Raw genomic sequence first — 129,897 nt, 5'->3', positions numbered from 1 at the left:
AGATTTTAAACAGTTCAGCTGGGATACCGTCATCTCCTGCTGCCTTGTTATTAGCAATGCTTCTTAAGGCCCATTCAACCCCACTCTTCAGGATGTCTGGCTCTAGCTCACTGACCATGCCATCATATCTCTCCCTGATATTATTATCCTTCCTATACAGATCTTCCGTATATTCTTGCCACCTTTTCTTGATCTCTTCTGCTTCTGTTAGGTCCTTGCCATCTTTGTTTTTAATCATACCCATTTTTGCCTGGAATTTACCTCCGATGTTTCTAATTTTCTGGAAGAGGTCTCTTGTCCTTCCTATTCTATTATCTTCTTCCGCTTCCGCGCATTGCTTGTTTAAAAATAATCCCTTATCTCTTCTGGCTAACCTCTGGAATTTTGCATTTAATTGGGCATATCTCCCCCTATCACTGTTGCCTTTTGCTTTCCTTCTTTCTTGGGCTGCTTCCAGTGTCTCAGCAGACAGCCATCTTGCCTTCTTGGTTTTCTTTTTCTTTGGGATGTTTTTTGTTGCCGCCTCCTGAACAATGTTGCGAACTTCTGTCCATAGTTCACTGTCCGGGACCCTATCTACTAAATCTAGTCCCTTAAATCCATTCTTCACCTCCACTGCATATTCATGAGGAATATTCGTGAGCTCATATCTAACTGATCTGTGGGTCTTCCCTATTCTCTTTAGTCTGATTCTAAATTGTGCAATAAGAAGTTCGTGATCTGAACTACAATCAGCTCCAGGTCTTGTTTTTACCGACTGCATAGATGTCCGCCACCTTTGGCTACAAAGGATGTAGTCAATCTGATTTCGGTGTTGACCATCTGGTGAAGTCCATGTATAAAGTCGTCTCTTAGGTTGTTGGAAGAGAGTGTTTGTTATGCACAGTGAGTTGTCTTGGCAAAATTCTATCAGTCTATGTCCCGCTTCATTTTGTTCACCCAGCCCATGCTTGCCTATAATTCCAGGTGTCGTTTGACTACCCACCTTAGCATTCCAGTCTCCTGTAATGAAAATAACATCTCTTTTTGGCATATTATCCAGTAGGTGCTGCAGATCCTCATAGAACTGATCAACTTCTGCTTCTTCAGCATCTGTGGTTGGGGCGTATATTTGGATCACTGTGATGTTAAATGGCTTACCCTGAATTCGAATTGAGATCATTCTATCATTTTTGGATTGTATCCAAGCACTGCTTTAGCCACTTTATTAATTATGAAGGCTACTCCATTTCTTCTGTAGTCCTCTTGTCCACAGTAGTAGATCTGGTGGTCATTTGATGTGAAGTGGTCCATTCCAGTCCATTTCAGTTCACTGTCAGCCAAAATGTCTATATTTAATCTTGACATCTCCCCAATAACCACATCCAATTTGCCCTGGCTCATAGATCTTACATTCCAGGTTCCTATGGTGTGTTGATCTTTAGAACATCGGATTCGTCGCTCACCACCAGCACCATCGGCCGCTAGCTGTCCTTTTGGCTTTAAGCTAGCTGTGTCATCACATCTGGGGCTAGTTGAACTTATCCTCTGTTCCTCCCCAGTAGCATTTTGACCATCTTCCGACCTGGGAGTCCCATCTTCTGATGGTATACTGACATATCTCTGGTTGTACTGATCCATTTAGTTTTCATGGCAAGAATACTAGGGTGGGTTGCTGTTTCCTTCCCCAGGGATCGTATTTAGTCTGACCTCTCTGCCATGACCTTCCCATCTTGGGTGTCTCTTCACGGTTTAGCTCATGGCATCATTGAGATGCTCAAGCTCCAGCCCCACGACAAGGTAACGATCTCCTTTGCTGGAGCCATCTCCCTTGCTGGAGAATAATTATAGGAATAATTACTATAATTTAAATGGAAATACAATACTTCTCTCCATAGTGGGGAAGATAGTGTGCAGATAATGCGTGCCTGTTTGGTTTGCTATCTAAGTGCTGTTGATGGGCAACTTCAAGGTCCCCCCCCGCTCTCCCTTCAGATGGTTCTTCCTCTTTAAAATAGACTTGGACTGGACATCCCTTCAAATAGAGGACCGTCCTCTGTAAGGTAAGGGACGGGGCTGTGCATTTCATGGGTGAGAGAGGGGATTTGCCCCCAAAGAAGCACATCCTGAGGCCAATCCCACTGTCAGGGTGGACACTGAGCCCATAGAATCCCAGAGTAGTTCTGATTCTGAGGAAGAGCAGTCGCTCCTGGGAGAGGAGCGCGCTCCTCTTTCCCAGGGCCAACAGCTGACGGAGATTCCTCCCACCAGCATTCCTAGCTTAGATAGCAATCCAGGGAGTGACAGAGCGCGGATAGCAGACTTGGTGGACGCGCGACGCCGACACAGAGAGCGACGCTAAATGGAGGGCACAGAAAGGAGGCGTAGTGCCCGGTTGGCGTGCAAACAACGGCTGCGCCCAGAGGATCCAAGGGAAAAGGGGAGGGACTCTCCCTAGTCCTTAACTTCAGGGGTCTGCCAGTAATTCCCTTTCAAACAGGGACCAACTGTTCCAACTTAGGGCATAGGTACTGTGCTGCTCAGATCTAGTTGCAAACGGTAGAGTTGTTAAGTTGTAAAAGAAGAATAAAGCTTTGAAAGGAATGCCTTTGTCTTTGTCTGGACTTGGCTACTGGATTAGACTGAGAGGCCTCCAAGGAGCCCCTGACACCCACCTTGCTCCTCTTTACAGCTTCAGTTTAAAGGATCCTGAGGTGGAAGTGGGGGACACTGAACTCCAAGAATGCATGCTGCATTATTGGGGCCCACTTTTCCCTTCATCAAGGCCTCCAACTGAAGAGCTTCCTGGGCCCTGCACATTCATGCTACTCTCAGGGTACCCTAGCAGCATGAGGACAGTATGCAGAGGACTCTACCAGGGTTGATGCAGGGGAGTATATTTACCCCTTGATGGTGTTTTGGTTTTTTTTGCAAGGGGAGGGATTTCTACCTTTTTGGTACATGTTCTATCCTCCCCTGTTCTCCCTTTTCCCCAAAGCCATCTGTATGCAGCAAATTTACTCGTATGGGAGTGATTTGAAGATGAACCTGCAGTACCCCCCCATAAATTTTATTTATTTAATATCTATACCGCCCAACAACCGAAGCCCCAGGGGTTGTGTTGGTCACTTGATGTTACTCTGCAGATCGACTTTACTAGGCCTGAGGAAGCCTACTGTAAAATGCTGCTTCAGTTTCTGCCACATTCAGGCAGGATGGGAGGCCTGAGGTAATCAACAAGTCAACCTCCTTTGTTGGTTTCCTACATACAGACTCGCCAGAGCCTCATGAGGCAGCTTGGGGTGTATATATAGCAATTATATGCTGCAAGAATGCAGATGAGAGTGGAAGCAGGTAATAGGCTTGCTGTGGCTTGAAGGTAATACGCGCTGTTGTCTCATTTGCCCATTGGAGGGGGAAATAGGCCCTAAATCTCATGAAATGAAAAACTGCACACAACAGAGAGAAATAGGCCAGAATGTTTTTAAACCCAAGCCACACACTGCTCTCAAAAACATTGCACTACAAACTACATAGAAAATAGATGTATTTAACTTATTTTTATGCTGCTCCTCGGCTGACAAGGCTCCCAGAGTGGCTTGCATGGAATCAGTAAAACTAGACAGTCCCTTCTTTCAGGCTTACAATCTAAAAAAGACACAACACAAGGAAAAAGGGAAGGGAAAGGAAAAGACAATTAGTATTTCAGCAGGGTTGGGAGAATGGCCCCACTTCCTCGATCATCCCCCGCCCCCCCAAGCATGCTAGAATGGCAGTGGGTGGTGACAGTTGTGGAAGGAGGAGACTTCATGCAGGAGGTCTTTCAACAGGGTTAGTGAAATAGACTCAGTTCTCATCCCCTTCTGTATAGCCTGCTGACTTGCTGGTTACACAACTATATGTCTTTTGCTGTTGACATAGTCATATCCTGTCATGTTCCTTGAATGAAATCCTCTCTGTAATTGAAAATCATGGGATTTCAATAATAACAACAATAATAAAATGATGATAATAGCCAAAATTAACAGGGATACATTTTACTCCTAATTTTGCCTTTTGATTTTTTTTTTAAATTGCTACTTTTCATCAAGCTATTTCATCTGAGATATAGACCATTAATGGAGCAAGTCTTGTTTAACAAGGTTTATAATTGGCATACCTTCTTAGTATTAAGTCCTCTGAAACTGTGTGAACAATGGAGGATTTAAAAGAAACCGCTTACAGTAAAGGATGTTCTTTTTAAAAAGACATTATGCTTCTTATTTTTTGTTAATGAATTGACCCTGCTTGTATAGGAGAACTTATTTTGTCCTTCACATTTGATGATTAATTTATAACAAAATGGCTTTAGAACAGAGTGTTAATGGTATTATGTCTGGCCCACATGGTCTGCTTAATCAAGTGCTCTGGTCTCTCCCCCTCCCCCCCCCCCCCCGGAAAAAGTACCATTTCCATTTGTAGCAATTATGTTCTTCACGCTGAGTATTGTGTTTTTATGGAAATTTTAAGGACATTATTGTAGATAAATGTAGTGATTTTAGTGGGTGTTTAAAAAAAATTTAAAAATCTCTGAAATGGCTGACTCATTCATCCAAAATGTTTAGCTATAAATTGGCATCTTTAACCTTTGCTTATTGATGAGGCTGCTTCTAGTCAAGACCTCACATGGATCATGTTTAACTCTTGGTAATTCAATCATCTTGCATCTCAGGCTGGCTATAAGTGATTCCCCTCCCCAAAGTGGTCATGGTATGTACATTTTCTCTTTTAACTTATAAACAGGTTTTGCAGGTGTTTGAAATATTCAAAAACCTCTATTGTCCCTTTCCAGCCTCATAATGATCTAGTAACATTATCCAATAATCTGTAGTTGCTATTTAGATGTCCACTTAGGGCTGGTGCCCCTGACTGGTCTCTTCATAATGGTCAAGCCCAGCACCCTCAGGCAGCACCTGACAGGGCCCACCACCACTGACAGGTTTGCTAGAACTCCTGTGCTGGAAGGCCTGGAGAGCTGCTGCCAGTCAGTGTTGGCAGTATTGGACCAGATGGACCATAAGTCTGACTCAGTATAAGGCAGCTTCCTATGTTCACCACTGCTGCCACCGGGAAAGCCCACAGGGACCACCAACATAGAAGGGTCTCCACCAGAGGGCATTTTTCTGAGAACCCCCTCAAACCTGGAGTTGGTTCTGATAATGGCCACTCTTGCTCAGTAGTATAGGTATAGGACATACTTTGCACGCAGAAGGTCCTAGGTTCAATGCCTGGTAACTCTAGGTAAGAGGATCAGGCAGCAGATGATGTCAAAGACCTCTGCTTCAATTCTTCCAAGACACTTCCAAGTCGGAGCAGGCAGTACTGAGATAGATGGACAAATAATGGGGTAGATTGTAAAAGGCAGTGTCCTGTGCTCCTAGTGGCTGTTCCCTTCTCTTGATGAATGCATCATTTGATAGATTCTATACAACTCTGGGGCCAAAGTAGTGTGTTGCAAACAGAGATCCACAGAGTTTGGCAGGTGGAAAAGAAGCCATTTGATTATTTCCCCATACACTCAGTTCACAACTCAACCAGTTCTAGCATGGTGGTTTGTGAGGTGGGCACAGTAAACATATGACCAAGTTCATCTCCCTCCACTAGATCTCAGTGGCTGAGGGATGCCTTCAATTTGACAGATCTTGTTAAAGTTCCTCTCTAAATTTTTGCCATTCATTTTTTCCTTGTGAACTACTAATGTTCCAAAGCCAAATCTGTATTGTGGTGATATTTTATGCAATTGTACACATTATTGGCATAGTATTGCATTTCATCTTTAAACTCAGTACCTTGACCGACATTCCTTCATCAGTTATGGAGCTTGAATCAGCTAATTCTTGATATTTAAGCCTTCTCCAGTTTTCTTCTTTGAGCTGGGCATTCTTTTAGTGAGTGTCAAATCTGTTTACTCTTTTAACTAATCTGTGTGTTTGGCTTCATGCCCAGAATACTGAGTTTCTTTGGAGAGGTGGGGAAGCAGTATGAACAGCAAAGTCATGCTGTGCCTCATCTGAATCTGATTTATGTGACTGTTGCTGCTGTTGCCAGTATAAGGGCAGCTTGCCATTTTTAGGGGTATCTTGAAGATTAAGCTTATCTGTGCAATTATATATATATATATATATATATATATACACACACACACACACACACACACACATAATGATTTTCACATTTTCCTTTCCTCTACTTTTCAAATGCAGCATGAAGCTTAAATAGTAAAACTACAAAAATTTTAATCTAAAAACCTAGGCTTGGATGTCTGTCAAGGTTTGAGTGGGTGCGGGAGGAGAGAAATGGATAGTAGACAGATTCAGTTGTGCTATATAACCTGGTATTTAGATCAAGGATGGGGATTTGTGGCCCTCTAACTCCCAGCACCCTCAGTCAATGTGGCCAATGGTAAGAGAAGATGGGATATATAGTCCAACAACTGGAGGGCCACAGATGTGGCACTTCTCTGAATAAATGCTAAGCTATATTCAAACATGTAAAGAAAGTCTGACTGTTTGGGATGAAAATGATTGGAATGTAACTTGGGGATGGCTTGTTTTCCATTCTCTTCCCACTTCCTTAAAAAAAAAAAAAAAAAGTCAAGAAATCATATAATTGTATGTGTATATAGTACAGTCCCAGCTGGGATGACCGGATGCTGATGAAGACAAGGATTCCGTACCATTAATAGTTGTGTAAGAGATTATTTTCCCCCTCCCACCATGGGCGATAAGTTGCATATTTATTTACCTGTCAAGGCTCAGCTCAAACAATGTGTGGGAATCCCACAATTGTGCAAAGTGTAGGAAATAGTGGTGGTATCAAGATCACACAAATCTCACATTTTGAATTGGGGTGAGTAAACAAGGATATAACAATTATTTACTGGAGTATTTATACCCGGCCTGCTTACTGAAGGTCTTGAGGAAGCTTACAATCCATTTTAAATATAACAAAAATAGATGAGTTACTGGGGAGGAAGGTGTATATAGAAGTTTTCTTCTTCTTCCTGGAGGATGTTCTAGCTGGTTCTGAACCTCTGGCCCATGGCAGATCTCAGAAGAAATGGTGGCTGCAGCAGTCAAGTGTTAGTCCCTCACAGGGCAATGCTTCTTATCCTAGGCTGCTGTTGCTGCTGTTGCTGCCAGTATTTTGATGGTTTAGCTCCTGGTGGCAAACACAAGTGGTATAGGGGGACCAAAGAAGTTTAAAGCCTCCCCAGGTGTTCCAACTGCCCACATATGGCAGTCACAGTACCCTAGGGCTTGATTGATAGCAGACAAGATAGGAGATCCTGTAATAAAATCTACAGGGCCCAGATAGTAATTAGTAACTCCCTCCAATTTAAGCCAATTAGTGCTCCCTGCCTGCAGCCTTCTAAAAATAGTAGCTAAGGGTACCAGTGCAAAATATAATGGGGGGGGTCCCTTTTCCTCTCCTCCCCTGTAATTCAAGCAGTGTAGTATCCTATTCATACATTTTCTATTCACATGGATCTCTGTGGAACTCCCTCCCTAGGGAACTCCGTCATGCCCCCTCTTTAATGAGCTTCCATCGTGCATTAAAAACGCTGTTGTTCAGGCAGGCGTTTGGGGTGGGTTAGGGTATTTTAGAAAATGTTTTTATTGTAGAATTTTATTGTTTTAAACTGTTTTTATTGTGTGTTGTACATCGCCCAGAGTGGCTGGGTGACCAGCCAGATGGGCGATTAATAAATTTAATAATAAATAAATTGTTGAAGTATGGCAAGTTATAACTGTACCAACCTCAGGAGGGATAAAGTTTGGCTGTGGTTGCCTACCAATGGGTCAGGCATGTGTGCTATGTCTCATCTATGCAATCCAGAGGCAGGTGAGTATGTAAAGGGGAATAACAGCATATGTGCACTGAAGATAGTTTCTCTTTTGATGGCAAACCACCAAACCTTTCTGTAAATTCAAGAGAGTTCAAAAAGCAATTTGGGGGTCAATGGGCAGACCCCATAACAAAGTTGCCCAAATAATTCTGATATATCTGGCCTTTGTGTAGGCCAGCCTTTTCTCAACCTGAGGCCCCCCAGATGAGTTGGGCTACAACTGCCATCATTTGCAGCTGGTGTGGGCCTGCTGACTGGAGTTGATGGAAGTTGTAGTCCAACATATCTGGGGGGCACCAGATTGAGAGAAGGCTGGTGTGGGCAAATCTATGTATCATTACTGCTGCTGTTTAGGTAGCTGTTTTGAGTAAGATGGCTCCTGTATTTAGGAGACGGAGTATTTACTACAGGCTAAATCTTCCAATATTTTCTCAAGGAGCTGGAGATCCTATAGAAATATTGTGACCATTTCTGTGCATATACTGGATATCATCATCACTTCCTCTAATCAAGACATGCTAATAGTCTAGAAGCCAAAACAGGGCCATTGGAAAACAAGAAAAGAGGGAAGATATTTGTAATGCTCAGAGGAACTCCAAGGGTTACAGAAGTACAAAAAAATCTTGAGGGAAAAAAGATTCTTTAAGGGGGGAAAACCTCAGGGGCCAAAACAGCACAATGAGGATTGAGCATGCCCAGAAGTCACAGAATGCTGAGTATCTGCTGGTGGTGGGGGGAATGGAGTGGAGGAGTATCCTGGAAGACAGTATGGTTAGCTGGCTGGCACACTGAACAGGAGCAGGCCACACTGCAATATTTTGTTGCAGGTCCACTTTTTCCCTCTAATAGCAGACTTGAGTAGTTGAATGCCTACCGGTTTGGAAGCAAAATAGGCCTACCCAAAAATAAGTGGTAGTTTCTACATACATTGAGGACTGAGATATAGAGATTTGTAAATTGAAATAATTAAAAAAATATTATAAAGCTGCCTGACAAACCTGTGACTTTACAGATTGCTGACTGGAGCCTAAAAGGGTCTAAGGAAGCCATTAATCAGATGGACTGTGTGAACATTAAGTCCACGGCTGAGAAATTTTAAGATGTCATTTCACCTCCCCCCACCTCCAAAAGAACATTTGGGACAGGGGGGAGAGATAGAATTTGCCTGCTCAAGCCCCTAACAGCAAGTATTCTGGAGCGGGTATTAAGGTTGAGGGGGGATGCCTTGCAGTTAAAAAAAAACCTCCCCTCTCCTACACTATACAGGGATGTTTGAAGAGGAAGAATTTTTTTTTTAAAAAAAAACCTGTTTCCACTTTTTAACACCCCCTCCTATATAGCTATAAAATGTGCAGGTTCCAGACTGAATGCCCTTTAGCACTATAGAACATAGCTGGGAAAGGCCTCTCCATATTAGTTGAAACTGTGTGCAAGATGGAGGTGTGGTCTGAGCCTTATATGCCAAATCACATATTTGACCACACAGAACACAACAAAATGCCCATTTTACAAAGGAGAAGCTACAGATGCCCTGAGAAAAACAGAACACACACAAAACCAGGCAAAACTCATACGCAGCACAGACAAAACACATCCTGCCCCTCATTTACTGCCACCCTTTGCAGCCCCACATGATGCCCCCTGCTGCCCCCAGCTTACCTTTTTCTGCGTCTCCTTTTTTTTCTGGGTGGCTAGGCATACCTCAGAATGAAGTGTTGGCCTGCACCTGCCTGCCATTTTTCTTTTCTACAAATGCCTTTGGGACCCACAAGCATTCCTGGAAATAAAGATGATACTGTGGATACTGGCAGCTGGCACTTCACATTGCAGTGTGGTGGCCTCCTTTGTTTAATTTTTTTAAACGTTTTTAATAATCAGGAGGGGCAGAGAGGCTGGCAGGTGTCAAGGGACGGTGTTATGCCCCCAATGCCATGCTAGGAAATGCAGGGCTACTCTGAACCCTTCCTTCAGTCTCTTTGTCTTGCGACTCTGTTTTTTTTTTAGCTTCCATATGTCCTGGGACCTTTATTGAGTTTTCATACTTCCCCTGTGTAAAGTTTTAATCCTGGCAAAACTTAACATTTTCCTCTCCCTCACAGAAGCTGGACTACAAAGTTCCGTGAGACAGGTGGCTCCATGTCAGAGGCTTCACCATCACAAGTGCAATACAATACAGATAGTCAGCTTCCTAATAATTTTTCTTGGAGTCTGGAACTTTTCTAGGTAACCAACTTACGAATTTTTAATGTATGATAGTTAAGTAAAAACAAGCACTTGTTAATCACTCACTCACGCTTTAAGTTAAATACTGAAAATTCCACTATGGGGTGGAATTACCGCGTAAGCATCATGGACTGCTGCAATTAAATCCAATATCTTAAGTTATTCTTAATACTCTTTCTGGGCAACTTTTCCACCTGCTTCAGCTTCACTGAACAAGCATTTATTAGACCTGGCTGTTGAAAAACACCAGGCTAAATTGGACAGCCAATTAAAAAAAATCTATATGATGCCCTAAACAGCATTAATGTGTCATTCTTGTTCAATAATCCCATATATTACTGATTTATTTGCCATCACGATTACATCTTTCAAATGAAATAAGATTAGCTTCTTAAACACCAGCATTAAGCAGAGAGCACCTTTAATGCTATTGTATCATCTATTCAGTGGCTGAATTATATAGTGGTGTATATTTCCTTCTTCTGTTGAAACTGAGGCTTGACCAGAACTCTTGACTTGCTCTGAATGTTAGATCTTGGATAAAATAAACAGAGATAACAGTAAATACTCACTACATAACAGTAGTGTTCCCATCCAAAGTCAACTAGTACTGGATACCAAATATATTTGAAACAGCACTTGTATTCACTGCAACAGTTTTCAAGAGTTACAAGCATTTTACAGGTACACAATTCAAAATCTAATGTGTGAAGCATCCCTGAGTAACAACTGTCATCCCACATGGATCTGCAACTGGGAGAAAGGGTGTTCACATTGTTGTTGTTCAGTCGTGTCTGACTCTTCGTGACCCCATGGACCATAGCACGCCAGGCCTTCCTGTCCTCTGCTCTCCCCCGGAGTGTGCTCAAATTCATATTAATTACATTGGTGATGCTATCTAGCCATCTCATCCTCTGCCGTCCCCTTCTCCTTTTGCCTTCAATCCTTCCCAGCATCAGGGTCTTTTCCAGGGAGTTTTCGCATTAGGTGGCCAAAATATTTGAGCTTCAGCTTCAGTATCTGACCTTCCAATGAGCAGTCAGGGTTGATTTCCTTTAGGATGGACTGATTTGACCTCCTTGCAGTCCAGGGCACTCGTAAGAGTCTTCTCCAGCACCACAGTTTGAAAGCATGGTGTTCACATACAGAGGTAAATTTCCCTTTTCTGTAAAGAAATGTTACAAGTATGGGAGAGGAAACTGCAAGCAAACTGCAGTCTACTCTTGCCAGTTTTAAAACAGCTGTATGTGTCTCTACAGACATGCACACTTATTTCCAGAATACAGTTTTTCTCCTAGTATGATACATCTACTGAAAGTTGAGCACGTGTGCTTCATTTCTGAGCTGCACTGGCCATTTTTGGGCCCGTTTTGTGGTTTTAGTACCACTACCACTACAACCACCCTGAACACCCTTTCCTTTTAATCTTAATGTAAATATGGAAGGAAATTTTGTTCCAGAAAGGGACATTCTTATGCAAATAGAGGGACATTTGATAAAGAAAATCTGCAAACTCGGAGGAGGCTTTTCAGATCAGAGGGTGGGGCTTGACTTGCAGGTAGGTCTGAGTCCCGGCCCCCTCCTCTTAGAAATTAAACTCTGGATGAGTCATTTAGCAACTGTGAGCAGGGGTGATATGAAATGAACACAGGGATAATGTTTCTGGACTGAGCTGAGCGTGAAAGAATATGGAGAAAAGCCGTGTCCTGCTTTAGCTTTTTGCAGGCAACACCACCGGTGTAGTGGTGGCAAGTCCCGCTGGGACGACCCTCCGGCACTTTTTTTGAAGCTGGGTCGCAGAGGGAGGAGAGAGGGAGCCTGAGGGAGCTCTACAGACTCCTCTCGCCCCCGCTTCTCCTCCTCAGCTCTTGGCTTCTCCGCCCGTCCTTGCTCTGTGCCTGCGCACCCGGCATTGCCCTTGTCTGCAACACCGGCCACTCGTTCAGCTCTGTTGCTGCTGCTGCTGCTGGCCACGGCAGCAGCGGGGTGTGTGTGTGTGTGTGTGTGTGTGCTGCCACCATTATTTACTTATGGGGCAGGGCAGGTGGCCGCTTTGTGTCAGTTCTGAGGATTTTTCGCACAATCCTATGCATGTTTACTCAGAAGCCAGTCCCACTATGTTCAGTTGCCAAGTGTGGGTAGGACTGCAGCCTTAGCTGCCTTCCCAAGATCTCTGTAAATTTAATTCGAAATAAACACCCATTGGATTGCAGTGTTAATTCTTGAACATTAATTTCTACAGTAAGCAGAATTGCCAAATGCAACCTGCTCTGTCAGCTACACGTTTTTGGCACAAGGTTGGCATGTATCTGGGCAAACAAACCCTGGTGGAGGGAAGGGAAACAGAAAAAATTCAGTTGGGGGGAGAGGAGAAAGAAGGTGTGTGTGTGTGTGTGTGTGTGTTTCAATCCAGCTGGGTGTGTGGACGTTTCTGTTGCAGGATGGGAGAGATATAATGAAGGAGCTTAGGGAAGGCTAATGGGTAATGTTGGGGCGCTAACGGAGTGTGCAAAGGGGCTGTTTAAATGAGAAGGGATCTGTCCATGAGGGCTGAGTTGAGAGGGTGAAGCTTCCATAGAGTATCATATTTTGAAAACCTGTTTGTGTTTGAGTGATTGGGTCGGTGGGTGGGTGAAAAAGATTAACACTCCTGCATTTTTTTCTCAGTCATCCAATTGAAATACCGCTGCCTTACTCTCTGCTGCACTGTTTTTGGATCCCGGATGAAGGCTGTATATCTAACAAGGTGGTACAATCTTAGAAGGGGCGTGGCTGTGAGGGGGCGTGGCTGTGACTGTCACGAAGGGACCCTGCACTTCGGAATTTGCCACTACGCTACTGGGCAGTACTTAAACAACAGGTAACGCAATCTGACCCTGAGCTCATTAGGATTCACAAAACTGTGTTTCTGCAAAGATTAGACATGTTTCTTTATTGAACAATTTTACCATGCTTGTTAATACCCGCAGCATACACATTCCCCACTGCCTGGGTTTCTATTCTAGCTTTACTTGAAAAACAGTGCACACATTGACCTATGCAAATAAGATTTCTTTGCCTGGCTTACTATCACTGTGTAATTGCTTTCATCTCTAAGCCTGCCGAAAACTTTGACACCTCCCCTCTTTCCGTTGCCCATTTAGTAGTGCAAGGTTTCTACGAATATTCATGATCTTGTTGAAGTGTTTATCCAAAATGTAGCAGGACAGAGCCCTGATAAACACAGAAATATAACAGGATAAGGCATTCCACTTGAAGGACCACTCCATTATCCTTATGTTTTCAATCTGATAACTTGCAGGAGGATGTTCAGAATGGATTTCTGAATTCCAAGGGACCATTTAGGTGGCAAAAGATAGTATACGGAGCCTAAGTGGAACCATCATAGAATAGGCATTGTCTCCTATATGAGAGGAATGGGGGGGACAACAGTGACGATGTCTCCCTTGAGATGGTGCTTGCCATTTGCAGTTTTTATATGTATTTGTGTAATAATCATGATTTAAGATCTGCACCTTTTAAGTCAATTAAGAGAACAATCCTATGAGGGAAAATCCATGACAGAGGAAACACCATTTCTTAAGCCCTCTGGGGCTTGTTCCAGTCAGGACTTAAAACAGGGGGTGGGGGGACAAGTGGCTGTGCACCATTTTTTTCTATAATCCCTGCTCCCTCCAAATTTGTATTTTTAAGATTTCCCCTCCCATTGCTTAGCTTCAGGGCTTGCATAGCAGCTGACATCCCACCTCCCAACCCCTGAACACCACCTTTTAAACCTTTCTGCTATTGGAGCAACTATGGCATCAGAAAGTCAAGGGACGACCATTGCAGTGGACCTCCCCCTCTGTGGCCAGACCTCCCTCATCAGGGAGAGGTCTGCAGAGGAGGGGGTCCACAGTGTCCTATGGTTTGGAAGTTTTAAAATGGAATAATCTATTAGGGCTCGGCCGCAATGATGTGCATTGTTCTGGGGGCACTAGGGGGAAAACAAGCGGCAGGTGCAATCCATAAGGAGCCCACATTTAGTGTTGCTCCCCCATCCCTCCAAATATGCTCCCCATCATCTGAAAGGCATTAAGAGGAGAAAGGGTTTTGTCACCCTCATTTGCCTCAAAGCTCTTGCCATATATGGGCTGAACTTCCAGATTTTTGAAAGTTTGACCTGGCACTACACTGAAACGTAATCTGGCTTGTGCAGGTACTAGAACTCCATTGAACCGACTGAGGCCTTGGGCAGCCTTCTACCTGCCTTCCTATGGTGGGATCCGATTCAGAAGATATTTCTTCATGGAAAGCTAAATGGATGAAGCAAAGCTCAGGAAAAGCACCAGGCTTCTTGCTGGGGGAGTAGCAAAGTATGTACACACAACAATTATTTATTTCTCAAACTGCTATGCTTGAACACCTGCAGGGTTATTTTTAAAAGTGTTTATTCCATACAATGGAAAACATGGAAGGGATTAACTGTAAAGGGAACCTTTTGATCTCATCCACTAAATAACCATATCAATGGCTCTTTTCAGTGCCTTTTCTCTGAAACACATAAAAGTCATGAACTGTGAAGAACAAGCATCACAGGACCAAATTGTGCCATTTATAATGAGCAGGTGCTACTACACTGATGTCAAGGAAGTGTAAGCTAGATCTGAATTTGCCTTCCAAATGACAGGAGAGGTTTATAGTAACACTGTAAACATAGTCACTAACATGAAAATGGATGAATTTGTTGGAAAGACTGGGAGGCAAACCACACTGCAGCCCTGGCCCGATGGCTCCTTCTCCCTCGCAAAGCACCTTCAGGGGGAGGGGGGTGTTGCATCAGCGAAGGGAAGGGGGTGTTTAATCTTTTCCTTGTCTGTTGTTTCCTCCTGAAACTTTCCTTATGGCGGCTTTCACTTCCGCAGTGATCCAGAACCATGTTTATGAAGTAAGCACAGATCCAGAACACTGGTGCAGGGACATTTTAGGGCTAAGTGACTAGCAGGGGAAGGGTTAAGCAGCAGTCCATTCCCTTTCATCCCTTATTCCATACAGACCAGGATTCCTTACATGCAGCTGCAGTGTGACATGTAGTTTGTTCCAGCACACTGAATAGACTTGCAGGTATCTCCAGCCTTTTTGGTCCAGCGGGCATATTTGGAGATTGAAGAAAGTGTCATGGGTGCAACAAAAAAGCTGCCATGGAGTGGTTGCCATGGAAGGCGTTCTGAATTAGAAAATACCCATTTCACAGATGGCAAAATGGTGAGGCCGAAAGATAAGACACTTGCTCAAAAACCTGAGTACAAGGCAGTGGTGGGATCTGACCCACACGACAACCCCACTTTTTAGAATCCACAGTTTTCTGCTCCAACAGAACATTCATTTCACAGAACATAAAGTTTCTCTGTCAGCAAACTCATCTACCCAATATCTTTCTCTCCCCTCACCCGTCTCTTGAAGGCTGCAGTTGCTTAGTGGGGCAGGAACGACACTGTGAAGGATTGTTGGTCCTACACCAACAACCCTGCAAGGTAGGCCAGGCCCAATTTGGCCACAAGTTCCCCCAAAGTTGATCCAGTAGCTCCCTTCCCAGGCCAATAGGCACTGTATTTAGCACTGAAGTTGCACAGGCCACACCACACAAACTGGAAGTTGGATAAAAGTTTATTAGGGGAAAGGAACAAAGCGGAAGGAATGGGGAGAGGTGGTAGGTTGTACAGGAAATTACAAGCAAGGTACAATACTCAAAGCAAAACCAGAAATGCCAAACACCAAGGCACACACTCCCAAGAGCAAAACAATAAAGCTAGCTAGTCTATTCTATACATACCAAATTATGGCCCTCTCAGGATAGCCCTTGACCAGCAGCACACTCAAGTACCGTCAGGAACAAGAAGAGATGCCCACCCCTTCTTTAGCCCTCTTTTTATTGCCCAGTCCTAGCTCAGGGCAGATTTGAAAATCCAAGCCCAGTCCCAGGACACCCCACTCCACCCCCCAAGGAAGCTGAATCTTCCCACCAGGCATGGCTGTTATCATTTTCCCAATTAGCCAGAGCAGAGCGTGGCCTTGAGCTGCAGGGCTGAGAAAAGGCCAAAAAACAATCAACCTCCAGGTGGCTACTTTGTACGTGACTACCCAAGCGGCCCTCATGGCTCCCACTTCTACTATCCCATTCTTGACAGACACTTTTGTTTTTGCCCTCCCCTTTGGTCTTTTTCCACTGCCCTCATCACCCCGGTTGGTTTTTTTCATGCTCCCCTAGCTTTCTTCTTCCATCCACTGACAGGTATGGCTCATCTCAGCCACAATTGGTGGTGGTGAGAAGGAGGACATGCCATTGCCTATTTGCTCATTGTCTGTCAAACAAGCAAGTGGTGGCGATGATGAGAATGAGAATGAGCAATAGCGGCTAGTGACTATGTGGCCAGGTAGCTGGCTAGTTGGGTGGCTAATAAATAAATAAACAGCAAAAAGACAGTCCCCTTCTTGGATCACTGCCTTGTTGTGGCGAAGGGGCTTGCGTAACTCAGTGAAGCCATAAGCTATGCCGTGCAGGGCCACCCAAGACGGACAGGTCATGGCAGAGAGTTCTGACAAAATGTGGTCCACTGGAGAAGGAAATGGCAACCCACTCCAGTATTCTTGCCAAGAAAACCCCATGGAACGTATCACAAGGCTAAAAGATATGACGCTGGAAGATGAGCCCCTCAGGTCGGAAGGTGTCCAATATGCTACTGGGGAAGAGCAGAGGGTATTTCCAAGTAGCGCCAGAAAGAGTGAAGCGGCTGGGCCAAACCCGAAAGGACACTCAGCTGTGGATGTGTCTGGTGGTGAAAAGAAAATCCGATGCTGTAAAGAACAATATTGTTTAGGAACCTGGAATGTCAGATCAATGAATCAAGGTAAGCTGGAGGTGGTCAAACATGAGATGGCAAGATTGAACATCGACATCTTGGGAATCAGCGAACTAAAATGGACAGGCATGGGCGAATTTAATTCAGGTGACTATCATATCTACTATTGTGGGCAAGTATCCCTTAGAAGAAATGGAGTAGCACTCATAGTCAACAGAAGGGTGGGAAAAGCAGTACTGGGGTACAATCTTAAAAATGATAGAATGATCTCAGTACGAATCCAAGGCAAACCATTCAACATCACAGTAATTCAAGTCTATGCCCCAACCACTGAGGCCGAAGAAGCTGAGGTCAAGTTCTATGAAGACCTACAACACCTTCTAGAACTAACACCAAAAAAAGATGTCCTCTTCATCATAGGGGATTGGAATGCTAAAGTAGGAAGTCAAGAAATCACCGGGATAACAGGCAGGCATGGCCTTGGTGTACAAAATGAAGCAGGACAAAACCTAATAGAGTTTTGCCAAGAGAACATGCTGATCATAGCAAACACTCTTTTCCAAGAGCACAAGAGGCGACTCTACACATGGACATCACCAGATGGTCAATATCGAAATCAGATTGATTATGTCCTTTGCAGCCAAAGATGGAGAAGCTCCATACAGTCAGTAAAAACAAGACCTGGAGCTGACTGTGGCTCAGATCGTCAGCTGCTTCTTGCAAAATTTCGGCTTAAATTGAAGAACGTCGGGAAAACCACTAAACCGTTCAGGTATGACTTAAATCATATCCCTGATGAATATACAGCGGAGGTGAGGAATAGATTTCAGGGATTAGACCTGATAGACAGAGTGCCTGAGGAACTATGGACGGAGGTCCATAACATTGTTCAGGAGGCAGCAACTAAATCCATCCCAAAGAAAAAGAAATGCAAGAAAGCAAAGTGGCTGTCTGATGAGGCTTTACAAGTAGCTGAGGAAAGAAGGGAAGCGAAAAGCAAGGGAGAAAGGGGAAGATATACCCAACTGAATGCAGAGTTCCAGAGAATAGCAAGGAGAGACAAGAAGGCCTTCTTAAATGAACAATGCAAAGAAATCGAGGAAAACAACAGAATGGGAAAGACTAGAGATCTCTTCAAGAAAATTGGAGATCTCAAGGGAACGTTTTGTGCAAAGACGGGCATGATAAAGGACAAAGAAGGCAGGGACCTTACAGAAGCAGATGAGATTAAGAAGAGGTGGCAAGAATACACAGAAGAACTATACAGGAAAGATCTTAATGTCCCTGATAGCCATGATAGTGCGCTCACTGAACTTGAGCCGGACATCCTCGAGAGTGAAGTCAAGTGGGCCTTAGGAAGCATTAGTAACAACAAAGCTAGCGGAGATGACAGTATTCCAGCCGAGCTATTTAAAATCCTAAAAGATGATGCTGTTAAAGTGCGGCATTCAATATGCCAACAAATCTGGAACACTCAACAGTGGCCACAAGACTGGAAAAGGTCAGTTTACATTCCAATTCCAAAGAAGGGCAACGCCAAAGAGTGTTCAAACTACCGCACAATTGCGCTCATTTCACATGCCAGCAAGGTGATGCTCAAAATCCTACAAGCTAGGCTTCAGCAGTATGCGAACCGAGAACTACTGGAAGTACAAGCTGGGTTTAGAAGAGGCAGAGGAACTAGAGATCAAATCGCCAACATTCGCTGGATCATGGAGAAAGCAAGAGAATTCCAGAAATACGTCTATTTCTGCTTCATTGACTACGCTAAAGCCTTTTGATTGTGTGGATCACAACAAACTGTGGCAAATTCTGAAAGTGATGGGAGTACCAGACCACCTTACCTGTCTCCTGAGAAACCTGTACGAGGGTCAAGAAGCAACAGTAAGAACCAGACATGGAACAACCGATTGGTTCAAAATTGGGAAAGGAGTACGACAAGGCTGCATATTGTCACCCTGCTTATTTAACTTATATGCAGAGTACATCATGAGAAATGCCGGGTTGGATGAATCAGAGGTCGGAATTAAGATTGCTGGGAGAATTATCAACAACCTCCGATATGCAGACGATACCACCCTAATGGCAGAAAGCGAAGAGGATCTCAAGAGCCTCTTGTTGAGGGTGAAAGAGGAGAGTGCAAAAGCTGGTTTGAAACTCAACATTAAAAAAACTAAGATCATGGCATCTGGCCCCATCACTTCCTGGCATATAGAAGGGGAAGAAATGGAAGCAGTGACAGATTTTACTTTCTTGGGCTCCAAGATCACCGCAGACGGTGACTGTAGCCATGAAATTAAAAGACGCTTGCTCCTTGGGAGGAAAGCTATGGCCAACCTAGACAGCATAGTAAGAAGCAGAGACATCACCTTGCCGACAAAGGTCCGTCTAATCAAAGCTATGGTTTTCCCAGTAGTAATGTATGGCTGTGAGAGCTGGACTATAAGGAAGGCTGAGCGCCGAAGAATTGATGCTTTCGAACTGTGGTGCTGGAGAAGACTCTTACGAGTGCCCTGGACTGCAAGGAGGTCAAATCAGTCCATCCTAAAGGAAATCAACCCTGAGTGCTCATTGGAAGGACAGATAATGAAGCTGAAGCTCCAATATTTTGGCCACCTAATGCGAAGAGAAAACTCCCTGGAAAAGACCCTGATGCTGGGAAAGACTGAAGGCAAAAGGAGAAGGGGACGGCAGAGGATGAGATGGCTAGATAGCATCACGGATGCAATGAATATGAACTTGAGCACGCTCCGGGAGAGAGCGCAGGACAGGAAGGCCTGGCGTGCTATGGTCCATGGGGTCACGAAGAGTCGGACACGACTGAACGACTGAACAACAACAACAAAAAAAGACAGACTTGCTGAGGGAAGGAGCCCACTGAGAGTGTCTCTTGCCCAAAGATCCTCAACTGTACTGTGTACAGTTCTGGTTACCATGCCTAAAAAAAGAAATTGTAGAGTTGGAAAAAGTGCAGAAAAGGACAACTAAAATGATCAAGGGGCTGGAGTAACTTCCCTACGAGGAAAGGTTATTACATCATGTGGGACAGATTAGCTTAGAGAACAGGCGAATGAGGGGAGACATGATAAAAGTGTACAAAAGTATGCACGGTGTGGAGGAAGTGGAAAGGGAGACATTTTTGTCCCTCGCCCATAATACTAGAACCCAATGGGGTCATCCCATGAAGCTGATTGGTGGGAGATTAAGGACAAATAAAAGGAAGTTCTTCTTGCAGCTCATAGTTAAATTATGGAATTCGCTACCACAAGATGTAGTGATGGCTTTAAAAGGGAATTAAATTCACAGAGAGTAAGGATATTGATGGCTCGTAAGCTCTATGATACCCCCAGTATCAGAGGCAGTATGACTATGTACACCAGTTGCTGGGGAAGTTGGGTGGGTGGGGGGTGCTATTGCACTCATGCCCTGCTTGTGGGTTTCCCACAAGCAGCTGATTGGCCACTGTGTGAACAGAAAGCTGGAATAGAGGGACCTTTGGTCTGATCCAGCATGGCTCTTCTTATGTTCCTAAACCTGGAGTGGGCACTGGCGTCAAGAGTTGGCATGGTCAGGCACCTGCCAAGGGCCCACACCTCATCAGGGGACCCGCTGACAAGAGCCCTGTGGACCTGCCCCACATATTCTCCATTGCAGTCCACTTGTTCACACACCTCTCCCTCTGGCCCAGAGGGAATGAACAAAGCAAGGAAACTGGTGGTGAGAACGAGTAGTAATAATTGCTACTGACTGCTTGCTCACTGACTCTCTACTTGGTAAACAAGTAGGTACTATAAATGATGAGGAAAAAGAGGAGCAGCAACTGGTAACAACTGCTATGAAGGGGTAGACTCAATAACTGAGGAAGGCCCATTGAGGATATCTTGCCCAAGGGGGCCCCCCACCTCAGAACCTGGAGCCAGCACTGGATGTTTGACCTAAGAAAACTGTATTTCTTTCAGAATGGTGTCCTCCACCGTAGTTGTACTGATGAACAATACGCACTAATTGTATCACTTCTGTACAATAGCATAAAATCTAGGCAACACCATTATGGCAGTATCTTTAGCTGTTTTGTTGTAGAAGTATGCAGGTTTTAAAAACTTTTATTGACTTATCATGAATAAAAAGGTAAAGGTGTCCCCAACCAGTCGTGTCCGACTCTAGGGTGCGGTGCTCATCCCCATTTCTAAGCCAAAGAGCCAGCACTGTCCGAAGACGCTTCTGTGGGCATGTGGCCGGCATGACTGAACACCGAGGTGCACGGAACGCTGTTACCTTTCCCGCCAAGGTGGTACCTATTTATCTACTTGCAATTTCTTGCTTTCGAACTGCTAGGTTGGCAGGAGCTGGGACTGAAGACAGGAGCTCACTCAGCACTCGGGTTTCAAACTGCTGACTTGCCGACCTTCCAGTCTGCAGTTCAGCGTCTTAACCACTAAGCCACCGCGGCCCTATCATGAATAGTACAATATTATTAACCACATCAATCATAATAAAGATGAACAGTACAAATAAAAAACGTTCCGACATTTGTCTTTGTTTCATATTCATGATAAGACAGGGTGGCCAGCTTAGTCCTTATTAGAGATATCTGTCCAACAACATGGAAGAAATAACTAATTGCAACCAAGAGAGTGAGCGCAAAGTTACTTGTTAATGCAGTTATTTTCAATCACATCCGTTATACAGCTGCTTAATTACAAAAGGTACTATCCTGCCAAAGTTAAGCACTTAGGTACCATTTTTTTCAATGAGAGGGATATAGGCTGTAATCTTATACAGACCTGCCTGGGAATAAGCCCCATTGAATTATGTCTAAGTAGACATGTATACATGTCCAAGTAGACATGCAAGTAAATAACTGATGTAATGCTCCCATTGAAACCAATGGAAATTAAGGGTGCTTAACACTGTAGATCATTCTCCAAACTGTATTGTTATAAGATTAGGGGTTTGGACAGGAGAGGGCTAATTGAGTCATAGGTATTTCTGGAAACTCCCTTAATAATCCTGCCAAAGATGCCAGGAACACCTTTTGTTAGGGAGCTTGCTGGCTGATTGCTATCAATAGCTAGATGTCACTCAAGTCGTCTAAATGGCTAGGAACTACCTGAACAGAGCATGCCTTTTCCCACTGCCCTGGTAAGGATGATGCACCCTAGGTCTGTGAAAGAGAACAGACTGCAGTCTTGAATGAGACACACAGAAAGAAGCAGAGAGCTGAGTTTGGGTTCTGCAAGCTCTGGAGACTTTGGAGGAGTGGCTGCTTCTCTCTGGAGATCTGATACGGGGCATTGGGTTTGGTAAGCAGTGTGTGTGTGTGTGTGTGTGTGTGTTGAAGCTGTTTGCCTCCACCTATGCAGCTCAACCTGTATATTTGTAAATAAACTCAAATATTATAAAACAGCATAAGCCTCCAGTGACCTTCCAAAGGAAACCAACCCAGGTAAATGCTGCATGGCCCTGAAATTTCTCACCCTTCAAGAGAAATGGGTGAGTGTAACCAATATTTCAAATTCATATAACGCAATGGATGGACTGGAAAGGAGATTGTTCTGAAGACTGATGAAACCAAGACAGGCTTATTGGAACGTTTAAATAATCTATAATCCTTACAGATCCATGTATTTTGTTACATGTGTTCCGTTACAAGGGTTAAGAAAAAAATATCTCCCCAATGCAAGATGAATAAGCCTAAGAGCAGAAAATATGTAAGAGTCAATGGCACCGTGTGTGCAATTTCTAAAAATACAACCTGACCAGAGTGTTGTATGATAAGGGGGACCCGCACAATTAGCTAGGTTGTATTTGCCAATTAATAAAACCTTGTGGAATAACTTCCACAAAAATATGTTAACTTGGGTCATATTTCACATTGGTCTTCTCAGGCAGTAGATCATATCCTAAAATTGGGTTGAACTCCAACCTAAGGTGGCAAGACCATCTGGATGAGGGAGGAGATCCCAACAGACTTCAGGGATGCCATAATTATTACTCTCTTCAAAAAGGGTGATAGAACAGATTGTGGAAACTATCGAGGCATCTCCCTTCCAGCTACGGCAGGCAAAATCCTGGCAAGGATCCTCGCAAACCACCTTTTACCTGTCTCAGAAGACATCCTCCCTGAATCCCAAAAAGGCTTCCGCCCCTCCAGGGGGACAGTGGATATGATCTTCACCGCACAACAGCTCCAAGAAAAATGCAGGGAGCAAAACCAACCTCTGTACATGGTGTTTATTGATCTGACTAAGGCCTTCGACACTGTAAACTGAACTGCTCTCTGGACCATCCTTTTGAAAACTGGATGCCCTAATAGATTTGTGAACATCTTGCGGCTCCTCCATGACGATAACGATCTTGGATAACAGTGGCTCTCAAAGTGATTTATTTAAAGTGGGATCAGGCGTTAAACAGGGATGCATTATTGCTCCAACTTTATTTGCTATCTTCATCGCTATGATTCTACACCTTGTTGAAGGGAAACTTCCCACTGGTGTAGAAATCATATATTCAACAGATGGAAAACTTTTTAATCTCAGTAGCCTGAAAGCAAAAAGTAAGGTAATTACAACCTCTGTCATAGAACTTCAATATGCTGATGATAACGTAATCTGCACACATTCAAAGGAAGATCTCCAAACTATCCTAGACATCTTCGCAGAAGCATATGAAAAGCTCAACCTCTCGCTTAACATAAAAAAAGCAAAGTGCTTTACCAGCAAGCACAAACCAACCCCTCTGTAGCGCCATCAATCCAGCTTAATGGTGTGATGCTGGAAAATGTCGATCACTTTTCTTATCTTGGCAGCCATCTCTCCACAAAAGCTGACATAGATGCTAAAATTCAGCATTGCCTGAGCTCTGCGAGTGTAGCATTCTCCTGAATGAAGCGTAGAGTGTTTGAGGATCAGGACATTTACAGGGAAACCAAAATGCTTGTTTACAAAGCCATTGTACTACTGACCTTACTGTACGCCTGTGAAACACGGACCACCTATAAACGCCACCTCCAACTTCTCGAAAGATTTCATCAACGCTGCCTCCGAAAAATTCTGCAAATTACTTGGGAAGACAGATGGATGAATGTCAGCGTATTGGAAGAAGCAAAGACCACCGGCGTTGAAACAATGATTCTCCAACATCAACTTCGCTGGACTGGCCATGTTGTTTGAATGCCTGATCATTGTCTTCCAAAGCAGCTACTTTATTCCCAACTTATAAATGGAAAACAGAATATTGGTGGACAGCAAAAGAGATTTAAAGATGCTCTCAAAGCTAATCTAAAAAAATGTAACATAAGCATTTAGAACTGGGAAGCTCTAACCCATGAGCATTCCAACTGGAGGTCAGCCTATATTAAAGGCACTATGGACTTTGAAGAAGCACAAGTACAGGGCAAAAGGGAGAAATGAGCTCAACGGAAGGCACGACAAGCAAATCCTCATCGTGATCGCCTTCCACCTGGACACCTATGTCCTCACTGTGGGAGGCTGTGTGGATCCAGAATTGGCCTTTACAGCCACCTACAGACCCACTGCTAAGACTCTACCCCTGGAAGACAATCTTACTCGGTCACGAGTGATCGTCATGATGAGGGGCACTATCATTTCCTTTACCATAAGTGATTTTTAAGAGGACACACACACATTAAAAGTAGCTCTCATGTTTCAGGTGGGTGCTGAATATGAAAAGATTGAACACTGACCTAGCACATGCCACTCATAATTTATTTCTAAAAACTCCCCCCCCTCTGTAAACCAATTAATCCACCAAAATTTATTGTGGCAGCTGCTGCTCAGTTGCTTTTTTTCCCTCACTCTTGAGCAATTTGTTTTAGGAGAGAGGTCAGATGGAGCATGAAAGCTCTGCTTTTCCCCTTTTCATCAGTACAAGTGATGGCTGCCCATAGGTTTGAAACTGGTTACGGCTTTGGAAAAAGTACTCTGAAACAAGGAGCCCTGGCTGATTGTTGGAGAGGATGGCTCTCAATATCAAAGCTATCAGCTGTGCACTGAGGGGTGCTGACATGTGATCTGACAGGAATGATGATGCCACCAACAGCTGACCTATCACAAGACCTGGGGGGTGGGGAGCCAAAGGGAGCCTTATTTGTTAGTTTCTAGTGTACAGCTTCCTGCTAGTTGATGCTTGGAAACAGATTGACTAACATAATAGAATGATTCTGTAATCTGCCATAATACCATAAGCTACAGGCCCATAGACTTTGACCCCTCACAGGTATAATAATAAGCTCTTTTATTCTGCTGCACATGCTCCCTTGATGGGGGACTCTTTTTCTAATTATATATCCAAAGCATATGTTTTGCCCAGAAACAAAGCATGATATTCATTAGGGAAATCCTATAAACTGGTTTCTTTTTAGGAGCCAGTTAACTAATTGTCAGTTAAGAAGTTGTATTAATATCATGCTGTAACCATTCAGTCACCTAATCTGCTTTATGAAAATCATAGCACTGCCCCCTCGATGCAGCTCAGGTTAAGGATTTTGTCAGCTTTTCCATTAGATACCCATTTTTGTACAGCTCTTTAGAGCTCAGCTGTAAAAACTCACCATTTAATATACACCTGTCATAACATACACCTGTCCCAGACTCTGCGTGAGTTACTTCATCTTTACAGGGTAAAAAAAGAGGAAAGCAACTTTTTCCCTCCTTAGCAAATCCTTCATATTCAGTGATTACTCTGGAATTTGACATGCTGTCACACACGGATACATCAAATCTGTCAAAAACCAAAGTAGTATAAATTTACTGGAATGATTTACAGTATTCAGTATAACCATAAGCACTCATTATTTTTATATATATACACATACATACATATTGTGTAGACTCAATACATATTTTTGCTTTGTATGTGGTTAAAAATAGCATGGTGAATGTCGCAATCCTTTAATAATGGCTTAAACAACAATATGAGCATTTTGTAAATTTGTGTGCCTCTTCTTTACCTGACAGCTGCTTCCAACACTTTATTGCGTTCGCCGTGCTTTTAAAATGTATGTAGAGAAGCAGCCAGAAAATGGCAAAGTCCTCTTTCATCTTCTTCCTCTTCTTCTTAGCAGTAGCATTTTGTTCTGTTTGTTTTTATGCTTTTAGTCTGTTCTGTATTCTGCTTAATTGTTATGTTGAATTATCTTATGGTTATTTGTTGTTTTATTATATTGTATATATATATGATGGATGATATTCTGGAGGTGACGGACTCGACCTTGGGGGAGCTGGGGGTGGCGACGGCTGACAGGAAGCTCTGGCGTGGGCTGGTCCATGAAGTCACGAAGAGTCGGAAGCGACTGACCGAATAAACAACAACAATATATATATGACTGTGTGGATAGCTTTATTCACACATGACATTAGAACTCTCACTTGGAATCCTCCTGGTGAAGCACAGTTAAAATAGATTTTAAATACATACATATTTACATACATACTGATTACTAATCAGGTTTGGTGAAGATAATACTTATACCATACTGCTCTTGGCTTTTTTTCTTGTTTTTTTGATATAGTTATGAAGAGGTATTCAAGAAACCTCCTAGTGAGATGACTTTTGGGGGGGCATGGAGACATTTTACATTATGTGCTTCAACAATTTAGGTGTCACTTCAGTATCAGATAGAGTGGGAACTATTTTTGCGCTGGAAAGTTCCTAATCTTTATTTCTATTGCAAGGCTTTGCTATGTTGCTGTTTTTCGGGGAGCACTGTCAGCTTTTTTTGTATTATATGTAAGAGTCACGGCTATATCTAAAAAACCAACCCACCAACCCAGGCCCTACCTCTGGTGGAGGCTCAGGATCTTTTCATTATTTTGGAAGAATCTGCCACTAGCATGAGCTCTGTATCTTACAAAGCTCTGCTTCACATATCTCCATCTCCTCCTTCTCAGTTTGGCTGATGAGGACAAAAACCTCCCAAAGAGCTGTATGGCACCTTAAACATTGGCTGATTAATTGCAAACTGCATATAGCACACTGGTAAGGGTGAGTGCAGGAATGTATTGTAGACCATAATAACCCATACCCTTGCGCTGAAAATTACACCATTAGTAGGGAGTAACCCCCATTAAATATAGTGGGATTTAGTTCTCAGTAAATCCTCCACCCCCACCCCCCACAGCCAACAAGCACAACTGCACCGGACAGAGTGCTCCTGGTCTCTAGGCCAGGCAAAGAGGCAGAGAGAGCCACCACCAAAAATGACCCCTCAATTTATTTCGAATTAGATTTCAGAAAAAAAAAACCCAGGAGGCAGCGGGAGGGAAAGCATATGTGGGCAAAAAGCCAGCTAGTCCAGGGGGATCAGATGCAACAGAGATCATCAGGGCTCCTGTACTTTTATTTCAGAAGTGCCATGTTTATCTGGTTACCTGAAAAGCAACATCTTTCAAAATAAGTGAAGATAGTGCTCTATTTTAAGGTCTGTCAGAGGACAATCCTCTATTTAAGGTTCCCTCAACTAGAGGGGCTGTTCAGTCTAGTTTGGGGTCAGCAGTTTTCTCCCTCACCCATCTCATTACTGTATTAACCGAGGTCCCATTATTTCCACCACCCCACAGGGTTGCAGGCAGAGAATGTGAGTTTGGAGAGAAAAACTAGTCATCAGAATTATTGTAGCTACAGTGGCCTTCCAGAAACTCTCAGCTGAAGGGCCAGACTAGCCGTAACATCATTCATGCAATGAGCAACTGGATATTGATTTATTAAAGGTATTTATACATGGCTTTATAGACTGACCTCACAAAGCAGTTCACATGAAATTATTAAAACAAAATCAGTCTGAATGCCAGTGGTGCAACCCTCTACTGGGTCTTGGGAACTAGGGCAGTTTTACAGTGCCCATAAACCCCCCACATATCATCACCCGCCCTGCTGACTTTCAGAGAGCGCTTGACCCATCCACGGCTGTTCTCTTCCAAGTAAAATTCTGTTGGGCACCTTTGATGCCTTGATCATGGCATCAGACTTGATCAAGGCATGTTGATGCCTTGATCACAGCATTGAATCAGGGGAATTGTAGAATCCTAGTCCTCAAAGAGATGGCTTAGACTGCTTGGGCATTCCAGTAGTTGCTCTCCCGTGGTGTTTTCTGGAGATGTACCCCCTTCTCTCCTGTGCCGCATTTATCTGCCCCATAAGGACACCACCTCTTTGGCTGGTTCAGCCCGCAGTGGGGCAGAGAGAGGTCTTATCAGTGGGTGATCCCCCACACATCCACTGGGGAAATAGGTGAAGGCTACATCGCATGAAACTGGAAGCCCTGGGCCTTATGTTCTAATGTGACAGGTGGTTAGCTCCACCCCTGCCAGAAGTCCGATCCCATCCCCGGATGTCCCACCTCTGGAGTTCTGCCCCAGAAGGAAGAATCACCTGACTATGCTATGGATTCATCATGCCACATGGACCAATAGGATGAAGGTGTAGACCCTTGTTGTACATGTGGGGGACTGGAAGTGACCACATGGGGACATTTCCAAACCCATGTCCAGAAGTCTTACCCTGGAAGGGAAGGTCACCTGATGAGGTCATGTGACCTGTCTACACACTCATCATGCCATGTCTTCCTACTCAGTCCCAATATCATGAGGAGTTCATAGAAGGGTCACATGATCCCATTAGATAAACCCTCCATCCAGGGCAGGACTTCCAGATCTGAGACATCCAGGGGTGGGGTTGGAAATGATCCAGTGTCTGCTGCCTTTCCTCCTGGAACTTACCTTGTGATTGATGCTGTGTTCTATTGACCCTTGGACTCCTTTGTGACCCTGCTTCTGGGCTATGTGACATATATGACTGTCTGACTTGAGTTTTCACCTCTGATTGCTATGTTGATCGCTACTGCCTTAGCCCGAAACCCTGTATCTAACTGCTTCCAGTCCCCCACATGTATGGCAGAGGCTAATCCAATGAATTCATAGAGGAGTCACATGACCCCTATCAGGTGATGCCTCCATCTGGGGCAGGACTTTGAGAGGTTGGACTCCCAGGGATGGGGTGGCAACAGGGACTGTTGGCAGTTGCGGGGCTAAACCACCCATCATATTTGAATAGGGGGCGGAGCTTAGAGTTCAGTGTGAAGTAGCCTTTTCCAGTACTCACTTGACCTCAGCACTCTGTCTCCCATCATAGGTTCACCAAATTCCAAGTACAAGAATCTTTCTTTGTGCCACATGGGGATAGAATTGAGGGAGGATGATGGAGTTGTTCCCATGAACTGGATGAAATGAGTGGCATTTGCTTTGAATGCTTCCCCTGAAGCTTTAGGAATGGGGTTGCCTGGCTTGGTGTCAGGCCCAAGGGAAGCAGTCCACCTACAGTGTTCACTGTCTGTTCTGGGTCACTCTGAGTAAGGCAGTATCTTCAGTATTCCTCTTCTAGGAATTGGTCAGCTGCTGGTATAGCATTACATGGGCAGCAGGGAGTAGGGAATTGCCAGCGGTGGAAACCATAATTTGGGAAGAATGAGCTGTATTGTGTAGATGCATGAACATCATTGTTGGACAAACTCAGCCAGGGGTAATAGTGAGGCTCAGTTATCTTGTTGATAGGTTGTATAACAAAGCAGATACTGTCCCAGAATTTGATTTTGAGCAGAGGAAAGGTGTACTCCTACATCCAATGCCTGAAATATTGCTTTCCAAAATTTGGTCAAATATGGGAGTCCTCAATTAGAGACAAGCCAATCCAGGAGACGTTGTAGTCAGAATATACATTGAAAGTAAAGTTGCACTTACTCTGCTGGTGTAGATGATCATGTGCATGGTTCAAAATGAGCTGTTTAGGTAAAGGCATCAACTATTGCTAGGATGGCTGTGTATTGTTGAGAGGTAGCTCTGGAATCAAGTCCAGGATTATAGTTTTCCAGGGTCCATCTGGAGTAGGCAAGGGATGAAATAGGCCCTCTGGTTGCCCAGAATGATCCTTCACATCAGCACATATTTCACAAGAGGTAACATAACATCACTGTTTCCCCTCATGTGTGGCCACCAGAAATCCCAGATTATTTGATGGAGTGTTTTAAAGAGTCCAAAGTGGCCTGCCAGGGGGCCATCATGACACCGGCAAAAACCTGAAATTGGGTGAGACCACCAGGGATACAGAAGCAAGAATGCATATACAGAAGTCCATCAGATACTTATTGCCTGTCATCTTCTTGAAGCTGTGCTTGAGTGTAAGCATCTTATTGTTGCTGTTGGCAGACAAGGGTTAGCAAGTCAGAGTGCTGGATTATGGATACAAAACTGCATGGATGCAAGTGGCACACCTGAGGTACGTTCTTGGTTTTCTGCAAATACTTGGGTTTCCAAGAAAGAGCATCAGCTTGGCGGTTCTGGGTGTGTGGAATGTGCAAAATCTGAAAGTCGATCTGACTAAAAACAAAGACCACCAGATTTGGTGCTGGTTGAGTTCTTTTGGTATTTGGAAGTGTTCAAGATCACAATGATCAGTCTGAACTGTCACGGGGTACTGGGCTCCCTTGAAATAATGGTGCCAGGTTTCAAAGACTACCTTGATAGCCAGTAGGTCCTTCTCCCAGATGGTAGAGTTGCATTCTGATGAGGTTAGGAAGGAAGATAACTTATTATCAGCAATCTGCCATCATACATTTCCAAAAAGAAACAATAGTCAATCTGTTAAATTCCACATTGCAAAATAAATTCAAATTAAGATAACGATTAAAATAAAGATATAAAAACAAAAACAATCTGATTATACCTAGACAGTAGAGTACACTGTGGTGTAGTGGCAAGAGTGTTGGACTGGGAGCTGGGAGATCCGGGTTCTAGTCCCCACTCGGCCATGGAAGCTCACTGGGTGACTTTGGGCCAGTCACACACTCTCAGCCCAACCTACTTCACAGGGTTGTTGTTGTGAGGATAAAATGGAGAGAAGGAGGATAATGTAAACCGCCTTGGGTACCTTGCAAGAGGAAAAGAGGTGGGATATAAATGCAATAATAAATAAATACAGAGGACAAGGTTCCCAGCTTGCAGACATTATAGATAATATAGATTGAGTCTTTGATCCAGTTACTTTTGAATGAGCTTTCAAGGCAAGTGTAATTAATTCTGCAGTTCTGAATGTGGTATGTCCTGGTCGCATAACAAATACAGTAATTTCTCATGGTTGCTTTTCTTTTTTCTTTTTCCTTGCCAATAGTGGCTGTATATACAGGTCTGTAAATATAGTAGAAAATGGGCAAGGTCCTCTGTGACATAACTGTCCCTCAGGTCTGCCTCTGCTTTGGGACAGCTGTCCTCACTGTCCCACAAGCTTCAGCCCCTAAATTCACCACCAAGTAAAAGAGACACCCAACCAAGAGAAGTACCTAGGAAATATGGACACTATTGGAAATGCAGAAAGATGAACAAGATGTGGGATTTACAATGTGAAAACAAAAAATTGAAGTTTACTTAATACAAGAGATGTTATAATTAATAATAGTGGGTGGTGGATGATTGTCTCTCGCTGTGCTCCTTTACTGAGAGCACAGTGAGGACTTGTAATTTCTACTTAATGAATATCTGCCAGATCCACAGGTTCCTGTCTTGGACATTTTGGTTTGGGCCTTAGTGGTTTCATGTCTAGGCGATTGCAATAGTCCCCATTTTGTTCATATCACCTGTTATCGTAGGGCCTTGCACTGGCTTCCATTGAAGGCCAGGGCCCTGGCCTTTACAAGATTTTGGTCCTGGCCTTTAAGGCCCTAAGGTTGCATTACCCAGCCTATCTATCTTCTCTTTTGACCTGGTATGTCCCAGGGGAGGCCACTAGATCAATGGGCCAGGCTCTTCTAACCCGGTCTACTTCACGGATTGCGATGTCTCATTATCATGCATTCCAGGACCTTGTCCCTCAGCTGTGGAACTCCCTCCCCCTACCATTACGGCTAACTGAGAGTTTGGACGTGTATGGGGCCACGGTGGCTTAGTGGTTAAGACGCTGAACTGCAGACCGGAAGGTCGGCAGGACAGCAGTTCAAGACCCGAGTGCTGCGTGATGGAGTGAGCTCCCGTCTTCAGTCCCAGCTTCTGCCAACCTAGCAGTTCGAAAGCAAGAAATTGCAAGTAGATAAATAGGTACCGCTTCGGCGGGAAAGGTAACACTGTTCCATGCACCTTGGTGTTCAGTCATGCCTGCCACATGACCACGGAAGCGTCTTCGGACAGCGCTGGCTCTTCGGCTTAGAAATGGAGACAAGCACCACATCCTAGAGTCAGACACGACTGGTTGGGGACACCTTTACCTTTTAAGAAAGGTTTGAAAACTTACCTTTTTGAGTAGGAGGGGAGTGGTTGGTTGTTTCTGAAGTAAAGTATGCTGATGGCTTTTAGGTGTATTTGGGTTATTAAGACTATTGTTATAATATTGTATTTTTGAGTTAAAGTGTACTAGAATCATTGTAATTATGTATTTTAAATTGTCAAGTTATTATTTTATGTACAGCACTTTGTTACAAATTATTTTGTAAATAATAATAATAATGATATTAATAAATCACTCAGTTCTTGGTCTTACCCTGCCTACTCTACCTCTTCTAACTCCTATTCCCACAACCTCACTATCTAGATGTAGCTTCATCAGACCATAAGGCCCTCTCTCCCCTATCTCCAAACCCTATCTCTATCTAACCAGCTGTCTACTCCTGCCTCTTAAAAACTCAGTCTACACACACACAACGCACACACACACACACACACACGCTGCTCCCACCTTTCACTCACTCTCTCCCAAACAATTAACCCTAACTTACTTGGGTTCTCTAACACAGCAGACATATATAAACATTAATACTGACTCCACATGGCAAGCATTGTGATTTTGTCATATCCTCCACCACTACTTTGTTACAGGGCAGATTTTAAGACTCTTTGGGATATTCTGTGATGCCCAGTATAATGTGCCAGCAGGAGGACATTTAGCTGGGTTTGTGTGATAGCAAACCTTTGTCCCCTCTTCACTAGATGTTCAAAATAAAGTGGCACCTGAGCAGCAATACACATAATACTTGCACAGAAGGGATTTGATTTACAAAGAAGAATGTCTGTGCAATTTCTTTGAAATGCGACATCTTTTGGGTGTTGCAACAAGGCTCCTTTAGCCTTCTCATAGCTCAAGCTTAATAAGGAACAGAGAAGCCCAAATTTCAAACCATCTCACAGAGCTTCTGCGATGAGGTCAGTTTTCAAGAGAAGTAAGCACATGGATGGGGAGATTCTGTGTCTTGCCCTGGCTGATACAAAATAGCTCAAATGGCTACATTAGATGCATCTTCCTCTACAATAAACTGTTTTCTGGGGTCAGGGTAAATGAGTACTGGAGCTGAGGTGAATTGTTTTTTGAGGCTTCAAGGAGGACAGGAGCGGCTTTGGGAACCACAAAATACATGTTTGCTGGAGATGAAAACTGACTGGTTAGCATGATGGGGCTCTTGTTTGTGGGTAGGTGCCTCTCACATGTTGGGCAAACTGCTGTGGGGCCCATCACAGTGGAGCCTATGGATTTTCCCAGCGTGCAAATCTCCCAAGATTTTCTCTGGATACAGTGCAGCATAGTGTCCCAGTTGGCCACAATACAAACACAAGTGGAGCTAGCGTGTGCCCCACCAAGCTGCATGAGTTTAGGCTCTGTAACCCAAGTTCTCAGGTGGCACACCCAGATGGGGCAAAGCCCTTTTCTGGGACTCCAAACATCCCGGAGACAACAATTAATCAGATCCAGCAACTGTGTAGATATGTTGAGCTGGGCTAATTCATCTCAAATAGGATCCACCAGACCTTCCTGATCAAGGAAGGCAGCCTCATTTGGATCTAGGTCTTAGACACATAATCAAAGCACTAGCATAATCTAAGACGGAACCCGTCCTTTGGTGAAGACAGCAGATACAACAATTGTCTGTTTTCTTCTTCTGAGGATCCCTCTAACACTAGTTTCATCTCAACAAGGAAGGCCATATAGCTATGACTGAGCTATGACTCAGGGGACAGGGTGTAGCCCATTTGGCTGCATCATTTTAAAGCAGGCTAATAAAGAAACACACTCCAAGTCTGTCCATTGTAAAGTCTTCAGGGTGCAAGTCTGTTTAAACCTGATATTGAGCTATAACTGGGAAACATTCCTGGACATCCACCAAACTTTTCTGCAGTACTAATTGGACATCTTCCCCAGGATGGGGCAGGGGCAGGAGCAACAGTTGCAGTTTGAGTAGCCTTCAATTGACGTTGAAGTTTCCATTCAGCTGAAAGTTAGGCCACTTGAGCTCACAAAGCCTGGCTTGGGGCCAATAAAACTTTATGCTCAGCTGTAAGAGCCTTCATCCCTTACATTTGGGCTGGAACAAACTGTTCTGGCTCAGCATGAGGCCCCGGGAAAGTGGTCTGCATAGATGGGTAGAGCAAGAAGCTGGAGGCAGCAGGGACAGGTGGGTAGGTGCTGGCTTCCTTGTCTGGTGTGCGTTTTGCTTCATGAGCTCCTTCGATGTGTTGCAGGAGTCTTGTTAATAGCCCTTGCTTCTGGGTCCCTGGCACAATAACATAAGAAGTCCCCCTACCACATTCATACCTGGCACTGCGTAAACTCTATAAAAACTAGTTAATCAAAGAAAATAAGTTAGAGTATGTCACGCTGCAATGGTCTGAGTTGGCATCAGCACTTGAAAGTAATAATAGATCATGGTTTTTGTACCTTATCTCAGCTTTAAGACGTCCTAGTGATCCATCTACTGATAACTTTATTACTACACATGAGTGGGAGCTACATTTTGTTCCCTTTTTTATGACAAGATGGTCTGTTTGGTATCACTGCAGGAGGATGATCTAGATTTACTCAGTTAGGCTCCAGTCTATTGCGAGGAAATAGAAATGCTAATACGAAAGTTAAAGAAGGGTAAGGCCCCTGGAAAGAATAGCATCCCACTGGATTTTCTGATCGATTATCCCCACTGGTGGATCCTGATGTTAGCTGCCTTATTTACATCTATTGATCATTGTTGTTCAGTTGTTAAGTCATGTCCGACTCTTCATGACCCCATGGACCATAGCACGCCAGGCCTTCCTGTCCTCTGCTCTCTCCCGGAGTGTGCTCAAGTTCATATTCATTGCATCAGTGATGCTATCTAGCCATCTCATCCTCTGCCGTCCCCTTCTCCTTTTGCCTTCAGTCTTTCCCAGCATCAGGGTCTTTTCCAGGGAGTTTTCTCTTCGCATTAGGTGGCCAAAATATTGGAGCTTCAGCTTCAGTATCTGTCCTTCCAATGAGCAGTCAGGGTTGATTTCCTTTAGGATTGACTGATTTGACCTCCTTGCAGTCCAGGGGACTTGTAAGAGTCTTTTCCAGCACCACAGTTCGAAAGCATCAGTTCTTCGGCGCTCAGCCTTCCTTATAGTCCAGCTCTCACAGCCATACATTACTACTGGGAAAACCACAGCTTTGATTATACGGACCTTTGTCAGCAAGGTGATGTCTCTGCTTCTTACTATGCTGCCTAGGTTTGCCATAGCTTTCTTCCCAAGGAGCGTCTTTTAATTTCATGGCTACAGTCACCGTCTGCGGAGATCTTGGAGCCCAAGAAAATAAAATCTGTCACTGCTTCCATTTCTTCCCCTTCTATATGCCAGGAAGTGATGGGGCCAGATGCCATGATCTTAGTTTTTTTAATGTGGAGTTTCAAACCAGCTTTTGCACTCTCCACTTTCACCCTCAACAAGAGGCTCTTGAGATCCTCTTCGCTTTCTGCCATTAGGGTGGTATTGCCTGCGTATCTGAGGTTGTTGACAATTCTCCCGGCAATCTTAATTCTGACCTGTGATTCATCCAACCCCACATTTCTCATGATGTACTCTGCATATAAGTTAAATAAGCAGGGCAACAATATGCAGCCTTGTCGTACTCCTTTCCCAATTTTGAACCAATTGGTTGTTCCATGTCTGGTTCTTACTGTTGCTTCTTGACCCTTGTACAGGTTTGTCAGGAGACAGGTAAGGTGGTCTGGTACTCCCATCTCTTTAAGAATTTGCCACAGTTTGTTGTGATCCACACAATCAAAGGCTTTAGCATAGTCAATGAAGCAGAAATAGACATTTTTCTGGAATTCTCTTGCTTTCACCATGATCCAGTGAATGTTGGCGATTTGATCTCTAGTTCCTCTGCCTCTTCAGAACCCAGCTTGTACTTCCGGTAATTCTTGGTTCACATACTGCTGAAGCCTAGCTTATAGGATTTTGAGCATAACCTTGCTGGCATGTGAAATGAGCGCAATTCTACAGTAGTTTGAACACTCTTTGGCATTGCCCTTCTTTGGAATTGGAATGTAAACTGACATTTCCAGTCTTGTGGCCACTGTTGAGTGTTCCAAATTTGTTGGCATATTGAGTGCAGCACTTTAACAGCATCATCTTTTAGGATTTGAAATAGCTCAGCTGGGATACTGTCATCTCTGCTAGCTTTGTTGTTAGTAATGCTTCCTAAGGCCACTTGACTTCACTGTCTAGGATGTCCGACTCAAGTCCAGTGACCGCACTATCATGGCTCTCAGGGACATTCAGATCTTTCCTGTATAGTTCTTCTGTGTATTCTTGCCACCTCTTCTTAATCTCCTCTGCCTCTGTTAGGTCCCTGCCTTCTTTGTCCTTTATCATGCCCGTCTTTGCACAAAACGTTCTCTTGAGATCTCCGATTTTCTTGAAAAGATCTCTAGTCTTTCCCATTCTATTGTTTTCCTCAATTTCTTTGCATTGTTCATTTAAGAAGGCCTTCTTGTCTCTCCTTGCTATTCTCTGGAACTCTGCATTCAGTTGGATATATCTTCCCCTTTCTCCCTTGCTTTTTGCTTCCCTTCTTTCCTCAGCTACTTATAAAGCCTCATCAGACAGCCACTTTGCTTTCTTGCATTTCTTTTTCTTTGGGATGGATTTAGTTGCTGCCTCTTGAACAATGTTACGGACCTCCGTCCATAGTTCCTCAGGCACTCTAACAGGATTTAATCCCTTAAATCTATTCCTCACCTCCACTGTATATTCATAAGGGATATGATTTAGGTCATACCTGAACGGTTTAGTGGTTTTCCCTACGTTCTTCAATTTCAGCCGAAATTTTGCAATAAGAAGCTCATGATCTGAGCCATAGTCAGCTCCAGGTTTTGTTTTTACTGACTGTATAGAGCTTCTCCATCTTTGGCTGCAAAGTACATAATCAATCTGATTTCGATATTGACCATCTGGTGATGTCCATGTGTAGAGTCGCCTCTTGTGCTGTTGGAAAAGAGTGTTTGCTATGATCAAGATGTTCTCTTGGCAAAACTCTATTAGCCTTTGTCCTGCTTCATTTTGTACACCAAGGCCATGCTTGCCTGTTATCCCGGTGATTTCTTGACTTCCTACTTTGGCATTCCAATCCCCTATGATGAAAAGGACATCTTTTTTTGGTGTTAGTTCTAGAAGGTGTTGTAGTTCTTCATAGAACCGATCAACCTCAGCTTCTTCGGCTTCAGTGGTTGTGGCATAGACTTGAATTACTGTGATGCTGAATGGTTTGCCTTGGATTCGTACTGAGATCATTCTATCATTTTTGAGATTGTACCCCAGTACTGCTTTTCCCACCCTTTTATTGACTATGAGTGCTACTCCATTTCTTCTAAGGGATTCTTGCCCACAGTAGTAGATATAATGGTCACCTGAATTAAATTCACCCATGCTTGTCCATTTTAGTTTGCTGATTCCCAAGATGTCGCTGTTCAATCTTGCCATCTCATGTTTGACCACCTCCAGCTTACCTTGATTCATTGATCTGACATTCCAGGTTCCTAAACAATATTGTTCTTTACAGCATTGGATTTTCTTTTCATCACCAGACACATCCACAGCTGAGTGTCCTTTCGGCTTTGGCCCAGCTGCTTCACTCTTTCTGGCGCTTCTTGGAAATACCCTCTGCTCTTCCCCAGTAGTATATTGGACACCTTCCGACCTGAGGGGCTCATCTTCCAGCGTCATATCTTTTAGCCTTGTGATACATTCCATGGGGTTTTTCTTGGCAAGAATACTGGAGTGGGTTGCCATTTCCTTCTCCAGTGGACTACATTTTGTCAGAACTCTCCGCCATGACCTGTCCGTCTTGGGTGGCCCTGCACGGCATAGCTTATGGCTTCACTGAATTATGCAAGCCCCTTCACCACAACAAGGCAGTGATCCATGAAGGGGACATCTATTGATAGAACTGGGAAATTCCCTCCAGAGTGGGCAGTGGCCATTGTAGTGCCCATCTATAAGAAGGGTAATCGGTCAGATACTAAGAACTACTGCCTTATAAGTGTCTTGGATGTTATCAGCAAATTATATGCAAGACATCTTTTAGATAAGCTAAAGCTAGAAAGCTGCGGTTTTGAGGAGAATATCCTAGCTGAGGAACAAGCAGGCTTTTGAAGTGGCAGATCCACAGCTGACCACTGTTTTCTATTACAACATTCGGTGGGGAAATATACATCTCCCCCTCATCGCTCTTTTTTTGCTGCATTTGTGGATCTTCGAGCTGCTTTTGATTCCATACCCAGACCCCGCCTTTAGTACATATTGGCACTGCTAAATATGGATCGCAAGTTGTTCAGGAGAATATAGGGGTTGTATGAGAATTGTAGTCTGCGTGTGAGAGTCACTTTGGGTGGAGACTGTTCAGATCCTATTACTGCAAATAAAGGAGTACATCAGGGATGCCTATTAGCACCTCTTTTATTTAATTTATACCTCAATGACATAGTCTCTTTTTTAGACAGCCCAGATTTTCCCCACCTTGTTTAAAGGACAGGAGCATCCCAGTGTTACTGTATGCGGAACACACCGTTCTTTTGTCACATATCCAGGTGGGGATGCGTAGGCTCCTAAGGGCTTTAAGCTCACTAGGGAAGCCCTACAAGTTAATTATGATAAAACCAAAATCTTAGTTTTTGGTTAAAGGAGGAAGAAATATCGATGGCAGTTTATAACCAGCTGCTTGATCAAGTTAATAAGAATAAATCCCTTGGAATTACATTCAAGAGCTCAGGTCCTGGTCCAAACTTTTGAAAGCAACGGTTTCGACAGCAAATGTAACTGGTAATACTATCCTCTGTTTTGCAGCTGGACCAGGTGGAAAGATGGTGGCTCCTTTAATAGAGTTATATAAGGGCAAATTACTCCCCCAGATTCTATATGGGGTACCTGTGTGGGCCCATGTGGACATTGATCTATTGGAATCAACACAGCATAAATTTCTATCTAGAGTACTTGGAGTACCCAGATCCACCTCTAAGGTTATTGCCCAGTTAGAGACAGCCTGCCACTCTAAAAGATTGTATGATAAAATGGGCACAAAATGTTGGTCATAATATATCAATGGAAGAGTGGGAAAGTATGTGGGGAAAAGATCTAAAATTTACTTTGTATACAAGTCTTAAAGAGAATTTTTATAAGATGATGTATCGATAGCATATGTCACCATTAAAACTGTCTAAAATGTATAAGGATGTTTCTGGAAAATGTTGGAAATGTTAAGATCAAGATGGAACGTTTTATCATTTATGGTGGACTTGTAAAAAAGCTAAAATATTTTGGAAACTAATACAGTCTTTAGCTCAAAGAATATTAAAGACTACTATAGAATTAAAGCCAGAAACTTTTTTATTGGGACTAACAGATAAACACATAAAAGAGAAGGGGGGGGGAACCCTCTTTCTGTACATGACAACGGCTACAAAGTTATTGTATGCACAAAAGTGGAAGAATGAAACAATACCAACTGTGAGCGAGTGGATCATGAAAATGATGGAGCTGGCAGAGATGGCAAAACTTACTATTATAATTAAAGAAGGATCAACAACTAAATTTATGTTAGATTGGAAACCTTTTATAGAATTTGTACAAGAAATAGAGAAACATGATATCTGCGTATGTGGATTTTGAACTTTGAGATGGTTGGTTCTCTTTTGTTGTTGTTGTTAAAAATTAGGAGAGAAATGAGATCTCTGTGAACTCAATGTATGATATACAACTAAGATAAGAAGCAGAGGATAATAATAAGCATTTGTTGTGTAAGGGGAGCTAAAGGCAGATATCTTATAATCTTAATAAATATTTTAGTGTATGTGTATTGTGTGTTTATGTTGTTGTGTTTTTTCTTTTTTAAAAATAAAAATTATTAAAAAGAGAGAGAGAGAGAGAGAGAGAGAGAGAGAGAGAGCCTGCCACTCTGTGGGAAAGCTTGTCCAAAAAGCAGCCATTTTCTTTTGGTTAAAGATAGTTTTTCAGTTGGTCCCACCCTTGGTATTGCTAGCTCACAAAGACATGGGGAGAGTCTCTTGGGCAGATAAGTGTACTTATCTCCAAGCTGGGCTTCTCACAAACTTATCTGCTTGCAAGGGGGTATGATGGTGCCCGGGAGGAGATTTCTAGAAGATTATATGCTATCGTTACTCAGACTGCAATGGCCACTGCTGATGAGAGCAGTTCTAACACATAATAATAAGCATTTGTTGTGTAAGGGGAGCCAAAGGTAGATATCTTACAATCTTAAGAGATATTTTAAGATTATATTATTTTTAAAAATATTATTCTGAATCCCCCACCAATCAGCTTCATGGGATGACCCCGGATTCTAGTATTATGAGAGAGGGAGAAAAATGTCTCCCTATCCACATTCTCCAACTGCACGTCTCTCCAGCTTAGCCCCAGAAAATCCAATTCTGACCACCACAACAGAGCTCACAATGGAATGGGCCATTTTCACAGCTCTCCCTCTACTTACATACAAATATGCATCCCAAAAAGGACCTGCCACCACTACGTTTCCACCAATGAGTTGACCTAAATTTCCTCCCGCCCTCAAAATGAGTGTGACAGACACTCCAATGCTAAATCCGTCACCCGTTTGGGGTGTGTGCTTCCTGCTTTTAAAAAAGTTCTATGTGTACATTTATGCTATTCGATGTGCATTCATCACTTTCTATTACCACCCAAAAAATTGACTGTTCCAGAGAAAGTGGGAAAGGTGAGTGCCCTTTCAAAACAGGTCTAGTGCTCAAGATATATCTTTGTAGGTGCCTTATTATTTTTTCATGTATTTGAAGTAGCTTTTGCTGCTCCTCAGCCAAAAAGGCTTCCGGAGTGCCTCACGTATAATCAAGTAGACACAACCGTCCTTGCCTGCAGGCTTACAATTTAAAAAGATATGACACAAGGAAAAAGGAATGGGGAGGGAAGAAGGGAAAAATGAAGTCCTTCAGCAGGGCTGGTGGAATGGCCCTTCTACTGCTCTCATCTACCTCAGCTCAATCTGCTGGAACGGCTGGAATGTCCTGACAATATCTCTAGCCTTGTCACAGAAATATGATTGGCTTTAGGGTTTGTTGTTGTTCAGTCGTCCCAACTGTATTTTTTTCCTCATCTTTGTGGGATGGTCCTGTAAGGCGCAAATGAGCCAGAGAGGTCCAAACTGGATGGGGCGTAAACTTCAAAGAGGGGTTGGGCTGTGTGTCCCACCAAGAATTTTCTGAGCAAATTCAAGCCCTTCAGTGAGAGGGCAGTTAGCCTGAAGGAAACAAAGAGTGTGTAGGATAGCCATCGATCTTATCTTGGAAGATGACCGTATACAGATTCTGGTGGCATAAGTGTCATTCATCTGAATAATTGTGCTTGATATAAGCATGGAAGGGCTTTATTTCCCCAACAAGGATGATATAAATATTGTCAGGATAGTCTTTCATCAGAAAGTTTATACCTTCACACAATTGTTCTTTGGCTTCTAAATCAATCAAAACCGTAATTCTTTTTGCAACATTATCATATATGATTACTCTTTTCTTCAAGTTGACTTCAAGGGCATCTATTATTGGAATAAAGAATTTTACGTGAAATTTGTCTCTTGGGGAAAGCCTTTCATCGGTATTAGGTGCACTAATACGCGTCATTGACTTGCTTGTTGTTCGCCCTTTTTCCTTTTATTCACACACTTGTAGTCTACATCAGGCAGGTTTCCTTTAGCTTTGAGATCAATTTTATCAAAACTCTCTCTGGTTTCTTTCACATACTGAAAGAACAATGTGTAAAAGCTTTGCACATGTGCTAAGGCCAATCTGTGGTTCCTGTAGAGCCTTGCTGGTTTTGCGGAACTGATCTAACAAACAATTCCAAAGTTCTAACATGAACACAAACTCTAATTCTTCCGTTTTCTCTAGAAAAATGCAAGCTTTTCTTCTTGTATAACCTATTTCACTGTCATTAGTATGAATATGAGTAAAGCATAACAAATTGTATTATAACTCATAGCTATAGCTGAAGTAGCCTTTGCATGTGCTTTCTACCTAAGTGTCAGAGAGATGTTTTGGTACTGTGGGTTCTGGACCCAAGAATGATTTGAGTATGGCCCAGCATTTAGCAGAAGCTGAGAAGAAAGTGAATATTTGTTGCACAACAGCATTTTTCCCCCCACTGCATCTAAGCAGCAATCATCTGCAGCATGACAAACAAGATTCACCAAATGTCCAGCACATGGAATATATACAGCACTTAGTTTTCTCTAGACGTTTTGAATAATCACTTCGATTTTTCAAATGAGCTATTCCAGTGCTGACACTCCTGCATTGAGCAGGGGGTTGGACTCGATGGCCTTATAGGCCCCATCCAACCCTTCTATTCTATTCTATTCTATTCTATTCTATTCTATTCTATTCTATTCGAGGGACCTTTCTGTGTCCAGAATGAAATTTCACCCTCAGTCAAGACACTTTCAAACGTTTCTTCACTGTTGAAGTTAAATTTGTTGCTTAGCTAATGATACTATAAAAGCAAAATTTAAAATGGTCTTCAGACTAGATAAATAGGCTTCTGGCCTCCTGTGGTGGTGTTTTGGGTGGGTTGTATCCTGGGAGTTGTAGTTAGAGGCATGGATGGAAGGGAGCTGGGAGGAAGTGGGACTGAGAGGGGAGAGCCAGAGTTTTTGGAATATGGCCTGATGGATTAGTTTTCAGTTTTGCTAAGCTCCTGAAATAAAGAAGCTTTGAGTCCTTAACTCTGGTAGTTTGTAATTCCTACAACACAACACCCCCTAATATTTTTGAGGTCCCCCAGAATACTGAGGCTGGTTACAGGTATATGAAGGGGTTGGGGTGGGAAAGTGGTGAGGAGGGGATTAGTGGAGAGGATGCCTGGTATGGGACAGGAGTTTAGAAAGTGTTGGTAGGCTGGCTCCCATGGTCTCCTCTTGAGGTCTGAGGTGAGGCTGGGCAACCTGTGGATGATGTGAGTAGTCCAGCAGCCCCGGAAGGGAAGTTGATGGGACTGGGTGCGGGTTGGGATGAGGAAGTCAAGTTTCAGAATTCTGGTGGTGGATTTTATATGAAAGGTTATTTAAGCCAAAGCGATTTCAATTGTAATGCATCTTCTCAGTTACTGCCAACATATTTAGAGGGCCCTTATAATAAGAGGCCCTAAGCCATGGCTTACTTGGCTTGTTCCTAAATCCGGCACTGAGATGGACCAATCGGTGCTTAGCTGTCTCCCCAGCACTAGCAAGGGCTCTGAGCTGTGGTTTCTCAACGTTAAGGTCCAGGTGCAATCGGAAACCATCATAACACCTGGTAGAACCTAATTTGAATGTCTACAGCCTCCATCCACATTTCATCTTAAGATTCTGATTTCAACATCAAGTCAGCCTTAAAAAAAAAAATCCTCCTCTACCCCCTGCCCCCATCATCTCCTTTTTGTAACATCTTGCCTGATGAAGTGATCTGGAGATCTCGAAAGCGTGCACATTTTTGTTGACCTTGAGTTGACCTAATAAATGTATTATTCTAATGTGGATTCTTGATTTTTTCTTATGGCTAACGTGACTAACTGTGCGTTTCATTTTTCATGTTTTTCTTTCTACAGATTCAGCACTTTTCACCTAAGTACAAACCAAAACAAAACCTAAGCAAGATTCAACAACAGCATACAAGAAAAAAAAATAATTTGTGTCATGGCTCTTACTTACTACAAAGGTAGTCCACTAAGGCTGCAATCCTTTATCCACTTACTTGGAAGTAAGCCCCACTGAACTCAGTGAGACTTACTTCTGAGTAGACATGCATACGATTTGCACTAAGCACCCAGATTATTTTTTTAAAGCCACATGTGTGGTGCTGCCATCTGTTGACTGGCTTATATTGACATTTATGGAACTGCTAACATGCCACAGGGCTGTTAGATACAAGTCCCAGAGACATGAACTTATCAGGCTCCAGTGGAGGCTGGTGACTCCTATGTTAGTGGGGCAATAGTTTTCAGCCAGAACCAGACAGAATTCTAAAGAAGCTATCCAAGGTGCTGAACCTATTTTGGGGATAGGGTTCAGCACTTTGGATAGCTCCTTTAGAGTTCTGACTGAAATCCAGAGAGGATTCACTGCCCCACTGACATAGGAGCCACCAGCTTCCTCTGTCAGGGTCTCTGCTGTAGCCTATGGTTTCTCTCAGTCCACAGAAATGTCATTTTCAGGGCTAGGAAGCTAATGCCATTCATAAAGCAAAGAAGCTGACAAAGCAATGGTCAGTGGTGAATAATACCTGCTTCAGCATCAGCCCCTCCCTATAATTGAGCAGTGGAGGTGTGAGGGGGGCACAGAACATTCCCAAGTACATTGGAGCAAAGCAGAGGAAAATGTGGATGCCCATACTTGCAGGGAAGGGGGTGGAATGGCTGTGACCAGTGGAAAAGGAAACTTGGATGACTGGGGCACCCAGACTGGTGGGAGGAGATGGCTGGGAGCTCTTTTAGCATGTGAAGAGCATTTTGGAGGGCAAGAGTTGCATGTGGGAACAGGGTTTAGATCAGGGGTACAGAACTTATTTCAGCCTGAGGGCCAAATTCCATTATGGAGGAGCTCACGGTGTGTGTGTGTCACATTCCAGTGGTGGCTGGGGCAAAAGGCAAAAAGGCAGGGCCAAAACCCCCAAACATCCAGCATATTTTACCTTAAAGTTCTTCTTGCCAGTAACTAAGCCTTAGGAAAGACATTTCAACCTTTTAAGATCTGGAAAAAACTGCACAAAAGCCAGGAAACCACAACATGATTGGTAGTTGGGGGGAAGGGGCCATTTGGGGACCCCCAGAGGGCTGGATTTGGCCCCAAGGCCTGAATTTCTGCACCCCTGGTTTACATAGTGAGCAGTTGGGAACTGCAGTGAAATGTTCATGCCCTTGAAGGAAGAAGCGAGGCTACTGAAGGGATTTGAGGAGACACAGGCTGTCTTCACACAAGGCATTTATCATGGAGGCATTTATCATGGGCTCATGATTGGTCATTCACAGAAGTTTGCTGGTCATTTGCATGACACTGTCAACCTCCAGGGCACATCCAGTTGTATTTGATCTTTACCTCACTAACACCCCCCGCCCCGAGATAATCCACTCTTTAAATGTAAATCCACTTTAATAAAAAGGTACAGGTTAAGGTGTCCCCAACCAGTCGTGTCCGACTCTAGGGTGCGGTGCTCATCCCCGTTTCTAAGCTGAAGAGCCAGCGCTGTCCAAAGACGCTTCCGTGGTCATGTGGCTGGCATGACTGAACACCGAGGTGCACGGAACGCTGTTACCTTTCCCGCCGAGGCGGTACCTATTTACCTACTTGCAATTTCTTGCTTTCAAACTGCTAGGTTGGCAGGAGCTGGGACTGAAGACGGGAGCTCACTCCGTCACGCGGCACTCGGGTCTCGAACTGCTGTCCTGCCGACCTTCCGGTCTGCAGTTCAACGTCTTAACCACTAAGCCACCATGGCCCCTCAAAAATCCACTTTAATAGCTGTGTGTAAATGTGCGGCTATAACCACAGCTTGGGAAGAAGAAGCCATTGAGAAAAGCAGGAAAATCACAGTTGTGCTCCCCCCCCCATGCCTGCCTGTTGTTGACCGAGGCTGGGAGGAGAGTTTTCTTGGCCAGGCTAGGAGAAGCTCAAAGTGAGCACAGAGCTGGTCTGGGAGGAAGAAGAATCTCCAGTATCAGAGGCAGTATGTCCTACTTGTGGATTTCCCATGGGTAGCTGGTTGGCCACTGTCACTGTGTGAACTGAATGCTGGACTAGATGGGTGCTTGGTCTGATCCAGTATGGCTGTTCATGTCCTTAATTTCATAGGTCCATCCATGACCAGGATCAGAATTGAGAAGGAACAAGAAACGAGCTGGTCCAATGCCTCCTGCTCAAAAGCAGGGCCATCTACCAGCCCATCATTCCCCCCAGATCACCCCCGTAGCAAGCCAGCAAACGGTGCACCATAAGCTGAGAGAAGGTGTAGCTTTGGATGGCTCAGCCAATGGAAGCAGTCAGTGAGGGATGCGGGGGAAATGGTTTCGTTGTAAGAAGACTGGATCTGTGAGAAGCAGCTGGCTTGTTCTTCCCCTTCATCATGAATTTTAATGTTTCCCTGCTTTGCAAAACCATTTGCTCTTTCCGACGCAAAGTTCACTCTTTCACAGCTAGTGTTATTTTTAGTCCCCCATCCTCCCTTCCTCCTGAAATTACTGGTAACAGTTATACACAAGAGAAGAGTGAAAATGGGTTGTGAGACAGGAGTCACAATCCCTTCCACAACTTTATAGCTGCTCTCCCCATGACCCCCCCCACCCCAAATTACTTCCTTAGTTTCTGGGAAAGCAATCTGGAATCAAACCTGGAAGAATGGGCAGCAAGAGGTGGGAAAAGAGACCAACCCTCAACCCATGCTGAAAATCTCACTGCAGTGCACATAAAGGAACTAACAAGTCCTATACGTTTATATTCCAGCCCTAGAGAAGATCTGTGTCTTTTGGTTATAGCTGTTCAAGACTGAACTACTGCCCATATTAGATTAGTAATCTCATAGAACAAAAATAAGTTTTGAAGGCAAAAGGAGAAGGGGACTGCAGAGGATGAGATGGCTAGATAGCATCACCGATGCAGTGAATATGGACTTGAGCACACTCTGGGAGAGAGTGCAGGACAGGAAGGCCTGGCATGCTATGGTCCATGGGGTCACGAACAGTCGGACATGACTCAACGACTGAACAACAACAACAATTTTTTTTTATCTAGAAACTCAATTCAAATGTTGATATGCTGGTAGTGACCACTGTGGTGTGCCATTAAAGTATTTAAATCACAAATGGTTATTCCAAATGATTGCAATAACAGAGATATAGCCATTAACACACACCCTGCTAAATAAAGATCAAATGATCTGTTAGCTTGTAATCCACCTGGGAAGCATCTGACCAACTGGGATATTCTAGTAAAAATTCTCTTATATCTTCCTCATAGTAAAGGTCAATTTTTAAAACAGTCTCTGTTAAAGGGGTCTGATGCCCATTGTTTTACCTGCAAGCATACAATCTATTGCTCCATTTTGAAAGATTCTCTCTCTTTCCCCCCGCCTCCCTAAAATGCTAGGCTATGTTTAAGATGCTGGGTTAAAATTTCTAATTTAAACAAACAAGGGAAACTGAGAAAAAAAGGCTTTTCAGATAATCCACTTATAGCATCTTTGTTGTGCCTCTTCTCATACTTCCTGGGGCCCCAGTTGCTAGAGTTAATCACAACCCTCGTTAATTTCCAAAGATGCAGCAGTGGTCTCTCCAGCTTTCATTGTACTTATTTACAATATTGCTATTCTGTTCTCATTCCTTTGAGACACAGCAGTAAATCCCGCACCTCTTAAAGTGCCCAACCTTATTGGAATATTAAACCCATTCTCTGTGGGGAGCTGCTCTCTTTGTGGATGGGATGGGAAGGAGGGGAAGCGAGAAACAGAGACCATTCCCTCTTTTCCAATACTCTTAGGAAGCTAGACACACACACACACACACACACACACACCCCTTGGAACAATATAAAAGACAATTGCATTGTACATTCCCAGAAGTATTCACAAAGCTCTAGACTAGCCAAGGGAATATCAAGGGAAGACAAGTTAATTAAAAGAACAATATATCGAACAACCCTATTCCACTAAAGAAGTTGCTGGAGTCAATGAAAGTGGTCAGGGCAATGACTTTTTACCATGAAAGTCACCGCAACGAGATGACGAAACCCCAAAAAGAGTATTTACAGTGCAATCCTATGCATGTCTACTCAGAAGTAAGTCCCATTGAGTTCAGGTAAATCTATATAGGATTGCAGCCAAAAATGTGAAAAAACTATCCAAAGTTATAGGCTAACATGGAATGTTAAGTATTGTTATTTATTGCTATTGCTGTATGTTAAATATTGTTTAATTTAAATATTTCATTATTTAATTAAATATAAGAGTAATTTAATAATCTTCTCTACTATAGACTTGGATCCGGTTTATACAATCAGCAGGTTCGAATGATAATGCTTTTCCAGGACTGTAGCAATCCAAGCTACAGATGAGGGCTGCATGTTTAAATACTATTCCAAAATAAAAGTTCCTGCACATAGACAGGGAGAAAGGTTCCTCCTACTCTTAATCAAGAAAAGGAACTTCTGGGAGCATTAAAAATGCCAATTTTTCTCCAGCAACCCAAAGCCCTGGAAAAACTTTCTCGCTTGAGTCTATTGACTGCATATAGAATCACCCTCAGATCAAGATGGAGAAGATGGCCCAGATCTCGAAATGTATTTGCCCTTCTTGAAGGAGACAGCTCAACAGGCAGAACCATCACCTAAATACATTGAAGAAGGTAGTCCGCTGTGGAGAGGGGTGGAATACACCTGGGTAACTTGTGACCTGAGACTTTTTCTAGGAAATGCACTGTCTTCCCTATCCCCACTCTTCAATTCCCAAATGACATTGTGAGAATAAACAGGTACAAAACATTGCAAGTCACATTAGAATTCTTGAAAAGCAGCCTTTCGGGTGAGCATTCAACTAAACTCACAATTTGCAATCCCGTTATAATTTGAGCAGAGGGGAGTTCACACATCACTGTGCAGCTTAAATTAGGCAGGTGACGCTTTCCATGCCTGGAGATAACTACAATCCCCTGCTAATCGCTGCAGATAAAATGTCTGTTAAAAAGCCCTGCTATGGTGGCAACCCTAGGTACACTTGGTACAGCAAAGCTCTTTGTTCATACAATTACTTTTCATTAATGTATGCTAAAACTATTTCCATAGGACTCTTGATTACTAGGATTTTCCTGTTGAATGTTCCCTGAGACAGAGAGAGTGATGCTTTTGGAGCCAGTACAAAGAACCTTACAGACCGTTCTTTGGATATAAATGGCAAAAAAGTCAAAAGAAGGTGCAAAATAAAGACAGCCTTCTACAATGGGGATGAAAATCATTGCCAAGGCAGATCTCTAGTATGCCTAAAGAGTCTGAACAGTGTTTCCATTTGCTACATTTCATCTAGTTACAGGTGCTTCTGAAGGGCTCACAAAGAACTAGATTATCTCTTCTTTCTGTATGAAGAGCATGTCATAGAAACCTGTTTGGGCAGAACCTCTTGCACTTCTAAATGTACTAGAAGTGATGATCTAGATCAGCCATCGCCAAGCTGGTGTCCTCTAGATATGTTGGGACTACAATGGCCATCATCCCCAACCAGTATGTAGTCCAACACACCTGGAGGGCACACTAGGTTGGAGAAGGCTGATCTAGAGGTACTAAGGTTGGACCGCATGCTAAAACAACTGCACTATTGTTTCATTTTGGTGAAATGGTTGAAAGGGTTTTGCTGCTGATTTGGCAGGGGGGGGGGGGACACTTCTTTGACCTAGCTAACAGTAGCAATGACATATAGGAAGCCTTATGTTTAGTGTAGTTAGAGTGCCATCTGCTGATCATATGCAGTTCCTGAAAACCTGTGCACAACTGCTGAAAACTTTGGAGCTGCCGTTAGTGTTGTGTCAGTATGGTGCAGCCCCCCCCAACCCCTGAAGCAAATTGACTTAGGCTGAAACCACACATGCATTTTCAAGTGCTTTAATGGCCACTCAAAAATCTTCTCCCACTTGCACAGTGTAACATTTCCATCACCCACTCCCCTGAAGGTGAAAATGAACATGAGCTCATTGCTAACACTTCTTTGCCTAGAACCTGAACATGTACTCTGCCTCAGGACTCTAGGCATGAACACCCAACAAACACTCCGACAACTGGGAATGCCAGGACAGAGACGCCCCCCACCCCCACAAGTAAGCCTGGGAAGGGGGAAACATATACTGTCCCATAAAACTTCTGCAAGTGAAACTGTCTACCTGGTCTCTCCCTCACCCCCTTAGCAAGATGTGTGTAATTTCTATGGTTGCAGCTGGTGTGGCTGTTCCCCACCCCTGCTATTGTTTACCCTTTTCTAGTGGCTGCCCCTACCCTGCAAGGTTGGAGGAAGTTTGAATAGAAAGGCTTTCCAGCAGTGTAACTGGACTGGATCTGGCCCCTGGCTGATTTCAGCACTTAGGATTGCTTTGTAATACACCTGCCATGAATTTAATAAAGGAAATGCTCCCCCCATTTAAATTGGTGGTAAACATGCAAGGAACTTGGATACTCTGTAGAGTCTATCCTCTTCTGACATTTCTTCCCTTTCACCTTACCGTATATTTCTTTAATAAGGTGGCAGTGAGACATTTTGAAGCCAGAAGTGTGCCAGGCTTTGAACTTGCTTCATGGCTGTTGGTCCACGTGAATTTTCATACCCTGGCTTCTCCCTAAGTTCACAAAAGTCCTATTTCTGCTGCCAAATTAAGATGTAATGCTAAACCATAGTTTCATGTTATGAAAGATAGCATAGTCTCCCCCAAGGGCTTCCACACTCCCTTCTCTCCTCTCTTCCTCTACTGCAGCCACAAGGAGAAGATTGGAAGCTTCTGCTTCCATTTTAGATTAACCAGAGTTTAGTGGGTTGTTTGAACCGTAAACTGTGGTTAATCTTAGCTATGGTTAGTGAAAACAAGCCAGCTTCATAAACTATGGTTTGAGGTTGGCTTGTTTCTACTAAGATTTGCCGCAGTTTGAACCAGAGGAGAACACGTGAGCCTGGGAGAAGGCTAGGCTCATTCTTTTAATGCTATGTGATGATTTAGTGTTATGTACAAACTAGTACTCCTGATTATGCAAGGCCCCTAAAAGTAGGCATAAAATATGCATTGCAGTTGTTACTCAGTCTGGCTTTGGGCCCTTCTTTTGTTTTAGCCCTTGCTTCCTATTTCTACTTGTTCTTCTAGCTCCAAATGTAGCTACACAGGTCTGACCTAGATTCTGTATCGTCCTAAGAATCTAGCCTCCCATTTCCCATCTTCTTCTTTGACTTCTTCACTATTGGAAGTTATCAAATACAGATGTTGTTTTTATGAGATCCTTTGTAAATATCTTTGTGTGGTCAGATAATCCTTTTGTGCCACATCTGATGCCCTATCTCATCTGGTTATCAACTTTCCATTGATTGCTTACTTTTCATTGTTGTGATGACAGCTTTGCTTTCTAAATCATCTCTGGCCATATTTGCTGCCTTGGGAGGGTTCTTACCCTTAAAGACGGCTTAAAAATAATTTTAAATAAATTAAATAAAAATTTACCGTATTCAGAAATACTAAAAAATGCTAGCTGCAGAAATATACTCAAATGGCTTGATACTTAGGTCTTGGGCTCATATACTGTATAGATGGAGAATAACATATAGTCCAGACATTGCCGGAATATAGCTCTCATCATTCCTGATGATTGGTCCTGCTGGTTCGGGCTGATAGGAGTTGGAACCCAACAACATCTCTGGAGGGCCACAAGTCCCCCCTGCCCCCAGTCATGTTATAGACAAAGGATTTCATAAGACTTACTGGAGCTGGGCCAAAAAAATCCCTGGTTCAAATCTCACCCCTGCCATGAACTCAATTATTAATTAAGATTAGGAGAAGAAGGAAAAAAACAAGAGGAGGAAGAATTTCAAATGGTGTACTACTTTATCATTACCTCAAATTACCTAACATATTTCAACAACTATCTTCCTCATGCTTGCAATACATTAAAATCTATACCCACTCACCTGGGAGTAACCCCTATTGAATTCAATGGAACCTACTTCTGAGTAGTGATGCAAAGATTGCACTATAACCTACAAGTATTTCATGATTTTTAGTCTGTGAATCATTTTTAGCTGCAATGCTAAGCATGCTTATTAGAGAGGAAGCCCATTCAACACAGTAAAAGGGAATAGAATTATCTTGCGTGATATATACAGACTCTTTACCCTTACAGAATGTTTTTATTGAATTGTATTGGTCACTGTACACCCAATATGTTAGTCCAATTTGGTACAGTACAGTAAGAAATTTGCCTCTGCTTTTTGTGGCCAGATGCAAAAGAGGATAGGGCTTCTGCCCCTTTACTAGCTCTGTAGAAGAGAGGATTTCAGCAGGTGCAGCTCACATAACAAAGTGCACCAGCTAAAATTCCTTCTTCTACACAATGGTTAAAGGTGCAGGAGCCCTGTACTTTTTTGCATCAGGCCACCCAAGTACTGCCCCTCTTTTTCTCCAGTTTAGAATTAGGCAACCTACTATCTATCTCTCTGTCTCAGCTCCCCTCCCCACAACTATACTATCAGGATAGTAACACTGATCTGACTTACAGGGCTTTTGCAAGGATTGCTTTAGATCAGGGTAGGGAACATCAGGTCCATGGGCCAAATCCAGCCCTCCTGGATTTTCCCTGACCCCCTATGATTTGGTGGTTTTCCAGCTTTTGTACCCCCCCCCCAATTCTGAAAGGTTGAAATGCCTCTCCTGTGGCTGAGTTACTAGTAGTAAAAGCATTATGCTAAAATATGCTGATATGTTTGGTGTTTTGGCCTCACCCACCACTGGAATGCAGCTCCCAAGAGTTTCTCTGAAACTGAATTCAGCTGTTGGGCTGAAAGAGGTTTCCCACCCCTGCTTTAGATTTATTTCTGACTAAACATGCATGATTGAGCTGTAAAGCACTATATGAATGCTATAATGTATGTTACAAAAGGATTTTGTTGAGATCCGTTATTCACATACAGAGTTTAAAACACGTAGTGTAAATTCTTAAAAATTGGGATCAGATAACTCTTCAGGATATGAATATTCTACAAGAATGGATGTATCTTTTCCTCCTGTAGTTTTAACTTTGTAAATGTTATTTTAGCTATAGTTCATATTAGCACATACAGGGAAAACAATATGCTTTTTCTTGCAAAATCCTATATTAACTTCCTCTGTTGTCACACAGAGTCACAAAACCACGTAGGATGGTTGCCACATTGTAGGTTGGAAGTACATATAAAGAGAACACAAAGAACAGTATTGCTTTAGTTCCTTTTAAGGATCAGTACTAAGGTGGCCAGTTGTGATAGAGGGCTGGGCTCCTGTACGTTTAATAGTTGTGTACAAAGGGGAAGTTCAGCTGATGGAGGAGCCATATCAGCACTTTTATTATTTTCCATCCATCCTTAATGGAGCAAGCTATACTTACAAATATCTACAAATATAAAATTGTCATTCTTGGACTTAAAGCAGTATAATAAAAGCCACTCCCACAGTGCTAAACTGGTTTAAACAATAATAGCCTGGCTTAGGTGTTTTCTGGATTGCGCAGTTGCCTACCAGAGACAAGGCATACCCTCCTCATGCTACATCTTTCATTTCCTAAATTAAAGAAAAACCCTTCACCAGACAGACACTGTTTCCAGTTCCTTTTGATCCCCTCTTTCAGTCAAAAGCACAAGCCCTCACCTTAGTTCCTTTGTTCTACTCTGTCATGTCAAAGTTGGGTGGAATCGTGCATACACAATTCCATTTCTCCCTTCAGAAATCGCTATCTTCCTCTTCTGTACAATCCAAACCCAACCTGACCTATATGGAAATACACTTGCTTCGTCCCCCACAGGTCAGCTTTCTTCCAGAGATTTTGAATTTTTCTCCCCGCCCCCACCCCTACAGAAAAAAGGGTACATTTCCTCTCTTATCTCTTTTCCCTGCTCTCGATACTCAGGCAGTTAGAGAAACATTATGGTCCCCAGACCGCAGCCTTCAACGGCACCTTCTAACGATTACGACATCGTTCCAAGTCCACGCTCTATGCGGGAATTGGGGCCTAGTAACCAACTTCAGCCCCGTGATCCAAAGGAAGGCAGATTGTTCAGGCATCGGGCCGGAGCTATTAGAAGTGTCCCGAGTTGGGCGTCACTGTATTCGCGTCTGAATTGCACAGGCGACGTGGATGTGCACCGAGTCGGGACAGCCCTTTTATCCTCTAGTTCGGATGGCGGGTGCAACCCCGTGCACACTTACCTGGGTTAAGTATCATTGAACCCAAGAGAGGAATGCTAGCTCAAACCGTTTCACTGTGTGCTTGGACGCAAGTAAGCCCCATTGAACCGAACGGGGCTTGCTCCCACCAAGTATAGGTGTGCAATGCATAGAATTAGAGGCTTGGGATCAGGGGAAGGGTTAGAAACCACCAGAGATGCGGCGGTTATAATCTTCCCACTGAAGCCTTTCAAATGACACCTTCGGGTTTTCGATCTCGTTTCCGAGATGATGAGGACTAGAAACGCCCACCCCTCTTTAAAATATGCTTGTACGTGTAACACGAGTTCATCTGAGTCAACGCGACAGGGGCGTGAAAGGCTGAATGAGGCGATTCAGAGAGCGAAAAAGCGTTCACATGCCCGCTTCTAGTCCCGGGGCTCCATTTCTAACGCCGCGGCTCCTCCTAGCGCCCGCCGACCGTTACGACGCCCTCGCCAAACCGTTCTACGCGCTCACGCTCTCTTTCCCCGCCCCTGCGTCCTCCGAACCAACCCATCCGAAGGAGAAAGGGCGCAGCCAATCGGAAATGGAAGCAAGCGCGCGCGAGAGAGGAGAGAGAGAGAGACGCCACAATAGTTATGACGGCGCCTGCGCAGTGACACGTCTCCCTCCTTGCTGGCGCTGGGGCTGTCTGAGGCCGGAGTTGGGAGAGAGCCAGCCACTGTGGGTAGGGAAGGCGGGCAGAGGGGCGGGTGCTGCTGCTGCTGCTCCTCCAGCTCTCGCGGGATCCCCGGAGAGGCCGCTGCTGGGCTGGCTGGCTCGAGAGCGAGCGAGCGCGCGCGCCGAGAGGGGGGCGGGGCGTGTGAGCGGCCATGGCGGGGCAGCAGTTCCAGTACGATGACAGCGGCAACACCTTCTTCTACTTCCTCACCAGCTTCGTGGCCCTCATCGTTATCCCCGCCACCTATTACCTGTGGCCGCGGGACCAGCACGCCGGTGAGTGCGGGCGCCGCCTGTCCCTCCCCCCTCTCCGGCGGCACGGCGGGCCTGGCGCAGCGTGTGTGGACCTTTTTCACCTCAGGCGTCGTCAGCCAGGCTTCGGGGGCCCCCCATGCCCCTTCCCCGCCTCTTATCCTGCCCTCTGCCCCTCGCCTCACAGTCATCTGGGGCGCCTTGCCCTCGGTGTGCCTCTCCTGCTGCTCCCCACCCTACCGGTTATCACCGCCGCGCTCCGTGTTATTGCGGGCAGACGGAGAATCTGGTCGTCCTAGCGGAGCGCCACAGCCTTGACTTGTGGTGGGACCGGCCCCCGTGTAAGGCCGCTTTCACGCCGAGTGTAACACTCAAAAACGCCTCCCAAGCCTCTCTGCTGTTTGTGCCGCGGAGGAGTGGCTGTTCTTGGACAATGGAACAGAGGTGTGGTGTAGAGGGTTCAGGTGCTGGACTGGCACTCGGGAGAATCGGGTTCTAATCTCCACTCGGCTATGAAGCTCGCTGGGTGGCTTTGGGCCAGTCGCTGATTCTCAGCCTGACCTACTTCACAGGGTTATTGTGAAGATAAAATGGAGAGGAGGAGGATCTTGCACCATGTCTTGGGCTCCTTGAAGGAAAGGCAGGATATAAATGTAACAAATAAGGAGTGTGGTAATAATTAAATAATAGTTTTACTAAAGCCAGTGTAGGGCTGGATTGGGCAACTTGTGGCCCTCCATATATTTTGGCCTACAATTCCCATAAGCCAGTATAGCAAATGGTGGGGGAGCATGGGAGTTGTAAACCCAAACATCTGGAAAGCTGCAAGTTGCCCAACCCTGGTGTAGGGATTTGTTTGTTTGTTGCTTTCATATTGCAGGATGTGGAAATACACAAAAGTTCTCAGTGTCATGTGTGAAGAGAACTTGTGTATTGAAGCCTTAAGTCAGGGATGGAGAGCATATGGCCAACCTGCTGATGTCGAACTGCAACTCCTATCAGTCCATTGACTATGCTGGCTAAGGCTGATGGGAGTTGCAGTCCAATAATATCTGGAGGGTCACATGTTCCCCATCTGTGCCTTAAGTGAACATAGAACAGCCAGTTCTCAAGACTTCACTTGATGCCCTGCACTCAAGATTATAATAATGTATGCAGCACTTAATTAGCCTGGAGGGGAAAAAATCACCGACTACATACTTGGCTTACACAGTGGGTTAGCAGAGTTCATGGTGCAAGGGAAGTTGTCCACCATTTTCCCCTTATGATTGTGAGCACGACAGAGTTAAGGGCCAGTAGTCTTCATTAAGTGACCTTGCCTGTGTACCCTGGCACTGTCTTGGGAGCATAGTAGGTTGTAGTCATAGAGATGTGAAGTAACGATTCTTGTAATTTCAGTAAGTGCTCCAGAAGAAGTGCCATGTTGATATCAAGTGTTCACTCAGTGTAGCCTTAAATAAATGTTCACCTGATAACTTGATAGTAAACTACTAGGTAGTGGTTCACTTCCAGACCCCTAGGAGACAATTGGGAAAATTCCAACAATGGTCTAGACTAAATCCGCTGTAGTAAATAGTCACTGACTCGTATCATGCTCCTGGGTTTTTCTCCTACTCTATGTCTATATGTATTGGAATCCTCAGAAACTGGGGCAAATCTGTATTTTTCTCATCTTTGCTGTGGTGCACTGGTATCAGCTAGCCACGCATCCTTTTCTCACTATGCCTATAATCTCTGAAGGATATTCTTCTCAATGGGTGTAGCCATTAGTTACTGTTCTTTTCCTGCTTCCCATCTTAATGGGAGTAAACACCAAGCCAGCTGGCTGCTTTTTATAATACCTTTTAATGTGTATCTACTTACACCCACTATTATCACCAGATATCTCTGGTCTGTAGTTTCTTGGTGATAGGTTGGCTTACTGCCAAGTTCTGTGAAGTCTGATGTACTCATCTCCATATGAGAGAAAATTCAAATGGCAAAAGATGATGTAAAATGGGCTCTTGGGAAGAAGACATTTAAAGAAAAGACAAGATTGTATGTGGGACAGCTTTCCTAGACAAGTTCAAATCTTGCTTCTCAGTATTTAGAAGCAAAATTGTTATAGACAGGAATGTTGCAAAGTTTAGGAGCCAGTGAGATTTTGCAAGAGTCAGATGGGAGGAGAAGCCTACTTCCAGACCTTTGTAGGAAACCACTGAGGTCAGTCAGCTCTCCTCTAGTTACTAAGCACCTAGAATTTTGCATCCCTAAAGTTACAGAGGCAGTCAACTCACGGAAAAAACAACCAGCCATCAAAAAGCCGTGTTTACTAGAACCGTGTTGGTTCTAGTATTGAATAGGCAAGAAACATGTGGACTTGGTTTGCACATAATGGTGACAAATTATGGGTTAATGAATTAACCCACGATTTCCCATTGTGAGTGCTGGGTGTATTCTGTTGGCATTTTGAAGGTTCAGTATTTTGAATATTGCTACGTGACATTCAAACCTAGACACTATAGGTTTATTGTGGGTTAATAACTTACAATTAGTAGTTAGGTCCATGATTAACCTACAGTGTCTGGATTCGGATATCGCATAGCAACCCGCAATTGGCCTGATCAAGGGTTGAATATTCAAAAAGGCTGCACAATGTGCCTAGCATGCACCATGGCAAATTGTGGGTTAATTAACTCATGATTTGCTGCTGTTACGTGTGAACAGCTCCATGGTATCTCTTCCCGAAAAGTTTTCAGAGTATGATTAGTATAATCTCTCGCACTTCAGCAGCGTATTGTTTGCTCAGTTGAATATTTTTGTTGAAACCATATCCTGCACTTAAAATAGCAGGATTGGACAGATAGTTTTCATTTTCTTTTATAAATTATTACAAAGTACCCAAATCAAGGAAATCAAATTAGTAGCCTTTTCACTTAATAGCTTATGTAATATTCCACCATGTAATACATTGTTGTATTATACTATGATGTTTATAAGAAAGACATTTTTCTTACTTTTGAAAATGTCTTCCTGGATTGTATAGCTGTTCTTTTTTTCTTAATCCATTAGCAATCGCTGAAGTCACTAGAGTATTGGGATAATAGTTTTGAAACTGGATGGAAGCAGTCCAGTCTTCTGATATGTGCCTCATAATTGTGTATCTAGAGCATCTTTGCCAGATTTTATCCAATCTTTTCCTAAAAAGACAGAGATACTGCCAAGAAAGACTGAAGAATGCTCTATTTCTGAATGCTCTTAAGAATTAGAACCAGCTGCTTCATGTTTAACTTTGATCCCTGCCTATCATGAGATTGGTAGGCCTACTGACCAGAAGTACTTGGCCTTATAAAGATTAAGTCTGTTCGTAATCCCATATCAGCCCATTATCAGTGTCCAAATCAGAACTTCATTAGATGTCAGGGTGGACACTGAGCCCATAGAATTCCAGAGTAGTTCTGATTCTGAGGAAGAGCAGTCGCTCCTGGGAGAGGAGCGCGCTCCTCTTTCCCAGGGCCAACAGCTGACGGAGATTCCTCCCACTGGCATTCCTAGCTTAGATAGCAGTCCTGGGAGTGACAGAGCGTGGGAAGCAGACTTGAAGGACGCGCGACGCCGACACAGAGAGCGACGCTAAATGGAGGGCACAGAAAGGAGGCGTAGTGCCCGGTTGGCGTGCAAACAACGGCTGCGCCCAGAGGATCCAAGGGAAAAGGGGAGGGACTCTCCCTAGCCCTTAAATTCAGGGGTCTGCCAGTGATTCCCTTTCAAACGGGGACCAACTGTTCCAACTTAGGGCATAGGTACTCTGCTGCTCATATCTTGTTGCTAACAGTAGAGTTGTTAAGTTGTAAAAGAGAAATAAAGCTTTGAAAAGAATCCATTTGTCTGTGTCTGGACTTGGCTACTGGATTAGACTGAGAGAGGCCTCCAAGGAGTCCTTGACATTAGAATATGTTTCACATTTTTCTCCCCCTAACTACCTTTGAGAACAGTTACAGTGGTCAAATAGCTGAACTATCTTGCAAACATACATACTACCTGTCTCTCAACATTCACAGCGGGTTTCTCATTAGCCTGTTCAGACTTAATACTAAATCGTGTTTTGTTATTATGCAAACAAGCTAATATGAGTCTCCACAGTTACCTATGATGTCTGAACTCAGGAAACTGTAGGGGTGTTCAGACAATCAGCAGGGAAAACAATGCAGCGCTGGTTGCTCTCCCTGCGTGTGCTGGTCCTGCGACTGGGATTATCCTAATTACCTGCACCGCGGTGTGGGATGCCACGTCGTCCGAATCAGGTGCGAGTGTAGTGACTTTTTTCCTACCCTACAACCTCTACTGCAACCCATGGGCTGTAGGGTGGGTGAAAAGTCACTGTGCCTGTGCCGTGTTCGGACAACATGGCAATCTGAGGCGTGAGTAATTAGGGTAATCCTGGTTGCACGACCAGTACGTGCAGGGGCAACCACTGATGCTACGTTGTTTCCCTCGCTGATTATCTGAATCCGGTCTGTGTTATGGTCTAATTCAGCAGTAGGAAACCCAGTGCCCCCCAGATGTTTTTTGGGATACAACTCCCATAATCCCTGACTATTAGCCATGCTAATGGGAGTTGTAGTCCAAAAGACGAGGAGGGCACCAGGCTGGGGAAGGCTGCTTTATATAATATATCATCATTTGCTTTGCTTTCGCAGTTGTATTCTCTTGTAGCAAGAGCAAAATTCCACCAATGTAAATGCCTCCACAAATCAATACATCGTCTCCGCGCGAGAGACCTCTGTTTGGGCTTTTTCTTGCATCTTATACTCATTCTGTCTTGCACTGTGCAGATTCCTTCCATCCCAGTCTACTTCACTTGCACACTTCAGATTCTGAGGCTCCGGCTTCTAGCCCTATGAAAATTCATTAGAGCTAGCCGCATATGCAGTCTGATGCTAGATGTGTTTACTTGGAAGTAAGTCCCCCTGTGTCAGGGCTTACTGACCCCTGTTTTAACTGTAGTTAGTTAAAATAAACCGGGGTCAAAGTGTGGTTTCAGATCCTGGTTTCTTAACGAACTACAGTTAGAACAAACCAAAGAAGTTGTTTTCTTTGTCTTGCGGATATGACATTTTAAAACTCACTTTTCCTCTGCTTGTAGTCCAAAATGGCGAAATTGATGTGGCTTTGTGATGTCAGTTACATGACTAAGCTTCAGAAGACTATGGACTGCAATAATTCTTAAAAGTTTGCCTTAAAGGTCTTAAAAAGTTGTTTTCTTGATGTTTTACTGCTTCTAATGTTGCAGATGTACATCACTCTATATATCTGATGTATGGTTGTGGAAAGCTTCTAAACAGCTACTTTGTGGTGAGTGAGAATCAGCTCCAGTGATCAAGTAAAGAAGCTTTATAAATATTAAGGTTTTAATATAATAAGGGGCCAATAATAATATTATAATATTACATTTATATCCCGCCTTTTCTTGACTTGCAAGAAACCCAAGGCAGCTTAATAGTCCTCTCCTCTCCATTTTGTTCTCGTAACCCTGTGAGGTATATTAGACTGAGTCTGTGATTCGCCCAAGTCCACAGTGAGCTTCATGGCTGAGTGGGGACTAGAACCTGGATCTTTCAAATCCCTGGATCTTTCAGCTCTCACACTGGCTCTCTGTTCAAGCAAGATACATTGGAGTTAGGTGGGTAAGCAAACTTTCTTATGGGCCACTAACTTTTTGTGTATGTACTGTGCAAGCCAACCTTGTAGAATAATTTTAGTGACTAGAATGTGTCTTAGACCCCAGTCATGGGGTAGAGCACTTCAGTTCAGTAGGAAGTGATTTCTTGGGCTTTCAATTGACCAAAGATGCTGTCAGTTTGCAGCATCTGTGCAAGTACGTTCATACACATATGAATGTGAAATGGTGCTCCCAATGGTTTCTCTTTTAATAGGTGTTGTCATGATGGCTGTGGAGTTAGCCTGCTGAATTTAGCATCCTTTAAAAAGAGGAGGGGGGCTTGCTTCAAATTCTTATTTCTAAGAAGTGTGAATTTAACACACAAATCAACTTACCACTTGCATGCACTGGGAGTAGAAGGACAAATCAGGCTGCTTTGGGATATCAGATTGCTTTAGGAATGATATCTTTAACTGGTCTGACTTTACTATATTTCTAGAGAGCTCTCTCAGCACTGAGCAGTGCATGTTCATTGGATGTGTGCCTGATTATTTGGTTCCCAGAGTTTAGCTGATGCTGTTTAGGGAGCATTCTAAAAACTCAGATGTAATTTGAGTATAAATCATTATTCTGTAGACTTGCTGGAAAACCATTTGAATGTGCAAAATACTATCTGATTAACTTTGACTACTCCACTTTAAATCTAAAGTGATCATGAACTTCAGTGTGTGTGTGTGTGTGTGTGTGTGTATGTGTGTGTCTGAAAGAGGCATGTTGAGGGTTGAATTCAACAGTAGGTATGAAGATGATAGAGTACAAGCTGATTTCTATGTCTGTCTGCTTCTCAATATCTGTATCAGCTTTCACATTTCCCACTAGAGGGGAATGTCTGCCTTAAAGTCCAACAAACAATTAAATTTCCAAAATACAAATTTGTACAATGGAACATCATTCTGATTTTCTTTTGCTTTCGAAAACATTATTGAAAAGGATACTTTGTGAATCTGAAAACTGATAAGTCTAAAGTGGCACCTGTTAATTCAGTGGGTTTCATAAAATTGAGTAGGGATCCTAACAACACAATCCTATGCATATTTACTCAGAACTAAGTCCTGCTGTGTTCAGTGTGACTTACTCCTGGGATCAGTGTATCTAGGATTGCAGCTTAAGAGAGCAATCCTATGGCCCGCTAGACACTGTCTAGTGGGCCATAGGTTATGCTCATTTCTGGGAACCGGCCTCAGACCCCACACTCCGAAGTTGGTTCCTGGAAAACCGGCCACGCCCCTCATCGGCATGCCTCGGAGGCAGCGTGGAGATGCCCCATCCTTCATGCTCGCAGGACGAGTGCAGAGCGACTGAAAAGGGGCGGAGCGGGGAGAGCGGAGCTGCGCGTACAACACTTCCAATGTGTCATAAGGCAGCTTCCTCTCTCAGTCGGCTCCCGCATTGCTAGAAAGCCACAAATGGCTGTCTAGCGAAAAATAGCAAGGCAGAAGAGGCGTGGAGGGAACGATCCCCCCATGCCTCTCCTGCCTTGCTTTGGATAGGCGGTTGCCTCCGAGGTTGGAGGTGTCTGCCTATGTAGTTAGGTTTACGCCCTAAGTCACATTGATTCCAGTCTCCTTTTCTGGTGCCTTTGTGCCTTGAACTTTGGGCTCTCCTCCCATTTCACATTCTGTACTTTTCACTGTGCTCCAAAAGACCAGAATTTTTAAACATCACATTGTTTGGAAGAACTTTTTGTAATGAAGTAATTAGGAAAATACTATTACAAGCAATTACTGTGAAAAGAATAAAGCATTGTCTTACAAGCAACTTCAGTATCAAGGAAGTTGTGTTCAGTGCAAGCAGGCTCTTTATAAAGGTAAGAAAAGAGTTAATTGAACGGTTTCAAGGTTGAAACAAGATCTCCCCAAATACATCCTTTTTTATTATTGAACTTGGCTTTAAAGCAGATCAGTAGCATTGTCGGGTAGTATATAAATTGCATTGTCCAGGAAGATTAAAGTACGGTTCTATGCATACCTACCTATGAGTAAGGTCCATTGAACACAGTAGGACTTACAGCTGAGTAAATATCCATAGGATTATTTTGGCAGTTGAATTTTGTTTATAAGGGGTTTATATAGCTAATAATCAACAAAAGGGTGGGAAAAGCAGTACTGGGGTACAATCTTAAAAACGATAGAATGATCTCGGTATGAATCCAAGGCAAACCATTCAACATCACGGTAATTCAAGTCTATGCCCCAACCACCGAGGCTGAAGAAGCTGAGGTTGATCGGTTCTATGAAGACCTACAACACCTTCTAGAACTAACACCAAAAAAAGATGTCCTCTTCATCATCGGGGATTGGAATGCTAAAGTAGGAAGTCAAGATATCACCGGGATAACAGGCAAGCATGGCCTTGGTGTACAAAATGAAGCAGGACAAAGGCTAATAGAGTTTTGCCAAGAGAACACGCTGATCATAGCAAACACTCTTTTCCAACAGCACAAGAGGCGACTCTACACATGGACATCACCAGATGGTCAGTATCGAAATCAGATTGATTATGTCCTTTGCAGCCAAAGATGGAGAAGCTCTATACAGTCAGTCAAAACAAGACCTGGAGCTGACTGTGGCTCAGATCATGAGCTGCTGCTTGCAAAATTTCGGCTTAAATTGAAGAACATAGGGAAAACCACTAAACCATTCAGGTATGACCTAAATCATATCCCTTATGAATATACAGTGGAGGTGAGGAATAGATTTAAGGGATTAGACCTGATAGACAGAGTGCCTGAGGAACTATGGACGGAGGTCCGTAACATTGTTGAGGAGGCAGCAACTCAATCCATCCCAAAGAAAAAGAAATGCAAGAAAGCCAAGTGGCTGTCTGATGAGGCTTTACAAGTAGCTGAGGAAAGAAGGGAAGAGAAAAGCAAGGGAGAAAGGGGAAGATATACCCAGCTGAATGCAGAGTTCCAGAGAATAGCAAGGAGAGACAAGAAGGCCTTTTTAAATGAACAATGCAAAGAAATCGAGGAAAACAACAGAATGGGAAAGACTAGAGATCTCTTCAAGAAAATCAGATATCAAGGGAACGTTTTGTGCAAAGACGGGCATGATAAAGGACAAAGAAGGCAGGGACCTAACAGAGGCAGAGGAGATTAAGAAGAGGTGGCAAGAATACACAGAAGAACTATACAGGAAAGATCTGAATGTCCCTGAAAGCCATGACAGTGTGGTCACTGAACTTGAGTCGGACATCCTCGAGAGTGAAGTCAAGTGGGCCTTAGGAAGCATTACTAACAACAAAGCTAGCAGAGATGACAGTATCCCGGCTGAGCTATTTCAAATCCTAAAAGATGATGCTGTTAAAGTGCTGCACTCAATATGCCAACAAATTTGCAACACTCAACAGTGGCTACAAGACTGGAAAAGGTCAGTTTACATTCCAATTCCAAAGAAGGACAATGCCAGAGAGTGTTCAAACTACCGTACAATTGCGCTCATTTCCCATGCCAGCAAGGTTATGCTCAAAACCCTACAAGCTAGGCTTCAGCAGTATGTGAACCAAGAACTACTGGAAGTACAAGCTGGGTTTCGAAGAGGCAGAGGAACTAGAGATCAAATCGCCAACATTTGCTGCATCATGGAGAAAGCAAGAGAATTCCAGAAAAACGTCTCTTTCTGCTTCATTGACTACGCTAAAGCCTTTGATTGTGTGGATCACAACAAACTGTGGCAAATCCTTAAAGAGATGGGGGTACCAGACCACCTTACCTGTCTCCTGAGAAACCTGTACGAGGGTCAAGAAGCAACAGTAAGAACCAGAGATGGAACAACCAGTTGGTTCAAAATTGGGAAAGGAGTACGACAAGGCTGTGCATATTGTTGCCCTACTTATTTAATTTATATGCAGAGTACATCATGAGAAACGCCGGGTTGGATGAATCACAGGTCGGAATTAAGATTGCCAGGAGAATTATCATCAACCTCAGATACGCAGATGATACCACCCTAATGGCAGAAAGCGAAGAGGATCTCAAGAGCCTCTTGTTGAGGGTGAAAGAGGAGAGTGCAAAAGCTGGTTTGAAACTCAACATTAAAAAAACTAAGATCATGGCATCTGGCCCCATCACTTCCTGGCATATGGAAGGGGAAGAAATGGAAGCAGTGACAGATTTTACTTTGTTGGGCTCCAAGATCACCCCAGACGGTGACTGTAGCCCTGAAATTAAAAGACGCTTGCTCCTTGGGAGGAAAGCTATGGCACACCTACACAGCATAGTAAGAAGCAGAGACATCACCTTGCCGACAAAGGTCCGTCTAATCAAAGCTATGGTTTTCCCAGTAGTAATGTATGGCTGTGAGAGCTGGACTATAAGGAAGGCTGAGTGCCGAAGAATCGATGCTTTCGAACTGTCGTGCTGGAGAAGACTCTTACGAGTCCCCAGGACTGCAAGGAGGTCAAATCAGTCCATCCTAAAGGAAATCAACCCTGAGTGCTCATTGGAAGGACAGATACTGAAGCTGAAGCTCAAATATTTTGGCCACCTAATGCGAAGAGAAAACTCTCTGGAAAAGACCCTGATGCTGGGAAAGACTGAAGGCAAAAGGAGAAGGGGATGGCAGAGGATGAGATGGCTAGATAGCATCACCGATGCAATGAATATGGATTTGAGCACACTCCAGGAGAGAGCAGAGGACAGGAAGGCCTGGCGTGCTATGGTCCATGAGGTCACGAAGAGTCGGACACGACTGAACAACTGGGCAACAACAAATAGCTAATAGTGTTGTCTTCCAAGTTTGTGTGTGCATAGGAGACCTCATAAGTTAGCAAAACGTGCTTGAACAAACACGTGCTTGAACAAACACATGCATGAATAAACCCACTGAGCATGTCGTAGACATTATTATGTAAAAAAAATGAATCTTTTCTTTGTCTGTGGGGTGTGATTATGGTGATACTTTCTTCAAGAACATGTAGTTGCAAGAAGCAGCTGCTACAGTTAGTAACAAATTCTAAGAATGTACACATTTGGTTTGCAAAGAATCTAAGATGATCTCAGTGGATCAGCAGTGTGTGACTGTACTGATACTGTTACAGATCTCTGTAGTGCAGCCTCAGATATACTTGAACGAAATAATTGGCTCCAACTGCAACCTTGCTTCGACTTTATAAGTTCCATGAATGTTAATCCACTCTAACTGCTTCCCATGAATTGGACTGAGGAGCAACTGTATATTTATTCGTTTTGTATCCTGTTTATTGCCTGTACTCTCAAAGCAGCTCACAATATTCATAAAATCAATTCCATTAAAAACCTTCCAGTTAAACACTGAGAGATTTGTGTTTGGTTCTAGTGGTCCCCAAAACGTAGGTCCATATTTTATGCATGATAACATTTGTCTTCTCAGTTTACTTGATTAAATTATTTAGGAAATTCCAAGATGCTAAATAACCCCGTAATCTATTTGCAGTCGGACAACTGCAAGTTGTCTTTAAAATTCAAGATACTAACATCATGTGCTCTTAATGGTATGTTAAAGGATGTGTATATACTCCTTGGTTTGTTTGCATTATTGGCACACAACTTACAATTTAGCCGATAGTATTATGCAAGACAGAGAATAGGCAGTCATCAACAGCTTAACTAGTGACGCACAACAATAATAAATGAGCTGGAAAGCTAAACATTTCTCTTGCATTTTGGTTTGGTTCCACAAAATTATTTGTTTCTTGAAACAATGGTAAATAACAGTGCATTATAACTCTTTAAAGGGAATGTGTAATTTAAGTATATAGACTCTGAACTTGGTCCAGTCAGACAGTTGGTAAAGGCAAGTATGTGAATGGATAAATGGTGGCATGATGAGTGAATGAAGATATCTGCTGGATCAGCTGTATAATTAGAGGTACTTAATCCCACAGGTACTTGCTAGATTTTAAAGGCTAATGCCAACTGCCAGCATAATGATAGCAGGACATTAGTTAGGGTTAAAAGGGATCAGGCTGCAGAATCATGTCTCTCAGGCATAATGCCAAACCAGGGTACCCCCCCCCCAAAGTGTGTGTGGTGATTGGGGGAGTGGGGGGGGGACACTCATCCCCAGGCCCAATACTTTAATCCTAATTATTACCAAGCTTGCATTACATCTGCAGAATTCCTTGCTTATAAGGTTCTACAAACTAAGTCCTATTTAAATATTTGGATGGTGCGTGTACATATATTTAGTATTGCAGTGCCATTGTTATATTAAAAATTGGATGTGCATCAAATCGTTAATGTCAGAAGCATTAAAATAGTTTTTTTCCCAGATCACTGCAAAAATAATTGTTGCATATGTACTAGAAAAATTGACTTTTAAAATGTTGCTGATATCTTCATGTTAATGAGACTTCTCTTGCATTCAAATGTAAATTCTTCTGCTTCTAAGATATGAAAGAAATTAGTTCTAATTTATTTGCACAGAAAATTGGAGTCCACAGTGCTCTTTAAATTAATAAATACAGTTTGACCTTTAAACTCAGGTTTGATCTTTGCTAGTTCATGTATTTATAGTGTGATATAATCATAAGAGAAGTGAGTTGAGGAGGAGGACATAGCTTTGCATAATATGCAAACCTGAGCAACTTTTAAAGCTCTGGGGTACGTATTGAACTATATTATGAAATGGAGTGTCATATCAAATTTCATATTCTTAATTTATATGTTTAATGTAATTCAAGAAGATTACTTTTGAATATGCCTCTCCTTTTGAGAAGCAAAGTTTTTTTGGATTGTTGCAGCAGGAGAAGGGCTTAACCATATATTGCAGGTGTCAACTGTTCTCTCTTTTTTGCAAACCTATTATTGAAGCTGGCAGACTGTTGAATGAAGAAATCCTGGTCTTCATAGTTAGAATTATAAAAGATTTTTGAGCAGATTTAAGAAAAGAGACTAGTTCACTAATTTTGCTGCTACCAAAAATTAAAATATTTTTCCCTCTTCTCAGAGCAAATTCGCTTAAAGAATTTGAGAAAAGTATATGGAAGATGCCTGTGGTATCGATTACGGTTGTTAAAACCCCAGCAGAATATAATTCCCACTATAAAGTAAGTATGCTTCAGTATGTAGGACTTCTATTCTCATCTATTTATTTTTGTAATAACCATAAATTTTATTCTTAGTATTATGATAGCAGAAGATGATCTGTGTTAAGCAGTAGGTCCTGGGGTGCTGTTAGTGAGGTCCTAACTGTAAAGCTGAGGAAGATGATCCCTAGGTCAAGTGCTCCATGTAATGAAATAATTCTATTAGGTATCCAACATGAAAGGTTTGGAGTCCACAGCTCTAGCAAACAACTGTATTCATGAGCTGTTGAAAACAGTGGTTTTCAAATGGTGTTCTAGAAATCCTGGGTTTATTTAGGGTGCAATCCTATGGGGATAGGCTGCTGACTATCCAATGCAGGGTGGGTGGAACGTGGAGGGGATCTTCTCCGTGCTCCAGCCACCCTGCATTTGCAGCTAGATGGCTGATTTCGGCTGTCTAACCAGGGCGCCTTGGAGCGGGGGGAGGGGTGGAGGACGGACAGCGCATAGGAAACGTCGTACTGGTGCTTCCACAGTCCCCTCCTGCCCCCAGGAATGCCTTCTTTTCAGCTACTCCATGCTGCTCTTCCGAGTGCAGAGCCAGGGATGAACTGCACTTCCTATTAGCGCTGGCTCCAAGCTCGGTTCCCATAAACTGAAAAATCCTGTGGTCGTCTAGATGCTGTCTAGTGGCCATAGGATTGTGCCTTTAGGGAGCTTATTGGGGATTCCTCAGTGAGAAGATGAATGGCACACAAACTTCATTGGCAGTGGTGAGCAAGCCATCTTTCAATCTTGCCTTCTGAAGTCCCGCTGCAGAGGAGTGTTAGGTGTGCATTCTTGTTGGTTGAGGCCCATTAGGCCTGGTGCTCTTCATGAACTCAGAGGGTGTTATAGAACGCTCCCAGTCTATTCTCATAATGCATGGGGTTCTGCAGACAACACAAGGCTTCTTGTGAACCAGTTTATGCTGAGAGGGTTTCCTTAAGATAGGAAGCTGGAAAACTGTTGGTTTAAATTAATTGTATACTTTACCTTCGTTAAGGAAAGTATTGAGAAATCTATATTGGTTTCACCTTCTATGCCAAGATTTCATTTCATTTATTATATATTTATACTGCCCCCTAGCTGAAGCTCTCTAGGCTGTTCACAGAAATTAAAATCCATTATATGAAGTATAAAACCATTAATGTAAGGACATAAAACAGATAGCTCACACAAAAACAACATACATTTAAAACCATCAGTCAGACTATCCAGGACCTGATTAAAAGACTCATTATATGCTGCCAAATGCCTGAGAGAAGAGGGCAGTTTTAACCTGGCACTGAAAAGGTGACAATGTTGGTGCCATGTGGGCCTCATCAGAGATAATTTCATAAATGGACCACCACCAAGAAGGCACTCTCCCTTGTTGTCACCCTCCGAGCCTCCCTTGGAGGAGCCTCCTGAAGGAGGGCCTTGAATGCAGAGCATAGCATATGGGTTGGTTAATGTCGGGAGAGGTATTCCATCAGGTACTGTGGTCCTGAGCCATGTAAGGCTTTATAGGTCAAAACCAGCACCTTGAATTGGGCTTGGAAATGTACAGGCAGCCAGTGCAAGCGGGCCAGAATTGATGTTATATGGTCAAACTGTCTTGTGCCTATTTTCAGTCTGGCTGCTGCATTTTGCACAAGCTGCAGCTTCTGGACCGTCTTCCAATGCAGCCCTACATAGAGTGCATTGCAGTAATCTAACTTGGAGGTTACCAGAGCATAGACAACCAAAGCTAGATTATAGCTGTCCAGGTAGGGGTGTAGCTGGGCCACCAACTTTAGTTGCTAGAAGGCACTCCATGCCATTGAGGCTGCTTGAGCCTCAAGTGACTAAGATGTCTCCAGGAGGACCCTCAAGCTATGAACCTACTTTTTCAGGAGGAGTGCAACCCCATCCAGAACAGGCTGAGTACCCTTCGTCTGGTCAGGAGAACCACCCACTAACACCATCTCAGTCTTATCTGGATTGAGTTTCAGTTTATTAGCCCTCATCCAGTCCATCGTTGCAGCCAGGCACCAATTTCACACATCCACAGCCCTACCTGAAGAAGACGAAAAGGAGAAATAGAGCTGCATATCATCAGCTTCCTAATGACAGCGCACTCCAAAACTCCCAGATGACCGCATTCAACAGTTTCATGTAGATGTTGAGTAACATGGGGGACAAAAATGACCCCTGTGGAATCCCATAGTGGAGAATCCATGGGGCCAAGCAGTATCCCCCAACTACCACCTTCTGGAGCTGACCACTGAAGTAGAAGTGAAACCGCTACAGTGCAGTGCCTCCCACTCCCAACTCAGACAATTGTCCCTGAAGGATACTATGCTCAATAGTATCGAAAGCCACCAAGTGATCAAGGAGAATCAACAAGGTCACGCTCCCCCTGTCTCTCTCCCAACATAGGTCATCATACAGGGCGACCAAGGCAGTTGCCATGTCAAAACCTGTCCTGAACCCAGCTGAAATGGATCTGGATAATCAATCTCATCCAGGAGTGTCTGGAGCTGATTGGCAACCACCCGCTTAAGAACCTTGCCCAGGAAAGGAACATTTGCCACTAGACAGCTAGTTGTTTCCACTTTGCCCTCTGCTTCAGTGCACCACATGCAATCCCCTTTCCCTACTTGGTGAGTTGTCTCATTCTTTTATAGGCTGCCACAGAGGAGTATAACATGCCCTGTGTCAGTTCCTATATAATTCAGGAAAAGAGTATTAATAACCTAAAACCGAGGATATATCCTCTAAATTCTGGAGAGGACTATTCGCCATCAACTTAATCAATGGGGAGTGATGATCCTGTGTAATTCCCTTTAATTTTGAGAGCCTGTGATCTAGAGATTCCTTTAGGATTGTTGCTGGTGATGTTAACTCATGTTCAGATATTAATATATAATTTGGTTGCAAAGAACTTTTTTTTTCAGAATTTTAAACAATTAATACAGTTCCTTTTTTAATCTTTCAATTTCAACAGAAAAATAATTCTCCTTGCTGGATGGGCACTGTTTTTGTTTCTTGCTTACAAAGTTTCCAAGACAGACAGAGAATATCAAGAATACAATCCATATGAAGTGTTAAATTTAGATCCAGTAAGTAATACCTTCACTATTTAATGTTTTAATTCAGTTTGACATATATTTCCATGTATTCAGACAGAAAGGAGTAATTAGGCTCCATCCAATATCATATGAATGGACTTCTGTTTGCACAATGGGGACTTGCCTTTCATCTATTTTAACCTCCTGATGTGGCAGCATACTTTCAAACTAGCCTAGTTTTATGTCCCTCTTGTGCTGGTGTTTTAACTATTTAAATGTCATGTTGTATTTGGTTTTCATTTTATTTTTATTGTATTTTTGGTTTTTTTAACTGGATGCTACTTTGGGGGCCCTTTGAGGCCCAAAAGTTGGAATAGAAAGTTTCTAAAATGTAAAAAAACAAAAATATACTATTAGGGAGGGGAGAAGCAGTGAGTTGACTAGAGTGACTGCATATTTATTTAAAATATCTATAAGCTATTTACATACTGCAGTTCAGCAAAGCATCCAGGGTGGTTTGCAAAAACAAATAAAATACAAAAATCAAAATAATATATGCATATGTATTTCTAGAAGTTGGGGAAGGAACAGTAAAAGGCTGAAAAAGTGGCAGGGTAGCAGACCAGAAAGAATTAGCAAAAGCATCCATTGTGTCTCCACAGTAACCTGAAGATTTGACTGTGGTTGTTTAGGCTTAGGATGCCTGATACCTTCTGCAGATGAAGATTCAAGTTGTAACATAAACTTTGAATGGTACTGTTGTACGTATGCTTGATCCTCATTGAATAGAAAGCTTTCAGCAAATGGCTGTGGGTATGAACTGTGTTTTGCTATATCTTTCCCTTCAGTACAATTGTTGAGTGCTGAGAAATTGCTGCAGATGTCTCGAATATAAATATGGTAGGACAAGACTCCTTAGAGTGCAATCCTGTATTTATCTTTTCATAACGAAGCCCCCATGAGTTCAATGGAACTTACTCCCAATTAAGTGGTGTACAGGATTGCAGCCGTAATGCATTTGATATAAGTAATGTGACATTTTGAATTTAATAGGGAGCAACTGTGTCAGAAATTAAAAAGCAATACCGTTTGCTGTCACTGAAATTCCATCCAGATAAAGGAGGTGATGAAGTTATGTTTATGAGGATTGCAAAGGCTTATGCAGCGTAAGTTTCTTAATAAGTTCTATGCATGGGAAGGGAACTTGATGTATGCTAACATACACAGATGCTAACATCTTGGTTAAATCTTTGAGCCACTTGGTCTGCTTATGACATCAGCAGTTGCTACAACACTAGCCGAAAATTACTTGTACTGATTTTGTGCTACTCTAGCTAATTGGGATATTTCCTCCTGCACTGCTGTGTGCTGATGTACTGTGTCTTAGGATCAGGCTGCTAAAAGCAGCTTGTAAAGCATAATATTGCCTCATCTTCTGACAGTCAGGTTATTATCCTATGAAATAGTTTCTGATATCCAGATAAAATCTTATCCTTTGTAGGGCTGTAGTTCAGTGTGATAGAGCACATACATTGCATGCAGAAGGTCACAAGTTCAGTCTTCGGCATCTCCGTGTTGGGTGGAGAATGGCTCTTGCCTGAAACCCTTGAGAGCTAACCATGGGTTGTTTGCAAGCAGTCGGGAGTGAGCATGCTGGCTCTTGCTCACCCGCTTCCACTTTGCTAAACAACCCAGGAATGCCCCTCCTGGGTTCTTTGCAGTGATGTCTGAATCTGGAAAAACAACCGAGATTTCTAACCGAACAACAAACGATGGGTTAAAACTCTGGATTGTTCCTCCCTCAATAACTCAGAGGGAGGATGTCACAGCAAACAACTAGGAATGGGGCATTCCTGGGTTATTTAACAAAGCAGAAGCGGGTGAGTAATCGGGAGCCAGTATGCTCTCGCTCCTGTGTGCTCACAAACAGCCTATGGTTTGTTAAACATGGGTTGTTTGATCACCCTAACCGGGTGAGTGTTGACAGTATTGGGCTAGCTGGACTAATGGTCTGACTTGGTATATGACGGCTTCCTGTGTTCTCAGTTTTTTTCTCCTGTATGTTTTTTAAACTTCATTCATAGAAATGGCCAAAACACTGGCCACATTCACATAAAATGATAAGCTTTTTGTGAATGAGTTGTGTGCTAGTGCATGCAGCCTGTTCAGTCATGCTTTGCTCCTCCCTGCTAGCACAGCTGCTAAGCAAACCACAAATTGTTTGTTCAGTGTGTTGCCTGAACTCTGGCATACTGTTCCCTTTACAAGCTGGGATTTGTATACCAAGAACAAATCCTAGTTTGCAATCCTGGCTGGTAAAGGGAGCAATAAGCTGGAATCCCTGGTTCATACAACATGCTAAACAAACAATTCCTGGTTTGTTAAGCAGTCATGCTAGCAGCAAGGAGCAAAATGTGAGTGAATGATCTGCATGCACCAACACACAGCTTGTTCATGATAAGCCAGGGTTCTCCAGAATCGTGGCTTACAATTCTGTGCAAATGTGATCACTGAGTTTCAGAGGCTTATTGTCAGTTACATATATAAGTAGCTCTTCACCCTTTGCATATTCTGTCAGAACATGCGTATTCTAGCAGAATATCTATAATTTTGTTTTGTGTGCATATGCTTCTTTGGCGAGACAATGATCTGATACAACACTTAACTATGGTTTGTTACATACTCAAGCAACCTCCCCCAACATGCACAATTTTGGCTGTCATCAGAGGCCAGTATAGGTAATTCTTACTTAAGTGTAGTAATTAATGTGTCTTGATGGTATTCTTGCACCCTGATTCTGAACATATGCGTTGTGCTGTTTGCCTGCAGTGTTGTTTCAATGGGGCTATTCTTACATAATGGCAGCAAATCATGGGTTAAATAACCTACAAATAGTAGGTTAACTGTGGGTTGCTTAACCTGCAATTAACCTATAATGTCTGTATTCTGATATTGCATAGCAAGCTGGTTGAATATTCAAAACAGCCATGGGACACGCCCAGCACGCACCATGGCAAATCACAGGTTAATTAATTAACCCATGATTTGCCGCTGTTACTTGTGAAGTGGGTCACTATCTCACTCCATCCTAAGGATGTATGATTTTATATAGCAAGCCTTATGCCCAGGCTATTTGGATAAAGGAAACATTGTGCCACAAGCAGGGGCTTTCTAACATGCCTTTTCCCCTTTTTTGTTAGTTTAACTGATGAAGAATCTCGAAAAAATTGGGAAGAATTTGGCAATCCTGATGGGCCACAAGGTAATCCTGTAGCTTGCTGCTTCTATATTCCACTTCTTGCAGTACCCCCCAGCTTTTGCCCTGTGGTTCTTTGTTGTTAGTTTCATTATTCGTTTTATTCATTGCAGGTTTACAGTTACTGCATTTATCTTTGCACCAACCTCTTGAGGGAGGTTAGTCTGAAAAGTAGTGAAGTGTCCCAAGGTAGTTAATTCTTCTTCAGGAGGCATCTATGCTTTTATGCAAATCAGCACATCCTCCCTCACCTCCACAGGTGTCACTTGATATTAGAGGGAACACTTGTTTCATGATGGCTGTGATGGAACTAAATGGAAAAGCACTAGCCCAGTCTCTCAATGCATGCACAGGTAGTAAAAGGTTTTCATGTGGGGGGAGGGCATCTTGAGTGCCAGCTGCCTTGCTAGAGCTCTACAATGTCCATGTAATTGGTTCTGCACAGGTGCAAAACCCTATATGTATGACTGTACAGATGGCTGTTCGAAGAACATCCGTTTCTGTTTTTCCAACATGAAGTAGAAGGATACTAAAAATCTACAAAAATCGTCAGCTTATATAACTGCCTCGGTTCATGTCAGTGTACTTTCTTGCTGTATTTCAGACATTTTTTCTTGTTCTTCACAGCTACAAGCTTTGGGATTGCATTGCCAGCTTGGATTGTGGATCAGAAGAATTCTATTTTGGTAAGGTAACATTTTGTTCGCTTTCAAATTGGCTGTGTCAACCTGAAGGCCACACTGCAGATTGCCTGTGAGCATACAGGGTTTCCATAGCCATTTATGGAAAGGTGGCGATCTATGCATACACAGAATATGTGTAAACTTTGCCTTTTCTATAGCCAATTATACAGAAGCATATATATGTTTTCCTTTGAGATTTGTTCCCCTATTCAGTAAAGAATTAATGTACACCTGCTTGGTTCAGCTTGGAAAGGTGCAATATAATCACCCTGTGATTTGGTTGAAGATAAGTCCTGGAGGCTCTTTTATACTGCTGGGGAGACATTTGTGTTGTACTTGCAGGTCATCCTTTGCCTATCATCCTGTTTTGCCAATGATTGATTTACCTGAAAACATTTAAAAGCAATCTCATGAGCCATGCTGCACAGGAAGATGAAACAACCCTAGATGTTAAACTTAGAGTGGGGAAGTTCTTTCCTAGCTATCTAGTTCAACCTCTAGGTACATTGAACCTTTTCATCCCCTACACCTAGAGGTTAATTATAACCACCTTATCCTGGTCTCTTATGCCACGAGCAATCAGCAGAGGCAAACATGTCCCATTTTGGAGGGGGCTGCCTGCTTGAAGTAAGAGTTAAAATAACTAGCTGGCTTAACACTTACACTCCTTGCACTTTCAAGTCCTGAAAATCTGGACGTATAAAACAGTTTTTAATGTTTGCTGCAGTGGATTATATTTTTTGAACCATGTTTGCTGTTTAAGATGTGCTTTGAACTGCAAATGCAACAGTGCTCTACTCTTATTTCTTTGTCATCCCCCCACCCCTATTATTTAAAGAAACAATATTATATAGGAAAGCAATACAGGCATCCAAGACAGCCAGTTTGCAACTAGTTATGGTAAAACATTAAACTGATGGTTGCAGAGTTTTTGCTGCTCTAACATCTCTGGGGTGGTAATCTTCCCAGTTGCTGAGGAGCAGAAGAGCTGTATTTCATTGGAGATAGATAGATGGTTTGTTTCTTGCATGTATCTCTTAGTTTCTGAAATCTTTGCTTCATTAATTAGAGGTTGTGCCCTTCAAACATCTCAACAAATGGGTGTAATGGCGATGACTTTGATACCTCTACCTATATAATTATTTGTGACTTTGTCAGAAGTTTTCTGATATTTCTTATCCCATTGTATCTTTCTAGGTTTTGCTGGTTTATGGATTAGCATTTATGGTTATTCTTCCAGTGGTTGTAGTAAGTATTGCTTTAAAAATTAAAGAGAAAGGTTGTATTCTGGTAAAAGACCAGAATGCCAAAACCCTGGGCTCACAACCATTTCCTTTCCTTACAGTCTGTTGGTAATTTATTGGCCCTGTAACTTAAATTATGCATTTTGAAGTCACTGCACCCTGAATGTGCTGACACTGTGTGACAAGTTTAAAGACTAACCATGGTCATTCATTCATCCAGAACCTATTGGCTTTTGAAGATTGCAGTTTTTGTTGTGTGAGGCTTTAGCTTCCATTTCTGGCCAAAAACAATGGCTGGAACCTGAAGATGTTCTCAAGAATGGATTTGAATGTTCAGTAGCATGCAGAGACAATCAATGATGTTCCTATGTTCCTTGCATCCTAGCACATAAGTAAAAAGGGTAGCTTTGGGAGCTTTCTTTAGATGGTTGCTGCATGGAGTGAACAATTTCTATCTGCTTGTAGAATGAGAAACAATAGACCTTCTGTTGGGGAGATCTAGCAGTCTGTTGTATTTCCTAATATGTCATGTGCTATCACCCTATTGCTTTCTATTTTGCCTGGTTTCCCAAGCATAAGTATGAGATGTACATGATGTGTCTCCAAGTTTTATAACGTGTTGTGGGCGCTGGACACACTTCTAAGGCTCAGATTCCTAAGATAAGACTGCTAAACTAACAGTGGACCAGATAGAACTGCCAGGATTTCTATGACTTGCCCAGGCCTTAACAAACTGATGGGCACTATATCCTACAAGCATACTTTACTTAGTGTAGAGTTGGAACGGGAGCATGTATCCATCCTAACTTATTTTGGCCGTGTTTGTGTGACATTAATAGCTGCCAACTTTTCTGTCTTAAATGATTTAGGGTTCCTGGTGGTATCGATCGATACGTTATAGTGGAGACCAGATTCTCATCCGCACAACTCAAATTTATACCTATTTTGTTTATAAAACAAGAAATATGGATATGAAAAGTAAGTTTTAAAGCACCAGTTAAACATAAAAGGATGAACTGTTACAATCTGTACTCAATTCACAATTCTTTAATGATAAAGATATGACTCTCTGTGGTGTGCCTAAGCACCTTGTAGATTATGGTTTTTAGTAGGCATTTAAGCTTTGCATATACTGAGTTTTCTATAGTGTGCTGCCTGATTCTTTTAAGGTAGCCTTTTCCAAACTTTGATCCCAGTTGATATGGACTACAACTCCCATCAACCCTGACCATTGCTCATGCAGACTGTGCATGTTGGAAGTTGTAGTCTAGGGACTCATGGTTTAGAAAGGCTGCTTTAGGAAGATGTGGGAAGCAGGCCACATCATCACTGAGGTGATAAGCTTGTGTGTGGACTGTACCACTTTAGACTTCAGATGGAGACTTGCATGGCTGAACTGTCCTATAATACCGTCTCTGGCTCCACATATTAAAAAAGTAGCATATTAGGGAAAAGGCTAGGATAAAACTGTTCTCCCTGACATCTAGTTTTTGAATGTAGAGCAGGGTGAGGAACCAGTTCTAGGTGGGCAGCCAAATTGCCCCCCACCAGGCCCTCAGCAGGCTGGATAATGTAAGTGGGCATGGCCACATTGGTTGGTGTCAGTGGGTGTGGCCCTTGATTGACAGTGGCCATGCCCATTGATGTCATTGTGCCATCCATTTTACCTTTCTCTAAGCTGAGAGAAAGGCACTTGGCCAGTGCTGAGAGGAGGCGTTTAAACTTTATATATACTGTCACTCCTCCCAGTGCTGGTGAAGTCCCCAGCTTCACATGGTATCCCCATGGGGGCAGTGCACACCATGCAAATTGGCTCTCCTCGCTTCACCTGCTTTCCATGGTGCTCATCGTTCCCATGGGGGCTGTGTGCACCACATTAACAGACTCAGCCAGCACTGAGAAGAACAATTCTTCCACTGGCTGAGTCCCCTGCTGTCCACATTCTGGGAGATCTCAGACTGGAGATAACAGCGGTAATTCCTCCAGGGGGGCAGAGCTTGGAGTCCAGTATCTGGCCTTACTGTATCCAGACTTCCCTGTCTGGAAGCAGAGTGCAAAGGTGTTAATTATGGCAAAGTGACAGAAGATGGCAAATCTGAGTTGATCTAAGAAGACTCGCAGATCTTACTGGATATTTATCTCCTGGGTCAAGGTAAAAAGAGTCCCTTTTTTCTCCCAAATACTTCTGCATATGTACTGGGGAGTGCTTGGTTTTTCTCTGTTTAAGTGCAGCTCTTTGTGCTCCACTGGAGGCTGCTCTGGACGTCTCCCAGGCTTTTGTAAATTGGTTTCCGTGGAATGAATGGGAGTTAGGGTACATAACGTTTGAACACCAGCCCTTGCTTCTAGGTAGGGGAGGGGAAACTGCTGAAGTGGGGCTTGCTTTGTTTTTATATTTTAAAATGTCAGGAGCATGGGATTATACTAAACAGTTCTAACTTTCATGTTTTAAAAAGGGGAACTCCCATACCTTCTACGCTCATAATAATTTTGTGGGTTGGATGAGGCATCTTATTTTGTCTGTATTTTCCTTCTTTTGAATGAAAGCTTAAGTTCATTTGGCAGTGTAGCCCCAAAACATGCACATGTTGAGATTTTAAGATCGATACTTGATTTTTAAAGTAACAAGTCATTTGGATATATCCTTTAAAAATTTGTCGGGGTTGGATCCAAAAGTGCCCTGTCTATATGCAGGTGTTCTCCATTTATGTGAATGGTTTTTTATATCATATGCTAGAGCAGGGGTGGGCAACTTGTGCCCCTCCAGATGTTTTGGCCTAGACCTCCCGTGATCTCTCATCATTGACTATGCTGGTTAGAGTTGATGGGAGTTGTAGGCCAAAACATCTGTGCTAGAGCGTTGAAAGGTGACACATCCAAAGGCATTTTTCTGCTTGCTCGAGAATTTCTACTTCAGCACTGAACAGGTTTTGTGCAGGCATTTATGGGACAACACCTGGAGCTATTTTCTTCCCACTCATAGTTCTATGGATGTAGCCCGTGCACAACCTTCAATACAATGTCTGAGTGGTTATGTTGGGAGAATATCTACAGATGACAGGCTGTTCTTGTCTAGACATTGATACCACAACCTGGTTCATTAAAACAGTCTGCAGTCCTCTGCTGGCCAGTGAGATACTGGCTACAAATAACCTTGAAAATGACGTTGATGCTGGAGTGCAGTACTGTAGCAAACTGGGTACCAGTGGAACAATGGATAAATAGAGTGAACTGTTGAGAACTGAATGTAAGGAAGGTACACATTATAGGATCTTCTGGTGTTATTAATACTGTTTTGTGGTGTGGAAGAGGGATGGGTTAGTTAATGTGTTTTGTGTGGAGATAATGCTCATTAATGTTACGAGGACTGAAGTTGATCCATACTTTTTGAGGGCACCTTCATTTTCCTCAGCTTGCCTTCCCACTAGGGTTTCTAAGGCTGCAATCTTATACTCACTTACCTGGGACTAAGTCCTTTGAACTCAGAAGGATGTATGTCTGAGTATACATGCATAACATTGTGCTGTAAAGCAGACAGACTTGGTCCTTGTGTCTGCCCTGCAGTCGGTTGAGTTATCTTTGTTTAGTTACGCTTGGAAAGGCTACAAACATATGTTCCTTGATGGGTAGTTGAAGGGTAGAGTGATGGTAGAAGAGAGTCTTGCTGCATCTGAATTTGAGAACTTTCTCTTGTATTTTTGAATATTCTAGCATGCTTGCTTTGCATTTATATTCTGGTTTTCTTTGCAGGGCTTATAATGGTTTTAGCAGGAGCATCTGAATTTGACCCTCAGTATAATAAAGATGCAACAAGCAGACCTGTAGACAACATTCAAATACCACAGGTTTGCTATTACTGAAATATATTTTGCTGTGATATTGGTGCCAAAATGTCCTTTAGTTACCTTTCCCTTTTTCATTTTAGCTCATCAGAGAAATTGGCAGCATTAATTTAAAGAAAAATGAACCTCCACTTACCTGTCCGTACAGTTTGAAAGCCAGAGTGCTCTTACTGGCTCATCTTGCCAGAATGAAAATTCCTGAGATGCTTGAACAAGGTACCTTGCTTTAGAAACCATGCTGGTGTAGGGATAGAACTAGCTTTGAAGTAGATTTTGTCAGGTTATTTTTTTTTTAATACTTGGTTCAGTCTGATTTTTCTCCTGGTTTTATGACCAAAGATGTATGTGCACTGTTTTAAAAATTATATATTTTTAAATATATACATTTATATATATAAGAATATTATATGTGTGTGTGTGTGTGTGTGAGAGAGAGAGAGAGAGAGAATATTATATATATGAATGAATATATATATAAATCTCTCTCTCTCTCACACACACACACACACACACACACACACATACACACACGGATCCAAATCCTATTCCAAGAAAAGCAAAATTCTACAACCTGGTCTAATGCAAATTAAACAAATGTTCCTAATTTAGGGAGCAATCCTATGGGGATAGGCAGCTGCCTCTGGACTCAGAGGTGACCGCCTATCCAATGCAGGGTGTGCGGAGCACAGAGGGGATCTTCTCTGCGCTTCGGCTGCTCTTCATTTGCGGCTAGATAGCCAATTTTGGTTCTCTAGCCATGGGACTTTGGAGCAAGGAGAGGGGAGGCCGGATGGTACATGGGAGATGTCATACCGGCACTCCCCACCCCCGGGAACACCCCCTTTTGCCCTGCTCTGCGCTGCTGTTCTACGAGGGGGCGGAGGCGGGGAGGCGGTTTTCCAGGAACTGACCTCAGAGTGCGGGCTCTGGGGTCGGTTCTTGAAAACCAAACAATCCTATGGCTGTCTAGCCTCTGTCTAGCTGCCATAGGATTGTGCACTAATTTTGCATAATATATTGTGCTACTTCTAGTTTTGGGAACCAGGCAGGACACATGGAACCCTGTCCTTTTATGCCTGGTTGACTTAGTAGACTCTATGGCTTCTGAAGTTGCAACCAAGAATTGCTTATCTACTTCCAAGCATATATTTGCAACCATCACCGCTAAAAATTTGCTTTATTAAAAACAACAGCCTGACGTGTCTGAATTCTGCACATGGCTCCCCCAACCTCCGAACTTGCTCAGAATTGCTCCATGTGCACATACTGGAGATGTTAAACATATACACGAATTCATGTAGTTCAGAATAAGCTCTTGAACAAAATTTGAATATTTCAGGCACTTTTGTGTATGGGAGTGTCATAAACCTACGAACTGTGGTTTTTTCTCCCCACTTCTTGAACCCAACTCCTGTATTTTTTGAGGAGGAGGTCAGTGTGAAATAAGTGTTGCAAATGTATTTCTTTCTCATAACCCTGGAATTGCTTTCAGAAGAGAAAGGAAGGACACTCTTTCACCTATGGAATTCCTGTTGGCAGTGGCTAGCTACCCACTGTCACCATAGTATTCCCCTACACTGGAGCAGTTTATTTTTCTTCATGGCAGCCATTCACTTTTTCAGGAGAACATAAAGAGGCACACTCAAGGACACTATTGGGCTGGGGCTTTCACTTTTTCTCTGTTCTTGATAACTCCAGCAACTAAAAATCAAACCAACTCCTGTTTGTATAGTCCAATCTTGGGTTTTGTGTCTTGGCTTCTCTGGAGTATTGGGCTTGAGTTGGTAGATGAAGACCCAGCAGTGGATTGCATCAGTAGTACCATCGCCATTTTTCTTTTTTTGTTTGTTTTTTAAATGAAGGAAAAAGGGGGGGGGGAGCAAAGCTGAAAAATGGGCAAAAGAGTAGCAAAAAACATGGGCAAAAAGGGTGATCACAAAGGAGGACAGAGCTCCTTTTACTTCTGAACAATGAAAAGGGTATTCCAGCAGGTACACTCAAGCATGGCAAGTGTTGTTTCAACTCTGGGTTCCCAGATGATGTTGACCTGCATCTCCAGTCATTGTTGACCATTGGCCATGCTGGCTGGAACTGATGAGAGTTGCAGTCCATCAACATCTGTGGGCCGAAGATGGGGATCCATTGCCTAGAGGAAGGAGAGAGATGCACATATAATAAAGCAATTGAATTTGGGTCCCATGTTAGCTTTATGTAAGAAGGCTGAATATCGTTGTTTTAGCTGCTAATGGGTGGCAGGTGTTGGGAGAGCGGAATGGGGCACATGCAAACACTCAGACATAAGCCTCGCTCAGGCAATAAAATCCTGGCTTAAGACAGAGAATGCACACATTCCGTGTGTTTGCTTTGTTGCTGCTGTGCTCCTCCTCCCAAGGCTTAAATTTAGCTTCCTTATCTAGCTTTTTTGGAAGCCATCAACAGTAGTTCCCAGTTCACACATAATGGGAAGCTGTGGTTAACTGTGGCCTCCTGGTTTGTTTCACTGCTCTCATGAAGAGAGGAGCAAAGTAGTAGCAATGGGGTTGTGTTTGAGTGGAGGTGCATGTGCATATCTTGGTTTAGTAAGCCAGGATTTGATCATCTGAATGTGGCCATAAACTAAGGTGAAATATAGCGGTGTCGTTCCGTTAATAGAACAGACACCATTGGTGGTATTCTCCCTCCCCACTGCAACCCCAGCATGCCCCCAAATTGGCTCTGAAAGGTTAGGGGGCCATCTGGAGCAGATTTGTAGGGGGTGCATGCAGGAGGAGATTGAAGGTCACTCTTGTGTGAGCAGCAGGTCACTCTTGTAACTTTGGATAGAACCCATATGGAGCATATGACAAAGTTCTATTAAGGGCCATATAACAATAAGCAAAACATGAGACAAGAGAAGGCTACAGTCATTGGCAATATTGGTCTTATACATGGGACCTCTCTCTTGTGTCTTTCAGATCAGCAGTTTGTCTTGAAAAAGTGCCCTGCTTTGCTTCAAGAAATGGTTAACGTAATCTGCCAACTAATAATCATGGCACGTAGCCGTGAAGGTAAGGAATACGTTTATTGTATGCCAACTAGTAAAATTATTCTTTTATACTTTTGTGAAACCTACAAAATACTCCAAATTCTGTCCTCAAAGTTTGTTGCCAGGAGTTAGGAAAATAACTTAAGTAACTAATATTCTATAAGGAAAGAGAAACCTTGTTTTTACATTTTGTAATGCTGGTATTTCAGAAACTGTTTTCAAAAGTCTTTTGTTGGCTTATGTGAAATCAGTAACTATTGTGAGTTCGGGGGGGAATAGATATTTAACACTAAATGGAAGTTAGGTTTATTAATGCAATTCTATTTAAGATGTAATACAAAAGAGTATTTAAAAAAAATCTTCCTTGTTACGACTATACTGAAACACACAGTACCATCTTAGGATAATCAGAGCATTAGTTCCTTTTATCAAAAGCTGTGTTGTACTGCTCCGTGTTGTAAATTCAGAGTGAATATATCATATTTCTCTCTCCTGCTCCCTCAGAAAGGGAGTTCCGTGCTCCATCACTGGGTTCCTTGGAAAACTGCATGAAACTTTCACAGATGACTGTCCAAGGGCTTCAGCAATTTAAATCTCCACTACTGCAACTCCCACATATTGAAGAGGACAATCTCAGACGTGTCTCAAATCATAAAAAGGTAAGACACTACCTGTACCGTCTTAAAATGAACTTTCTCTGTCCATAACTTGCAAAATGTTTATTTGGTGAGATGCTAGTTTGTACAGGCTCTCGTCCAAAAGGATTGTATTTCAAGGCTGTACGACAGAGGTCGGCAAGCTGGTGTCCTCCAGATGTTTTAGACTACAGCTCTCATAATCCCAGTCCATTGTCCATGCTTGCTGGGGCTGATAGGAATTGTAGTCCTAACATCTTGAGGGCACCAGCTTGCCTCCTTTTACTATACGACAACAAAGTAAGCCATGAGTACAGCTGTTGTAGACAACTGTATTTCCACACCTCCTGGATAAGTTCCTGGATTCCACCTCCTGGATTCACATCTAAATTAGGGGGGATCAGCAGCAGCAATAACCTCTTGTATAATTGTCGTCACCTCCTGCCATGTGATGCCAAATGGGTGCCATATGTCAGATTGCAACTGTAGCACAAAGTATTACCTTCTCCTGCCACAGCTGTGTTTGTAGTAGAGATGCATTCAGTGCTGTTTCCTGGCTTTTACTACTCTCGTCATTGGCATTGCTGGAATGAAACATACAAAGAGCTCGCTGTTGGTGTGACCGTCTTAAGGTTAGTGACTGTCTTGGCTGGGGAAGAGGAACTTGCCTGAAACTGGAAGGCTACATGAGGGGGAAAAGGAAGCTTTCCTCTTCCCCTCTGCAAAGGGCTTATGGCCTGCTTGGTTCAGATCTGTATGGAGGTGTACCCCTGTTGTTATTTCTTTGTAATAATAAAAGTAAGCATTAAGGGAAAGGTCTGCCACACAGTCATGTGTTCCCACTGCTGTCTTCTGCTGCACCTTGCTATAATTGTGATTAGTGAGAGAAAGGGAACAGTGAGAGATGCTCCTGTGGAAGTTGGACTTGCCTACCAACCCCCCCCCCCCCCATCATGCAAGTGGACTTCCACTCACATAACAGGACTTCCCCTTTCTCTCCTCCCCCCACACCTCCTGTGAGCCCCAGATCTGCTCTAGGGGGCCCCTCCAGGGCAAGAGTGAAGAACCTTTTTCAGCCCAACGGCTGAATTCCAATCTGGGAAAGGTCTCTGAGGTTGCACTTCATCTGTGGGTGGGCCCAAATGTGATTATTACTGATTTTAAGCCTACTCAGAAGGAAACAGGACAAGGTTTCTGCATGTCTATTGGGAAGTAAACAGGATAAGTCTTTGCATTTCTACTCGCAAGTAAGCAGGAATGGCTCACTCAGAAGCACTTTCAAATAGCATCACAAGTATCAAGCCTCTGCATGACTACTTAAAAGTAAGCAGGACTGAATCACTCAACAGTTTCCTCCACAGGCCCTGTCCACTCTCCCCTGTAGGGAAAAGCTCTTATCTCCAGTTAGCAGCTAATAGGAGAGTTTTTCCCTGCTGCACAGTAACAAAAGCTCCCTTTCGCACTGCACAGCAAGGAAAAGCTCATTGGTGGTAAGAGCTGCTGATGAGGAATAAGAACTTTTCTCTGACAAGGGAGGGGGCTGGGCCTGGGAAAGGAACTGGCGGGCTGTATGGGCATCCCCAGGGGGCTGCATCCAGCCTGTGGACCAGAAGTTTCCCATGCCTTGGGGCTGGGGGTGGGGGTGGGAAGTCCATCCCACCAGCAGTTTCCATTCTGCTGGCAGACAGACAGCATTGAATACCATCCATAAGCTAAATTGTTGCTGTCTCACCTCCATTTTTATAATTGTTTATGTGGAAGCTTTTTCTTTTCTTATTGATGTAATGTTCACATTTAAGTAGCACTTGTTAGTTTTTAAACAATAACTTAGAACAGATGTGATATTTTAAATGTTTTCTAACTTTCATGAACCTTGAAATATTAATGGTCAATATTGTATTTTCTCAAAATAAAATAGGTGTTTTCTTTTGTTTTTCAATCCAGTATAAAATCAAAACTATCCAAGACTTGGTGAGTTTAAAAGCATCAGATCGTCACAATTTACTGCACTTCCTTGAAGATGAAAAATACGAAGATGTTATGGCTGTCCTTGGTAGCTTTCCACATATCACCATGGATATAAAACCCCAAGGTAGATGGTGTTGGTGTTCAGAGTGTCTGCTTTCTTGGTTAGCATTCATAGTGTAGTTAATGGTGTCTAAAAAACATCACATTGTTTAGCCTTCAGGGATTTCAACTTTTCTAAGATTGGCAGCTTTCATCTCAAATTTAGAGTTCAAGTGAGTAAGTGTACAGACTTCCATATTCTCAGGCCCCCATTTGTTTACTCAGAATGATCTGGTGTGTGCATAACTATGAAATGCTTCAAGTAACTCTGGGGGCTACGGCCTGCAGGTCAGGAAATACTTTGCATACAGAATATTACATGTTCAGCCCCTGTCATCTCCATCTAAAAGTATTTTGTGGAGCTAGTCTATCTATAAGACAAGGAGGGATACCTTTGAGGTGGGCAACATACCCCTCCTCTGGCCCCCGCTGCTTTGAATTTGCTGTGGGAGTAGCAGAATGATTGGCAAGTTCACTGCTGGATTTTGGTGACAAACAACACCAGTGGCCTGAAAAGCTTACATTTAGCTGTAATTCAAGGAATGTACCTTGTTTTAAAGCTAAATCTGATCTTTTTAGGCCACGGTCACGGTTTTCCACTAAAATTCAGTAGTACACCGCTGATTTTTTTGCAACGGTCACTGCTGAAATTCAGTGGCACATAGTGGTGATGCAACCTCCAGGGGGTGTGAATTGGCCCTTGGAGCCCCTGAAGTTGCCCACCCCTGCTTTAAGGTATGTGCTGCAACATATGCATTGATCATCTAAAAACAAGGTGTGCTTTTTCCTCTAGGATAATTGTTTTTTCTTAAGCAGATTTAAGGGATTGATTGACTGAAACTCATGGTTAATTGACTATGTTTTGTTTAATCAGGTGACAGCTCTGCATAGCATGGCTTGAGATTTTTGGTTAAATTAAAAGACTTAATGTGAAATATAAATCTAAACTGGGTTTCATCCTATAAACATTTCACAGCTTACATTTGCTTTGCTTACGGTTTTGATTTGTCAAATGGGCCATGATCCAGAGCAGCCTTCCCAATCCTCGTGTCCTCCAGATGGGTTGGACTGCAGACCCTATCATCTATCTAGATTTATTTAAATTTCCTTGCTGGTTTCTTCTACTCTTAAACCACCAAACTGCTGTAAGTCCTGTGAGTTCAAAAAGAGGTGTGTGTGTTTGGGGTGGGGTGTTGCAGGTTTATCTTGGAGAGCATTTCAAACAGAAATGGTGCATGTACAAGTTTGGCTTTGAGCACCTATCAGGAATGAACACACACCAAAAGGCTATTTGTGAAACCTATTTGAGGGTTTAGTTAGCAGAAGCTGATTGAGAAAACCTGGGAAAACCTGCAAAATAACTTCATTAGGCATGTGGTTCTGGACCCATGGATTCCAAGTAGCTCCAGTGCATGTGCGTCCCTCTGGATTCTGTCCTGTTTGACAGTTTACTAGAGCTTATTCAAAAGAATATAGCTTAGAAATTTCTAATCCTGCTCAAATGTTTGCATGCTCTATTATTAGTATTATGGCCAGGAATCAAAGAGCATCTTTAGAAAGTGCCAACCTTTCTGCTCATTCATTGGGGCATCCCACTCCCCACCCTTTGATCTGCAGCTGCTTCCACTGCATCCTGAAGATCTCTTGAGTTTTATCATACAATGGGATGGCTGGTTAAAGGTGTAGGTGAAAGCTTGTTGCAAACATTTTCAGATTTTTCTTCTAAGATGTTGTCAAACAAGATTAAGTATGCACTTCATATTTAGTAATGCCTATTCACAAGAGAGCTATGTAATTAAGGAGTCAATATAAATGGATGTATCCTCCCCCTCCTTCAGTGTTGGACGATGAAGACAGCAACAACATCACAGTAGGGTCGCTAGTCACGGTTTTGGTCACTCTAACAAGACAGACAATGGCAGTGAGTATTCTTATGTGCGCAATATTCTTGGGTTTATTTTAAGCTGTATTCAGGTATGTTGCTGAACTGAAGGGGCAAACTGCATAGGGCCTGCGGGCCTGCATGTGCTGGCTCCCTCCCTGCAACATTGTGCATTCAGCTGAGCATGCTTAAAATCTCTCTTCAGACCTTCACATTAAATGCTACGAAGGTTGGAAGTGGAGTGTGTGGGACTGACAAATGCTGGAACACTGGGGGCAGGGCTGGCATGCACAGCCCCTGCACTGTTTTGCCCTGTTTTGCATTTGGCTGAATGTTTGAATAGGGCTTTAGCCTCACTCAAAGAACCCGATTTTCATCCAACTGCATGTTTGGCTTCTTCAGAGAGGTGCAACATCCAGAGCATGACTGAGTTAGATGGTTACTGATGTCTATTTCTAGGGCTGTGTTAGCTCAAACGAAAACTGGCCGGGGATGGGGGTAATCTGTACCATGCAAACCTAGATTCTGTGACAATCTGTCTGCATTATACATGTTGCAGAATTCACCTGCTTTTGCATAATTGCATCTGCTAATCATGAGGAGGAACAAGGATGCATTGCAAACCCCTTTTGCTATTACTGAATATCTTAAGAATTCCTTTTTTGTATGTTGCATATTTATGAAGATTTTAGCAAAAATTGGTAACCACTTACCACGGATGGTGGGGGTCAATTTACTTCTTCATTAGGGGTCCATATTAGTTACCTGGTTTCCTAGGTCAGGATGGGCAGAAGGTAGATCAGAATCTACTGGTAGACAGCTGGGTGATTTGCAGTGGTTATGCAAAGGTTTCAGGTTCTCAGTTGTTTTAACAACAGCAACAACACAAAAGCTCACTACCACCACCTCTAGATTAGGTTGCTGAAATGAAGAGCTGGGGTGTGGGGCATACCAGGAATGGATTTTTGTTTGAAAGGGCTGCAAAGAAGCAAATCCTTGGCCAACCATGTGCCCAGAGGCACCCTGTTCTTTAATTTTTTAGTTATATGTTGTTTGTGTATATTGTCTGTGTGTTTTTATGTGCTTTTTTGTAAATGGCTTTTAAATTTTTTATATTGTATTTAATGTTTTAACTTAGAGCTTTGGCTATGGAGCGGTATAGAAATGCAATAAATAAATAAATCTTCTAGTTGTATTGTCTGCCCTGAGCCACTATTTTGCATCTGACTCCAGTTGGTGGACTTTGAGGTTCTAGTAAATAACACAAGATCCCAGAAGCCTGAAGTCTTTCCACCCTTGTCTAGATTCACTGTTGTATGAAAGCCTCTCTGTTAATAATTAAAATCTTCATATTTGGAGGTGTGAGCTACCCATAATATCCATGCTGAATATTTAATTGAGTATCATACTTTCATGTTGGTCACACAGGGAAACTAACAGCCTTCCCCTCCTCTATTCAGGAAGTGTTTGAGAAGGAACAGTCGACCTGTTCAGCTGAAGAGCAGCCTGCAGAGGATGGCGTAAGTTAAGCACGAATGGTTTGAGTGATTGTGTTGTAATGCTATGATGCCCTTCCAGTCATGTGAAAAATATAATACGGAAATTTAGATATGTGAGAAACGTCCTCCTTCACTTGCATAAATGCATCACTGAGGCCCCCTCTCCCTGGGCTGTGCCACACCACCAGAGCAGTGAGGTAGGTCTCAGAAAATATAGTGGTTCTAACGCACCTACTAATTCCCACATACAGCATCCATTTCTAAGCTGCTTGCGGTCATTTTAAGATGGTTTTAAGTTCCTCAGTGGTTTTTCATCTTTGCTGTGGTTATTGTTTTGTTGCTGGTTGTATTTATCCAGTTGTGCTGTAGTGGGGACTTTAATCTATGTGAAGTCTAGGCTTTATTGTTTATTATTTTAATTTCTTATAAACTATCCAGAGAACTACACTGAGTAGATGGTATATAAATGCTGTAAATAAATACAATAGAAGATAGTTCGGATGGGGCTTGTCTCATGTCTGGCTTTATTCACTCAGTGCCTTGGCTTCCCTCCTGACCAGCTGGCCTGTAGCATGTATTATCTAAACTTCCCAGAACAGCTGCTCTCAAGTGGGATGCTCAGAGCAGGACGACAAGTGTCCTGGCACCTGTTGTTTCCCACAGGTTGCTACGTTGCCACAAATGTAAAGAGGCTTTCTTGAGGTTGTCTGTTCTGACACTTAGGTCATTTTGAATGTGGTTTGACACTGAAGTAGACACTCCTAATGTTAATCTTTACCTGTTAACTTTGCAGCAAGGAGATGCTAATAAAGTGAAGAGCAAAGGCTGGCAACAAAAGACTAAAGGAGCAAAGAAGGCTTCAAAATCAAAAAAGAAAAGGCTTGTGAAAAAGAAGCCTGCCCCGGTACCTTTGCCACAGACAAAACAGCAGAAGCAAAAGCAAGCAAATGGGGTAGCTGGGAGTGTACGTATCAACTCAAGTGGAGAAGGGGCAGCTTTGCTATGGGGCTTAATAGAAAGTTCTATGAAAACCACTGGTTAAAATTCAAGGAAACAGTGGAGCAGCATTTGAGTTTACTTCCTGAAAAACTGTTATAGAAGATAGAGTCAAACAAATGATCTGCAAATTCTATGCTTTAATATGTAAAATCACGTCACCCATTATTAGACACCAGTACGTTTATTCAGAACTCCTAGGCTGGCCCCAGTAATGATCGACAGACAACCAGAACCTCTCGAGAGTAGTTCAGTGGCTGGGCACCAACTGTATCTGCAGAACAGTGAAGACATGTCTTCCCTACCTGTCTTATTGTATTCTTTTCTTTCTTTTTAAAAACACACACACTAAAAACAGACAAATTTCCTTTTTCTGTTTAGATAGCATTTGATAGCATGGATTTATTTGTTTGATTAGTTTAGCAGATATAAATTGTCCACTTTTTTGTAAGAGTTTCTCTAACATAATTTATTCAAGAGACAGTTTGTAAAGGCTGCAATATCCATAAAGTATAATGATTTCAGTGCAGTGTACTACAGATCTTTAGTTCCACCTTAAGCCACCAGTGTCAGAGCTTCTGAGAACTGTTATCATCTGAAACTTTAAAAAATCACACTGTTGTCTTTTTTTTTTAGGAAATTGTCAAGGAAGATGAAGAAGAAGTTTCTGATAAAGGAAGTGAATCTGATGAAGATGATACCAATAGAGACTCTTTAAGTGACAAAGACGATGGAAGCGATAGAGACTCTGACAGGGAACAAGATGAGAAACAAAGCAAGGATGATGAAGCTGTAAGGCTCACTTTTATTTCATTGTGCAGTGTCATTGCCATAGTGCTAGAGAAATTGTGTGATGGTCAGCTGGTCAGTTCATGTGTCTTGCAGAACTCTTCTCTATCATTAAGAGGGTCCACTCGGTCCATAATGAGGGGGAAATACTGTTTCCTGGTGAATCACACTATAGAGAACGTAGAGGGAACTGGAAAGCTTTTGTATGTGCATCTTGGTAGTAGATGAGCTTCTTGTATAAACCTCCATACAAAATCTCAGTTATATTCAACGTTACACTAATGGAAAAATTACAAGACTTGGTGTTCCACTAGAGGTTGCACAACTACTAACAGACCAACTAGCGTAAGAACATTTAGCCTAATGAAGTCTCAACACCTTGTGCAATGCTTTTTGGAGGTGAAATCAAAGTATTGGATTTGACACTTGGGCAAGAATAAAAATGGGGTTTTTCCTCAAGCGATAGAAGCTTGTCACCAGAGGAATAACACCATTGGATACAACCCTCTGCTTCTTTGGAAAGCACGATGTTGGTTAAATTCAACATTGTGCCAGTGGCAGTCTCCTAGTGTAATGGGATTTTCTCCTTCTCTCCTCCACCCTGCAACCATTGGTGCTGCCCTAAAATTTGCTCCAGAGGATTTTCCAGGCCTCCAGAGCCAATTTTGAGGACGTGGGCAGCAGGGTGCAGGGAGGAGCTCCCCCCACCATTTCACTGATGGAACTGGTTCTGTCAGTGGAACAACAGCATTGGATCCAATCTTGTGATAGTACAGCAGTCATTGCATTATATAAGTTTGCAAGCAGTTGGTTCTAGAGCTAGAAATCCAGAAGGCTGGGCTACATCAAGAGCATATACAAAATGTTCCCATCTTGAGCTACTTATTATAATGTAACTTTAAATGCAGAGGAAACTGATAGATATAGTAAAAGAATTACAGTGGAGATTACACTGAAAAAAGCTATGCCTTGGGTTTGATCCCGCAGTCACACGAATGGAAGTCTGCTCTGTGCAGTGCAGCTTCTGCTGGTGCAACAGGACTTCCCTGTCTTCTCTTTCTTCCTGCAGCCCGTCCCCCCCAACCCAGATCTGCTCAAGAGTGAACCCGCCCAACCCTCTGGAGCAGGCTTGAGGAGCACCTGGGGCTGCAGGAGGGAGGAGAAATCCCATTCCACCAGCGGTTTCTGTCCTGCTAGTGGATAACCAACACCGGATCCAACCCCTCAGTTACAGCATATAAAACTATGAAGCTGGTCATTTTTCACTGTAGCATTGAAATGTTTTAGGGAATATATTGAAAGATGGCAATGATAAACTGGTAATCGATTTTAAAATAGCTCATCATGTGCCCTTTCATAGATGTCAGTAACATTCACGTGCATTTTGCATTCCCTGTTTTATTCCCCTATTCTTCCTATCATGCTGGAAAATTACTTTATAAAAGAAAACATAAACAAGCAGAGGAAACTGTACTGAATACTTTTTCTCTCTTCCTCAGGAGTGGCAGGAATTACAGCAGAGTATACAGCGAAAGGAACGGGCTCTCTTGGAAACCAAATCAAAAATAACCCATCCTGTTTACAGTCTCTACTTTCCAGAGGTCAGCAAAGAGATAACTAAACAATATTGAGATGAAATCATTCTCATTTTGACAAGTTTATAAAGCCAGTTTTGAATATCAGTTGCTTTTAAAAATTAACGTTGTAAGCATTTTTTTAAAAAATTGAAACATTTTCTGGTCTGCTCTTTGAAAGATTAATTCCTTAACAGCTCTTCAAAAAGTCAAGGCTTTAAACTACCACAGTGCCAGGGATTGATTGCATGCTTCAGTCTCCTTTTTGTACAGCTATGCTGTTACACATTCCACCCATTCATTCAGGAGAAATTTCCAGTGTACAATGCTGCTAAGTTTGTATAGGACACTGAAGTCTCTGAAATCTGCTGCTGTTCTTGGTGCTAACTTCTTTAGATCTTTCACTTTGTTCTACTTACAGAATGTTGAGCTGTGTTTTGCTGAGGCAGTGCCTGCTTTCGCACATAGTAAACCAGGAATCCTGGCTTAAACCACGATGTGAATGAGTTGCCTGCTGGTGCATGCAGCCTGTTCACTCCTGCTTTGTTCCTCCCTGTGTGTGAGCAGATAAATAAATCTGGAAGGGGAGAGCTTCTCATGATATCTAAACCTGGGTTTATGTTTTATTGCACCCAAACAGGTAAGCCAACAGCAAATTGTGGTTTAAAGATGGCTTATGATCCTTGCTCATTGGGGGCACTTAACCATAATCTCAGGTTTGGACGTCACGCAAAGCTCTTCCTTTTCCTGGTTTGTTTATCTGTTCACATGAAGTGAGGAACAAAGCGGGAGTGAACAGGCTGCTTGCAGTAGCACACAGCTCATTCACATTGTGGTTTATTAAGCCAGGATTCCTGGCTTATTGTTATATGAGAGAACAACCTGAATCTTCCCTCTATTTAAACTATTAAATAAACAGTTCTTGAGAAGTAGATTAAGGAACTCCAGATTGTCCTTGTATTCAACTCAACACACATACTGGTGCCCTGGCATGTCTACATTTGCCATCCATCTGTTTTAAAAGGAATGTTTTGCACTGGAGAGGTAGTATGCCAGGTTAACCCAGGCATGTATTCTAGATTCCAACAATGGTCTATTTAAAAAGTAAACCTTTAGAACAAAAATCTACATTAAGCAGTGCCAAACACAGAAGCCACATGCTTAGTTCTGTCTGACACTTGGGATCATTTCCTCAGATTTGTGCCAGATAATCTCATTAATATTGGCTTGCCATGAACAGTTTATTCTTCATCCATCTGCCACACTAGAGTGCAGAAGTATGTAACTGGCCATTTTGATTAATATTTCAGTGATACAACAGCCTTTATTTCTGTAAACAATTGCCCTGTTTAATCCCTGTCTAGATAGTGTTTTGTACTATTAAAATGACAACTTAAGACACTTTAGCTGGACCTGTTTTGTGGAAATTGGCTTCTCTTTGAATGAAAATGAGCAGAACAAAATAGAAGCAAATGAGACCTGTGAAAAAACCCTGGCAGTAGTGCTCCTGGTCAGGTTGGCATGCCCTGTTCCAGGATACTGTAAACTGTACAGGGCTCAAGCAGTGTGACAGATTTGTCCTTGTCTAGGGATATGGTACAGGATTTCTGTATTTAGCTTGATCATGGATCTGCAGGTAACATATCCCATACCATATTCCAGGAACAAAGTTCCTGTTATTGACACACAGTTTTTAAATAGAGGACTCTGACTGAGATCAGGCATATGTTTTCGTCTTTTTTCTTTATCTTGAGCAGTTTCTTTATTTCATGATATAAGAGCATTAAACATACAGGCATATATAATAATTGCAAGCAAAACACCATTTAAAAAACACGCTTTAAGTTTAGTTCTAGGAACATTGCCTTTAAAGATGAAGGCATCTTACCCAGTGACGTTTCTGAGCTGAAGCAAAACAACGTAGAGAAGTCAATGAAATGGGCATTTTGGTCCCTCATGAGGACAGATAGCTTGTCCTGGAGAGAATCAATGTTTGCTTCTGAAGTCCTTGTATTTCCCCCCTCATATCTACATGATTCTTTATTAGTGCTACTCATGTGATTCAGGTTATAACAATAATTGTTTTTCCCAAAAGTCACAGCTATGATTTGGAAATGATAAATTTACTTCTGTCACTACTACTGAGATTTCCTTAAGTTCCCCAAACAGGATAACATCTGCTTCTCTTTCATACATTTATTATTTCACTATTTTAAATCTGAAGTGTTTCTTAGGTCTGCTTACTTTTCACAGTATTTCATCTTCACTTATTTGTGTCATAACTACACATAAGCAGACATGTGGACAATAGTCCAGTAAGCAGTTAACCTTTCATCTTTTCCCTAGCAGGCTTCTAGGTCAAGTGAAAAGTTCAGTGTGTCAGCACAAATGCTTCAGTTAGAATCAAATCTTAATATTCCAGTTGCTTCTCTATGGAAATTGTAGTTTAGGAGAGTTACCACTTATGAGAAAAATGTGGAAGACCAGTAATTCTGTTTTGGATAAATATTTGCAAGATAGCCTATTATGCAGGAGTCTTTCAAGGGGGCAAATGTTTCTGGGGCAAATATTTGTCACAGCAGGCCAACTCTCCCCCCGCCCGCCCCAGCGTTTCAATTTTGCAACTGACATTTGATATTCCCTGGCTCCTTGAGGCTACTGAGTATGTTCTGTTTTCACTGGGCTGTTTGGGGAACAAGGGAAAACATTTTGTAATTCTGCATACTTCAGGGTTCACCTAAGCTTATTCCTCCCTCTTGTTTCTCAGTCGCCCAGCTTTGGCTCCAATCCTGTTGACACTCAACTACATGAGTTTACTATTTTCAGGAAACGAGTGGGAACTGCAGAAAACATTGTCTGCTCTAGTTTTTTCACTGAGCTCTTGTTCCAGAGTATCCAGAAAGAGCCCCCCCCCGTTAAGCTTAATAGTTAGATTTGGTTTTACTCTTTCACCATTGGCTTAAATATATACGCTTGGTGTACAAACATGTCCTTGTGTAAGGGCATCTCCGTTAATGCCTGCTAGTTCTCTTAAATCAAGATCATAAGACCCCCCATAGTTTCCCCCACATTTCTTTGTCACATACATACATTTTAAAAACTCAGCTATGAAACTGTTGAATCCTTCTTTGCCAACTTTATAGAATCAAGTTGTAGCTGTTAGTTGGATGCTATTATTGCTATTGATATGCAGAGAAAAAATTGATAATGTGAAATCAGAGTTCATATGGAAGAACTCTACCAGTGTTTTTCTGCCCCTGTTTGTAGCATAGAACACAATTCAATCAGAGAGCTTGCTTATCTGTTCAAATTCAGGTATAAAGTGCTATTTGATGAGGACTGAAAACATCCCTAAACCTCTTCAGGGTTATCTCCTAGACCTGGGTTGAGCCTCCTATTCTAGATCCAATAAAGAGAATTTCAGAGGTGCCTGAAGGAAGATAGACAGGGCTGACATGATCCTAGAGCAGGAGTAGGCAATCTCAGGGGGATCCAGGGATCATTTTCATGCACCCTTGGATGTGCCACGGGCTGCACTCCACCAGGCAGTTGAAAAAAAATTAACAAAACATTGACCACATTAGCATTACAGAGCACTAAATGGCCAAATTTGAGAAATTTGACCTGTATAGTGCTCCATAGCCATTACAGATTTTTTTTTTTTTTGCCATGTGGGGGGGCATACCAGGGAGTTCTGTATATTGCCCACCCCTGTCCTAGAGCCTACCCTTCTAGGTAAAATACTTATTCCCTGCCCACCGCTTTCATTTATTCTAGCCAATTTAGGCCTCAGTCTTACAAGCAGCACACGAGATGACAAACCAGTGTGTTAAGCGTACTGCTTCAGAGTGCAGGTAGAGACTTTTGCATGATCAAACAAAGGGTTCCTACACATAGAACATGATCATAATAGGGAGAAGGCTAGGTTTAGAACCCTTCTTCCTGATATCTAGTTTTCTAGGAGTAAGGATTCTTGTGTTTGTGTTTATATAGGGATGTTCCATATTGCAAGTTGCAACCTGTAGTTTAAAGGAAGTGGTACAGTTGAAGCTCAGCTTTATCACTTCATCTGCTCTTTCTAAGAACTTGGCCTTAGTGCCAGTACTTTGAAAAAGAAATATGAAGATGGGTTTCTTGAATGGCATTCCCTTTCTCTCCATAGGACTGGATCTCAGGTGAGGTGTAAAAAGAAAAGGGGGGGGGGGCAGCACCAGAAGGTAGAAAAACAGAGATGAACTTCCAGCTGGTAGCTAATATTCCTCGAAGAGATGTTAAAATTCCAGTATATTTTAATAGAAATCTTTCTTGCATTCTTTTTTTAAGAAACAATTAATGCTTTTGATTTTATCTCTAGAACAGTGGTAGGCAACCTGGGGCTCTCCAGATGTTTTGGGCTACGACTCGCACCATCCCTGGGCTGGGGCTGATGGGCATTGAAGTCCAAAACATTTGGAGGGCACTGGGTTGCCTACCCCTGCTCTAGAAGGTTTTCTCTTCCTATTTGGGTTTTTGCACCTCTTCAGGAATGCCTCTTCCTTTATTTGCTACAAGCTTGAGGTTTCCTTCCTTTTTTGTTGTCCACTACCTAGAGGGTAATACTTGACTCCCTGGGCTTTGTGGCAGTGGGGTGCAATGATGATGAAGCCAAGAAAGTTGTCTTGTGCTCTTCGTTTTTGGCATCAGTCAACCCAACCAGAGCACTTGCAGCTCCTGCTGGATGCAAAATCCAGTAATTGTGAAACTGCAAATCTAGTTTGCCTGATTAGGCTCAGGTAAGGATTTCTAATAATCTCCAATATTCATTCTCTTTCTTTCCTGAACAGGAAAAACAAGAGTGGTGGTGGCTATATATAGCAGATAGGAAGGAACAAGCTCTAATATCTATGCCATATCATGTGTGTACACTAAAAGATCGAGAAGAGGTAAAGTATCTTGTTAATTCCCAACATTCATTTTAATTGCTGGTGTGGCAGTTTGTTTTCTCTCTGGCTGATAAAGATAGGTAAGAACCTTCTTGCTGCTTTAAAACTTCAATGAAAACTTAATGGTGGGGTGTCGATGGAAACCAACTCCAGCAAGTGAAAGTCTCCTCTTCCAGAGGAAAATAGCTACACCTGTTAAAATTTACACAAATCATTAATAAAAGTAATGCCTGTAGTTCAGGTTGTTGAGCATTCAGTTTGAGAGAATAGAAGGATCTATTCACTTCCTTGTATAGAAGGAAATATTTTAGGGCTAGGGTGGTAAAAACAATGGTTGGATCCAGTGTCATGTGAGCAGACTTCCTTGTCCTCTTCTCCCCTCTGAAGCCCACTGTGTGCACCCCAACTCTGCTCTGGTGGGTCCTCCAGCCCTCCGGAGCAGATTTTGGGGACTGCAGGAGGGAAGGGGAAATCTCTTCCGCTGGCTTTTCCCATTCTGCTAGTGGATGACCAGCAGTGGGTTCAACCCAGTATACCTAAAACATCGCACAGTGAAGAGCCACAAGATTTCCTCTCTACCATCACATCTCCCTCTTCAGCAGTTCCCACTCTTTCTGATCCTTCCCTCTATCCTAACAAGCCTCCCTGCTTCTCCTTGTCTCTTTCCAGTCACTGAATAGGCCATGGTTCTTCACCTAGCATGCCCACTATCATGGTGGAAGCCCTGCTTTGAGGTCAGTCCACAGCTGCCTCAGCCCACTTCTCAGCTGATCCAGGGAAGGTCTGACAGAGGGGTTGGAAAGTTATTCTGAGAAAGAGGCTTTTGCTTCTGTACATTTGAGCTGCTCAGGGACCATATGTGACTCACAAGCTGGGTTTTTGCAAGTGTTCAGGCTTGAAAAATGTGAGCACTTTGTAAGGAGGATCCAGCATTAGTATGAATTAGAAATATGAATGGGCATAGTAGGACAGTCCCAATAAAAGGATATTTGCTAATAAGTCTGCAGTTGATTGGCTAGAACAATGTTTGATAGTCAATACTGCATTATTTCAACTTCTTCGTAAATATTTTTTTAAAAATCCAGAGAGGAAATGGCTATTTTTCCAGCCTTTGATATTTTTCCAAAGTTTACCCTTCTATTCAGAACACATCACTCATTGAATCTGGAGTATTAAACAAGGAGATTGATAGCTAGCCATTTCTAGGCTTGTGGTTGTTTGTTTTACTGAAGCTGTTTCATAGTTCTGCTTGTAGATGCTTGTTTATAACTTGAGCTGTGGCTGAATTGTGCTTTTAGGTAGAACTAAAGTTTCCTGCACCAGGCAAACCTGGAAACTACCAATATACAGTTTATTTAAGATCAGATTCCTACATGGGCTTGGACCAGATTAAACCATTGAAGGTAGGCTTTCTAACACTTCAGGGATTTGAGGGGATGGGGATTCTGCAGTTTCAGTGCAGATGTTGAAGGTGATTATTGCTATGTAGCCAATTGAATTGGCATCTAGCCTTGTACCAGCTTTTACACTTGTTCATGATGGGTTCTTCATTTGTTCAAATAATGCTTGTATTTTAAACAGTTGTAGATCTTAAGCACAAGGGCTGGATCGAAAGAACTTACTTTAAAAATGTGTGCTTTATCCCACATTCAAGGTGGCTTACCATCCAAATATGCATATCAATACACAAAACAAAAACAGCCATTAACAATGCAAAAGCAAAATAAAGCTGTATCTAGACATCAAAAACAGATAACATTTAGTTTGCACATTTTCTTGCATAAGCTCATTCCAGAGTCATTAGAAGAGGGGCTTGGAGCAGGGCCCCTTCCAACAGGTAGAAGAATATGGAGTAGGGAGAGTTGATCTTGGGAGATGTGCTCTGTAAGAGATGCCCCAGGCTATATAGTGCAGTGTTCTTTTTCTGCTTTATGGTGACCTTTTCCAAGGGAGAAGAGAGCTTTTCTCAGATATTTTCCACATGTACAAGCTCTGCCTGATCAGAAGAGGCAGCTCTTTATTGAATAGCTTCACTTATTGCTCAGTTTCTTGTGGTAGTGCACAACTGTGTGCATATCTGCCAGAGTGGGTATTTCTCTTCCTCTTTGGCTGCGACCCAAGAGATCACAACCTGTGTGTATCAAGATATTGGTAGGGAGCACTTGCCTCTTTCTTTTTTTACCATGACATTTTATTCTGTTTTGAAATAAAGTTAAATAAAGGCAACAAAAAAGAGCAACATACGTAATAATATAACAAGATCACTAAAGAAATAAAAAAATAACAAATACAGTTCTTGGTCTGTAACCAATATGCTAGAGTAAAACAGCTTAAGTAGAAGGTCACTGTGTAATGAAAGAATGAACATACAAGTTATACAGCACTTCTCTCTTTTTAAAAACATTAACCTGGTTTGCATGTCATGCTGCAATTTCTGGGTTGTTTAACCCAGGAATTGCTGGGGACAAGCAAAGCAACAAGCGCACTGCCTCTAATGTGCTTATTGTTTCTGCTTTCAATTAATTTCAATCAGTGGGCAAACAATTGCCCATGGTTTGTTCTTGGGGTTAGCTCTGTGTTGTTTAACCCATAAACAATCCAGAATTTCCAGGTTTACGCATCACGAAACAACCCAGGAACGGGGGTGTTCCTGGGCTGTTAATTGAAAGTGGAAATAATGAGCGTATGGGAGACAGTGCGCTCATTGCTTCACTCGTCCCTGGCAATTCCTGCGTTAAACTTGGGAATTGCAACATAATGTGCAAACCAGCTCATTAAGTCAGAGGTTGTATGCAATGCTAGGAAGTGTGGGGTGCAGTTGGGGGGCTCGGATGAATCCATTCCACTTGCTCTATCAATTGGGTACAACCCAGGATTAGTAATTATCACTTATATGAAGCCATTCCAGCATGTCATCCAAAAAAAAAAAAGCCTGGTTATGAGTGCTTTTTTCATTTCTTGCCCTCCAATTCTCTGAGCAGTAATATTTTTATTGCTATATAAATGAGTTGATAACTGAATAAATAAATCCCCTTAAATAAATTCGCTTAAATGAACACTGACTCCTTCTGCAGATGGAGCCTCACAAAAGTCCTTGTGGTCACTAATGAGATTGCCTTGCCTTTTTGGGGTTGTCTAATGCTACATTTTCCCTTGAAGCTAATTGTTTATCATAATGCATGTTGTGTATACAAAATGCTTTACAATGTGTATTCAGCCCTGAAACATCCTTGAGCTAGTTCACAATCCTGTTTGGCACAAACATTGATAACACCCTGAAAGTAATTCATCTTTCTGTTTTCACTCTCCATCCTTTTCTGGACAATTCCCCAAATTCTGCTTATAGCTGGAAGTTCACGAAGCTAAACCGGTGCCGGAAAATCATCCACAGTGGGATACAGCAATAGAGGGAGATGAGGACCAGGAAGACAGTGAGGGTTTTGAAGACAGTTTTGAGGAAGAGGAGGAAGAGGAGGAAGAGGACGTTTAAACAGTGCTGTGAACTAACTGTGTTATATGGGACGTCTCTACAAACATTTGACCTGGGAAAGGATAAGACAAAACAGTACAGAAGTACTGAAGATGGATTTTTTTTTAGTTTCTCTTTATCAATTATGAGTGCTTTATGTAACTTCCCAGCAGAGGTCTGTTGATCAGTTGGTATAACCTGAGAGATGCTTATGGCTCTTTACAGACGTTAAGTACAGGATGGTGCATTTATTCCAACTGAAAATAAAAGCTTTTTTTATTCTAAATGTCCAGAAGTGTGGGCTATGTTGTCTGATCAACTTTTGGTCCAATATATTAAGAGGTACTATTATTAAATAGAAGCAATCTTTAAAGCAATGTTTCATATTAGAAGGTTTGTTTTATAAGTTCTTTGAAGTCGCCAGTTGAAATTAACTTCTCAAATTTCTGTCCGAAAGATCTTTTGCGGTGATAGTATGAACATTACTGAAACTGAGATTATTCATAGCTTTAAACCTTCTGTTTTGTTTGCTTTGTTTGGACTTCAGAAATTGGCATCCTGCCCTTAGCTGGGTACATTCCACATTGTCATGAGGGCTGATCTTTCAAGACTTAATCTACCTTAAGGGGAAGGGAACTTTTGCCCCAAATTTTCATGCAGGTTATAAGTATTTCTTGATTTCTTAATGGCTTAAGATATGTCTAGGCATCAAATATCAGCAAATCATACAGGAGTTATTTCTTTTGATAAAACTGCGTGAGAGAAATTATTGTGGGACCATATGTTACACAAAGTGATGACTTAATACATAATACCTTTTACTAAAGGTAAAACTATCAAAGCTGAAGTTCTTGGCTTTTAATCTACCTTACCCTGTCAGAAGTCTTTTAAATCAGACACACAGACACACTAAGATATGTTTTTTGTATTTATTGAGAATAATTCAAAAATAAACTGGACTAAATTTGATAAAACTTTGCATTGCAATAGTGCATTTTTCTTCTATACTGAGGGCTGGAAAGGGATATTAGCATGGAGAACCAGGCTTCATTCCCAACATAAAGAATTTCTTTTGATTTTTAAGCGTATAGGGGGTTTTGTGAAGGATAAATAAAATCTTACAATAAATTCCAGTCTTTCTTCCCACATGGAAAGGTAATAACTATTGATGTGGTTAGAAGCTATAGAAAGTCATCCAACTGTCAATCATGTACTAAGTTTTATCACTAAATATTGAGGAACTGCAAGACTGAAATACTGTAAAACATTGTGACAAATACGTTTGTCATACAGGAAAATTTCCATATAATGGAAGCCACCCAAAGGCCAAATGAGCTGCTCACTAATTTGTGACCTTGTTTATGAAATAGAGGATTGTCACTTTAAATGCAAACTTACATTGATATATTTCTTTGTAATTGCAATAGTTGCAAATAAAATTTGAAAATGTCCTAAATGTGAAAATGGTTTCATTTAAAAAAAAATCTTGTGATAAAGTTGTTTGAAATTTAAATTGCAGTGTGTGCAATCTAAAAGTGGGTGGGCTTGCCAGTTAAGTGTGTATCAGGGTTTGATGTCAGTTTTCTGTTCAGCAGTACATCTCCTACAATGTGAGACCGTTATAGTTTAAAGTAGTTTGCTTTTGACAGCAGTGTAACAACAACAAAAGGTTTGGTACAAAACAGCTTGGCCAGCAAATTACCAATTCTTGACTTCAGATTGAACAAGTAAACAATAAAAAAGAGGGTTGTCTTGGGTAACAGATTAGAAGGTGGCCTTTTGTGTGTGTGTTTATTTTGGGGTATTGCATCTGAGGTAATAAGGAGAGGACTGATGACTATGCTAGCAGCTTACATGTTCAGGCTGATAAAATGATAATTGCAGTTACTTAAATATGTAAATTGTCAATACTGTTAAACCTTCATAATTCCTTGGCTTAAGAGTAAGAATCTTGGCAACACATAATACATTTAACAGAAATGAACACTATGACCCTCATGTTTTTACCTGGATTGGATTAAAACATTGCAGAAGAATTCCCATCTTATGTGGTGGCTGCTCTACTGTTGGCTTCCATTTCTCCATTAGCGAGGGTGGAAGGCCAGGGAATCTTTTCCTTTCCTTTCCTTGCTTCTCTTTCTCTTATGTCCCTCCTGGAACACTGGGAAATTTGTTTTCCAAGGGGCACCTGGATGCAGACATCCTAAGAAAACGTTTCTTAGAGTTCAGAGTTGCTAAGTAGCTGTGATACTATTCTTGATGCTTGCTGACAATGGCTGCATTCACACAACACAGCAACCCATGCTCGGGGTTGAATGTGGGTTGTTGAACCGTGGGTGATTGTGTTGTGTGAACTCAGCTTTGCTAACAAATCATGGTTTGTTAACCATGAACAACTCACAGTTCACAACCCAACAACAAGCCATGGGCTGTCTTTGTGGGTTGTCTGTGGTTAACAAACCATGGTTTGTTAGCACAGCTGAGTTCACATAATAAACCATGATTCAGCAACTACTCACACTCAGCCTATACTCAACCTCAAGTATGGATTGTGTTGTGTGAACTCAGTCACCGAGTGATGGGATAGAATATAATGAATGACAAGCTCCTACAATTCTTGTTTATTCTTCTTTAGCAAGAGTTGTCCTCTTGTATCAAGCATATAGAGAGGCAATTCTTGCTGAAGAATCACCATGGCTTCTGCAAAGGTAAATCCTGTCCCACTAATCTTTTAGAGTTCTTTGAGAATGTCAGTATGCATGTGGATAGGAGTGATTTGGGCTTGTGTATCTGAACTTTCAAACGACTTTTGCCAAAGTCCCTCACTGAAGATTCCTGAGCAATCTTAGTAGTCGTGGGTTAAGAGGAGAGGCTCTCTTACGGATGAGTAACTAGTTAAATAACAGAAAACAGACTAGGAATAAATGAACAGTTCTTGCAATGGAGGAATGTAAACACTGGGGTCCTCCAAAGATCCATACAAGGAATGGTATTTTTACCTTGTTCAGAAATGATCTGGATATTGGTGAGCAAAAATGTGTCCATGTTTGCTGACAACACCAAATTGTCAAAAACATAGTTTTTGTGAACCGCCCAGAGAGTTTCGGCTATTGGGCGGTATAGAAATAAATAAATAAATAAATATAAATATAAAATAAATAAATTATTTAGGGTGGTTAAAATTAAAAAGATAGTGAAATGCTCCAAAAGGATCTCTCCAAATTGGAGATGTGGAGGAATACTTCTCACTAGAGCAACTGCATCGCTGTAGCCACCAATTGTGGAGGATCACCCCTCACAATTGGGCAGTCCTGTCATTCACTTCCACGGCCACCATAGATCTACACCCCTTTATTTAGTAACCCTCCTTTTTCCTAAGGTTGCTGTTCTTTAGGCATGTGACAAACAGATCAGAGGTACAGGTATAAAGAATATTAAAAAGGAATAAAAGAAGGATGTTTATTAATATTGCTGTTACCTTGAGAACAAGGTTTCTGTATTGTTACTGTTACTACCAACCAAGTTATATACGCCCCAGTTCCTAACCCTAATCAAACTTAAGCCCATTCCCCAATCCAGTTCCACCCCAATTAACTCAGGCCTAGCAATGAGGGCTTCATAAGCAGTATTCTCTCTGGTAAGGTTTGCCTGCAGACTGGAACCTTCAAGGCTGTTCACCAGGCTTCCCCTGAAGTCTTCAGTTTGGTCCAGCAGCTGCTCTGCCTTCAGACCACTGCCAGCAGCTGACACTCAGGCCTCTCAGGTCTTTGTGAAGGCAGTTCCAGGAGTCTTCTCCTCACTTGCAAAACTCCATCTTCTGCCTCAGCTTGGCTTCCCTGTCTTGCAGCTGCTCTTCTTCCTGGCTGATGTCTTCCTCAGGCTCCCAGCCTCTTAAGAAGTCACTATCTCATGAACTCTCCAGACAGAACCCCCCAGATGCCTCTCAACAGCTCCTTATGTTAAATTGTGGCAGAACCCGGCAGCCAATCAGCTTTGGTGTGGCCAATGTTCCATCACACCACCTCTGTCCAAACATGCGACCAATAGGCATCTTTAAGAATGTTTAGCTATCCTCCAAATCAGATGGTACCAATTTTGATCCAATCTTCCTGTATATAAGACAGAAACCTGGCCTCAAATTCCCCTCTCAGTAGTGACAGGTAACTGCCACTAACTAGCATGCTCTATTTATTTTATCATTCTTCAGGTACAAGCCTTTAGTAAAAGGCACACATTTCTTCATAGGGGGTATGGACATTAATATGGCAAATGTAAGCAGGTGTAAAGTGATGAAACACTGGGGAAAAATATCCTAACTTCACACTTAATGCTGGTGAGGTCTGAGCTGGCTGTGGGGCTTTTAGATTATGCACGTCCTTCCCCATAGCTAGCGCAGCGTTCCTTCCCCTAAATGGTTTCTTCCTTTTTTCCCCAACTCATTTTTTGATGGATTTTCCCATCACAGCAGCTTCAGTACAGTTTGGGAGTCCGTGTGATCTCAGCTGGCTTCAGCTCAGACAGAAACAGCGCTGATTTGAGGAAGGGAAAGTTGTTGGAGACATTGTATTATGGTGGTTCTGGTCCTTCCTCCCTGGCAGGTACCAGAGGGTAGCACTGGGAGAGGAGGTGTCGGACCCGTGGCCACTCACGTGTGGGGTGCCACAGGGTTCCATCCTCTCCCTGATGCTATTTAACATCTATATGAAGCCACTGGGGGCTATCATCAGGTGGTTTGGGATACGGTGTCATCAATATGCAGATGACACGCAGCTCTACCTCTCGTTCAAATCTTCACCAGGGTTGGCCGTGGAATCCCTGTCTAAATGTCTGGAGATGGTGAGTGGTTGGATGGAGAGGAATAAGCTGAAGCTGAACCCTGACAAGACCGAGGTACTTCTGGTGGGAGACAAGAGTAGGTTGGGGGATGTTGACCTGGTGTTGAATGGGTTATGGCTACCCTTGAAAGACCAGGTCCGCAGCCTGGGGGTAATTTTAGACTCCCAGCTGTCCATAGAGGCTCAGGTGTCAGCCACAAGCTGGACAGCGTTGTACCAACTCCATCTGATACGGTGGCTGTGCCCCTACCTTCCCAACCCATCTGCTCCCAGTGGTAGTACATGCCCTCCTCTCCTCTCGTCTAGACTAATATAATGCACTGTACGTTTGGTTACCCTTGTAGACAGTTCGGAAGCTGCAACTGGTGCAGAACGTGGCAGCTCACCTGATTCAAGGCAGCCGCTGGTGTGATCACATCACTCTGGTGCTGAAGGAGTTGCACTGGCTACCAGTTGTTTTCTGGGCCAAATTCAAGGTGTTGGTTTTGACCTTTAAAACCCTATGCGGTTCCGGCCCAGCCTATCTTAAGGAGCACCTCCAGCAACACCAGACAGGCCGCTTAACAAGATCAGCCTCAGATGGCCTTCTCTCTTGTCCCATCAGCCAGGACAGCTAGGCTGGTGAGGACAAGGGAGAGGCCTTCTCTGTGGTGGCCCCCACTCTGTGGAACTTCCCCCCCCAGGGAACTCTGCCATACCCCCTCTTTAATGAGCTCCCGCCACGCACTGAAAACTTGGTTATTCAGGCAGGCATTTTGGGTGGGTTATGGTATTTTTAAATAATGTTTTAATGTATAACTTTACTGTTTTAAATTGTACCATTGTACATTGCCCAGAGTGGCCGGGTAACCAGCCAGATGGGCGATTAAGAAATTTAATAAATAAATAAATAAATTTAATGAAATTCCGTATTTAAATGGAATCCCCTCAAAAAATGTCTCCATATAGATTCGGCCAGTCTTTGACCTGGAAAGGTATACTGGGCACCACATGTCAAAAAGGATATTGTAGAACTGGAAAAGGTTCAGAAAAGGGAAACTAAAATGTTCAAGGGGCTGCAGCTACACCCCGCGCCCCCCACATGTGGAAAGGTTATAAGGTTTGTGGCTTTTTTAGCTTAGAAAAAGGGTAAGGTGGAACATGGTAGAGGTGTATAAAATTATACATGATGTGGAGAAAGTGGAAATGGAGACACTTTTCTCATACTAGAAACCGGGGTCATGCCATGAAACTAAATGGTAGGAAATTCAGGACAGATAAAAGGAAGAGCTTCACATGGTGCATAATTAAACTATGCAATTTGCTACCAAAAGATGATGTAATGCCCCCCAACTTGGATGGCTATGGGATTAGACACATTCATGAGGGACAAGGCTACTAGGCATGACGGCTATATATTTCTCTCAGCATCTGAGGTGGAATGCCTTACTGGGGAACAATAATGAGAGGGTGTTGTTGTGCTCATGTCTTGCTTGTAGATTTCCCATTGAGGCATCTGGTTTGCCACTCTGGGAACAGAATGCTGGATGAGATAGGCCTTTGGTCTGATCCAGCAGGTCTGTTATGTTCTTGGGGCCTAAGAATTTTTGCTTGACCTGCTTGTCTAAGGAAAGTTTCACACATTATACAACAAACTTGGGTTTGCCACATGGAGCTACAACCAATCCTAGCTCTCTTGACAAGTGTATCTATATGATACAAGTGTGTTTGAACACCTGTTTGTCACATTCACACTTCTCTGTTGGGTTACATCCTTTGTAACAGTACACCTAAAAATGAGCAAGTAGGCTCTGCGCCAACTATAATAGCTTACACACACACACACACACACACACACACCCGTCCCCCTGATTCTGGCATGTTTAGGGCCGTTAGATAGAAATAGATCTTGACCTTTCTGTCTTGGGTTTGTGTTTCAACTCTATTCCAGACCACATAGCTGCTACCCTGCTCTAGTTTCTCTTCCACATCTTCCCACATCCTCTCTCTTAACAGTGGAGACAATTGCTATTTTCATCCCCATTTCCAACTGTTGCACACTTCTCTGCAATATGCAGCTTTGGACAGCTGGATGCCTGCTCACTTTATAAACAGTACTTTTTGGCTGTACTTACTAACATTAGTATTTCAGTTACTCATTGGTAACAGTTAAGGAAACCAGAAATAAACTTGTTTTCTCTTCTAGCATTTAACTTTTATTGCAGTGCCTCATTCCTTTCCAGTAGGGGGAGACAGCTACATAACTTTCTATTAAGGAAAACAAAAATATTTGCTCAAAAATAAACACGACAGATATTTTTTAAACTTCTCAGCTCTTATTTAAAAGGATGAAATATTCAGTGTTTGATTTCTGTCATCATGGAATGCAGTATCTTGAAAGTAAACTATATTGATTTTGATCAGCCTTTTGTGTAGTGAAATGTGCTTATTGTGCCATCAGTGTACATGGTGCTTTACAGAGGTCAAGAGGCAAATTCTTCCCCTGAGGAGCTTAGAATCTAAAATTTGACATGGGAAATAAGGAAGGGGAGATGAATGAACAGGAAGAATGTTATTTCAGTTACATGTACTATGGTTTAGTTACAATAGAGCACATGTCTGCAGTCTGTCATGTGTTTCCTGTGACTGGGTTGCTGCTGAAGTCTTGCTCACCTCTGCCAGCCAATCAGCAGGTTGGCAGCCTGTAGGGCGCATGATTTAAATGGGAAGGTTGGTGTGCATGAACCTTCCCTGCCCAGGTGGGAGGGGATGGACTGCTCCCACACAAGTGGGGAAAGAAAAAAGCTTCTAGCTGGAACTGCACTTTCCAAAACCTGTTGTGAGAAGGCATGAGAGGTATTGTGAATGAATGGTGTGTGCATGTTCATGTGCATGAGAGTAGGTTGGTGATCTTAAGATCTCCACTGCGTAATGTTCCTCTTTTAAGATAATAAAACCATACTATTTCTCTCTCTCAAATTTCTTAAGAGAGAAACAGTGTGGGGTAGTGATGATCTTAGAGAGAGAGAGAGACGGGTAGGGAGACAGTGGGCCAGTTCACACAACACAGCAACCCATCATGGGTTAATTTACCCATGAGGCACTGTGGCATGTACCAGCTGCCATTATGAATATGCAAGCCCTGGCCAGGGTTGCTGTGGCTTACTGTGTTATCCGAACCTGGGCGGCAGGGGTTATTTGAGGGTTGAACAACCCTTGCATACCCCTAAAACAGACCGTGGGTGATGCGAGGATTGTTTAACTCTCAAATAACCCCCGCCGCCCAGGGTTTGGGTGACACAACAAGACACAGCAACCCCCCAGCCAGGGCTTCCATATTCCTACTGGCAGATGGTGGGCTGTCATGTTGTCCAAACCATGTCAGTGAGTGTGGGTCAGATGGGGTTGGCCATGCTCACCATGGATTCTGCTGCTGCCCACCACCAGCATGTGACTTCTGACATACTCCTTCTGAAGGACTGAGGTTCTTGCGGGGAGAAAAGATTGCCCATCCCTCCAGTGTGGAGACTACTTAGTTGTGCCAATTACTTCACCAATTGGACTTTAAAATTTGTAATAAACAATCACCACTGTGTTTAAACTTGTGTTGCCAAGTTCTATGCAATATTCAGGAAATTTTCCTGCATTAAAGCATGTAGTTATTGATCACTAAGTATAAATGGTTTAGAGCAGAAGTCATGGATTTTCTCTTGTCATGCCTCTGTGGCTGACCAGTGTGAATAGCTTCAAATGTTGGATTTCCCTGCTCAGCCAAAATGTGTACATGGTTTTAATGAGCTGTGTAACTGAAAAGTCCCTCGTGTAACTAATTGGGCCTCATACATTTCATGAATTATCCTCCCTTTTGTTGGAAAACTGTAGTATGGGGGAAAGTACAGGTAACTGAGGGACAGGGGTTTGTGTGGCAGGTGGAATGGGGGAAATCCAGTGTTATGTAGTGGTTAGAGTATTAGACTAAGACTGGGAAAAGCCAGGTTCAAATCCCAACTTGGCCACGAAACTCACTGCATCAGTTCAGGTGAGGTTGAAGCTCATTGTATCTCAACCTCACCTACCTCACAGGGCTGTTGTGAGGATACAATGGAAGGGAAAGAACCATGTATGCTGCCATGAGTTCCGTGAAAAGCATGAAGCAAATCCTGAATGCTGGGTGCCTTTTGTAGATCTTTTATTTGTTTTTAAAGTAGAGGTTTTTTTTCAAAGTAGATAACCATGGGGGATAGAAATACTTCATTTTACATTTGAAAGTGCAGATTTTTTTCTTGAATCTGAACCTAGATATAGGAATTCATGAGAAACTGCTGAAGAAAAGCTCTCTGTGTGAGGGAAAGGTAATAAACTATAGTTCTTAATTGTGTATAATTGACTTTCATGAAAGTGTGGTTTACATAAAAGCCATCTACAGACACAGAGCTGAACTGATTTCAGACTTTCTAGATGGCTACCCAATGAAGGATGATGTCTCATTCAGCATGACCCAACAGCAAGCTCAGCCTATATATATATTAAAGCTCAGACCTTTGGCAGCTCTGAATTCCAGGCTTCTGTGACATCAGAGCAATGATGCCTATGGAGGTTTCAAAGGCTTCCATCACAGGGTTTGTTGTATTTTCAAGCTCCTGTCACTGTTTGGCAAATTCGCAAAAACACGGTTTTCCTGTAAGTCTCCATGTTCTGTGTTTTGACACCTTATTTCTGTCTACTGCCACAGTGTTGTAAACAACTGGTGTTGTGATATATGGCAGAGGTGTTGAAGGATCAATGTTTCCAAGGACAGCCTGCCATGGACAGCAGCTGCACAATCACATCATGGCAGCCCAGGATGCAAGGCAGAGGAAAGTCACAGTAACCTTGCAGGAGCCAGTGAAGTGGAAGACAATGACATGTGGATGCACAATCCCATGGATGAGGCACAGCAATGGCACCATAAAAGGCCTATCTGGAAGCAGCCCTGCTTAATGCTTCCATAGTCTCACCTGAATTCTGTGAACAGGAGAAATGGAGTTGGGTGTCCTCAGCAGACTGAGAGCACCTTGCTCTAAATCCCTAGATGATATCATCTAGAGGTTTCGTGTCAAGGTTAAACAGCATGGGAGATGAACAAAAATCTGGTGGCATCCCATAGATGGCATGCACTGGAGCAGGCATCTACAAGTACTAGTGGTCCTGGGTATTTTCCCGTCAGGTAGGAATGGAACCAGTACAATTTGGTGCCTCCAGTTCCCAAACCAGACGGGCAACTGAGAAAAATTCAACAGCTGGTTGTATCTGAAAGCTGCTGAAAGGTCCAGGAGGATCAATCGGTCGCTACTGTCTGCCCTTGGTGGGCAACTATAAGCCCCATCCCCCACCCTGGTTGTGCCGCTTTAAACAAAAATCCATCACCTCCTTTTAATGTGAACTAATCTGCTGCCGTACTAACCTGGTTTCTGCTATTCAGTTAAATGCTTAAGTGACTGGATTTAATTTAATTACTCCTCCTTGGTGGTTGAGCTGTTTGCAACAATGAGGTTTAATATGAAGTATAATTTTATGTAATTAGCATCAGTGGGCTCAAAGCTGATATTAGGAGTCTTCTCTGTCAAACTGTATGCACTCGCTTTGGCGATCACTTATCCTTTAAAAGATGTATGCCCTTTGTCTTTCACATAAGGTGCAGGGTGCTTACTCACTCTTAGTGATGGGTATATATCAAGAACTTACTTTGGAGCCATCTTGCATCTTTAAAAAATAATAATAATGGAAGCTCTGGTCCGTATCCAATACTGCCGCTGCGCTCCTGCTCGTTCTGTTGTGCCAGCGGGACCCACCACTGGCACAACAGAACATTAGCCATTCAAAAAGCAACCCTGGAAGCAAGTGGAAACGCTACTTTCTAGATCGGGACAGGTCAGCACAGCTTCCTTCTGCAAGTCCCAGTGACCTGCCCCATACCAGAAACCAGCTCTTCTGCTCATTACTGGTTCCTTTTTTAACCGCTAGCTCCCCGTTGCACTAGCGGTGGTTCCCACTGGTGTGTAGGCAAACTTGGATACTGCCCACTGTTTGCCTTTTTGAAGTGTAAATGGAATAAAGAATGACCCATACAACATTTCATAATTCAGGAAAGTATTCTGCTTTCTATGACTTTGAAAATAATATTGCTGGCTGCTGGGTGTTCTTTGTACAATTTGAAGACATTCTTAAGCATTAACAACACTGACTTAGTATCCAGCAAGTATCTAATACTGTCACAGTTCTAGCACTGACATTGCACTAGCATTGTTTCATGCTAGTGCTGTGACAGCACTGGATGCTTCTCTTGGTTTCCCCCCAATAAGCTGAGGGACAGATCCATAGTTCAGATCAAATTCTGCATTGTGTCCTGGGCTGGCTTACACATGCATGTTCGTCACATAGTATCTGCAGTATTAAGTGATGGCTTGTATATGTCAAAGAGCACACAGATACAACACCACAGATACAGCTTTCCTACATGTTCACCCAATGCTTTTCAGTGGAGTTTGCATGGGAGTTGGTGTAAGGATTGGACCCAACATCTCTGCAGAAGCACTCCAAAAAGGCATGGGAATAGATTCAGAGATGAGGAATAGGGCGAAGGGGTGGTAGAACTACCAAGATCACAGGAGATAGAGCAGAGCAACAGTGGCAGAGAGGAGTCTTTCCAGATGCTGGCCAATCAGTTGGATCAAAGCCAGCCAGAGACCTCTCCATTCGTGGAAATACAAGATCTTACAATGGGGGGGAGGAGCTGGGGGTGACAGACCAAAGAATCAGATGTTGAGTGAGGAGGGGGACCAACTTAGGACGTGAGGCATTCTAAAAGGTTGGTCACTCAAAAAGAGGTCCCTGGGGAAGGCCCTCCCTGAGGGCAGGACTGCAAAAGCTACTCAGGTTTCATAATGTTGACTGGCATCAGTTTTCGTTGCAACTTCCTATCATAGTGTATTTATCAAAGGTGGCCTCCTGTAGTCTAATTAGTATTATGCAAAGCTGATTAGTGAACTTAGATCTGAATTGCTGTATGGACATTACATCTGTAACCTGAAGCATGGCTGGTCTGCCTCTGGTTTGCACAATAAAAGCTATTTATTAAGAGATCATCTTCACTGTGTGACTGCAAAGATGACCCAAGGCTTAGCACCCTGCAGCTGGTTAAATGATCAAGGGAGGAGAAATTCAGTGGTGTGCATGCACGTGTGAACTAGGCGTACTACTGCAATTCTAACGGTCCTGTTCGGACTCTACTTCTCCCCCTAAGAGCAGAGATGAGTGTCTGGGTCACATGCACCCATTCCCACTGTGCATAGCAGTTAACAATTGCACCCAGAGAAGCCAACATTTATGTGAATGTGGAATCTCCCTCCACCAGCAATATACATTGCTTTAACTAAAGCTAGCATATTAAACGGGTAGAGAGATCTGTTCAACCTCCCAGGGGTGCGACTCTTTCAGTTAAAGCCAGCTTAGCTTTGATTCAGACTGTTGTCTATTCTAAATTAAATGATAAAACCCTTACTCCTATGTTTTCTAGACCTGATATTTGACACTTCCTTTGCCTCCCTGTCCTGTTGTGATGCTAAAGACAAGCCCAACAGCATAATCCTGTGAATGCTTACTTGGAAGTAAGTTGCACTGCATTCAATGGGGCTTACTCCCAAGCCAATGTGCATAGGATTGCAGCCCAAGAACATTATCTTGACTATAAATATGTGCCAAATCCATTTGATAAAGGCACAGTGATAGTTGCACAATTATGATATATACTTACTCTGGATGCTCAGTAATGTCTGAGCCTGAGTTTCTGGAAGAACTGTAATGTTCAGCCATCCAGTGTTTGTGTATAAACTAAGAGCTTTTCTACAAGAGTAGACTATATCTGCTTTTAGTTTCATTGCAGAATTGAGATCCAAGCTCTACACAAAGAGCTTTTCCTTTCCTGCTTTTCTACTACATAACCTCTAGTGGTATAACCACTGTAGCAGAATATAGCAGAATATAGCAATTACACAGGTAGGAAAATTTTCTTTCGCTTTCACAAATAATACTGCATTTTCCCTGCTCTTTAAATAACTTACTGAAAGTGCTGTTTAAAAACAGAAGGGAAACAGGAGGGTCACAACATCGCCTAAAACCCGGTAAACAATCACGAGTAAGGAATAACAAGTGCACAATAAATGCCTTGTGTTAGAAAAGCCTCAGTGTGTTTTTACATCATAAACTGCTTTCAGTGAGTAATTTTTACCGCTGTCATTCTTGCTACCTCCCCCCCACGCTGACACCGGGAACCTCAGGCCCGGAGGCCAAATCTGACCTTTCTGGTATCCCAATCCAGCCCATGGGGGTTACCCAGATGACCACATCCCCTTCCCCTGGACCCTGCCCCCACTGATCATTTAGTGGTTTCCTGGCTTTTGTGCAGTTTTTCCCCATTCTAAAATGTTGAAATGCCGTCCTAAGGCTCATTTACTGGCAGTAGGGGATCTAAGTGAAAATATGCCAGTATCTTGGGGGGCCACCCCCTTTGCTGTTGGCCCCACCCACCCCTGGAATGTGCTCCCTGATAGCTTCATCTCAAATTCAGCCCTTGGGCTGAAAGATGTTCCTCACCCCTGATCTATGAAAACTCAACATATGTGTCAGTTCTATGTCATGTGTTTTCCTGCCCCAAAACCACATCAGGGGTGGAGGAAACGTACTACATAATGGCCCTTACTCTCATGGGCAGTGCTAATCCCTGAAGCTTATCAAGGCCTTTTGGATGAGAATATCCAATAATGGTGGATACGCTTTCCTGAAAAACAGCTTGGCCACCATGGCTGATGCTCTACAACAGGAGTGCACAACCTGTGGGCAATGTGCCCGGGGGCTACACCTTTGTGTGCGTGCACACACACATGGGATTACTGGGATGGGGCAGAGGGTGCTTCATTGTTCGCTGAGGGAAGGGGAAGCTAAAGCCTTCAAAATTAGCACTTTTCCTTTCATTTTGCTTCAAAATTAGCACTTTTCATGCCACTTGCTGTCCTTTGCTGTTAGCCATACAGACTCCAGCACCTCTGCAGATCACCACTGGATCCTGCAGTGCCTTTGTTTTAAGATCTTTATGTTCATTTTATCCCATTTTCTACTGTCAACCTGTACTATTGAAATATATGCTTTCATAATTTAATTAATTGCCATGATTTGTGTTCATGTGGAATGACTGATTTATTAGCTTTCAAGGCTTCTGTAATTACTCTGTGTAAATCAAGTTTGGAGAGATTAGGTTATAATGGCTGCAAATGTACATTACTCGTGACAGGGCAGGGGTTGGCCATACAAGACAGGTTATTCAGATGAAAGTATTAATGGCTGGAGTTCTGTAAAATACATGCATAGCACAATATTCTTGAGCAGAAAAAATTCACAAGATGGACATCTGAACATATGGACACTGTATGTATTCAGGGAAGTGTGAATGCTGTCAATAAAGAGTTTTGTGTTCCTGCACATGCACTGGCATGCACTATTCTTTATCTGAGTGGCCTTGGGGCTCCTGAAAATGGAGCTGATGTTTTCCACTTGACCAATGCAGAGCAGATGCCATGAACTTGTGAAAACAGAGATTTTAGTCTATCTGAAATGTGGCCTGTTCTTCCATTATTTTTTTACTTTGAGTTTGTTGAGAAATCTTATGAGCATGTGAACACATGGCTCAGCAAAGTAAACGGAAAGGAGAATCATGCCAACCCCATGTGGGCGTAGTCCCATTGACTTCCCTGCTGAACTGAGAGTGAATGCCTGTCAGTGGGTTGCATCCAGCTTCTTTCCCGCAGGAGCATTCTCTGGGTAGAGTTCCACTCAGAATACTCCCACAAGTGGAAGCGGGGGGGGGGGTGATCTTCACCAATTCCCCCTTTCCTTTGCAGCCCCAGAGCCACCTCGCACACTGTTTGGGAGAGTCCCCTAACCTTTCAGAGCGATTTGGGGGTGGCAAAATGGCCTCCTCCTCCTCCATTCTGCCAGCAGGATTCTTCCATTGGATTGGAAGCCTCCCATGGATGGAAGGAGCCCTTCTGCCCATGGGAGGCAGATTCTGGATCCAACCCTGTGTGTCTGACACTGGTTTAGTACAAGGCAAGAGATCCACTTTCACCCTTCATGCTTTTTTTTGGTTCATTTTTAATTGGTTACCATATGTCTGGCCCCTAATATTGCAGCATTTTACTTACTTCAGTTAATCTTCTAGTGCAAAAGGCACATCCCAAATAAAAAGGAACAGTCTTGTGACAACTTCAATGCTGACGGATTTATAGTGGAATAAGCATCAGCTTTTTTGGACTTAGGACAGTATCCAAATACTGGCAATCCACCAGCTATAAACATGTTGCACTAATGGGAACGACTGACTGCTAGTGCAACAGAAAACTAGTGCTTGCTAGCACAACCAAAGAAACTAGCCCAAACTACCATTTGTGGAATGGGATAAGCCAGCGGAGTGCCCTTCCACACTGGATATCGTCTGTAGAGCCTGCTTCTTGCAATCGATGAAAGTTCAGCTCATGAAACTGGCCCATGTAGTTTTTATTGCAGCAGAGACTAACAAGGCAACCCTTCCAGAAGTTGTCTAAAATACAACTTCTTATAGGTCCAAAGTTGCAGATCTAACTTTGTTTCATCTCTCCAGAACTTTTTAAGTGGAGACGGAAAAAAAGAGAGAGGGTGATCAGGTCTACTGAAGTCAAAACAAAGTAGCCCTCCTCACTGGCTGCTAACTATGAATATTGTATTATTATTTTTTACACAGTTCACAGGCTGTAGACACCCTCATAAAAGATGGGTTGGATCCAGATTTACACTGCACTCTCCTTCCATGGCAGCCCCTTCAATCCTCTGAAAATGCTACACAGAGAGCAAGGAAACTCTGCTGAATGGGGGTTCCCCAAAAATCAGGGGGAGGGACCTTCCCTCAAAATCAGCCTTTCCTCTCATGGAAGGCACACCCTGGATATAATCCTATATCTTATTTAAACCCCATGGCTTGGCTACAGAATCATAATTTTTTGAGACATCCAGAAACTCTGAGAAATAGCTGTGCTATTTTATATATGGCAATTGTCTCTGGCCCAATCTACATGGCCGATTTAGTGCAGAGTGAGAGCACATCAAGGTCGTTTGTGACAGATGATGTTGTTGCCCATCTGCAGCAACTCCGCAGCTTCCCTCTGGAAACTGTACATTTTCACAAAGTCATTTTAGTGTGTTGTTTTCCTTAAACATGGCTCCTGTGTGGTTCCACTGCAATGTGTCCCACCACCACCCCCGCATTAAATTCTGGATTTGCCTAGGGGTGTTTCTGTGACCAATGATAGTCAAGGGGTGGGGCCGCCCCTTCCCCCACATTCCCTCTTTTTCCTCATTCACAGTAGGCTGCTTTTGGACACAGCCTTCCTTTCCCTACTACTTCACAGTAGCGCTGTTTTCCCATTCACAATAGAGCAGGAGCCTGCTTTACCCATTCACAATCTGTAGCTGCACTGTTTTAACCATTCACAATATTGCAGTAGAGCTCTTTTAACTTTTCACAATATCCCAATGGTGGATGAGAGGGCAGAGGTGTGGGGTAAACTACATGGGCTTAATTCAGCACTTCCATTAAATGTCCCTGAGCAGGGGAGCATGGACATGGACAGGGAACAAGCCTTTCTCATTGGCTGAGTAGCACCTATGTGGTTGATGACATTCAGGTCTATTTGCTAGACTCTACCCACCCGACCCCGAAGTATGATGGTCTCAAGTGCTGTGTGACCCATAAAAGTGGGGTTTTAGGTAGTATATACTCCACTTTTCTTCCTGCTGATGGATCAAAGCAATTTCATGAAAATCTGGATATAACCACAAAATGCTTCAGAAACTGTTGCCATGTAAATTCCCCCTCTATGTAGGAAAGTGGAGAAAAGTCAGTCACCTATATGCAGATATTATATTGCATGGACAGGACACACAATTGATGTTTACAGATAAAGTGCTTCTCTGCTTTTTGCTTCTCTTGAGACTCATGACTTTAAAAACAGAGGCATTTATTCCAGCATTTCACTTGTTCCAAAATAGCTAATAACACAAAGGCCAGGTTTGGATGATCAGCAGGGGAAACAATGCAGCATTGTTTGATTCCACCATCCTTGCACATGCCGATCACGTGACTGGGATTACTCTAATTACCCACACCACATTGCAGTTGCTGTGTTGTCTGAACCCAGCACGTGGTGCAACTGTAGTGACTTTTCACCTACTCTACAACCCCTACTGCAAACTAGGGTTGTAGGGTGGGTGAAAAGTCACTACAGTCATGCTGAATTCAGATGACATGGCAACCCACAATGTGGCATGGGTGATTAGGGTAATCCTGGTTGTGTGACTGGCATGCGTGGGGGTTGGGGAAACAACCGATGCTGCACTCCCGTCCCCCGCTGATTGTCCAAGCCCAGCCAGAGTGTTTTCCAGAGAGGTACCTTCGATAGTTGGCTGTAAGAAAAGTAAATGAATGTCTTCTGGTAGCTTAGGCTGCAATCCTATGCACACTTGCCTGGGAGTAAGGCCATTTAACTCAATTAGTTATTCTGAGTAGACTTATATAAGATTGTGCTGTTAAAGGACCATAGATTTATTATGGCATTAGCTTTTGTGGACTAGAACCTACTTCATCAGATCCATGAAGTCTTCTCCTCAGTTGGCAGGAACACAAACAGACATAGAGATAAATCTGACAGCCAAGACACCCTTCTTACTCTCACCTCTAGCTCTCTCCCCTCCATAGAAACATATGACGCTGCCATATTGAATCAGACCATTGGTCCATATAGCTGCCATATTGAATCAGACCATTGGTCCATATAGCCAATACTACCTTTCTGCAAGGGCCTTTCAGTGGGACTAAAACTTGCAGAGGTCTAGTCCCATCTGTCTGGAAAGCTACTCAAGACTGTTTTCAACGAGGCCCATTCTGTCCTCTCACTGAGCTATGGCGCCATCTCCCCAAAATGAAGGCCCTGGTCATCTCTGCCTCCCCCCTTCTGGCCAAACCAGACACGATGTCATCCACACAATTAGCAATTGCATACAGGGTTTTTTTTTAAGGTAAATCTGTTTATATCTTCCTTTTCAAAAAATGTGTGGGTGCTCAGAAGTTATGTGTTAGGCTGGAGACAGACAATAGTTTTGTCTGAGAGACAATAGAGAATTGAAGATGGTATGAGAGATGTATCATTTCCCATGGGGAGCATTTGTTCAGTTCTTTTGTCCTCCTATCATTTGTAGTCAAACAGTTTTTGCAGGCTTTTATGCACTACAAAACCCTGTTTTACCAGAGATGAAAGCAGAACAAAAGAAATGAGTGTGTACATCATGGGCAATGTTGTTTCTACTGTGCCACTTTTAACCGTCTGCCTCTCTCAAAAAATAATTGTCTCCATCCTCAGTGTTACCCTTGAAATGTACCTTCCTTATTTGACAACTATATGTTTATTCCTGAATCTTTTGCCTTAAACCATCTCAATTTAAAAATGGAATGAAATCTTACCTCTGTGATAATCGGCTGCAGCCTACTGTGTAGTACAACAGTTGTGATAATAGAGAATAATTGGAAAGATATTAATGCCTTAAAGTAGGCCTAATTAATTTTCCCCAGGAGGGTAAAAACAACCCCTGTAAATACTACGCCAACCCTAGCAGCAAGACACCATTGGCTGTAAACACAAGAATAAAACATTCTGTGGAACAGGTATTTAATGGCCAATAAAATGCCAGGATGAGTGCCAGACCATGTGTGGTGAATTGCTCAAGAGGTAGCAGAGGGTATGTACTTTTCCTGTGTTCATCAGTGCATTGTGTGTAGAACTGTATCTTATTTCTAAACTTTGCTTTCCACGCATATGAAACAGGATTCTATGCATGATTCGAGCTACAAATGCGAGAGCTATAAAGCACGTGCCAACATGTGTAAGTTCAGTCTTCTATTTAGTGGACTTCATTTGGTATATTTTACTGTCAATATGTTTCAGTAGATATCAGAAATCTTGTCAATTGTTAATATTTACTGGTCATTATTAAAAGATGAAGGAAATATTAGGAAAAAAATCATGTTTACCAATAAAGGTCATGGCCAAATGAGTGCCTTCTGTAAATGCCCCAAGTGTTCCGCTCTGTCCCAACAACAATCAGGAAGGGACATTTTCCATATCATGGGTATAAAATCCCAGGAAGAAGCACAATGCAAGCATTCAATTTTTCCTGTCTTTTACTGATACAGTCAGTAAAAACAAGACCTGGAGCTGACTGTGGCTCAGATCATCAGCTGCTTCTTGCAAACTTTTGGCTTAAATTGAAGAACATAGGGAAAACCACTGAACCATTCAGGTATGACCTAAATCATATCCCTTATGAATATACAGTGGAGGTGAGGAATAGATTTCAGGGATTAGACCTGATAGACAGAGTGCCTGAGGAACTATGGACGGAGGTCCGTAACATTGTTGAGGAGGCAGCAACTCAATCCATCCCAAAGAAAAAGAAATGCAAGAAAGCAAAGTGGCTGTCTGATGAGGCTTTACAAGTAGCTGAGGAAAGAAGGGAAGCGAAAAGCAAGGGAAAAAGGGGAAGATATACCCAGCTGAATGCAGAGTTCCAGAGAATAGCAAGGAGAGACAAGAAGGCCTTCTTAAATGAACAATGCAAAGAAATCGAGGAAAACAACAGAATGGAAAAGACTAGAGATCTTTTCAAGAAAATCGGAGATCTCAAGGGAACGTTTTGTGCAAAGATGGGCATGATAAAGGACAAAGAAGGCAGGGACCTAACAGAAGCAGATGAGATTAAGAAGAGGTGGAAGGAATACACAGAAGAGCTATACAGGAAAGATCTGAATGTCCCTGAGAGCCATGATAGTGCGGTCACTGAACTTGAGCCGGACATCCTAGACAGTGAAGTCAAGTGGGCCTTAGGAAGCATTACTAACAACAAAGCTAGCGGAGATGACATTATCCCAGCTGAGCTATTTAAAATCCTAAAAGATGATGCTGTTAAAGTGCTGCACTCAATATGCCAACAAATTTGGAACACTTAACAGTGGCCACAAGACTGGAAAAGGTCAGTTTACGTTCCAATTCCAAAGAAGGGCAACGCCAAAGAGTGTTCAAACTACCATACAATTGTGCTCATTTCACATGCCAGCAAGGTGATGCTCAAAATCCTACAAGCTAGGCTTCAGCAGCATGTGAACTGAGAACTACCAGAAGTACAAGCTAGGTTTCGAAGAGGCAGAGGAACTAGAGATCAAATTGCCAACATTCGCTGGATCATGGAGAAAGCAAGAGAATTCCAGAAGAACGTCTATTTCTGCTTCATTGACTATGCTAAAGCCTTTGATTGTGTGGATCACAACAAACTCTGGCAAATTCTTAAAGAGATGGGAGTACCAGACCACCTTACCTGTCTCCTGACAAACCTGTACAAGGGTCAAGAAGCAACAGTAAGAACCAGACATAGAACAACCGATTGGTTCAAAATTGGGAAAGGAGTACAACAAGGCTGCATATTGTCGCCCTGTTTATTTAACTTATATGCAGAGTACATCATGAGAAATGCCGGGTTGGATGAATCACAGGTTGGAATTAAGATTGCCAGGAGAATGATCAACAACCTCAGATATGCAGACGATACCACCCTAATGGCAGAGAGCGAAGAGGATCTAAAGAGCCTCTTGTTGAGGGTGGAAGTGGAGAGTGCAAAAGCTGGTTTGAAACTCAACATTAAAAAAACTAAGATCATGGCATCTGGCCCCATCACTTCCTGGCATATAGAAGGGGAAGAAATGGAAGCAGTAACAGATTTTATTTTCTTGGGCTCCAAGATCACCGCAGACGGTGACTGTAGCCATGAAATTAAAAGATGCTTGCTCCTTGGGAGGAAAGCTATGGCAAACCTAGACAGCATAGTAAGAAGCGGAGACATCACCTTGCCGACAAAGGTTTGTATAATCAAAGCTATGGTTTTCCCAGTAGCAATGTATGGCTGTGAGAGGTGGACTATAAGGAAGGCTGAGCACCGAAGAATTGATGCTTTCAAACTGGACTGCAAGGAGGTCAAATCAGTCCATCCTAAAGGAAATCAACCCTGAGTGCTCATTGGAAGGACAGATAGTGAAGCTGAAGCTCAAATATTTTTGCCACCTAATGCGAAGAGAAAGCTCTCTGGAAAAGACCCTGATGCTGGGAAAGATTGAAGGCAAAAGGAGAAGGGGACAGCAGAGGATGAGATGTCTTTATAGCATCACTGATGCAATGAATATGAACTTGAGCACACTCCGGGAGAAAGCGGAGGACAGGAAGGCCTGGCATGCTATGGTCCATGGGGTCACGAAGAGTCGGACATGACTTAATGACTGAACAACAACAAACAATTTGACATGTGTTGTTGGTAGCATGCTTACAAACAATGGGTTAAATCTAATGTCACACTAGCAGATGTCCACTAGTGCAACAGGATTTCTCTCTCTCTCTCTCCTCAGCTCTGTGCCACCTGAAATTCTGCTCAGGAGGGTTTCTCAGCAGTTCCTTCACCACTGGATCAAGCCACTACAGGTTCAGAATTACCCAGCATATCAGTCTTTATCCTATTGCTGGATGATGAGTGGGACTGAGAGTCCATGACTGCTGCAGGGCTGGATATGAAGTAATACAGGAAAAGGAATGGGATGTAGAAGGCAGGAGAGAGCAGTAGATGCAGGGACTGAGAGCTAGTGGGGAAGAAGTGATGCAGGGGCTGTACAAAAAATAATAGTGTGTATGCAATTAGGTTTCCAGATTGGGGTACTTGTGAAGAAGATACAGTAAGTTTAGAGTAGGGGGCATGGCGTGATTTCATAAAGTTTGAGAAATGCTATTTTAGATACAGCCTCCTACCCCGGGGTCATGGTGAGATCCTTTATCTCACCCAAGCAAGCTTAAATACTAAATATGTAAGCAGTTCTGGATAATGAGGACACACAGAGAAGGACCCTTCATTACTGCTTCAGAGTTACAGAACTCCTTTCCTGCAGAGACTCATAAAAGCAACATCCACTACAAGAAGCAGTGTAAGACCTTTCTGACTAGGCTGGCTGTTGCTGGCCAGGGCTATGCTTTTAATTGAGAATGCAGATTTAGTATATCTTATGTTTAATTTGAGGTCTTTTTGTTGTTGGACATTGATATTAGATAAGAAGAGCCATTGTGGATCTGACCAAATGCCTATCTAGTCAAGCATTCTGTTTGCATGGTGGCCCACAAGCGGGATATAAGTGCAATAGCACCCTCTCACTCATGTTCCCCAGCAACTGGTATACACAGGGTTCTGATACTGGAGGTAGCATAGAGCCATCAGGACTGACCAATAGCCATTGATAGCCTTATTCTTCATGAATTTGTCTAATCACCTTTTAAAGCCATCCAAGTTGGTGGCCATCACTACATCTTTTGGTAGCAAATTAACTAGGGGCAGTGTGAAGAAGACCTTCCTTTGATCTGTCCTGAATCTCCCACCATTCAGCTTGATGGGATGACCCTGGGTTGATGCATATCTTTTTGTGTATTGTATGGCACTCAGAACCTAAGGGATGGAGTAGTCTAGAAGTTCAACTGAACAAGCAAAACTCATTACATTCCTTTCTGTGTAGTTCTGCCTGATCTTGAGTAGGTGAGATTGTGATCTGAAGTATGAAGTTCTGTACATTTCCCTGTACAACAACACGTGAATGGCTCATTCTGTTGCTTCATTCCACTAGAAAATGGTGGTATACATCACCTGGTTGTGGGAATCATGTAGAAATGTTTCTGAGGACTGAGAGCACCATCTAAAATTTAAAGAATAAAAAAAGTGTTCATTGATCTATGAATGCCCACTTGTAGCTAAACAGGGTTTTGACTTCTAGCTTTATATCAGACTATCACAGGAAATAGTTCTGGCTACCAATGTTCCAAAGTTCAGACCCACCAATGTGAGTCTCTCAAACTTGAACTTGGATGCCTGCCTCGCTTCCAATCCAATGGAATACAATTCCAGCCTTAAGATGAATTATGAACAATTCTAATCAATGGCAGTTTTACCGCTGAATTGATAATATGTGCCTCTCTAAGATATTTGACATGTAGAATTTAATGCTACACACTCCTTCTGCTTTGGTCATACATCTCAGTCTTGTTAGACTGGTTTCACTAATGTGTTGAATTTTTACTTAACCTGACAGCTTCATTATTCTGCTGAAAGCTTAAGATAATTTGACTTAATTATTTTTTAAATTTTTTATTTAAATTATAGGTTCCTGTTTGATGTCAAATGACATTCTGTGGGAGCATATTAATTGTACTTGCATTTCTGCTGTGTAGTTTACTTGATGGTAGTGAGGGAATGTCATCGACTGAACACATGTAGAAGGGCTCACTCTAGACTTGGTTTCTTCAGCTGGTCATGGGGATGGTGATCTGAAGGTGGGGGACTTTGAATCAGTCCCTTTGTCATAGTCAGATCACCTTCTGTTGAGGTTTAGGCTTTCTTCACATGGAGCTTTTATCCTGAGATTGAGATTGCTCCTTCACAGAAGTTTGCGGGCTCTTTACATGATCATCCAAGGTGTCTCCTGCACTAAATGTCCTTTGTTCCATTTTTAAATAGATCGCAGATAATGAGCTATCAAATTACCCCATTGTGTTCCACTTGAGTTTCCTCCATGAAAAGAGGAAAAGCAGAAAGAAGAGGAGCAAGATCAATGAAAGATAATGGAAGACTCAGATATGGGGAGAAGGAGGGGGGAAGGAAGCAGGTGAAAAAGGGAGTCTTCGTGATCCTGCATTTAAAACAGAAGCAGAAAGCCCTGTTTTAAATGCAGGATTTTAGTCTTGCGTAGAGATGTCCTTAGACCCTCTGCAAGGGTGGGGGACCTATCAAGATGGTTTCCAGAGGGCTCTAGGGGTTTTTCTAGCTGATATGGCTGAAACTCCTGTTGAAACCCTGGCTGATCTGTGGAATGCAGAGATGACCTGGGCGGTTGACATGATTGGTCCTGAGTGCCCTCTCTGTAGACAGAGAGTGCCCTCTCTTGTACAGCTCCATGGTATACCTCAGAGCTGAGAGTGGTGAAATGAAACAGGAGGTGGATTGAGTGCAGATGAAGAAAAACTCCTAGTGGATGCAGTCGAACTCTGGTGTGTGCCTATGGTAAGGGGAAGTGAGGATGTCGAAGAAACAACATCTCGCTGCCTTTATTGAATCCTCTATCTGCTGCCCAGGGAGCTTTCCAGGGTCATTCGGGGCCTATTACATGCTGGCGTTAAGAAGGACACTGTAGTCCATCTGAGGCCTGCTGTAACACATTTGCTGGGCACTTCCAGGATAAAATCTCTTGCATCTTCTGGGACTTAGCTATCAGCTTCACTTTGTTTGCAACTTTGTTGCAATGTTTCTCCAATTGCATCTTCTCCTTTTCCAGTTTCCACAGTGCTAAAGTCCCGGTATATCATCGCTGTAGCCTGGAGCTCTGTGCTGTTTCCCCTGAGCTCTAATCAAATTATTTTCTTGATGGCTGGGTGGAAGCTGGGTGGAGTCTGATTACCTCATCCGTGTTCCCACCTCCTTGGCCGTGTTTCCAGGACAATGGAAGGAGAAGCTAATGGAGGAGTACCAGATTTTTTTAAAAAAGGAATCAGTTTTACTGTGAAGAGAGGCTTTCCCCCTCCCCCCCGAAAGTCCAGATGCACCTGCATTTCAGGAGCAGGCCTCATTGAGCACAATGGGAGTTACTTCCAAGTAGGCACACATATGCTTGTGCTGGGAAAGTGTGTGTGTGTGTGTGAGAACACAAAGAGGGAAACTAGCCCCCATTTTAACCCAGAGGACCTCACTGACCACAATGGGAGTTTCTTCTGACAAGACAGTAATGGGTTTGTTGTGGGAAAGAGAGTAGTAAACAAAAAGATGGAATCCAGCCCCCATTGTAACCCACAGGATAGCTATAATGAAGCTGCAAAATACTTTCTTCCTAAGGCAATTCATCAGACCTTCGCTTGGTCGCTAAAACACATTTAAGGAACTGGGCTTTGATATGTGCTGTGTGAATTGAGGGGCTTCTCTGTTATGTCTGTGGTCACTGAGAGGGCAAGACTCATTCAGCACAATGGGAGAAAATACCCCTCGACTGGGGTAATGGCTGAGTTCTAGTGCTTATTTTCAATGATGTTTTAAAAGTTGGTCCCTCGGCATCCTGCTCCAAAATGTCTATGAAACTTCCAAAAAACAGGGCGGGAAAGGGTTGGGTCACTGAGGTCAGAGTGGCACACCTACAAAGGCTGGGCTACACGCCCCATGGGCAGTACTATGATGCTGGACCCAGTGTGGTTATGGAAACAGGTCAGTAATGGAACCACAGTAAGCTGGAAAAGTCAGACTATAAGCAGTCTCAGAAGAAGCGGTTTTTCAGTGATAAAATGCAGGGGTGGTGCTGAATATCCACAACATCATGGAAACACAGAGACCTCACCACACCGGTGAGGTATCCAGAGCACAGCCCGGTCCAGTTTTCTTGAATGAGTTTCAGTTGGTATAGCTTGAGGACATTGACAGGGTGCTTGGACAGATTCGTGCAACCACTTCTGTACTGGATCCTTGCCCCTCTTGGCTTATAAAAACCAGCAGGGAGGGGACAGTCAGCTGTGCCAGGGAGGTGGTGAATATATGAGTGGTCCCGTGCTGTCTGAAAGAGGTGGTAGTGAGACCGCTTCTGAAGAAATCCTCTCTGGACCTGGAAGATCTTCACAACTTTAAGTCAGTAGCAAATGTTCCTTTCCTGGGCAAGGTCCTTGAGCGGGTGGTAGCCAACCAGCACCAGAAACTCTTGGATGAGACTGATGATCTGGTTCCATTTCAGTTGGGGTTCAGGCCGGGTTTTGGCATGGAAACAGCCTTAGTCGCCCTGTTTGATGAGCTCTGTCAGGAGAGAGACAGGGGAGTGTGAACTTGTTGATGCTCCTGGATCTCTCCGCAGCTTTTGATACCATCTCTCATGGTATCCTTCTGGGGTGACTGTCTGAGTTGGGAGCGGGAAGTACCGCGTTGCAGTTGTTCCACTCCTTCTTGGATGGCTGGCTCCAGAAGGTGGTGCTTGGGGAATATTGCTCAGCCTTGTGGATTCTCCAGTATGGGGTTCCTCAGGGGTTGGTTTTGCCCCCCATGTTATTCAACATGAAGCCACCGAGTGGGATCGTCTGGAGTTTTGGAGTGCATTGCCCTCAGTACGCTGATGACTTGCAGCTCTACTTCTCCTTTTCATCTTTATAAGGTGAGGCTGTGGATGTGCTAAATCAGTGCCTGGCTGCAACAATGGACTGGATGAGGGCTAGTAAATTGAAGCTCAGTCAGGACAAGACTGAGATTCTGTTAGTGGGTGGTTCTTCTGACCAGATGGAGGGTGTTCTGTTCTGGATGGAATTGCACTCCCCTTAAAGGTGCAGGCTTGTAGCTTGGGGGTTCTCCTGGAGCCATCTCTGTCATTTGAGGCTCAGGTGGCCTCAGTAACACAGAGTGCCTTCTATCAGCTTTGGCTGGTGGTTCAGCTACGCCTCTATCTGGACAGGGGAAAACTGGTTTTAGTAATCTATGCTCTTATAACGTCCAGGTTAGATTAGTGCAATGCACCCTATGTGGGCCTTCCTTTGAAGGGTGTTCAGAATGCAGCAGTCAGATTAATAACTAGAATCAGAAGGTCTGAGCATATAACACCAATTCTGACCTGCTTGCATTGTCTGCCTGTATCTTTCCGAGCCCTATTCGAGGAGTTAGTTTTAACCTATAAAGCCTTACATGGCTCGGGACCACAAAGGCTGACAGAGTGCCTTTCCCAAGCTGAACCTAACCAGACACTACGATACACATCTGAGCCCTTCCTCTGAGTGCCACCTTCAAGGGAAGCTCAGATGGTGGCAACAAGGGAGAAGGCCTTTTCAGTGGTGGCCCCCTGATTATGGAATGAGCTCAGCTCTCCACTGAGGCCCATCTGGTGCCAACACTATTATCTTTTTGGCGCCAGGCTAAGACTGTCCTCTATTCCCAGGCATTTAATGGCATATAATGGGGCATCTATGTCAGGTGACTTAATAGGCCTAGTATTTTATTGAAATTGTTTTTAGCTGTTTAAATTGGTTTAAATTTTGTATATTGACATTTTATGCTGTATTTTATTATCTTATGAATTGTTGTGAACCGCCTAGAGAGCTTCGGCTATTGGGCAGTATAGAAATTAAAATCATCATCACCATCATCATAATCTGAGCTGAACTTGAGATATTTGTCTATATCAGGGGTCTCTAACCTTTTGGGTCAGTGGGCACATTTTGAATTTTGAGGAAGTATAATGGGTGCTGGCATAAAATGGCTGCCATGGGAGGTGCCAGTTCACAAAATGGCTGCTGTAGTGGCTACAGCCAGTCACATAACACCAATTTCACAGAAAGGCAAACTGGTGAGGCTAAAATACAAGTAACATGTCCACGAACCTGAAGACATGATAGCAGAGGTATGGTCTGAGCCCCCAAACACAAACTCAGTCCTTTGAACCCACAGTTCTCTCCCATTGAGGACCACCCCCAAAACTGTCTCCATCCCTCCTTCCCTCTCCATGCTTTCAGCACACAAGATCCACTCACCCCAGTCACTCATTTCTCTTTCTCTTTCGGCATAGTTGCAGAGTGACTTTTTCTTTGACACTTTTGTCTGACCACACTTGAGACAGAAGACAACTGCAAGCTTTAAACAGCACCTTTTCTTAATATTAACAGACATCTTCTTCTTAAAACAAAAACAGGCAAAAGTGAAACCAGTTCCCCAATTCCCTACATGAATTAACTATTTCATGACTTTTCAACCTGTTATTTCCCCTTCCATACAGTGGGCTTAACTAAGGGCTGTTGCTTATTCCAACAAACATCACCCCCCCACACAAACACACGCTCCCCCCTCTCTGAGCTTTTCTACACGAGCCTGTTAATTGTTCCCTACTCACAGTTGTTTATGGGTCCTTTAGATGATGTTGTGACCCTCAAGTTTCATTTCTGTATCTAAAAACACTTTCAGTGAGTTTTTTTTAAAGCAGTTTAAAGCAGTTAATACAGCATTTAATTGTGAAAGCGAAAGAAAGCACAATTTCCTATTGTGTATTTGTATTATTCCACTATACCACAGTGCCACCTAGAGGTTATGTAATAGAAAAGCAGGAAAGGAAACACTCTTTGTGTAGTGCTCAGATCTCAATTCTGCAATGAAACTGAAAGTAGATACACCACATTAGCAATACCCTTGTGTAGAAAAGCTCTAAGGCTATTTGGTGAGGTGCGGAGTTGGAAATATTCCTGGTGATTTTACACTGCACATGTGTCTCCAAAAAGCAATTACAGAAATCCTTTATAGAGTAATGAAAGGCTGGATTTGATTAGGCAAGAAAATTCTCTCTCCCCTTCTTGTATTGCTTCTCAAGTGTGAGGTAGGAGTGGGCCTTTGGAGTGTATGTCCTCAACTGCTAGTAAAGGCTTTTTCTGCAGTCGCTATCTTCCTACGGGTTTGAAAGAACAGATGTGATGGACTGCAACAGTGGCTACTACAGTGATATTCTTGCATGGACCAATCTTCACTGGCAGTTCATCCCAGTATTATAATGTCTGGCTCACTTGCATGGTGCACAATGCACCACCCAGTCCATTGTGCAGAGGCTATTTACCCCTCAATATTCTATTCCCCCTCTGCCCCCAGTGATTTTTATGATATTTCTTTTTCGGTGATTGCAGTTTCCATGCGCTACCGAGCTGCATGCGTTCCAGTCTAGCAGTGTTCTAACTTTTACTGCTGAGGGTGGCTTTAAAGCTGTAGAACCTGTTTTTGCAATATTCCCCCCCAGGGGTGTTGCTAGGTTCTTAAAAGATCCAGAGCACAGGCCCATAACACACATTTGCATCTGTCTATCTATCTATCTATCTATCTATCTATCTATCTATCTATCTATCTTCTATCTTTATAATATATCCAAGTCTAAGTGCACTTCAAATATATATATATATATATATATATATATGTGTGTGTGTGTGTGTGTGTGTGCGTGCGTGTGTATACATATATTGGTGTGTGCATGTGGTGTGCTTGCATGTGTGTATAGATTACATACATACATACATATGTAAGAAGTATGCGCTGACCTCTTCAAGTCAGACCCTGAT

General features: G+C 42.9%; 1 protein-coding gene across 5 annotated transcripts; it reads left to right on the top strand.

The window, feature by feature from the left end:
* The first annotated feature begins 55,001 nt into the window (after positions 1 to 55,001).
* Positions 55,002 to 102,249, top strand: SEC63 (SEC63 protein translocation regulator). Of its 5 annotated transcripts, none has more exons than XM_084827225.1 (21): positions 55,002 to 55,151; positions 67,758 to 67,857; positions 70,847 to 70,961; positions 71,964 to 72,076; positions 74,111 to 74,172; positions 74,794 to 74,852; positions 76,047 to 76,097; positions 76,963 to 77,071; positions 79,844 to 79,938; positions 80,019 to 80,151; positions 82,890 to 82,982; positions 83,465 to 83,619; positions 85,540 to 85,687; positions 87,501 to 87,583; positions 89,005 to 89,064; positions 89,837 to 90,007; positions 90,676 to 90,831; positions 92,328 to 92,429; positions 97,226 to 97,324; positions 98,623 to 98,727; positions 100,671 to 102,249. In XM_084827225.1, exons 1-21 carry the CDS (start codon positions 55,028 to 55,030, stop codon positions 100,812 to 100,814), a joined length of 2,277 nt encoding a protein of 758 aa, XP_084683351.1. In that variant the 5' UTR covers positions 55,002 to 55,027; the 3' UTR covers positions 100,815 to 102,249. The 5 variants fall into 5 exon arrangements, 4 of the variants coding, with proteins under 4 accessions (XP_084683351.1, XP_084683354.1, XP_084683352.1 ...); XM_084827228.1 differs by having other exon boundaries at positions 71,573 to 72,076; XR_014786644.1 differs by lacking the exons at positions 98,623 to 98,727; positions 100,671 to 102,249 and adding an exon at positions 96,396 to 96,577.
* Positions 102,250 to 129,897: the final 27,648 nt, after the last annotated feature.

This window comes from Heloderma suspectum, chromosome 1 (assembly GCF_057233095.1).
Source record: "Heloderma suspectum isolate Gila_16-S chromosome 1, 16-S_ref, whole genome shotgun sequence".
NCBI classification, from domain to species: Eukaryota; Metazoa; Chordata; class Lepidosauria; order Squamata; family Helodermatidae; genus Heloderma; species Heloderma suspectum.
Note: the sequence above shows the minus strand (reverse complement) of the source record. Positions and strands in the feature narration are given on the sequence as shown.

What these genes read in the sequence shown, in the direction of transcription:
- SEC63 (XM_084827225.1), top strand. Translation starts at nt 55,028, where the DNA reads ATGGCGGGGCAGCAGTTCCAGTACGATGACAGCGGCAACACCTTCTTC. An exon ending in AAGAAATATGGATATGAAAA is followed by an intron (nt 77,072 to 79,843) that starts GTAAGTTTTAAA and finishes TTTTCTTTGCAG; the next exon opens with GGCTTATAATGGTTTTAGCA. An exon ending in AAAGCAAGGATGATGAAGCT is followed by an intron (nt 90,832 to 92,327) that starts GTAAGGCTCACT and finishes TCTCTTCCTCAG; the next exon opens with GAGTGGCAGGAATTACAGCA.